The sequence below is a fragment of the Schistocerca americana genome, chromosome 6 (genome assembly GCF_021461395.2).
Source record: "Schistocerca americana isolate TAMUIC-IGC-003095 chromosome 6, iqSchAmer2.1, whole genome shotgun sequence".
In the NCBI taxonomy this organism is placed as follows: domain Eukaryota; kingdom Metazoa; phylum Arthropoda; class Insecta; order Orthoptera; family Acrididae; genus Schistocerca; species Schistocerca americana.
The window spans coordinates 286,661,352-286,805,530 of record NC_060124.1 but is presented as its reverse complement, the minus strand read 5'-3'; the positions used below and the strand labels follow the sequence as shown (position 1 = coordinate 286,805,530).

The following is a 144,179-nucleotide window of genomic DNA, read 5'->3' as shown; positions in this document are numbered from 1 at the left end:
TTTTACAAGAGTTTCTTCTGAGTTTCCTGTAATTAGAACACTCGTATCATCAGCAAATTGAAATATTTTACTGTTGTCATTGCTTATGTTTAGGTCACTTACATAGAGTAAGAACAGAACAGGACCCATTACTGATCCTTGTGGCACTCCATATTTAACAGTCAGTAGCTTGGAATTGTATTTCCTAATGACATTGTCCCTTTCTTGATCTGTTTCCACATATTGTTCCCTGTTTTTAAGATAAGAGCTGAGCCAGTTGTTAGCTGTTCCCCTAATGTCAAGATTTTCTAGCTTGTGTAGCAATTTGTCATGATTTATGGTGTCAAATGTCTTTGACAAATCTAAAAATATGCCCATGGTAAGTTTTTTGTTGTCTAATGCTATCAGTGCCTCTAATAAAAAGGAGTGAACTGCAGATTCGGTTGAGCAGTTTGCTCTAAATCCATGTTGAGATTCTGACAGAATGCCATTTACCTCTAAGAAGTCTGTTAGCCTCTTATTGAGAAGTCTTTCTAATATTTTTGAGAAAACAGAAAGAAGTGCCAGTGGTCTGTAGTTGGAAACATCATCTTTGTTTCCTTCCTTGTATAATGGCTTTACTTTTGCTATTTTCAAACATGAAGGAAAAGTTCCTGTAGCAAAAGATAGGTTGCATAGGTGGGTTAAGGGCTCAGTAGTCAAGTCCCCACACTTCTTTATAATGAAATCAGGTATATCATCTACACCTGCAGAGTGTTTCATTTTGAGACTATTTATTGTAACCTGTATTTCTTCTACATTTGTTGGGTACAGAAACATTGATCTCCTTGAGACTTTTTTCCCTGTTTCTGTATGCTGTTTTCTATTAGAAGCCTGTTGTTATAGTTTCTCTGTTACATTTATAAAATAGTTATTAAACATATTAGCTACTTCCTGTGCGTTATTAACGTTTTTCAAGCCAGCCTTTAATACTATATTATTAACTCTACTTTCGTAAGATTTGGTTTCTTTTTTTACAACTTGCCAGATTGCTTTGGTTCTATTTGAAGCATCTTCTATGAATTCGTCATTGTCTTGTTTCTTTGCCTCCTTTATTATTTTATTTAAGATAGATTTATATTTTTTAAAGTAACTATCAAACTCCTGAGTTGTGTACACAGTATGCACTTCAATGAATCCTCCTTTATTTACCATAATTTACTTCCCAAATCAAAGAGCACAACAGTGGCACGTTTTTACAGCTAGACAGTAGTACAAAGAAGATACTAAAGATAATCAAAGGAAAGAAACAAGACACAATACAGTGTACGATTTTTGACTACTGCGCATTTAGTAACTTCCTTCAGCAGCACTGCCATCGACAGTATTTCCATTGTTATCAGACAGAGCAGGCCTTGATTGTGTCTTGCCACTAGTGCAGTTTACATATGACCAGAATCTCTTTAGATTTTCTGACAGGTTTTCAGACAAAGTTTCAATGAAGAAACTATTATAAGCATCTCGCATTGAAGACTGCGCTAAATTTTGTAAATTTGATTTGCTTTTTTCTAGAACATTGTTCTGTTCTATTGTGTGTACCATGGGGTATTAGCTCCGACTTTTGTTAATTTATTTGGTATCAGTCTCTCAATGGCAGTCGATAATATTTCTCTGAATTCAAGGCACATCTGGTCCATACGTACATTATTAATTTGGAAGGAGTGGAGATTGTCTCTCAAGAAAATGTCAAACTATTTTTTATCTGCTTTTTTGCCTACATACATTTTTCGTTTATTTGAGAGTTTGGGTATTCAGTCTAGCTACGGTAAATCTGTGTTCACTAATCGCTGTATCCACTTTGATGTTCGTTATGAGCTCTCGATTATTTGTTGCTAAGAGGTCAAGTGTTTTCACAACCATTCACTATTCGAGTGGGATCATGAACTAACTACTCGAAATAATTTTCAGAGAATGCATTCAGCACAATTCCGAATGATGTTTTATGCGTACCTACGGATTTAAACATGCATTTTCGCCAACATATTGAGGGTAAACTGAAGTCACCACCAGCTATAATTGTATGAGTCGGGTATGTGTTAGAAATTAAACTCAAGTTTTCTTTGAACTTCTCAGCAATTGTATTATCTGAGCTGAGAGATCGGTAAAAGGATCCTGTTATTATTTTATTCAGGTTGCCAAGAATGACGTCTACCCACACAAACTCACAGGAAATTTCGCTACAAGATAAACAACTTCTAATGCACCTCTATCAACTGCATGTAGCCTATACTTTCTGAACACCATTGGGTCCTTCGCAAAAATTTTGTCTGAACTTATCTTCAGCTTTCAGCGCCTATAAAGATCTGAGCATCAGTACGCCCTACAAGTGCTTGGAGCTCTGCTACTTTCCCAACACAGCTATGCCAATTTACAGCAGTTTTACCAATGGTTTCTTCTTCCTGTGTTCGACCTTCATCCTTTGAGACTGAAGCCCTTTGTATGTTTCCCCAAGACCACCTAACCTGCAAAACCACCCAGTCCATGCTACACAGGCCCCCGATACCAGTAACCCTCCTACCCTATGGCACAAGTCGAGGAATCTGCAGCGTACACGATCACAGAACCATCTGAGCCTCGGATTCAGACCCTCAACTCAACTCTGAAAAAGAGGTCCACAATTTGTCCTGTCGACTATGCTGTAAATAGTGAGCTCTGCTTTCCACTCACATCCATGAGTGACAACCTTTACCGCTTCAGATAGCCGCTTGAAACCAGAGATAATCTCTTCCAGTCCAAAGTGACACATCATTGGTACCAACATGAACCACGACCTGGTACCCTGTGATGTTCATGGCATTCGGAAGGACCTGTTCCATATCTGGAATGACCAGCCAGTATGCACATGTAGTTCACACTGGCTTTCTTCCCTTCCTTGGCAGCCATGTTCCTAAGGGGCCGCATAGTGCAACTAACATTGGAGCTCCAAATTACCAATAATCCTAACCTCTGTCACTGCCCAGATCTTGCAGGTTGAGAGGTTTCCTCTGAAACAGGATAAGTGACTGCATCTGGATGAGGGTCACTGTCAGGCACAGATAGCACCTGGAACCTGTTTGTCAGACTAACCAGGGTAGCCCTGTGTTCAGTCCCCTGGGAAGTCTTTCGCAGCCTAGCATGATTCAAGGTGACCTCCCACTAGACCACGAGTGAGGGGTCAACCTCAGTGTGAGGAGTAACTGGACTGACCACCAGTGCAGACTGATTGGTGGACCGTGAGTTGTGCTGGACATCTGTTGAATTCCCACTGCCCATTCACAACAGTGATACCCAACCACTGCAGCCTCAAGCTGTGTAATCGAAGCAAACACAGCCGGGAGCTGACAGTGAAATGTCGTCAACTCGGCTCATATCTCCACACAGCAATCACAGTCCCTATTCATACTAAAGATAGTGATAACTGCACTGCACAGACAAATAAATGACTATTGCAACATGCTGCAGAACTCTATTGTAGACACTAGCGAAAAACAAGAACTGAGTCTAGTAAATTAGATTAACACACAGAGGTCAAAAACTAAACTACCAAAGCACACAGGTGAGAGCAAACAATTCACTCCTGGTTAGGAACTTGTAAAATGTCATGAAATCACTTACTTTCTGCCACAAATGAAAAAGCGAGAACTAAGTCTAGTAAATATCAAATTAACATGCAGAAATTCAAAACCTGAACTACCAATGCACACAGATGACTCTATACAATTCAGTTCTGGTTAGGAATTTGTAAAATGTCACAAAATCAGTTACTGCTGTTGTTCATCCAGCGGCTGCTCCCTGACTGTCGAGACTACTGCTTTATGAGCTTTCATGTCATCTACAACACTTCATTCACTTACAAGACACATCTGATCACAATAGTGGCTTTATGTCATCACTTTTATTATGCTTTCTATTTTTTTATGCCGACTGCTATAGCTAAAACTGAATGAAATGTGTTCTGAAAGCTACATTTTTCTGGATCGGTGACATAAAGTGTAGGAAAACATGAGAAATCTTCCAAAACGATCCTCAGATTGGCCAATAGAATTAACTTTTAACAGCCCAAGCCTGAACTAATGCCGTCCCTATTTCTCTAGGTTGTCACACTACAGTGCAGTCAAGCCAACAGAACTGCTGAATTCATAGCTCTATGACAGCATTTGGTGCTGTGTTACACCTCATAGAGTTGAGAAGATTCCGATGCCTGGTGGAGAACTTTTTGACCTCCAAATTTCACATATTTATTCCCTCTCTTCAGTACGTAAAACGGGATTTTCTGTTTCGGCAGAAGCATTTGCGCTCATAGATTAAGTACAGATGTTTATTTTCTTCAGAATCTACTGCAATAGCTGTGCTAAGTAAAACTAAATGTACAACTTGTCCACAGACAAGTGGGTAACTGCTGCAGAGATTCTGTTGTGCAGCAATGGGACGGGGTGTTTTTGAGCAAATTGGGCTGGTTGGCAGGCACTGTGCTACTGCCATGCTTCTGTAGCACTGGAATTCATGCTTTTTGTTTTGGACAGATCCGTTCCTGCAACTTGAAAAGTGCTGTGCAAGGAAGCACCGATCTCTAGAGGCTCTTGACTGCAGAACAGTGCCAAAGCTGCCCCACACTACGTAACCAGCATAATTTTCTGAGAATGGCGAGAAAACTGAAAAAATCCCACTGCTGAGGTCAAAGTACTTTATGTCGCATCAGACAATGTTAATCTTCAGTTTAGTAGCATCACAGACAATCACTGCTAGAAGTTCAAGAGAATTCTGTAATAAAAGAAAGCCTGTACCCTGATTTCAGGAGAGGGCAAGTGCCTCCTCTTGCTCCACCTTGTGGATGCCTATGGCTGTGATAGCCTGTTCAATTTTAAAAATAAACTTTTTGAGATTAGAAAATGCAGTTTCCATAGTGACTGCCTTGAAAAGACAGATAGTTTGAGAAATAAAGTCTCTGCATAGGGAAGCGGAAAGGGATGGGGGGGTGAGTGAAAACGAAATATTTTTCATTGTTTTCTTGCTCTATTTATTTTGAGACAAATGGTTTTCACGTAGTTTCTAGCTTTGACATTAAATATGTCAGACACAACCCCAAGATCGGTACATGCGCCAACAATATGGATGTTAAGCACCAAGGGTAATTCCATCATTGGCAAATTGAATTGAACAATGCAATCAGTGATTTGGAATTACTCTATGGATTTGTCAAATGATACTGGTAATGTTTTTAAAAAGATGTCCCCTGATGGTGTTCCTCAACATTTTCACTATCATCTAAGAAAATGAGATACCTAGTAACTGATGGGCCGGCACCATATTTCCGGGAACATATATGAGAAGAAACACTTTTATCAAATTACTCATTAAGTTTTGATAAATCTATGAGAACTGAAGATAAAAAATAATTATAAACAACCATTACAATATGATCATAGAGTAATGTTGCATAACAACTCATCACCTATGAGTTTTATCGGCAAAGCAAATGGTAAAATGTTACACGAGAAATTATGTGCAGTACTTTGTGAAGCCAACTTGTACCTAAAATAAATGCTTTATGCTGGGACCAGACAGATATAACATCAACAAAACACCAGGACTTGTAACATTCATACAATGCATAATGCGTATGTAACAGCCTTGGGTTGTTTAGGTGAAAAAGCATTAGAATTTCTGATAAATGTTTACCACTATTTTGATGTTTGGCCTCTTCACTGGAAAGAATTCGAAGGAATTCAGTCAATGTTTAACATTCCATATCACAGGTTTTCGAAACATACAACCGCAAGGTGGTTTACTTTAGGATCTTCAACCAACAGGGTGTCAGAGCTGTGGGACATTATTCAATGTCACTTTGTTAAGCATATACCTATATAAAATTAATTCTTCTACTGTTCAGTCCAAATCCTTTTAAAAATCTTCAGTTAAACCAGAACTTCATTTCATAATTTCATCTGCTGGGCTATTCATTAAGTTCACACAATTTTCAAAGCCAAACACCTCTCATTCACAAGCTGCATATAAAAATAGAAAATATACTTCAAACCTTTTTGGGTTGTGCTTTGAGGGTTTCTGCTTTAAGAACAACTGAGAGTATTTCTGAATTATGAATTTCTTCCTAATAATGAACTCTTTACATTGGATGAATCACTTGCTCTTGAACCGGTAGTTGTTAGTGGCCAAGTAACCAAAGACTTTAGAAAACTGGAAGAATGTGACAAACTGTGGTTTTTAAAGAAGGTCCAAAAACATTATCTTATAGCTTGCAAATGTTTTACGGAAAAGACTTCGTTGTCAACTGCACAACTGAAAAGTTTTAATTTTTTAGACTCCAAAGAAAGAATAGAGCAGAAGGTGCAGTGACATGAGTGCCATGTTAAAGGTTGCAAAAATGTTGCCATCTGATAAGTGGTAGTATTTCTTATTCTACAAGTGGAAGGTTCTACAGGCTGAAAAAGATGATCTAGCTTTAGATAGCAAAGGTATTAACAATTATTGCCAGCAGCGCATCTCAAAAAGGGACTCATAATCCATAGAATTAAAGCATCCAAATGTTTCAGAACATGTTAAGGCTTCTCTTCCATCCTTCCATGGAAATGCAGACATAGAGAGAAGATATTGCATTTTGAAGCACGCATTAGGAGTAGAAAAGACAGCAATGACCAAAAGATTTTTAAACTGTTTGACTGCGAGGGATGCTTTGGGACAATACCCCCATTTTTCTTTCTGGGCCCATTGACCCATAGCTCATTAGGTACAGGCGGCAGGTACACGCCCACTTATAAGGAAAATGTAAAAAGAAAAGAAAACTTTCATTAGGAAAAAAACAAAAAGAGTAACAAAACCAAAGGCATCATGAAGAGGGGATCAAAAAGTATAACATGAAAAAATCAATTTACTATGAGACAGCTGCTTTGAAAGAAAAGAAAAAAGAACACTAGCTATCTGAGGCATGAGAAGAACTTCTCTCTCAAGCTTCAGTTAACTGAAAAATGCACTCTAAAAAAAATATTTGAAGGTAGAAAAATTGACCTGGTATGCTAGAGGGTGCACAAATCATGGAAGCAGACGAAAGAGTGAAAGAATTGGAGGTAGAAACCATTCAGAAAATGTTGAGAAAAGAAAATCTAGTATGATTACTTAATTTTTGCTGAGGTTCTTAAGAAAACATAATCAAAAATTATTTTGTAGATCATTTTCCAGTATCAATGTGTAGAATATCATTAGCTGTAAAAATGTGATGTAGATTTTGTGAATTACAGGGTGTCCAGCAAAGGACTCCCTGATTTCAAAATTAAATATCTCGAAAACAAAGATCGATAGAGGAATGCAGTAAACGGTATGTTTATTGTGAAAGCTGTAAGAAGTTTATACAGCAGTTTGAAATAATAGTTACAAAAGCTGCTAACAGATGGCGCTGTACAGCTCATATCAGCATACATAAGTGAAATAATCGTATGAAAACAATCTTTGCAAACAATCACATCACAATGTTTTCAAAATGTTTGCCATTGGCACTACAGAGGTGGCGCAAACGAAGAATGAAATTCACCATCACATTTCGTAGTGTCTCAACCGAAATGGATTCACATGCCACAGAGATCGCCGATTCAAGCTCGTCCAGTGTGGCGGGATGCTTTGGGTAGACCATGTCTTTCACTGTGCCCCACAAAAAAAAGTCACAGGGAGTCAAATCCGACGAATATGGAGGCCAATCCATGCCTGCACCAGTAAATTTGGGATATTCCAAAGCAATGACTCGATTCCCGAAGTATTCCTCAAGAAAGCGAAACACTTGTTCGGTCCGATGTGGTCGGGCTCCATCTTGCATAAACCATTCAGTACCTGGTCGATCCTCTAACGCTTGCTGTGTGGCGACAAGTTGTTCCAAAATCGCAATGTAACGTGCACCAGTGACCGTTTCTCGAATGAAAAAAGGGCCAATAATGCCTCTGCTGCATACTGCAGCCCACACAGTATCTTTAGGAGAATACAGGGGTTTCGCTTCACACCAATATGGCTTTTCGGAACCCCAAAATCGCCAGTTCTGCTTATTCACGTATCCATTCAGGTGGAAGTGTGCTTCATCTGTAAACCAGAAGCAACCAACATCAAATCCTTCACTATCAATCATTGTGAGCATCTAATTAGCAAAGGCAACCCTTTGTTGCACAGCTAGTACGGGTATGGCCTGGCGCGTTTGAATTTTGAATGGAAACATGTGTAGGCTCTTTCTCAGTATTTTCTGCGTGCTGGAACACTTCAAACCAGTCTCAGATGCAATTCTACAGACAGATGACATTGGATTTCGCTGAATAATTCCAGAAACTGTGGTGATATTTTCAGGCGTAACTGCGGTTTTCTTGCAGCCAACATGCCCCACTAGATCATCAGTTACGCTGCCTGTTCGTTGAAATTTTGGGAAGAGTGTACGAATGGTTTTTGCATCGGGTCCTTTCGGAACATTAAATCGTGCTTGAAAACTTCGCCTTGTTGCCATAGGACTCTCTTCTAACCTGTGGTACTCTAGCACCAGCAAAACGCGTTGTTCAATGGAATACATGGTTTTAATCTCTTCCTTCGGTACGCTAACCTCCTTTTACGTTTCAATAGTGGAACTGATCGTTCTGGGCTTCGGATCACTATTTATACTAGACATTACGTATGGCGGTTACAGTGCCCTCTGTTAGCAGCTTTTGTAACTATTATTTCAAACTGCTGTATAAACTTCTTACAGCTTTCACAATAAACATACCGTTTACTGCATTCCTCTATCGATCTTTGTTTTCGAGATATTTAATTTTGAAATCAGGGAGTCCTTTTCTGGACACCCTGTATGATTACCAGTATCAAATCATCAGCACCAAATTATCAATATACCTCTATATATTAATAAATCTGTATTAAGAGAAAAATGGCCGTACCCCAACCAAGATCATAACAGATATATTTGTTATGGTCTTAATCGGCCGTTTGGTAGGGGATACAATTCGTTTATACTGTGTCTGTGTATTGAAATAATTTGTCACTTTTTAGTTACCTTCCTAAAATATTTTATCATCTTTTTCAGATATTTAATCACCTTTTTCAAGTGCCACCATGGCTCCTCACCCTCTATATGTGATCCAGGCTGGCTAGTGTTTACCCCCACTACAGCACTTCACCCACAAAATCATAACAGGTTGGAAGGCCTGGCCATAACCATTAGGCAATGGGGACTTCATTTGCTCTGGTTTTATTGTCCACTCAGCACTACCAGACACCATGCCAACTTTGGCTTCCACAGGTGGTGGCTGACACATTACGCAGTCAACATACCGAATGAGGTTTCTTGCATTCTGAATATGCCCTCTTACTCCATAATGCCTGTCCTTCAGGCTGACAAATGCCCTTTTCCTAAGACGCCTTTCTGCTGAATACATGCCGCGCAGTTCATTACATCAGGCTAGATTGTGGTGTAACATTCTTCTCTCCTTTGAAGAGTCCCAAATTGGGACTCGTCTACATATCTCGACACATTTCATGCTTCCACATAAAAATACAACATTCCCCACTTCTCCTTTCTCTAACTAAGTGGAAACCACATTGATCTCTGGCTGTCTGTTAATTTAAATGCCATATCCTAAAATTAACCAAGTCTGTTTGCAGCTCATGAGCTGGGAGCTCAACAAGTCAAGTGGTTGTTCGCTTAAAGTAGATACAGGTTATACACGGCAGAGTCAGAACCACAATGATACCAGAAACTGACACACTCATGCCATTATTTTATAGGGCTGTTTATGATAGTACTGCTATACATGCTGGAGTGTCTGCTCAGTAGTAATATGACCTTCCTGTATGGTTGTAAGTTCGTTTAGTGCACAGAGAAGATCAATATTATGAAAAAGAAAGTTGCTACTCATCATATAGTAGAGATGCTGAGTCGCAGATAGGCAGAACAAAAAGACTCTCCAATTATACCTTTCGAGACACGCGCACACGCAAACGCAACTCACTGAAAGCTGTATTTGTGATAGTCTTTTTTGTTGTGCCTATCTCCTATCTGCAACTCAGCATCTCTGCTGTATGGTGAGTAGCAACTTTCCTTCTCATAATATTGTTACATTCCATCCTGGATTTTCCGTTGTTTGAAGGGAGAGGGTCAGGTATTTAAGGTGTTTAGGTATGTAAGATCCTGGGTTGTGTACGGCCTCACCTTACTTTTCTCTTCTATCAATCCTTGTTGTTACAGTACATAAACACATTTAATTTAGTTAATATATTCCACGTTTGAAAGAAACCTTACAGTTAGGCTCAAGGATAGGTACCTGTCAGAACTGATTATGGTTTTCACTGATCGCAATAAATGTGTTAAGTCACAAATATGCTGATTTATTGACTTGTAGCACTCAATAACATATACTTTTCACATTCTAACATTTGATAAAATATACAATTAATATTGTGGCCTCTGTCATTCGAATTTTAATGCAACTGATACATGTAACAAGTGTTCAGGTGCACTTACATCTTACACCTACCGGCCACTACGTGAGGCTTAAACAATACAACTCACAGCTTCTACTGCATTGCATATTGTTAAATCAGACTACAGAAAACCTTATAGTTGAAGACACATGCAATGGTTTTTGTGGCTAGTACAATGAGGTCTGTGTTACATTCACTGTAAGTGGTCCCACTTACGGTAGACAGGAGATGTAGAGTAGTTTTCACTGTATAATAGATTGTACCATTAGCCAATAACCTGGTACCTTGCACTTCCAGCCTCCTCAATCCATTGGGTAGACACTTACTCAGATTTGTCAGTTGTGTGGTATATTACTCCAGCACTGCTCTGTTATTATTTGTCATTTATTGCTCCTTCCCAAACTAGGGCTGTTAATAAATTATTAATATATCGATATTTCCCCCAGAAAATATCTATTTATATTGGCAATACTTTCTTCCCTGATATAGCGATTTGTCGATGTCCAAATGACAATATCAAGTGCTGACATTTTTAATTTACATTTTTTTTTTCACAATTTTCGGTGAATATTTGAAATTGTTCTTCTGAAATTGTCGTAGAACATAATTTTACTTTCACTGTGTGAAGGAGTCTTATCACTTTTCAAGCTTTCATAATGTCCAGTCTTTCTCTATGACTGTGTGAAGCAAGTATAGGTGGCACAAAAGAAGAACCTTAATTGCACTGGGGGATGGCGGTTTGAATAATCAGATTTCCAAAGCGAAGAAAGAGCACACTGGTTATATTAAAAAACAATTTTTAACACACATAGTGTGCTATTTCTTCACATCAGCATTCTTCAAAAACAATTGCTGAAAATGGTGAGCAAAAATCTAAATGACGAGATTGGTCTTTGTGGCGGGTGGAGACGTGAGGGGAAATGCTGATGTAATCGGTGCTTGGCGCTACCAACAGAAACTGCAGCATTTAGCTTCACCATACAATGTTCCTACATGGAACAAAATATTGCATGACAGTGCACCATGCACTTAATTAACAACACAACAGTCGACCAAAAAAGTTTTGTGATAGAAGCTTTTCATCTGCGAGTCCCCTTATTAACTTACAGATTTTCGAATTAAGTGGTTTTCTTTCAGTTCTTTGTCTAAGAGGGCTAGGCAGGCTGCTAGCTTGTTGATGTGCAGGATATCTAATAATAAATCAATACTTAACTATACAACCCTAAAACCAGCAGTATATTTACAATGTGCAGCCGATATTTTTATGGGCTGATATATCGGTATTTTTTCCTTTGGTATATCAGATTCCCGATATTTTCAAAAATATCTTTTGCCCTAACCCAAACACAATTTTCAACTGAATAATGTTGGTATCTGCCATTCTAGATAATGTCTTTCATAATTTCTCACCTTTGTCCAGCCATCCCCTTTCTTGACACCACAATGAATGTGGCACTAGATCCATTATCTGGCGTGACTGCTCTCTTAGCCATTTGTACAGGAGATGTCACACTTGAAACTCACCTGTATTTCTGTTAATATTGCCTTCCTTCTAGTTTGAGATGCTACCAGACAAAGTTCCTTCAGCCTCTGTACTTCATTCCTTACTTGTAACACATTGGAGGTCCTCCTGTCTGGAGGACATACCCCTTCTTCAATTTGCTGACTCCATAGTGCATCCACCACTTCCTCACTGTAAAAGTGTGAAGGAATCCATATCACCCCCCCCCCCCCCCTCTCTCTCTCTCTCTCTCTCTCTCTCTCTCTCTCTCTCTCTCTGGAAAGACAGTATGTTTGTGATTCACCATCACATACCAACAATGACACAGTTCACCCCATGATGCTGAAATGTTTGTGTTGCATTTATGCACTATACTACCTACCTGCCTGCCTCACTACCAAAACATGTCAATGAATGAAAATACCAATCTGCCCATCTTAACACCATATAAAAACCCCTACTAAAATAAGACAATGATAAGAATGTAACACTATTTACAGATAAGCTTCACCACACATTCCACAGGTCTCATCACTTACTGGTGTGATCTAAGTGTGTGTAAGGCACCTCACATGTATCCTGTGTGCAAGGTTCTGCTTCTTTCCTTCCCTTTTTGCCCTTTGCCTTATTCACAGGTAGGGGCATTGGCTCCTATGGTAATGTCCAGAGCAGCCTTAAAAGGTTTAATGCACCCCACAAGAACAATGGTGGCTTGTGTCGGCAACTGTATCTTTACATTTAGACGTGATATCATCTATGTCTTGGTACGGCCCTTGCTGATGAGCAAGAAATTTATTTGTTTTGCCCTTTGGTGGATAGGGGCTTGCTAACATTAACCACTGGCCAGCCACACAATCCGACAACCTAACGGTGTGATGTTCCATTTTCTCGTCACTTGAGTCCCTTAGTATTAGCTCTCTTCACTAATTTCCACGTGTCCTGTATCATTTTTTGAGAATTTTATATCAATTCTCCATTTTTCCCAAAATTTTGGTTTAATAACTTCAGAAGGTGACACCATCTTCCTTCCATACCACCACTTTGTACGGTAAGATATTAACTTTTTCTTTTTAGAATTATGCACAGCCAGGACATAAAAGTCCCAGTCATTGCAGTGACTATGTACATAATGGTTTAACATTTTGCCAATGGTGCAGTGAATGTGCTCAGTTTTCTTGTTTGTTTGAGGATGCAGGGGACTAACTCTTAGTTTCCGGATTTGGAGGAGATTAGTGTTTAATGTCCTGTTGACAATGAGGTCATTAAAGATGGAGCACAAGCTCAGAGTAGAGAAGATGGAGAAGGAAATCAGCCATGCCCTTTTATTTATTTAGCATCCAATAGATCACACATGTGATATAGGATTTGTCATTTGATTACACGTAACACACACACACACACACACACACACACACACACACACATAATAAATGGACAAACATATACAAACAGCAAAACAAATTACATACACATAGTACATAAGTAGTGTACAAGAACTTATTACACAAAAACAAAAGTACGTGCTCATGATAAAGAATTATGGATCATGAACTACGCCTTATACACAAAATGTATTACGGATATTTAACAGATTTTTCATAAGTACCATAATTACGAAGTTGAAAACATAATTAAATTAGCTTGAATTTTTAAAAAAATAAGTACAGCTTTCAATTCACAGTCTGAGACAGGTATTCATTTACACTGTAGTAGCATTTTCCCATCAAGTATTTTTTTACTTCATGCTTGAAATTATTTTTGCCTTTCAATTCTTTAATTTGAGATGGAAGTGCATTTATAAGCTTTATTCCTAAGTGTCTAACATGTTTCTGACTTCTAGGTTTTGCTACATAGGGAATGTGGAAATCTTTACAGTGCCTTGTATTGTAATCATGGTAGCTTGAATTGGTTTGGAGATCGCAGTTATTTTTACTGATCATTTCCAGGCATTTAAAAATATATATCGATGGTACTGTCAGTATCTGTAGTTGTCTGAATAAGGGTCTACAGTGAGTTTGTGGTGGGCTGTGTGTCATGATACGAATAGCTCTTTTTTGCATAATAAAAATGTCATTTAGTCTTGACCTGGGTTTTCCCCAAAAACTTATGCCATAGCTTGCAACCGATTGGAAATAACTAAAATACACCGCTCTAATACATTCTTTGCTACATACCTTGGATATTATTCTTAAGGCAAAACATGCTGAGCTAAGTTTCTGAGTGAGATATACACTGTGTTCATTCCAGTTTAAATCTTGGTCAATTCGCATTCCCAGAAACTTTGTGGTGCACACTTTTTCTATTTGTTTGCTATCCAGCATAAGGCACATATTTTCCCCTTGACACTTGCTTCCATACTGTATAAAGTTTGTTTTCTTTGTATTTAATGTCAGCTTATTTGAATAAAACCATGACTGTATGTATGAGAGCACTTTTTCTGCTGTAGTACACAATGATTCTTTTATATCACTAATTATGATACTCGTGTCATCTGCTAATAGTAGAATTTTGGCTGAGCTGTCTGGAGCCTGTATATCATCGATATAAATTAGAAATAACAATGGGCCCAGAATGCTGCCCTGTGGAACACCTATTTCAATTTGTTTCGGTTCAGGTATGAGTTTAAAATTGTGAAGATTGTTGGATGACCTCAGCTCAACAACTTGTGACCTGTTTTGCAGATAAGATACAAACCATATTTTAACAGTACCCCTGATGCCTATTGCTTCAAGTTTCCCTAGTAATATTACATGGTTCACAGTATCGAAGGCTTTGGATAAATCTAGATTAATTCCAACAACCTGTTTATTTTACTCCAAATTTCTTACTATTTCTGTTGTGTAGTCCAATATGGCTGTTACTGTACTGTGCCCTGCTAAAAAACCATGTTGACTGTTATTTATTAGTTTATGTTTTTCTAGATATGTTTTTGAATAAACCATCCCTGCATTTGCCTTAAGTGATTTAGGAAAATCACGGAACATGTAAAGCAGGATGGCCAAATGTGGGTTTGAACCATCATCCTCCCAAATGTGAGTCCAGCATGGTAACTACTGCACTACCCCATTCGGCTTCCAGATTTGCGGCAGGTGACATAGTTGTTTCAATAGTTCAAATGTGAAGTTGGTGATGCGTAATTGTTGTGTCAAGGATACCAAAATTCAATTATTCACCATTGTTTGTGCTACTGTACTCACTTGCTGATTTGGAAGGGCAATCATCATGATGTAACATGAAAATGAACTATGATAGTATAGCTGTTCCCCTTCAATGTTTTGTTAAATTGACCCAAGGTGTCCATCGCTACAGTTTCAAATGGCATGGACGCCTCTGGTAGTATTCTAAGCCGCATTTGCTGAGGGCTCAAATCGGCACGTTGTGCACATGGCACGCAATTCACATAGTGGTCAATGTCCTGTCTTTGCGTTCTCGACCAATATTGTTCAGCTATTATATGATCCATTGCTCTCTATCTTCCATGTTCTTATAACATGTGATCATGAGCTTCTTATAATACTATTTCTTTTAGTGCTGCAGGTAATTCCAGACCCAAGCATCAACCCATGTAGTATTCCAGCATGCATAGTGAACTGTGGCTGTGCATTGAGTAGCCGGCAGTCCTCGTCAGTGGTCTGCACCTTCTACCATTCTACAAGGCTTCGGCCAACTGCTCTTATGACCCCAATCGTTCTGATTAGCCCATTTTTATTGCCATGCTTCTTGCCTGGTTTGTGAACTACCTCAAAATCAAATTCACTTAAATTCAATGCCCACTGGGTCGACCTACTAGAAGGCCCTATTCACCATAACAGCTACTTTAATGCAGCATGATCAGTTATGACTGAATTTTCTGCCACATAGCATTGAACGTAGTGACACCATATATTTAACTCAACATTTCCTACTCTGTGGTCAAGTAATTCCATGCTGCTTTCTTTAACTGTCTTTATGCATACACTATTGGGTACTCTTCCCCATTTACTTCCTCACTTAAAATGCATCCAATAGCCTGGTTACTCACATCACATGACAGGATAAATTCTTCTTCATAATTTGGAAACATTAATACAGGACTAGTTATTAGTGCATCCTTTAATTTGTCAGATGTGGTCTGAAAATCAGCTGCCCCCTGAAATTTTACACTATTTTTAAACAAATGAGTCAATCTCTGACAACATCAGCAAATCCCTCGACAAGTTTTCTACAATAATTGGATAGTTGTAAAAATGGCTGTAGCTGTTGCCCAGTATGTGGTGGCAGGAAATCACGCACTGCACCTCTCAATCTCGGTTGGTTTTTATGCCATGTTGGCTAATCACATGGCCCAGATAGTTTCCTTTTGTCAACAAAATTACTCAGTGCTAAGCGTGCCATATATAACCTACTGAACACTTCTAGTCTCTGCATCTGCTCCTTCAGATCACTGGAGAAAACAATGATGTCATCTACGTAGACCACACACTTACATGGTTTCAACCTTCTAAACTCTCCACCAAACAATCGATGAAATGATTCACTGTGTCCCAGGAGGAATGGTCAGTGTTCAGGGTTATGATGGGAATGATTACTCGAAGCAAAAAAAGTCTAGCAAACATGGGCCCTAAAATGCACATCTGAAGAATTATACTATTCATCTGAAGAATTATGCCATTCATCTTCAGTACTGAGAAACAAACTTTTTCTACTGCAGGCGGTAGTATGGACAAAAAAAAGGGTCCAATAGACATGGGCTCTAAAGTGCTTACCTTAAAAGCTATGAGCACTTGTTCATCATTGCGAATGTGAAGCACGTCTTCTGCTCAACAAGTGTTCAGAGCTCTCAAGGTATACATTTTACAGCCCATATGTACTGGACTATACTAGTCTGAATGATTGTTCCTATCATACCCCTGAATATTGAGCATTCCTCCTCGGATTCCCTTTATTTTAGCAGGCATGTCGTATCGTAAGACTTTGTTCCCTAATAATGCATTTCAGCAGAAAAGATACAAGTGTACCATGTCTAATAATTGCATTGCAGATGCAATATGCTGTATTTTATTGTTTCCCAAGAGAGCAATAAGACAGTTTTTTTTTTTTTTTTTAAGGCTCACTCTGTGCAAAGTGAACATACCCCAGTGTCCGTTTCTCCTGCCACATGAATTCTTCTGGATGTATGAGTTATGCTGGGACTTCTGTTTTAGGAATGCCTTTCAACACTCACCAGTCAAAAGAGAAATTGGCTGACCAGATCTCAGATTCCAGTACATATTGTACATGAAAAAAAGTTCAGGTCCTTGATAAAGCTAATCAAACAATGTGATATCAAAAATGAGCCTACAAGTGTGACCTATTGTTCTTTGTGTCACAACTATATTATCTACAGATGCTATACACATATTACAGCAACTTTTCTTGCACAAACATGACGGGAGGTACACCTGTATACAGGAATTAAACAATTTAAACTCAAGGTAGTACTGTCAGCAATGTACGAAGAGACAGATTGCTACTTGCTGTAAAGAAGACACACAAAGTTGCAGACTGTAGTGGCGTAGCAAGACAGCTACGCCACTCGGAAGTAGCCGAAAGGCACGCGTTTAAACTCACGCAGACTGGCGTGAGGTCTGAAACAGGATACGTAATGAATGCTATAAAGAAAAGTACGTAGCTGCTGGAATACTTAACTTTAATCCATCATTTGAATACATCGTTCTGGACGGTACGTTCAAGACTATAAACTGTTAATGGCGCCTTGCTAGGTCGTAGCCATTAACTTAGCTGAAGGCTATTCTAACTATCTTCTCTGCAAATAAGCGAGGCTTCGTCAGTGTTGCATCGCTAGCAAGTCGTCCGTACAACTGGGGCAAGTGCTAGTAAGTCTCTCGAGACCTGCCGTGTGGTGGTGCTCGGTCTGCGATCGCTGACAGTGGCGACACGCGGGTCCGACATGTAGTAATGGACCGCGGCCGATTTAAAGCTACCACCTAGCAAGTGTGGTGTCTGGCGGTGACACCACACAGACAGTCACAATTAAAAGACACTTACACATAGCTTTTGGCTAAGGCCTTAATCAGTAAAAAAGAGACACGCACCATTCACACACACATGCAAGCACACCTCTCGCACACACGACCGCCAACTCCAGCATCTCGGGCTGGAATGCAACACCACGTGGGATGCAAGCAGCAATCTGAAGGGGCTGGGGAAGGCAAGGGATGGTGTATGTTCAAAACATGCCCATCCATTGCAGATATCCAGAGTCTGAAAATCAGCAGAACATACAATGCCTGGCGTGGTGCATTATTTCCACATGACAGCAGGGTGAATAACAATTTTTGTGGTCTGTCAAAGAATCAGACACTTGGGCAATAACTGGCCGACTCCAGTGAGGTGGTGGCTGTTACTTAGGTGGCGGCAACATGTGAGCAGATTGCCACACCTCACTTGTAGTCCAAGATGTAGCACTGAGGGATGATTAATGGAAAGGAATACCTTCTAAAGCACAAGGTGACAGTTCATCTAACTATTCAAATGAGAATGGTTATCTGTAGGTGCACTCATATCCAAAATCCCATAAGTTCATTGTATTACACATATTCACAATGCTGTAACACAGAGTACTGTTATGGCCTTTGAACTGGTATCCTTGTGTAACCTTTGTTGCAACTGTTAATTTTCTAGTCGTTTAATTGCGTAAATATATTACAAACTTACATCCACACTTCCATTTGTGATAGAACACACAATATTACTTGCTTTAGTGTATATGAACAAGCTGCAGTGGACCACAGTTGGATTCTGCATGCATTAAGAAATAAATGTAAATGAAAGCCAAGTGAGTGGTGAGGACCAAGGAAATGTCATAATGCCAGTTCCCATCTGTGGAGTTCTGAGAAGTTAGAGTATGGGGGAAGAATCCAGATGGGGTGAAATAGGCACTGAGGTCACGACTGTCATGTTGTAGAGCATATTCTGCAACGGCTTTTTGTGTCTTACTGGTGCTAACCGTTGCCTGTGTCCATTCATCCTCAATGATAACCTAGTGGTAGACATAAACATACACAAGGCCGAACAGTGTATGTTAAAACTTACTTGCTCTGGTTCTCACCACCCATCTGGCCTTAATTTACATTAATTTATTCTGTCTTGGCCTTTCTTCTCAGTAACTGCCCCTTTCCTATCCTTTTTTAGTTTTCTGTGTCCTTCATTTTCTAACATGTCTATATGGCAGGCCGCCCCCCCCCCCCCCCCCCAACCCAACCCAATCTACCACACACACTACGTTTAGCTTTCCACTCTTGTTAACCCTAGCTTACTTTGTCAGTAATCTCTGCCTTGCTTATTATCCTATCTTCCACCTCTGAGCTCTCAGGTCTCCAAATCTGATCCGGTGCAGTCCCCAACAGTGTCTTTCTTTCTCACCATTCCAGAAAGTCTCCCCTGACCTGGTGTTCTGGATGATTTTTAAGAACTCACCTCACTACATGAACCTCACATATCCCTCTTCCTTCCCTTTCCATTCTTCTGCCAGAAGGAGTCTCTGGCTCCAAAAGCTTGCAAATTTCCTTAACCTTTGTATGTGTATGTTCTTTTGCCACCACTTGTTGAGTAGATATTTTTTATCTATACAGTTACATTGTATTTTCAAAAATTTATTATTTGCATTGATGTATTAATAATAAATTAAAATTGTAAGGGTTAATGTTCCATGTAACTGTGTTAATGCTACTTGTGACTGTCAGGTAAATGTAACTTAGTATATTAGAGACAAAGCCACTACTTTGAAAAATATACAACTCTGTAATAAGGGCAGCCACAGCTATCGATATTCATGATGAATTGAACTTGAGCTAAACCACAAACAGCTGCTAAATGGTAATTCATTCACAACTAGTTATTTTTAAATTATCAGTTTACAGCTATTTTATTCAAGTTCAGTTTATCAGACTGCTGCTTTCTCAGTAATGGTACTTAACCAAAATGTAAGCCAACCTTGAATGCAATGTGTACCCCAGAAATGAGACTTGGGGGGGGGGAGATTACCCTCAGTTCAAGCCGCACTTAATCAAAACAAGTATGGCTCATGCAATGATGAATAAAGTATTAAGTGGCCCCACCTTAAGGATTTGCAGGGAGTAGTACTTATTTGTAGTAATTCGTATGGAATTAAATTTAGCCTGTTGGACACTTGAAATTACTGTCACATTTCAAACACAGACAACAGTGGCAATTCACAATATCTGTTGAAATATTTTGAGTGAAACTACAGCAGCCATTACGACTTTTATGGACTACGCTGCAATTCATGTTCGAGTCATGCGTCAGTCTTTCCATATCATGCAAGAATGTCATTCAAAGTACTTTTTCTTTCAATAAAATATATGGTTCTCATCTAAGAATGTTACATTGTGGCTTGACAGAATATTGCACTTGATTTAAAAGACATAAATTTGGTGAAGAACAACCTACACATTCAAGACACTGATTTGTATTGTCTCTGGAAGAGGTTAGACACTGTACTTTATTAAATTACTTTTATAAATTTCTAAACGATACAATTTTTCTTCATAGAATCATTTCCAGCACAAGTTATGTGTACAAAGGGCCTACCCATAAGTATTGTCATCTCGGTGGAAATTCTTTCTCCTGTAGTGTCTCCTACGCCCTTCAATATAGTTCTACAAACAAGTTAGGGCACAGCCACCTAGAATACAGGCAGCTGTAATTAGGAACCACATGCACGTCGGCTGTGAGTACTGAAGTCATAGGTGAATCTTGGTGCATCACATACCTGAACACACTCACGATTTTTCATGTTTTTTGGATAGTCAGTGAAATGCCACCTAAGAATGTCAACCTGCTTCCCCCTCACCCCTTGGGGAAGAAAGAGTCTCATACTGGCTTACGGTAGATCAAGCAGACCTGTGCTATGGAGAAACTCTCAATAATGCAATAATATGGCAAAAACAAGAATACAAATTTACGATACATAACAGAACAAGAAGACATAAATAACTATCACATAAACACCCACATAAGAAACATGTCTTCTCATTCGTAGGAGCGTAGCCCCACAGACTGGCTGGAAACCGTCGCATAACTACAAAGAAAATTACTTAGAAATGAAGAGTACAAAACAGAAATTTTATTGAATTATACCATTTTTAAACATTACTCATTTGATTCTGAGTCATCGTCACTCAATTCCTTGTTGTTACCCTCTTTGTAGAGAGCACTGTCCTCTGTGCTATCAAATGCAGTAGAAACCCATCATTTTTTGAATGCTGTGACAAACAGTTTTATTCGGGATACATCTCTGAGGTTAGTCAATCCAATCAGACACTTGAGATAAGCTTGCACACTTAACACATTCTGCAGGCATTAATTGTCCATCTTCTTTCATTAGGCATTGCCTGTACATATTTTTAAATTTGTACTTAAATGTTTTGTTTAAACAGATATCTAAAGGCTATAAAATTGACATCACCCCTTCTGGAATTACAGCCAAGCCCGTTATACCCTCCACAAAATTTCTGGTTGGTTGGTTGGTTTGTGGGATTAAAAGGACCAGACTGCTAAGGTCACCGGTCCCTTTTTCCAAAAAACTAAAACCACCCACAGAGAATAAAAAACGAACAACAGAAAAGACGGCAGACGACACACGACAAGAAATACTCAGACAGAGATCAGACAAAACAAATTAAAATCACACAGAGTGTGACGGTGGTTGGCCGACCATAGAATAAAAAAAGGAAAAGCCAACCACCGAGAACACATTAAAAACTCAGTTTAAAATCGTAGGGGCACAAAAAACACTCAGATTAAATGATAAAAAAACCCTGCCCGAGTAAAACGCAAAACTAAGCCTGCCATGACAGAGTCATCTGTTAAAAGGGCAGGGAGCGTATCAGGCAGCGTAAATGTCTGCCTGACCACAGCTAAAAGGGGACAGGCCAACAAAATGTGGGCCACTGTCAAAGCCGCCCCGCAACGACATAGAGGAGGGTCCTCCCGACACAGTAAATAACTGTGCGTCAGCCGGGTGTGGCCAATGCGGAGCCGACAAAGGACAACTGACACTCTGCGATTGACTCGCATGGATGACCGCCACACACCCGTCGTCGCCTTGATAGGATGGAGTTAGTTTGGCGTGGGCAGATTGCGCCATTCAGCGTCCCAAAGCAAGAGAACTGCGCGGCGTAAGACTGCTCGCAAATCAGTCTCCGGGAGGCCTACCTCCAGAGTTGGTTCACTGGTGCCCTGTTTGGCCAGGCGGTCCACATGTTCATTGCCGGGTATCCCAACGTGGCCTGGGGTCCACACAAGGACCACAGAGCAGCCGCAACGGGCAAGAGTATGCAGGGACTCCTGGATAACCAGCACCAGACGAGAGTGAGGGAAACACTGGTCGATAGCTCATAAACTGCTCAGGGAGTCGCTACAGATAACGAAGGACTCACCTGAGCAGCAGCGGATATACTCTAGGGCACGAAAGACGGCGACCAGCTCAGCAGTGAAAACGCTGCAGCCAGCCGGCAAGGATCGTTGTTCGTAATGGTCCCCTAGAGTTAGAGCATAACCGACCACGGCGGTGTTCGCAAAGGGGCCCGGAAAGGAGGTGGGACAGGGAAAACCCCAAGCCCGGAGAGAAGCTCTTTGACGCGGACCGCGATCGTACAACCTGACCGGGGCCGACGTTCTGGCAGATGGACGACCGATTGCAGGAACAGAAGACGATAATTTGGATGCCCGGGTAAGCTAAAAACATGGGCAGCATATGCGGCCAGTAAACGTTGGCGCCATAACTGCAGTGGAGGGACACCTGCCTCCACAAGTAAGCTGTTCACAGGGCTGGTACGGAAAGCACCAGCGACAAGGCATATCCCGCTGTGAAGGATTGGGTCCAGCACCCGCAATGCCGAAGGGGATGCTGAACCATAAGCCAGGCTCCCATAATCTAGACGAGACTGGATTAATGCCTGGTAGAGCCATAAGAGGGTAGATCGGTCAGCGCCCCAGCTGGTGTGGCTCAAGCATCGCAGAGCATTTAGATGCCGCCAACACATCTGTTTAAGCTCCCGAATATGAGGCAGCCAAGTCAACCGGGCATCAAAAACCACTCCCAAAAACTTATGTGTCTCCACCACAGCAAAAAGTTCGCCATCAAGATAAAGCCGCGGCTCCAGGTGAACAGTGCGTCGCAGGCAGAAATGCATAACGCATGTCTTGGCAGCCGAAAACTTGAAGCGATGCGCTACGGCCCAAGAGTGCGCATTGCGGATAGCGCCCTGCAGCTGACATTCAGCAGCTGCAATGCCAATGGAGCCCGGGTAAGCTAAAAACATGGGCAGCATATACGGCCAGTAAAGGCAGGAGTCGTCAGCATACGAGGATGCTGAGACAGACGTTCCCACCGCCGCAGCGAGCCTGTTAATTGCTATTAAAAACAGGCAGACACGTAAAACAGATCCCTGTTGCACCCTGTTCTCCTGAACTCGGGAGGAACTATGGGAGGCTGTGACTTGCAAGCGGAAGGTTCGATGCGACAGAAAATTTCGGATGAAAATCGGCAGTGGACTCCGAAGACCCCATCCATGAAGCATAGAAAGGATGTGATGACGCCATGTCGTATCGTATGCCTTCCGCATGTCGAAAAAGACAGTGACCAGGTGCTGACGGCGGGCAAAGGCCGTATGGATGGCTGACTCCAGGCTCACCAGATTGTTGGTGGCAGAGCGGCCTTTACAGAACCCACCCTGAGACGGAGCCAGAAGGCCCCGAGACTCCAGTAGCCAATTCAACCGCCGGCTCACCATCCGTTCAAGCAACTTGCAAAGAACGTTGGTGAGGCTAATGGGACGGTAGCTGTCCACCTCCAAAGGGTCCTTGCCAGGTTTCAAAACGGGGATAACAATACTTTCCCGCCATTGCGACGGAAACTCACCCTCGACCCAAATACAGTTGTAAAGGTCGAGGAGGCGTCGCTGGCAATCCACTGAAAGGTGTTTCAGCAACTGACAGTGGATGTGATCTGGCCCAGGAGCGGTATCAGGACAAGTGGCGAGGACACTGTGAAATTCCCACTCACTGAATGGAACATTGTAGGATTCAGGATGGTGGGTGCGAAAAGAAAGGCTCTGACGTTCCATCCGCTCTTTAATGGAGCGGAAGGCCAGTGGGTAATTCGCAGAAGCAGAACTCAGAGCAAAATGCTCTGCCAAGCAGTTTGCAATTATGTCGGAGTCCGTACAAACTGCTCCATTGAGTGAGAGCGCAGGGACGCTGACAGGGGTCCGATAGTCATAGAGGCAGCGAATCTTGGCCCAGACCTGCGATGGAGTGACACGGAGGCCAATGGTGGACACATACCGCTCCTAGCACTCCTTCTTGCCTTGGCGGATGAGGAGACGGGCCCGCGCACGCAGCCGTTTGAAGGCGATGAGGTGTTCTAAGGGGGGATGTCACTTGTGACGCTGGAGCGCCCGCCAGTGATCTGTAATCGCTTCAGCGATGTCAGGCGACCACAAAGGCACAGTCCTCCGCCGAGGGGACCCAGAAGAACGGGAAATGGCAGATTCTGCAGCATAAACGATGCTGATGGCGACTGAGTGAACCACTGTATCAATGGCTTCATGAGAAACAGGGTCAATAGCGGCAGTGGAGGAGAACAAGTCCCAGTCAGCCTTATTCATTGCCCACCTGCAAGGGCGCCCAGTAATGCTGTGGCAGTGACAGAAAGTGGTCACTACCACACAGGTAGTCATGCACACTCCAGTGGACAGTAGGTAAGAGGCTAGGGCTGCAGATCGAAAGATCGATGGCGGAGTACATGCCGTGCGCCACACTGAAGTATGTGAAGGCACCATCATTTAAAAGCGAAAGATCGAGCTGTGCCAATAAATGTTCAATGGTGGCGCCTCGACTTGTTGCCACTGACCCACCCCATAGAAGGTTATGGGCATTGAAGTCGCCCAGTAACAAGAAAGGCGGCGGCAATTGGGCTATCAGCGCAGCCAGGACATGCTGCGCGACATTACCATCCCGTGGAAGGTAAAGACTGCACACGGTAACAGCCTGTGGCGTCCACACCCGAACAGCGACAGCCTCTAAAGGTGTTTGGAGAGGGACGGACTCGCTGTGAAGAGAGTGAAGGACATAGATGCAGACACCACCAGATACCCTTCCATAAGCTGCCCAGTTCTTATAATAACCCTGATAGCCACGGAGGGCAGGGGCTCGCAATGCTGGAAACCAAGTTTCCTGAAGAGCAATGCAGAAGAAAGGGTGAAGGCTGATAAGTTGTCGGAGCTCAGCTAGATGGTGGAAGAAACCGCTGCAGTTCCACTGGAGGATGGTATTGTCCATGGCTGAAAAAGGCATGAAGTGACTGGGGAGGACGTTTAGCCGTGTGTTCACTCACTGTCACCGATTCAGTACCCGCCCGAGTGACATCCATGGCGTCTGAGGGACCGGTGAGATCAAAGTCCTCAGCGGACGCCAGGATCTCGACCTCATCCTCAGACGCAGAGCTCGAAGGGTGCGGTGGGGTTGGTGCCACTGCAAGTTCTTTAGCCTTAGAGGTCTTCTGCTTGGACTTCTCTCGCTGAACCTTGCGTTTCACCGGCTGGGAAGGCTTCACCGATTCAGTCTCCGGGACGGAGGAGGATCGCGAAGCCCTACGACCAGCCGCTGGTGGGGACTTATGTCATTGACTGGCGTCATCCTTCCCGCTGGTGGAAGCCTGGGAAGGGAGGGACCCAAGGGAACCCTTACGAGAGAGAGTAGCAAAAGAAGTTGGATGCTTCTCCGGCTGAGAAGCGGGGACGGACATCCCCGATGGGTGGGAGGATGTTGCTCCTGAGGTAGGTGGTGCAGGAGCAATCGGGTGGGTAGAGCCCCCCCACGGGCAAGGGGCAGGAGGAATTGCACTCCTCATCGAGCCGGCTGGAAGTCTCGAAACTGATGGGGCTAGCACAGTTGTTGTAGCAGTGGCGTAAGAAGATCTCATTCTCACAGGATGTAGTCTGTCATATTTCCTTTTGGCCTCAGTATAGGTCAGTCAGTCCAGGGTCTTATATTCCATGATTTTGCGCTCTTTCTGAAAGACTTTGCAGTCTGGCGAGCAAGGTGAATGATGCTCTCCGCAGTTGACACAGATGGGAGGCGGGGCGCATGGAGTATCGGGATGTGATGGGCGTCCGCAATCTCGACATGTGAGGCTGGAAGTGCAGCGGGAAGACATATGGCCGAACTTCCAGCACTTAAAGCACCGCATCGGGGGAGGGATATAGGTCTTGACGTCACATTGGTAGAACATCACCTTGATCTTCTCCGGTAATGTATCACCCTCGAAGGCCAAGATGAAGGCACCGGTAGCAATCTGATTATCCTTCGGACCCCGATGAACGCGCTGGGCGAAATGGACATCTCGGCGCTCTAAATTGGCGTGCAGCTCGTCATCAGACTGCAAAAGAAGGTCCCTATGGTAAATAACTCCCTGGACCATATTTAAACTCTTATGGGGTGTGATCGTTACGGCAACATCCCCCAACTTGTCACAAGCAAGTAACCGTCATGACTGGACAGAGGATTCCGTTTGTATCAGTACTGACCCAGAGCGCATTTTGGACAAGCCCTTCACCTCCCCAAACTTGTCCTCTAAATGTTCGACGAAGAACTGAGGCTTTGTGGATAGAAAATACTCCCCATCAGCTCTCGTACAAACTAAGAATCGGGCCGAATAACTGCTACTGCCATCCTGAGACTTACGCTCCACCCACGGCGTGGCCAGGGAGGGGAACGTTTTCGGACCGTACTTCTGAGCATTAAATTGAGCCCGAGAACACTTAGAGACTGCTGGCGGCTGGCCGCCAGCAAGAGATAATGTACCACGCTTCATTGCGGGTCATTCACCCTGATGCCACCTACTCCGACCAAGGGCCCTCCCCACGGGTGCCACCCAGCCACAGCATGGGCCACCTGGCAGGATGGCCATTGCCGGGAGTCCTGATGCCCCAGGGAGATGGGCATCTACTCCATGGCATACATGGGGAGTTAACGGCGCAGGCATCAGTAGAGCGATCCCTGTGTTGTCAGGGGGCTACAACCAACAGGGTACATGGCGGCCCCACCACAACAGATTGGCTACCGTGCTGGATGTTAGGTGACATGTGGTCCATGGTGCAGAAAGTGGCACTGCACAGCGCAAGGTGGAAAGTGCACGCAGGAACGTATCCATGCCCAAGAGATGGAGAGCGGGCAGGACTGCAATGCAACGACAAATAAGCTGGTGAAAGGTCTGATCGCAAGATGGACACAATGCATCAAGTAAGGCGCCCTTCCCCATTCGGCTCGCTCTTCGGAAGAATTTTGAGGTATGGAGGTCAAACCCGACAGGGGACCATCACATAAGGCCGAAACTTTTGAGACTCCTTTTAGTCGCCTCTTATGACAGGCAGGAATACCGCGGGCCTATTCTTACCCCCGAACCCGCAGGGGGGTCTACTAATTTTCTCTTTACTGCTGGAGTAGCATAATCTGGGTAGAAATCTAGTAAAAACATGTTTGGCAAACCTAACAAGGCACCAAGACATTATTGCCATGCATGTTTAACCTGAAAACAGCTTTTGGATCCTGCAACTACCCTCCTGACCTGGTACAGAAGCAAATAACCAGAGCCACTTCCTCATCTCCTCATACCCAGTACCTCCCACAGAAGAACCACAAAAGTGCCCCACTTGTGAAAGGATACTTTCCGGGACTGGATCAGACTCTGAATGTGGCTCTCCAGCAGAGATATGACTTCCTCAAATCCTGCCCTGAAATGAGATCCATCCTTCATGAAATCCTCCCCACTCCACCAAGAGTGTCTTTCCGCCGTCCACCTAACCTTCTTAACCTCGTAGTTCATCCCTATGAAATCCCCAAACCGCCTTCCCTACCCTCGTAACCGCCCCCGGTGTAAAACCTGTCCCATGCACCCTCCCACCACCACCTACTCCAGTCCTGTAACCCGGAAGGTGTACACGATCAAAGGCAGAGCCACGTGTGAAAGCACCCACGTGATTGACCAACTGACCTGCCTACACTGTGAAGCTTTCTATGTGGGAATGACCAGCAACAAACTGTCCATTCGCATGAATGGACACAGGCAGACAGTGTTTGTTGGTAATGAGGATCACCCTGTGGCTAAACATGCCTTGGTGCACGGCCAGCACATCTTGGCACAGTGTTACACCGTCCCGGTTATCTGGATACTTCCCACTAACACCAACCTATGAGAACTCCGGAGATGGAAACTTGCCCTTCAGTATATCCTCTCTTCTCGTTATCTGCCAGGCCTCAATCTCCGCTAATTTCAATTTGCCGCCGCTCATACCTCACCTGTCTTTCAACAACATCTTTGCCTCTGTACTTCCGCCTCGACTGACATCTCTACCCAAACTCTTTGCCTTTACAAATGTCTGCTTGTGTCTGTGTATGTGCGGATGAATGTGTGTGTGTGTGTGTGTGTGTGTGTGTGTGTGTGTGTGTGTGTGTGTGTGTGTGTGTGTGTGTGTGTGTGTGCGCGCGTGCGCAAGTGTATACCTGTCCTTTTTTCCCCCTCAGGTAAGTCTTTCTGCTCCCGGGATTGGAATGACTCCTTACCCTCTCCCTTAAAACCCACATCCTTTCGTCTTTCCCTCTCCTTCCCTCTTCCCTGATGAGGCAACAGTTTGTTACGAAAGCTTGAATTTCGTGTGTTTGTTTGTGTGTCTATCGACCTGCCAGCACTTTCGTTCGGTAAGTCACATCATCTGTGTTTTTAGATATATTTTTCCCACGTGGAATGTTTCCCTCTATTATATTCATACAATTTATCATGGTATACTTAAACCTGGCACTTCACAAAAGTACTAAAGTAGACAAACAAAGGGTGAAATCTGAATAGCCATTGTCTCCCATAAGTCCAACCCCTCGTCCAAGTCGTGGGAGATGGGCAATGGCACAAAGTAGGGGACTGCCTATAGGGGCGATGTACAGCGGGGACTTCGTGTGCCCCAGGACCGCTACGGTAGCTGGGAAGGCCCTTTGGGAACCCTGAAACGTGACGGCTAACGGGGCTCTGGTGAAGCTGCGATAGGCCTAGCAAGCCAGTAGTGGATAAATCAACTGCTTTCAAAAAGGGAACATGCCTCGGATCACGGAACGGATTTACAGGAAACCGACCAAGCAATGGAAAAGGATTACGAGATGGTTTACGACTGGGCACCTTAAACGTAAGGACTCTAACTGGGAAGTTAGAAGAAATTGTAGAAATGATGGAAAGGAGGAAATTGGACATCTTGGGACTTGCTGAGACTAGGTGGAGAGGAGTTGGTGAAAAACCACTAAGTAAAGGATGTAAACTGTACTGGATAGGGAATGAGAGGGGAAGAAATGGAGTGGCAATAGTGGTCAGAGAGGGTCTGCAGGAGGAGGTGGAAGGTATCAATGATCGAATGATAAAAGCCAGAGTACGAGAGAAAGGAAAAAGCATTGAAATCATCCAAGCATATGCCCCACAAGTGGGGTGTACAAAACAGGAGAAGGAGGAATTTGAAGATGACATGCAAAAGCAGCTAAATGGAGGTAATCAGATTATAACAGGGGACCTCAATGCACATGTTGGCACAGACAGGAAAGGATTCGAGGAGATAATGGGACCAGAGGGCTGGGGGAACAGAAACAGAGAAGGAAAATTGTTGCTGGAATTCTGCAAGAGGAATGGGCTGGCGATCGCAAATTCCTGGTACAAGAAGAGAAGTAGCCACAAAATAACTTGGTACAGTGGAGACTGGTCCCAAACTTCAGTAGTAGACTATGTACTAGTGGATAGGCAGATGATGAGCAGCCTCACAGATGTTAAGGTCATTCCATCTGAGGCCTTAGACAGTGACCATCGGCTGTTGGTAGCCACCCTGAGAGAGAAAAAAGATAGGAGGGCAACAGACATACAGGAGAAAAGGTTGAAGACATGGATGCTGAAAGAGGATGAACGGAGGACCCAGTACCAGACACTGATCAGGAAGAAGCTGCCAAAGGAAGATCAGAGAACAGTGGAAGAAGAATGGGGAGATTTTAAGAGGGCTCTAGTTGAGGCAGCTGAAACTGTGTGCGGAAGAACTAGCGCAAAGAGGAGAAGTAAGGAAACCCCATGGTGGAACAACATATGTAAAGAGGCAGTACTTCGAAAGAACAAAGCCTTCAGGGAATGGTTCCAGACCCGAACAGAGGAAGTTAGGGTAAAATATATGGGAAGCAAGAAAGCGGCACAGACCATAGTAAGGGCGGAGAAGAAGAAGTGGATGGAAAAATGGACAAGAATGTTAGAAGAGGACAGTGAAGGGAACAAAAAAGTACTTTACACCATGGTAAGAAATAAGAGGAACGACAGAAGCGAGTGCCTGAGGATCATGGATAATAATGGAAGAGTTGTGGAGGAAATGCATGAGCTCAAAAAGATTTGGAAGGAGTACTTTGAAGATCTGTTGAATGCCGTCAAGCGGGTAATTAACAGCGATGGAGAACCTAAGGCAGCAGACGATTATAATAGTGGGGAAATTGATGACCTAACTTGGAATGAAGTGGAAGAAGCCATAAAGAGGATGAAAGGGGGCAAGGCACCAGGTTGGGACGAAGTAACAGTGGATATGATACGAGCAGCAGGAGAAGTAGGAACCCAGTGGCTATACAGAGTGCTGAGGGTGGTGTGGAAGGAGAACAGAATTCCTGAGGATTGGAAGAAAGGAATTATCGTCCCGATCTTCAAGAAAGGGGATAAAAGGAGATGTGAGAACTACAGAGGAATCACCCTGCTATGCCACTGTGGAAAAATCTATGAAAAGATCCTGGAGAAGAGAATAAGAAGCAGTATTGAAAGTAGACTGCAAGAGGAGCAGTATGGTTTCAGACCGGGAAGATCAACAACGGACCTCATATTTGCGGTAAGGCAACTGCAGGAAAGGCACTATGAGTACGGGAAGGACTTAATCATGGCCTTTTTAGATATTGAGAAGGCGTATGACAGTATCTATAGGGACAAGCTCTGGGATGTGCTGAACGCAAAAGGGATAGATGAAGAGGTAACACGAAAAGTCAGAAAAATGTATGAGGGAAGTGAGAGTTGTGTGAAAGTGGGGAGGGAACGTACTGCATGGTTCAAGCTGGAAAATGGGCTGCGACAGGGAAGTGCACTTTCGCCATTATTGTTATGGATGAAATCCTACAGCAAGTATCAGATGCAATTGGAGATCATAAAATGAAAGCAGTGCTTTTTGCCAATGACCTGATGTTATGGGGAAATTGCGAGAAGGAGTTGCAAGAGCAGTTAGATGTATGGGAGGCAACGGCAGCACAATATGGAATGCATTTCTCTGCAAAGAAAAGTGAAATAATTGTCACAACAAGGAAGAAGAATAGGCCAAATGTGGATATAACTTGTGGAGGGGAAAAACTACAAGTGGTAGAGAACTTCAAGTACCTGGGAAGCATGATTGAAAGTAAGGGGGGAAACGCAATGGAAATAAATGAAAGGTGCAGAAAAGCAGGGCAGTTCTTCAAATGCATTAGGGGGCTTATTTGGAGCAAGGAGGTGCCACAGAAATCCAAGGGAATTATATACCGAACCTACTTTGTCCCCATATTGGCATACGGAAGTGAGTCATGGGTAATGCACAAAAGCGACAAAAGTAGAATACAAGCTAGTGAAATGAAGTTCCAGAGGAGCAGGTTGAGTGTAACAAGACGAGACAGATAGCGAAATGTGTATGTGAGGGAAAGACTAAAGGAGGAACCAGTACAGGACAGGATAGAAAAATCAAGACTGCAGTGGTATGGACACATGAAGAGAATGGATGAGGGAAGAATTCCAAAGACGATGTTTGATCTGCAACTGGAGGGGAAAAGGCCCAGGGGAAGACCAAGAGATAGATGGGTGAAGGGAGTGAAGGAATGTGTGACGAGAAGAGGAGAGAACTGGACGAAGGTGGAAGAGGGGGAATGGTGGAAAGACAGAACACGATGGAGAGGCTTGTGTTCCCGACAGACCCAGCCAGTGGCTGGAAACTGTCCAAGATGATGATGATGATGTTGCAGCCATTGCATGCAGTGCGGACAGCATAATTACGATTCGCATCAGTCATCTGCTATGGTAGAAATCTCTCGTAGAAGTAACAAGGTTTTGTAAAACCTAATTTATAAGGCCGCTCCAGTTCAAATTGGAACTTATTTGTACTCATGAATATGAAATTAAATTAAAATGGTGAAACATTTATTACTGTTACGCTGCAAATAATGGCAGCATTGATAAATGGCTCGATGTATATTGACGTGTGCTGACAGCTTCCGAACGGAGCTGGAGCGGTCAGAATGTAAAGCTGTACATGGCATGCTTGCCAACTTCTGCAAGTTCCTCAAAAATGTCCATTCTGGTGGTGTGTATGTAGAGAAATTTATTTTTATTGCTATGAATATTTGAAAAACTTTTAAATTCAAAGATAAGCAATATTAAATTTGAATTTCCCTGTGATAAAAATACAATTAACATTCATTACTTAAAACACTAACACAATGGCTTCTGTGGCAAGATAGCTACTTCAGCGGCTTCTAGTGGCCTTTTTTGGAACTTCCCTAGATTTACTCCTGAATCTAAGGCACAGGTGCCTCTTTGGGCCATGGGTCTGCATGAATTTGGGTAGACATGATATCTTCTGCTGGTAGCCTGATATTCCCTTGATTTATAAATTGAGACAGAATTGCGGGGTGTATTTACTTTCAGGAGGTAAAATGTGTAATACTGCTGGTAGAAACGTGTAAAAGTAACAGGGAGAAACTTCCTAGCATTTGAAACTAATAATTCCTTCCTCAGCGAGGAGAGAGGGATAGGTTAGGGAAAGTTACAAGGAAGGATAGGTCACTCTCACCCAGGATGCGATGGATTCACCTATAGTGAGGACGAGAGTAAACAAAAACGATGAAGAAGGCATTAGAGAGAGTAGATAAGAAAAAAATGAAAAGCATTGATTTTCCACGGCTGCTACATACATAGTATAACTATTTGGCATATTCTCTTGCAAATGTAGAGCCCATTGTGCTACACTGCAGGAAAACACACACATACTGAGAGAGAGTGTTCCGTTTGTTTGCATGTTTGACAAATTCTCAGTGTCTCAACTACAAGATAGTTTAAGCTTTCCAGTATTTGTATTCGACCTATGACTTCCCAGTATCATATTAGTTTCAAGATTTTCTCATGTACTTTCCTTATACAGGCACTGAAAGCACATTATTTATTAAGAGATGGGACAAAATATTGACAATTATTTAATCAGGACACCTTCTAAACTTGTAGTGGGATTCCTGATCCGCAACAGAATAAATTACACAACTTTACTATTTGTCACTTGCAGGTTAATTTAGTGCATCATCTCTGGTATAATACCTAACTATATACTTATGGTTCATCTAAAGGCAAGAAAAAAAAGAATGAGGTTACAGCTTAAGATCCTCTCACCAGCAGTTAAAAATAGAGGATTACTTTACATGAACAATGGAAGGTTTAGAGCCAACCATGGCCATGGGACTATTTGAAGTGACTTAGAGACACCATGAAGCAAGATGATGAATGAGGATTTGAATTCCTTTGCACTATTCTTTCATATTATGTGTTCACTGTTTCTGGAGTTCTAATAGATGAGACCAGAGTAACAGTCCAGCTAGTAGATACTTCTACACCTCTAAGAAGATAGAAAATGCCTGGGGTAAGGCTAAAATATGAGGCAATTGGAGGCTTTGTAGGATCTGACTCATTCAAAGAGATATGTGGAATATGTAGTGATGAATTAGAAGTGGCACAGGACTCAACCCTTACATTCTACGTGTTACAAGGATGAAGAATTTTTGGTAGGCTATTCATGTTTTCAAGAGTGTGAAAAGACTATTATGCAGAGTTTTTGTTTTACTGTGTGTTATGACACAGCTGTATGGAATACAAAAAAGTGTGTTCACAACTGTGATACGATTAGACTTCAGTTGCACAATTACTGGGGACGTGTGAAAAGTTGTGCTGGACCGGGACTCAAACACGGGTATCCCACTTTATGCGAGCGGTCGCCTTAACCTCTTTGGCTATCTGAGCACACATGGTGAGAGACTGAGATTTAGGTCGGTCCAGGAGGCATTCTCCGATAGCTCAAGCAGTGAAGATGACCGCTCACATAAACTGGGAAATCTGGGTTTGAGTTCCAATCCGGAACAAATTTTCATGTCACGAATAAATTGTGCAGCTGAAGTCTAGGGTATTCGCAACTGTGAATAAATTTCTTCTGTAGCAGGGAAAGAGTTCGTCAAAGTCCTGTTGAAGGATTAGGATCATACCTGGAGTACTGAACACTGGATGGTTGGCAATGACAATTTGTTTGTTAGGTGTATGAGGAGAAATGGCATGAGAGATCAATTTTTGTACTAGGTGTGCAGGATGACAGTCATCATAATGGAAGAACTGATAGTGATTAGTGTGCCACTAATTAGCTCTATTCTTACATATTTTTTTATTACTTAAGTATACAAAATACAAATTATCACAGACAAAGTATTTAAAAGAAAATTATATGCTTTCTCCACTATTTTTGTAATATGTAGTTATTCAGAATGAAGGCTTCTACATTGGCTTTTCCTGTTTGTGCTAGATGAATCAACTGTATACAATCACACCCCTTCATAATAGCGCACAAATTTAAATACACAAACTACTGGGCACATCACATGACAGCGACAAGATAAAGTGGCCTACCAATTGACACTACCGAATTCTGGTTCAATCAAAATGAAATACTGTGTGTCACAAACATGGACTTTTCTTTCTTGTGGTCACAATGAATTTCATTTAGCATGTTTAGCACTGTAACACTTAACACCACCAACAGTTGAAGCCCTCGCATGCTTGGTAAGCACAGCGTTTACATTCATTTTTTCTGTTGCAACACGCCTAAAACAAAGATAACAAAATACAATTAGGGCAATTTGTTAAGAAACTTTTAATTTTTTAATGAAGTGTTTTGAAAAACTTATTTTGTGAAATAATAGTGCACTTAATTCAAAATAATACATATGTAAAAACACACATGCTTTGGTTAAAATGAGAAATATTTAGAAATATTACAGTTTTGCTTCAGCTCCCCTGAGATGCATACATTGTTTTTACACACAGTCCCTTTTATCCCTTTTATGTATTCACACAGAAAGCAGTGTCAATTTGTAACACATGGAGGTTGTTATATGCTTTGAGAATCGCCATCACCATAAAATGTCTTCATCTTTTTTCACTAGTTGAGTGTACAGATTTATTGTAACCAATAGTAATGAAGTTTTTCTCTCAATGAGGGTGTTAAGTTTTATGCGTTATCTTGGTTTAAAAATCAAGGCTTGAGTATAGCAAGCAAGTGAGTGAAAGGTGCAGTAGTTACGCAGATATGAAGAGGCTTGCATAGAGAAAGATTAGTGTAGAAACATGAACCAAAGCAGTCTTTGGAGTGGTAAGGATGATGTCTTCTTGTTCTTTACCATCCATCCAAAGAACTAGGTTTCCAGTGCTCATCACCTTTGTCACTCTCCATGGGCTGCAGAGAATAACGAGATACTCAGGCTTTTAGCATTCTATGCTCACTGACTGTGAATGTCCTCTTATATGAATCCAAGTTCGCTATTTTGTGTTGGAAAAAGATATTTTTTTGTTTTCCGTTACTTACAGCTAATGTCTTTGCTGAATGTCTTTACCAAATTAATGATGAAGCTCTTGCTTTTGGGACAATGTTCCACATGAAAAAATTTCATGTATAAAATCACAATAGTTGAATAATGTTTCCACGATAGCAATAAATAATATTCCCTTGACCACTACCAACTGACTTTTCACATTAATTTCTGCTCAACTGGAATTCAGTCCACTACCATTTTGTTCTTGCATTAACTGACTATCCTGTTGGTTCTTACTACAATATGAATAAAAAAAACACACAATGCTGGTGTAATATTCTACACTGAAGCACCAAAGAAACTGGTATAGGCATGTGTATTCAAATAGAGATTTGTAAACAGGCAGAATACAGTATACGGTGCTGCAGTCGGAAATGCCTATACAATACAAATGTCTGGTGCAGTTGTTAGATCAGTTACTGCTGCTGCAATTGCAGGTTATCAAGATTTAAGTGAGTTTGCACATGGCATTATAGTCGGCGCATGAGCGATGGGACAGAGCATCATGAGTGTACCATGAATATCAAGAATCTGGTAAAACATCAAATCTCAGACACTGCTGCGGTCGGAAAAAGATTCAGAACGGGACCAACCATGACTAAAGAGAATCGTTCAGAAGTGCAACCCTTCCATAAACTGCTGCATATTTCAATGCTGGTCCATCAAGTGTCAGCTCGTGAATCTTTCAATGAAGCATCATCGATATGGGCTTTTGGAGCTGACGGACCATTCGCGTACCCTTGATGACTTCATGACACAAAGCTTTATGTCTCACCTGTGCCTGTCAACACCAACATTGGACTTTTGATTACTGGAAACATGTTGCCTGGTCAGATGAGTCTCGTTTCAAATTTTATCAAGCAGATAGACATGTTCGGTATGGAGGCAACCTCATGAACCCACGGACCCTGCACGTCAGCAGCGGACTGTTCAAGTTGGTGGAGGCTCTGTAATGGTGTGGGGTGTGTGCAGATCGAGTGATATGGGAACCCCGATACGTCTCGATATGACTCTGACAGGTGACATGTACGTAATCATCTTGTCTGATCACCTGCGTCCCATTCATGTCCATTCCGACTGACTTGCACAATTCCAGCAGGACAAAGTGACACTCCACACGTCCAGAATCGCTACAGAGTGGCTTCAGGAAAACTCTTCTGAGTTTAAATACTTCCGCTGGTCACCAGACTCCACAGACATGAACATTACTGAGCATACCTGGGATGTCTCACGATGTGCTGTTCAGAAGAGATATCTACACCCTCATACTCTTTCGCATTTATGGACAGCTCTGCAGGATTCATGGCGTCTATTCCCTCCAGCACTATTTCAGACATTAGTTGAGTCCATGCCATGTCATGTTGCGGCACTTTTGTGTGCTCGCAGAGGCCCTACACCATATTAGACAGATGTACCAGTTTCTTTGGCTCTCCAGTGTATAATGTTTATTATTTTACAAACTGGTTTCCTGCTCTTATGCCATCAGGTACAAGGAGAAATATGTGAGACTGTGAATTTTTTGTGGGATCAAAGATTGGGAAATAGTGGAATTACCGAGCATCTCACTTGGTTTCCAAAAGTGACAATTCTGAATGTATGAATTAAAACACAGCAATTATTTCAGTAAATCTGCAATGTAAAAATACGTATGTTGATAAAATGTCTGACATATTAAATAATGAATAACATGACAAATCCTCCTTTCCACAACAATTTTTTCTTGCCAATAATGCAACACAAGTTTCAAGCTTGCCTCCAGCAGAACAATGTCTGTAAATACGAGGGTTGTCCACAAAGTAAGCTCCGTTTCTATTTCTATCTGCGGCAGTGCTACGATCGCAGTTCCGAGCAGGCGCGGCAGTTACCCTGAGTCAAGGAGAAGGCACGTACGTGATTTTCAGGGCGCTGCTGCCGATGTGTGCTTTGTAGTGCTTCTTTATAATGTCAGAAACAATTGAAAATGCCGCCACGTTTGAAATCAGATCTGCGATTTGTTTTCTAAACGCAAAGAAAGTCAAACCAAAGGAAATTCATCGGCAAATCTGCGAGGTTTACGGACAAAATGCTATGAGTGATTCAATGGTTAGAAGACAAGTCCAGACTGCTCAATGAAGGACATGATCAAGTGCACGATGAAGAACGAAGTGGATGCCCGTCTGTGGTTACTGATGAACTGGTTCACACAATTGAAGAGATTAAGCACAACTGTAAGTTTAGACTTAGTGCCCTTGCTATGAAAGTTCCAAAAATCTCACGATCACAAATTCATGAAATTGTTACTGAAAAACTGAAATCTGGAAACTTTGCTCACATTGGATACCGTCAAACAGGGTGACTTTGGACGGTTTTGTCGTCATTTTGATTGTAACTTCCGTATATATTGTTAGATTCAATTCATTGTTATGGAAGTGGCAGGGTATGTGTGCGTAACGAATAAAATATCCCAGAACCAGAAAGTGTATGTGTAGGAATATTTATCTGAGGCAGTTAAACAAAGTGTCTGAAGTCACCCCCATGTATTGGGGCGATTTCAGACACACGTGTTTTTTAAACCTCTGACCGAAGTTACAGTATATAGAGGGTGAATTCGGACAGTTACTGCCTTTTTTTTTTAATTCTACATGCTTTTTATTTGATTTTGGTGACATTTTACACATTTTAAGGTAGTCCTTTGTTACAAATAAGTGATACGGAATGATGGTTTCATCATATTTGATCATGTTGCTAGGCGGGAGGATTTTCCAGCTTTGCCTTGATATTGGAGAAACACATCTTAACAGTCTCTTTGTTCACTTCTGCACGAGCTTGTTTAATATTTTCGCCTAAGCGAACGAAAAGATCTTCTGACTGTAGTTTGAAGAATAAATGCAACCATTCTTCTCCTGGCAAATTATTACGAAATTTCTTCTCTTTTCGGCCAGATTTATCAAGGGAGCCTTTAGCTAAATGTTTAATACCCAATTTAGTCAAGGGAAATCCCCAATGTGCAGCCCTCAAGATACCTTGCTTCAACATTTCTTCTTATTCTTTATTTAGCACTGGCTGCCCTCCCATTTTTTTCAGATGTGCTTCCTGCACTTTATTTTGTAGGGTTGATTTAGGTATACCATACAAACCACACACTTTTCTGTGAGATAATTTACCACTCTGAATATCACAAACAGCTTTATCTAAAAGTTCCGGGTCATAATTACACTGTACTGTAGCTCTTCTCCTGCTCTTATACATTCTTGGCATTGTCCGAAATCATCCCACACAGTATACAGTTTTCCAAAACCGTCGTTATTTTATAACCATGCACGAGAAACTCTACAAACTTGTACAGAAATTGTCTCAATGCTGTTAGCTACTGAGCGCGTCGACAATTACGTTTGCAATAACTTCCTGCTCAGATTAGATTAGATTAATACTAGTTCCATGGATCATGAATACGATATTTCGTAATGATGTGGAACGAGTCAAATTTTCCAATACATGACATAATTAAGTTAATTTAACAACACACTTTAGTTAATATAACAACTTTTTTTATTTTTTTGTGTTATTTTATTATTATTTTTTATAATTTTTGTTTGTTTTTTTCTTAATTTATATCTAAAAATTCCTCTATGGAGTAGAAGGAGTTGTCATTCAGAAATTCTTTTAATTTCTTCTTAAATACTTGTTGGTTATCTGTCAGACTTTTGATACTATTTGGTAAGTGACCAAAGACTTTAGTGGCAGTATAATTCATCCCTTTCTGTGCCAAAGTTAGATTTAATCTTGAATAGTGAAGATCATCCTTTCTCCTAGTATTGTAGTTATGCACACTGCTATTACTTTTGAATTGGGTTTGGTTGTTAATAACAAATTTCATAAGAGAGTATATATACTGAGAAGCTACTGTGAATATCCCTAGATCCTTAAATAAATGTCTGCAGGATGATCTTGGGTGGACTCCAGCTATTATTCTGATTACACGCTTTTGTGCAATAAATACTTTATTCCTCAGTGATGAATTACCCCAAAATATGATGCCATATGAAAGCAATGAGTGAAAATAGGCGTAGTAAGCTAATTTACTAAGATGTTTATCACCAAAATTTGCAATTACCCTTATTGCATAAGTAGCTGAACTCAAACGTTTCAGCAGATCATCAATGTGTTTCTTCCAATTTAATCTCTCATCAATGGACACACCTAAAAATTTGGAATATTCTACCTTAGCTATATGCTTCTGATTAAGGTCTATATTTATTAATGGCGTCATACCATTTACTGTACGGAACTGTATGTACTGTGTCTTATCAAAATTCAGTGAGAGTCCGTTTACAAGGAACCACTTAGTAATGTTCTGAAAGACATTATTGACAATTTCATCAGTTAATTCTTGTTTGTCAGGTGTGATTACTATACTTGTATCATCAGCAAAGAGAACTAACTTTGCCTCTTCATGAATATAGAATGGCAAATCATTAATATATATTAAGAACAACAAAGGACCCAAGACTGACCCTTGTGGAACCCCATTCTTGATAGTTCCCCAGTTTGAGGAATGTGTTGATCTTTGCATATTATGAGAACTGCTTATTTCAACTTTCTGCACTCTTCCAGTTAGGTACGAATTAAACCATTTGTGCACTGTCCCACTCATGCCACAATACTTGAGCTTGTCTAGCAGAATTTCATGATTCACACAATCAAAAGCCTTTGAGAGATCACAAAAAATCCCAATGGGTGGTGTTCGGTTATTCAGATCATTCAAAATTTGATTGGTGAAAGCATATATGGCATTTTCTGTTGAAAAACCTTTCTCGAAACCAAACTGACATTTTGTTAGTACTTCATTTTTACAGATGTGTGAAGCTACTCTTGAATACATTACTTTCTCAAAAATTTTGGATAAAGCTGTTAGAAGGGAGATTGGACGGTAATTGTTGACATCAGATCTATCCCCATTTTTATGTAAAGGTATAACAATAGCATATTTCAGTCTATCAGGGAAAATGCCCTGTTCCAGCAGGACAAGCATTCTGCTGGATGATTTCTTACCAGGAGGCCAAACAATCAATGCCCATGGTTACCGCAAGACCATTAAGAAATTGCACCATGCAATACAGAACAAGCACCAAGGATTACTGTCAAAAGGTGTAATTTTTTTCCACGATAACGCCCAACCTCACACAGCGAATGTGACCAAACAACTCTTACGGGAATTTCACTAGGACGCAGTTGATCATCGGCGTACAGCCCAGACCTCGCTCCTAGCGACTTTCATCTTCTCTTACACCTAAAATCTGTCCTTGGCGGGCAACACTTCAGCGATGATGATGAGCTGAAATAATGTTACCACATGGTTAAATACACAGACAGCAACCTTCTATGAAGAAGGCATACAAACACTTGTGCCACGCTATGACAAGTGCCTACAAAATTTCGAAAGCTATGTAGAAAAGTAGTTTAACAGTTGAAGATTTTTGTGAAATAAAGAGTTTTTTCTGTATCTGCACATGTTTGTTTTTATAACCAAACGGAACTTACTTTGTGGACATACCTCACATGCTGTATGCTTTGAAGGGTGAAGGCAGAGATGGTGGGTTCCTAGGATCAAAAGAAGACAAACTGAATTCATGGGCACACATGTCCTACTTCTTGTTAGTACTGAGGTACTGGTACTGTATGAAAATGTACTGTGTATTCCAAACACAACACATTGTGGTGATATATTTGTTGTAGGAACAGCTGAACCATCCATGCAATACTGAAAAAAGCTGTGGTGTCTCTTGACATGTAACACACTGTGATTATTTATGATAATATTATATGGCACATAGAAGGGATGAAGATTTCAAAAGGAAAGTTAGTAGTGAACATTGCGAACTATGAAGCAGCTGGTCATGCACAAAATAATGATACAATATTCCCACCAAGAAGAAGGTAAACAGCTACTGATACAGGGTGTTTAAAAAAAGTGTCTCATATTTCTATAGGAGGTGAGAGTGGTCAAAATTAGAATAGTTCCTTTAATTATATTTCAGAAACCCTTATCTGTCCAGTATTGGGCTGCTTTACTTGTGCCAAGTAATGTGCAGTATTCAGTGGTGTAGGCCATCACAAGAGATGCAAATCCTAAATCAATCATGGAGGTATTAATGTATGGGCAGGAATTGTCAGTGACAGACTCATAGGGCCTTACACTTTACCAAACAGATTAACAGGTGCTGTGCATCACATATTTCTGTAATGAAGTACCACTGCTACTGGAGAATGTTACCCTTGCAGAAAGACAACGATTGTGGTTTATGCACTACTGGACACCATCCAATTTTCTACAGATCTTGTGACAGTTCCTCACTGCAAAGTTTCAAGGGTGATGGATTGGTATAGGTGGTCTGGTTGCATGGCCTCTCCATACACTGGTCCTGAATCCACTGGATTTCTGGCTATGAGGACATATAAAAGCTATGCCAAACCCATCAACGCTGCACAGACGTTTATACAGGAGCACATGACCAAAGCATGTGACAAGTCTAAATAGAACCAGATGTACACTCCTGGAAATGGAAAAAAGAACACATTGACACCGGTGTGTCAGACCCACCATACTTGCTCCGGACACTGCGAGAGGGCTGTACAAGCAATGATCACACGCACGGCACAGCGGACACACCAGGAACCGCGGTGTTGGCCGTCGAATGGCGCTAGCTGCGCAGCATTTGTGCACCGCCGCCGTCAGTGTCAGCCAGTTTGCCGTGGCATACGGAGCTCCATCGCAGTCTTTAACTCTGGTAGCATGCCGCGACAGCGTGGACGTGAACCGTATGTGCAGTTGACGGACTTTGAGCGAGGGCGTATAGTGGGCATGCGGGAGGCCGGGTGGGCGCACCGCCGAATTGCTCAACACGTGGGGCGTGAGGTCTCCACAGTACATCGATGTTGTCGCCAGTGGTCGGCGGAAGGTGCACGTGCCCGTCGACCTGGGACCGGACCGCAGCGACGCACGGATGCACGCCAAGACCGTAGGATCCTACGCAGTGCCGTAGGGGACCGCACCGCCACTTCCCAGCAAATTAGGGACACTGTTGCTCCTGGGGTATCGGCGAGGACCATTCGCAACCGTCTCCATGAAGCTGGGCTACGGTCCCGCACACCGTTAGGCCGTCTTCCGCTCACGCCCCAACATCGTGCAGCCCGCCTCCAGTGGTGTTGCGACAGGCGTGAATGGAGGGACGAATGGAGACGTGTCGTCTTCAGCGATGAGAGTCGCTTCTGCCTTGGTGCCAATGATGGTCGTATGCGTGTTTGGCGCCGTGCAGGTGAGCGCCACAATCAGGACTGCATACAACCGAGGCACACAGGGCCAACACCCGGCATCATGGTGTGGGGAGCGAGCTCCTACACTGGCCGTACACCACTGGTGATCGTCGAGGGGACACTGAATAGTGCACGGTACATCCAAACCGTCATCGAACCCATCGTTCTACCATTCCTAGACCGGCAAGGGAACTTGCTGTTCCAACAGGACAATGCACGTCCGCATGTATCCCGTGCCACCCAACGTGCTCTAGAAGGTGTAAGTCAACTACCCTGGCCAGCAAGATCTCCGGATCTGTCCCCCATTGAGCATGTTTGGGACTGGATGAAGCGTCGTCTCACGCGGTCTGCACGTCCAGCACGAACGCTGGTCCAACTGAGGCGCCAGGTGGAAATGGCATGGCAAGCCGTTCCACAGGACTACATCCAGCATCTCTACGATCGTCTCCATGGGAGAATAGCAGCCTGCATTGCTGCGAAAGGTGGATATACACTGTACTAGTGCCGACATTGTGCATGCTCTGTTGCCTGTGTCTATGTGCCTGTGGTTCTGTCAGTGTGATCATGTGATGTATCTGACCCCAGGAATGTGTCAATAAAGTTTCCCCTTCCTGGGACAATGAATTCACAGTGTTCTTATTTCAATTTCCAGGAGTGTATTTGAAAGAGTGCATGATTCACTGTAAAAAATGGCTGAAGAACACATCAGGATACTTGGTAACAACAAGCAGCACTGCCTACAATATCTACTTCTACATAATAGGCAGACGGGAATACGACAAATTCGCCCATGTCTCAACAGGTATTGGTTTCCAGATATATCATAATAGGGTCTTAATAATACTTTCATTACAGTTGCGAAAGATTGTAATTAGCCTATGTAATTCGTATACCTGCAACTGTGGAAAAAGAGGTTGATAAACAAAGAAGACAATGTGTTCTTACTGTCGTTCACAATAAATGCAGTATGATAACATGACATAGTCAATTTATCCCTTTCACTTATAAACATTATAATAGGATGTTTTGATTTACAAGAACATCTAAAGTAAGCTAAGGCTTGTTTTAATCTTTCTCAAGTTAGTGCCATGAGTAATTCAAGGAGAACAATGGATACTGAGGACTAATAGCAAAGAACACTGAACTACTTAGGTAACAGTAGGTGCTGAAACTACATATTGTTCGAAGATTAATTTGCAGAAATTACAATTAAAACTTAACTCATTAAATTACCTGAATACATCAAAAAATTGTTTCTTTTTAACAATTTCTTCTGCTACAAGCGTTAAGCCCAATTATTTTTTTAAATAATGAAATTAACATGTGTAGTTACACAAACAATACTTTTGACAAAACTGTTAATTACTTTGAAATTAATTAAGGGCTGACTTTGCTAACATGTTTTCAAATAGAGCCAAACAGATCCTTCAAGAATACTAGTAGTTGCTCCTCCAAATGTTTATAATTAGTACAGAATTTATATTTGTCTATAAGTCAATAATAGAATTTAAGTTACGAAACAATTACCGATTTCACCCTATGAAAAAAGTTACTAAACTAGGAATAGTCAAAATAAATTAGAAAATCAATTACATACATAAAACTAAGCAATTTTAAGGAGACAGGTGGCAAAAGAAGATGGGAAGTAAAAATATCCCAGCTGTCTTTGTCACAACAGGGCAAAGCAGGAAGCTCGAGTAACAAGGCTACCGGTAGCATCCCAACCCGGCGCACTTAGGGAGCAAGTAGGTGGATTACTGACAATGGCACAGCAGTCAGCGTGGCAAGTAGCAAGCATGTCTGCTACAATCAGAGGGTTAAGACGTCCTGTGAGTCAGTTATAGGCCTGTAGTGCTATTGCCTGAGATGTATTTGATATGACCGAGTTTTGGGTCTCTGACTAATGTCCTTGGGTCATTAATAAACATTAAATTTTTTAACATTTCTTTGAAGATTTGGAAGCTCATTTATAAAGTGAGGAACAGTGGAGGACACACAACTGAAGCTTGTGATATGTCTCATACTGCAGTGCAGGTTCTCACTATAACTCTCTACTCTTTTATATGAAGGCAAAAGACGTCCCATGTCAAAGAGGTGCAAGAATTGTTAAATGCTTCTGTTTATCTAGCAGAGTTCTATAGTCTACACAACTTCCGGCAATATCAAGTATATTAATAACATAAAAATATTCATATTAACATATTTTTCGAACTTACTCAATGTATGGATATATTTCATTCAGTATCCACCTCTCTCGAGTTTGAAACAGAATACGAAATCTTTCATTTATGTCCTCAGGCAGATCAACTTCAGGAAAATGCCAAATAACTTCTGGTTTGCAATCCTTCTGCATCAGAGCTATTCCATCAAGGTATTCCACTTTTGTCTCCATACCTTTGAAAAAGAAAATTACAGAAAATACAGTATCTAAAAATGAAAACTGTTTCCTTCCACACAGTTTTACACGTTTCTTCACTGAAATGTATCATGGATCCTGTACTATTTTCACAACAATGAGAAATATTAATAAGTATCATACACTGGTAAAATATTATACTAAATTCTTAGAAATGATGACACTGCATTGTACCTATCTGTTGCAAGACAAAGGCTGCACTCCTACCTGAGGAATGCACTCTCCAACAAAGACGCTGAAAAATAATTCTAGCATTAATTTACTGTTTAATAATATGGGTGCTAAAACGTCAATAAAAATATATTGTGCCAAAGGCCCCACCTTCAGCCCTACTCCCAGATTCAGCCAAACAGCGCTCGTCAAAGATTTACTGTCCTACACTCGTACTCTCTGCTGGAAATATCACTTTGTCACGAAGAAAAATAATCCTAATCCTACTCCTAATGATCCAAGACACTATCCAAATTGAACCCTGCCTGGAACAGTTCCGTCCTCCGTCACAGCGGGACCCACCTCCTCTTCCTCAAAATCACCCTCTCCAAACCTTCCAGGAATTCCTCACTTCCAGCCTTGCCTCTCAATCCTTCTTGAAAAACCTTAATCCCACTCCCAACATCACCACTGCTGAAGCCCAGGCTATCCGTGATCTGAAGGCTGACCAATCCATCGTCATTCTTCCGGCGGACAAGGGTTCCACGACCGTGGTACTTGATCGTCGGGAGTATGTGGCTGAAGGACTGCGTCAGCTTTCAGACAACGCTACATACAAAGTTTGCCAAGGTAATCCCTTTCCTGATGTCCAGGTGGAGCTTCAAGGAATCCTCAGAACCTTAGAGGCCCCTACAAAACCTTTCACATGACTCCATCAACCTCCTGACCCCACCGACACCCCGCACCCCTACCTTCTACCTACTTCCTAAAATTCACAAACCCAATCATCGCGGCCGCCCCATTGTAGCTGGTTACCAAGCCCCCACAGAATGTATCTCTGCCTACGTAGATCAACACCTTCAACCCATTACATGCAGTCTCCCATCCTCCATCAAAGACACCAACCACTTTCTCGAACGCCTGGAATCCTTACCCAATCTGTTACCCCCCGGAAACCATCCTTATAACAATTGATGCCACTTCCTTATACACAAATATTCCGCACGTCCAGGGCCTCGCTGCGATGGAGCACTTCCTTTCACGCCGATCACCTGCCACCCTACCTAAAACCTCTTTCCTCATTACCTTAGCCAGCTTCATCCTGACTCACAACTTCTTCACTTTCGAAGGCCAGACATACCAACAATTAAAGGGAACAACCATGGGTACCAGGATGGCCCCCTCGTACGCCAACCTATTTATGGGTCGCATAGAGGAAGCCTTCTCGGTTACCCAGGCCTGCCAACCCCAAGTTTGGTACAGATTTATTGATGACATCTTCATGATCTGGACTCACAGTGAAGAAGAACTCCAGAATTTCCTCTCCAACCTCAACTCCTTTGGCTCCATCAGATTCACCTGGTCCTGCTCCAAATCCCATGCTACTTTCCTTGACGTTGACCTCAATCTGTCCAATGGCCAGCTTCACACATCCGTCCACATCAAACCCACCAACAAGCAACAGTACCTCCATTATGACAGCTGCCACCCATTCCATATCAAACGGTCCCTTCCCTACAGCCTAGGTCTTCGTGGCAAACGAATCTGCTCAAACGAATCTGCTCCAGTCCTGAATCATTACACCAACAACCTGAAAACAGCTCTCGCATCCCGCAACTACCCTCCCGACCGGGTAGAGAAGCAAATAACCAGAGCCACTTCCTCATTCCCTCAAACCCAGAACCTCCCACAGAAGAACCACAAAAGTGCCCCACTTGTGACAGGATACTTTCCGGGACTGTACCAGACTCTGAATGTGGCTCTCCAGCAGAGATATGACTTCCTCAAATCCTGCCCTGAAATGAGTGCCATGAAATCCTTCATGAAATCCTCCCCACTCCACCAAGAGTGTCTTTCCGCCTTCCACCTAACCTTCGTAACCTCTTGGTTCATCCCTATAAAATCCCCAAACCACCTTCCCTACCGTCTGGCTCCTACCCTTGTAACCGCCCCCGGTGTAAAACCTGTCCCATGCACCCTCCCACCACCACCTACTCCAGTCCTGCAACCCAGAAGGTGTACACGATCAAAGGCAGAGCCACATGTGAAAGCACCCACATGATTGACCAACTGACCCGCCTACACTGTGAAGCTTTGTATGTGGAAATGACCAGCAACAAAGTGTCCATTTGCATGAATGGACACAGGCAGACAGTGTTTGTTGGTAATGAGGATCACCCTGTGGCTAAACATGCCTTGGTGCACGGCCAGCACATCTTGGCACAGTGTTACACCGTCCGGGTTATCTGGATACTTCCCACCAACACCAACCTATGAGAACTCCGGAGATGGGAACTTGCCCTTCAATATATCCTCTCTTCCTGTTACCCACCAGGCCTCAATCTCCGCTAATTTCAAGTTGCCGCCGCTCATACCTCACTTGTCATTCAACAACATCTTTGCCTCTGTACTTCTGCCTCGACTGACATCTCTGCCCAAACTCTTTGCCTTTACAAATGTCTGCTTGTGTCTGTGTATGTGCGGATGGATATTTGTGTGTGTGTGTGTGTGTGTGTGTGTATATATATATATATATATAATGGAAGGAAACATTCCACGTGGGAAAAATTATATATAAAAAAAACAAAAACAAAGATGAGGTGACTTACCGAACAAAAGCGCTGGCAGGTCGATAGACACACAAACAAACACAAAAACACACACACAAAATTCAAGCTTTCGCAACAAACTGTTTCCTTTCGTCTTCCCCTCTCCTTCCCTCTTTCCTGATGAGGCAACAGTTTGTTGCGAAAGCTTGAATTTTGTGTGTGTGTTTTTGTGTTTGTTTGTGTGTCTATCGACCTGCCAGCGCTTTTGTTCGGTAAGTCACCTCATCTTTGTTTTTGTTTTTTATATATATATATATATATATATATATATATATATATATATATATATATATATATATATATATATATATATATATATATCTGTCCTTTTTTCCCCCTAAGGTAAGTCTTTCCGCTCCCGGGATTGGAATGACTTCTTACCCTCTCCCGTAAAACCCACATCCTTTCGTCTTTCCCTACCCTTCCCTCTTTCCTGATGAAGCAACCATTGGTTGTGAAAGCTTGAATTCTGTGTGTGTGTTTGTGTGTCTATCAACATACCAACGCTTTCGTTTGGTAAGTTACATCATATGTGTTTTTAGATTTGAGAGAGAGAGAGAGAGAGAGAGAGAGAGAGAGAGAGAGAGAGAGAGGGGGGGGGGGGGGCGGGGGGGGGGGGGCACTCTTATCTAGACAAAGGACTTATTCTAAGAACTACTTCCATCTGAAAGCTAGCAAGTTTTCTTTCTCTTCTATGTGTGAACGTCGATGACTCAAGTCTTCCGCTATTTGGTGAGTGTTCTCCTTCACTGTTAAATTAACAAAACAATTCAGTTAGTGAGAAAGCATGACAATTCAGTAGTTAAGGTGGAAACTCATTGCATAGTAAAACTGTTAGGACAAATCTTTTTAAATGCAAGCCAACCACATTAAGAAAAAAAAATAGTAATAAGAATATCTAAACCTGTGACAAAAAACCCCACACTGTTAATGAGCACAACCAAATAAATAGCAACAATTGCAATAGACTGGGTATGACGAGATACATACACAATTACAACTCTCTCTCTCTCTCTCTCTCTCTCTCTCTCTCTCCGGATAGTTTATGTATGTCTTCATGAGTCTGCCAGTTCAGTTTGTGAGTTAACGAGCATTGTGCTCACATTTAAGTATATCGCCGAAAGAGTCAGCCTACTGGAATTGTGAAACGAACTGTGTCGTCAAGGACCGCATGCCACAAAGAGTGCAGATTCACCACAAGATGGAGAAACTCACAGGTATCTATTGTCTATTGAGGCCTAAGTGCTGTAGTGTGCGAGTGAGACAGACTAGAACCTCCGTCATAGGGAAACCCAGAAGAAGGCTTTTGTGGCTAAGGAGGAAACAGTTATGAAAACTACTGAATTCTGTAGTAATTCAGGGAATTAAGCCACAGTTATTTCAATCTATCATCCTTTATGGATTTTCATGGTGATCCCAATAAAACTTGAATATTGATCATATCTTTAATAGTTTAGGATTTACTGTTAAAGTGAAATTAACAAGTTTTGTAACAAAGACCTGAATGCTAAAATCTGAACGCTTTGGTTGATCTTAACGATCGACATTGCATACAGAAGTGCATCATAAAAACGACAAACGCTGTAAATATCAACTCTGTATATTTATTTGTTTACAAGATATAGTAAATTTTAATTACCAGTATTTTCAGTTAAGCATCAGATCATCATTTCCTCCACACAAAACACACTGAACAATGACAGCATGACACCTTATTGAATCATTGCAACAAAAGTTTTATACTGGTGTTTTTCTCTCGTTTATGTTTAATTGCTACAATATTATTCTGTTGCAGCGATTCTTTGTTAGAGTATCAGTTCTTATCAGTCAAAACTACAAAAATTTAAGTCAAAACTAAAACACTGAAAAATTCCTGGAATTCTAGAAAGTTCCAGGGTTTTTCCCAGTTTTCTCCCGGCTGAAAAAATTCCCACAATTTTCCCGGAATTCTCGGTTGTCCTGGGGTGTATACACCCTGTAGCAACATAAACTGCTCAATAATAGTTTGGACCAACCTCATGGCTTGCGTAATCCAAATCCCTCAACCCCCACCCTCCATCTCCCAATACATCTTTCTCAATACTTTTTGACTACAGTAAATAAATATATACAACCTTGTGTGGATTTGTGTACAGGGGTAAAAGTAAATCTGCATTCTCCATTGCTTTCCTCAGGTATGAAGTGCCACAGGTTCAGCAGGGAGCCGAGTCAGTCTTGTTTTGGGCTGGTCTCATGTACAGATGTCAGATGCCTCTCATCACAGTCAAGGGTAATTCGAGGATTATGCAGTATTGGGATAGGAACAATCAACCAAAAGCCGAGACCTTTCGAAATTTACAGTACATCACTGGACGAACCCTCGTCATATGTTTGACAACCTCAGGAAAGCTGTCATTTAAGATTGAAACAGGCTTGAGCAGTAACATGGACAGCATGACAAGGAGATACAAGCTTATTACTGTGCACAGGGGAGGAGTAACGTGGTACTGAATGTTACCCAGCTGCAGATTTTGTTCACTTTTGAAGAGAATGCCTTTATATTAGTTATTGTTCTGTTTTATTTAAACAAATTAATTATTCTTTCACACATGCTTCCCTTGAACCTAAGTCCACAAACATTTTCAAATATGCAAGCCCTGTAAAACATTTTTTGAGCAGTTTTTTTTTATACTTTATTTAGAGTTAATGAATAATAAGATAAATGGTCAACAAGCACACTCTTTACAATGTTGGCAGTTTCTAAATTTATAAAGGCAAACTGTGTTTATCTCTTTGGAAAATCCAGGATGGAATAATGACAATGTTATGAAAAGGATAGATTGCTAAGCTTTTGGCCACTAGGCCTTCTTCTGAAATAGGCAACATACACACTGCGGAGTCCATTCTCTGTGTCTGGTCATGTGTGTGTGATCTGCATTTGCATGAATGTGTGTGTATGTTGTCTATTCTGAAAAAGGCCGTCTGACCAAAAGCTTACATGTTCAGTAGTCTTTTTGTTGTGCCTGCCTGCGACTCAACATCTCGGCTATACGGTGAGTAGATCTATCTTTCTCATGATATTGTGCTTGTCTCCCTCATTCTCTTCTCTCCCCCATTTTTTTTGACAAAGAAGTTACAAGAATTTTTGGCAGCAACTGACTCAGAGCGTTATTAAATGAGAATATTACCTTCTGGAACACACTGTCCCCATGCCAGCATGAAGTCCTGCAGGTTGAACTGCCCAGCTGGGCGCAGCAAAACTTCTGCTAAAAACCTGCACACTTCTCTTTCACGTAACCTGTACAGTGGATTCCCTGCAAAATGAAAAAGGTAAAAATTTTACACATAAACACAAGAGAATGCTTACTAAACTATGGCAACATTTTAAAATTCAACCCTTTCTCTGTGAACTTCATAATGCTTCTGTCCACAAGTTAGGACCAATCTTCATGATTTAAAGAAAATCTGGTGGACTTGCCAGATCTGCCTGCTCAAAGCCTGACTCTAATCTCACTAAACCTAGAAGAGTAAATGGCGGTTCACACACTATGGTCTGTATGAACGCATATCTGCACATAGCAAACAGTGTATGTGAACTGCAAACACAGCAAATCTGGCACATGAAATTATCTAACTCTTGTGTTTGTTCAGTCTATTGCTTCTAATGTTTGCGTGCACTGAATTCTAAAATAGCTGATACTCGTCTTTGTTGCTGGGAGTTAATTGGGGAATTTATTATAATAATATAAGAGTCACATGTGTTTGTGGGAAGTAAACGAGAAGAATACAGTGACTGGGATCAGGAGGTAGCTATTTGTAGATCTTTAACACAAAAAATGAGAGCAGTTGACCCAGCTGAAAACAAAGGAATGACAATGAAGGAAATTCAAGTGGGTTGTATACTGCATAGAGTCAAGTAAAATAGAGAAATCTATCCAAATCAAGGTACTTTACTCACTTTCAAGAAAATTTTCTTCACAAGTATGTATATAGATTCACAAGCACACTACATCTTTGCAGTTAAAAATTCCAAATCTCTGCGACTTCTTCTAGGAAGCATAACATCAGTCAGTCCCTCGTGAGGTGAAATTGCTTTCCTCATACACGTAGTCTGCTGTATTATGGGAGCAGTTATGTGCTTCAATAAATAATTTTGTGTTTTTACATACACATTCTCCTATAATTTTACCAATCTTTGGGTTTGCCATGTAGTTTGTGAATTAAATGAATGTGGGAAACCTGCCATCACTTAAGAAGTCAGTGTCTTGATCATTCAGATTGTTGTTTCTGCCACGGGCACTTTGTTTGCAATTTTTTCCCGTGGGAAGTTGCAAATACTGGCCGCAGAGGAACTTCCATTACAATTCTAGTCCTACATTGGGTCTATGAGGTGTGATTAAAGTAATGGGATTTTTTGTTTTCTTAAAGAATCTTTATTTAATCAACTTTGTCCCCTTCAAAGTAATCCCCCTCACATATAATACATTTATGCCAGCACTTTTTCCAATCTTTGAAGCTCTTCCGGAACTCACTTTTCACTGTGGTGTTCAACTCCTTCAGCAATTCTGTCTTTATTTCATAAATGGTGGCAAAATGACATCCTTTCATGGTTTCCTTCAGCCTCAGGAATAGAAAGAAGTTGCAGGGGCCCATGTCCAGTGAGTACAGTGGTTGAGGCAACATAATGGTTTTGTTTTTGCCAATAAATCATGAACAAGCATTAGATATGAGTGGCAGCATAGTCGTGATGCAATTTCCAGAAGTGATTTTATCACAATTCTGGTTCTTTTCTTCAAATTGCTTTATGCAAATAGTGCACAACTTCCATGTAGTATTCCATACTGACCGTACAATCACAAGTCATGAATGCACAATGCACTATCCCATTGCAATCGAAGACAACAGTGAGCAGAACCTTCATAAATGATCGAACTCATAAATTTTTCTTGGTTTTGGCTCTTCAGGCAGTTTCCACTGAAACAATTGGGCTTTGGTTTTGACATCATACCCGTAATTCCTCAGTAATGTCTACGTGATGTCGTTTCCGGTCAAAAGTCAACATTTCGGAACAAATTTTGCTGCTACATGTTCCCTGCAAAAAGAAGAAGAAGAAGGAGGAGGAGGAGGAAGAGGAGGAGGAGGAGGAATTCCTTGGCATGATCCAAAGGATATGTCAACATCATCAGCAACCTCTCTGATGGTAACTCGGTGATTTTACAGACCCAATTTCTTTACTTCTTTCACATTTCCATCAATAATTGATGTGCTAGGGCTTCCAGGAAAGTCATTATTATCATGAACGTCTTCTCAACCCTCTTTGAAACATTTATTTATACCACATGCCAATGCTGTCTCACTCATAGTTGATTTGCCAAAAACCACTGCCAGCATTTCAAATGCAGTGCTGCACTTTGTTCCATTTTGAAGCAATATTTAACACACATTCTTTGAGCCATCTTTTTTTAAAGTAAATATTCACCAAGCATTCTAAAACACATATAACCTTCTTGACTGTCAACAAGAAATTTAATATTCGAACCAGCTGACAATGCAAACATACACCAGGAGCATGTGTACCAAGACAAAAAGTTTCGAAAATTAGATGTACAAAGCCCATTAAATTAAAAAATTCCTGTTACTTTTTGATCACACCCCGTAAAATATCCACTGCGAGAGTACAGCCATTTTATGCTATGAGTTCTTTCATACACCAACAGATGGTAGGCCAGCAATACATTGAAAGTGTACCTTGTGCATGTAGGAGATGTCCAACAATTTATTTTATGCATAGATAAATCTTAATGTGTATCGGACTTACTATGGTGATGGTCGCTTGGCAGATCAGTCCACAAACACAGTTGCCAAAAAGTATTCCCAAGTTTCAGGAGAAATCTAAAATAAAGACTGTAACAATTTTGTTGAAAGCTTACCTCCTAAATCCAATACTGTAATAGTAGCAAATGGAAGCCAAATACACTAATATTTAAATCATCATAATTTTCAGAATGAACAGCACTGGAGATTTAGAGTATTTGGCTACAAAATGTAAGATAAAATTTTTGAGGAACAAAACTCTCAGAGAGCAAGTGTGTGCTAATACCTATATTCTTGGCAAATTAAAACCACATCACATCAGAACTCTTTGCCACACCCTTGCCAATGCTTTAGCAATGAGTTCTTGTTATAAATAGTTATCATAGAAAACTTGCATGTCATCACTAATAACACAGTAAGAGCAATTTTGTGATTTCAAATGTCCAGTACTCACCAGCACTGTCCATTTTTCCAGTGGGCTCTGCATACCATTCGAAACACTGGCTTAATATTTCAGGTGGAACTAATTCACTCAAACTCTCCAATGTCTCATATTTGCTTACACTATCCAGGGGCCAAGAGTTGTGCTCAACAAGATTTAATATCTGGGTCACAATTCGAAAATGATAGTCATGTTCCAAAATACGCCAGAAACCTAGAAAAAAAAAGAGAAAATAAAATAAATTGTCAGACACTGCCACTTTTTTCTCTGCCAATCGTGATGAATGCAATCCATAATTTGTGGTTAGACAGCTAAGAATCAAAATGTATTGGAATTTGGACATTTTTCCAAAAAGCATATTCCAGGGAACCATTTTATAACCCTCTTAAGAAAATTTTACACAGACACTATCATAGTCTCACCATACTGCTCACAGGGCACTTGAAAATTATCTGCAAACTGTTACATTTAAAGAAGAAATATTTTCGTAAAAGAATCTCCTTCTAAGACTTTACTCATCTCATTGTAAAAGACTGTCTTACCACTTTCTGCACAACAATCAATAACAACAATCAAATCTTCATTAATTAATGCCTAATGTCATTAACAAAAAATTCACACTGTAACAAGTTACAAAATTAACAACCACGATGAACAGATGTGTGTTAAAACATCACTTATTGTTGGCCAAACTGCCTCTGCTGCAATTTTTTGGCAAAATGCGTTCCCAAAATTTTACAATCCCTTTAATTCCTAAAAATTTCATTAACATAATGAACAGCAAGTTTTCGACAAAGCAGATTTCAACCTGTGTGAAACAGTCACCAATGTAGTGAATCTGAGACTCAGGTATGTAGTAACAACCAATGTTCGGTCAGTGTTAGAAATCTGGTGACTAGCCACCAAACATCACTCAGATATCTGCCTCGCACTGCTGGATATAGTCCTGCTTCATAAATTTCCACTTGTTACAGTCTTAAAGCATGAACATACATGTGCTCCTGCATGTTTTCTAATGGCATTTACCCACTTTCCACCAGGAAGTTGTCATGGTCTTTTCTTATCTCTAAGAATCCAGCAAAGAATTTCCTTGGTCCACCTATCCCTCATTTTTTTAAATTAATTACAACAGTCTAGAAAAATCTAGGATGGTATGTAACAATATTATGAAAAGGAAAGTTGCTACCCACCACAAAGCAGAGATGCTGAGTCGTAGATAGGCACGACACAAAGACTGTCACAAATAAAGCTTTCAGCCTGTAAGCCCGCCCGCCCCCCCCCCCCCCCCCCCACTCTATCTGCGACTCAGCATCTCCATTATACGGTGAGTAGCAACTTGCCTTTTCATAAAATTATTATAACAGTCTAGATCGCACTCAGCTGCGAATACAAAAAAATAAGCAGTCGCGGACAGCCGGTGGGGAGCAAGCGATGGCGTGATGAACCATCCCTGTTTCTTCTTCTCTTACTATCAAATATATTCATCAAGAATCAGCAACATTAATGGGCATGGGTCCCTTTGAAGTAAAATATTCCAGACGTAAACTAGGATCCCATTCGGATCTCCGGGCGGAACCTACTTCGAAGAGATTCAGGCCGAAAGGAACTTTCAGGTTGGGAACATGGAACGTTAAAAGTTTGAACAGGCCAGGAACGTTCCAGACATTATTAGACAAATTAGATAGATACGATTTAGACATTACAGCTATTCAAGAAACTCGGTGGCAGGAGGAGGGTAGCATAAAGAGGGGTAACTATACATTTTTCTATGGAGGTGCGGAAGCTTACAGTTTCGGAACAGGTTTCGCAGTACTGAGAAAGTGCTTCACGCAATCAGAGATATAAGGTTCATTAGTGACCGACTATCAGTTATAGTGTTGTCCGGCAGGTGGAATAGACTAGTAGTAATTAATGTACACGCACCAACTGAGGACACTGAAGAGGTTGTTAAAGATGGCTTTTATGAAGAACTAGCTCAACGTTGGGATGAGTTCTCCTCCTATGATACAAAATTAATCATAGGTGATTTTAATGCGAAGATAGGGAAGGAGGAAGCATTCCGGCCTACAATTGGGAAAGAAAGTTTGCATAACATTTCAAATGATAATGAAACTAGGGTGGTTAATTTTGCTGTTTCAAAAGACATGATTGTTGAGAGCACATATTTCAAAAGGAAGGACATTCATAAAGCAACTTGGGTCTCTCCGGATGGACACAACCGAAACCAAATTGATCATGTTCTTGTAGATCGGAGATGGCACACTAGTATAGAAAATGTTAGGACTTTCAAGGGAGCAGACTGCGATTCTGATCATTTTCTTGTAGTTGCCAAAGTTCACCAATGGCTATCTACAGCAACATCAAGGTGTCACAATGCAGAGCTTGTTAGGTTCGACACTGACAAGCTAAATGATGAAAAGAAGGTACATGATAGAAATTTCAAATAGGTTTGATGCTCTCAGGACACATGAAGATCAAGACGAGGATGTAAATAAACAGTAGATCACTGTAAGGAATAATATCAAAGAGGCAGCGAAGGTCACAATAGGTACAATTAAGAAGAACAGGAGGAAACTGTGGTTTGATGAGGAATGCAAGAAATTGGTACAGGAAAGGAGAAAAGCGCGATTACATTGGGATAGAATGGGAGACAGAAAACAAGAGGAGTTCTTGAACTTGAGAAGGGAAGTTGGTTGTAGGTTACGGGCAAAGAAGAGGGATTGTTCAAATAATCAAATTACAAAAATGGAAACAAACAGTAAAACAAAAAACATTAGGGAACTTTACCTAGACATAAATGGGTATAGGAAGGGCTTCAGGGCTAGGACAAATGCACTTCGAGGGGATGCTGGGGGAATGCTGACAGACCCCAGTGCTACATTAAGTAAATGGAGGGTGCCTTTTGAGCATCTATTAAATGTACACCAGGAAGCAGGAAATGAGCAGGCGTACGAAATACATACAGCAGAACCCCAGATACCTGAGCCAACGTTTAAAGGAAGTAAGAGATGCAATCAACAAATTGAAAAACCATAAAGCACCAGGATCAGATTGCATAACTGCAGAATTAGTTAAAATGGGGGACAGAAATTGGTGGAGGTAGTTCACAAAGTGATAACTAAAGTATGGAACTCAGAGATGATACCTGAAGAGTGGCAGGAGTCGATTCTGATCCCAATTTTTAAGAAGGGCGACAAAATGAATTGTACTAATTATAGAGGAATATCGCTATTACCAGTATGTTCCAAAATTTTCTCAAATATTCTGCTAAGCAGGTTTACACCATATGCAGATGAAATTGTGGGGGATTACCAAGCCGGATTTCGGAGGAACAGATCAACTATAGACCAAATATTCACCCTGCGTCAAATTTTGGAAAAGAAATTGGAATACAATAAACCAGTTCATAATCTTTTCATAGATTTTACAAAAACATATGACTCAGTATTGCCATCAAAATTGTACAGAATTCTTTTGGAACTGGGAATACCAAAGAAGTATGTTAGATTTATAGAAGCGAGTTTGAAAAACACAAAAGGTAGAGTATGTGTGGGAAAATTGGAGTCAGAAGAATTTGTAATAAAGAATGGACTTAAGCAGGGAGATGCCCTGTCTCTGCTACTTTTTAATATAGTCCTAGAATATATTATATGAATGGCAGCAGATAATTCAGAGGGTGTGGAGTTACATGGAAATATTAAGATATTAGGGTATGCAGATGATCTAAACATCATTAGTGATAGGAAAGTATCTGTAACAGCAAATGCGAATGCGTTAATCAAGGCTAGTGAAGATGTAGGTCTAAGGATAAGTGAAGACAAAACTAAATACCTGGTTACTACTGGAATGCCAACAGCAGTAGATCAGGAAATCTTAAGAGTTGGAGACATGCAGTTTGAAAAAGTGAACACATTTAAGTATCTAGGCGTGGAAATCACTTCGAGAAATGAGATTGAATCCGAACTGAAGAAGAGATTACGGGCGGGAAATGCGTGCTACTTCTCACTGAATAGATTACTTTCATCACGGATATTGTCTAGGAATTTAAAGATTACAATATACAAAACTATTATTCTACCAGTTATGCTGTATGGGTGAGAGACTTGGTCTCTCACTGTGCAAAATGAAAAGCCATTTCGAGTTTTTGAAAACAAAATTTTGAGGAAAATTTTTGGAGCAAAAAGGGATGACATTAGCGGAGAGTGGCAAAAACTGAATAACGAAGAGCTTCACGAACTCTATTCAAGCCCTGACATAATCAGTATTATTAAATCACACAGGCTGCGATGGGCGGGTCACATAGCTCGAATGGATGAGGGCAGGGCAGCGCGCAGAGTACTTGTAGGGCACCTAGAGGAAAAACGTCCTGTGGGGAGACCGAGGCGTAGATGGGAGGACAATGTGAAGGCTGATTTAAGGAACCTAGGTATTGAAGGTGAATGGAAGGAAATAGCCCAAGACAGGGACAGGTGGCGAAAATACGTTGCTGCGGTAATGGACTCTCGAGTCCGGTATGACCAGTGAGTAAGTAAGAAAGATCGCACTCACTGTGTTACGAGTCTCTACCATCTCCATCTCATTTTCATCACAACCACACTTACTTCTTGTACTCCAATCAGTTCCTTGGTCCATTTGTTGGCTTTTCTGTCTCTCCTAATAATTTCCGCCATGCTGTGGGTGGAGACATTTAAAGAAATGGTGAAACATTACACTGTTTTTGTTATTTTGTGATGCCAACTTTATCCTCACTATTTGTTCCCTTGAGTTCTCATTAGTCAGTTCTCACTTGCACCACACAACAAGATAACCTAAAATATTATTAATATTACCTGTAATTTTCAGTCTGTAGTTGACATTTCACCTCCACCTACTGAAGAATATGATCCTAAATACTTTTCTGTTTTCATTAATAATATGAAGTGATACGTTTTTGGGTAAAAATTACTCTCCTTTCAGTAGATAATTTACAGATCATTCTACTAAACTGATTTGTACTGATAAATAATATTTCCACATTGAAAGCACCTGGCATGTTTTGGTTTTGGAGCCTACTTTAGCTCCAGATTTCACCATTAATAACCTTATTAACTACCAGTTAGTTCAGTGTTTTTTTTTTCTACTCACTCTAAAGAGAAAAGTTCTAGTAACATTCCACTCGTCACATGGTGTTCCACACAGGTGGTACAAAAAATGATAAAGGTAACTACAAAAATCAGAAAAGCACTTATATAAAGTGACTTTAAGTATCATGTAGTTATTACACAAAAGGTCAATTACAAAAACCTTGAAAAACCGATAATACTGTGCCTTTCATGACAATTTAAAACTGTAGGTAAATGAGACATACGACCTCACTATCATGAATTCACACAGCAGAAACTAGCTGTATCAGAGTGTACGTATTCCATTTCACACTTCTTCACCTGCGTGTGGGTCATCCACAATTCCTTCACAACTGCTGCACTGGGCAAGAACCAAAGAATGCTCTTGGGTGCCAATGGTGTACAGAACAGCTGTCCTTTATCACAGAAATAATCATTCTATTAGAGATTAAGAAAAGTCTCTAGCATAATCCAAAATTTATCATGGCTTTCCCAATTTGGGCACTAAAAACTAATCCATTTTTTCCTCTATAGTGGAGGGTGGTTGTTCAGTGAAGCTGGTACAAATTCCACCCTCTAGTAGCAATCTTTCACCTCCAAACCGGTCTGTTCAAAACACCTTGTATCTCAGGATAATATGGTTACAAAGTTAAAATTTGGTTGAGCTTCGTTAATGTATTTACTATGGTGCCAAAACTTCCAGATTCTAGGTAAATTTAAATGGACTGCCAATTTACAATATTTTCTAGTTTTACTGCAAAAAAAATTACATTTTTCTTAACACTTTTGAAAATAAGGATACCTTAAGGTGACCTGATGGGCAATGTTTTTTTACACTTTATGACATTTATCATACACTTTCATGTTAGTAGCTGCTGTATCCAGCGCACTTCAAAATTATGAAAAAGTTTAATTACTCAGAAATTACTAACTGGTTTGAGCTGGAACTAAGGATTCTTTACTTTTAAATTAACCTGGACAGAATGAGACATTTTTATATATGTAATAAAACACTTGATTTTGTGATGGGCTATTGTGGTCACTACCCAATACTGCTGCTTGCTGAGCAATCCTCAGACTTTTAATTAATGAATCTCACATTATACACCCATGTCTCAGTGCCATATGTCAATACTGGTAAGACACACCGATTGCTAATGTTTCTTTTCATATATATCAGAAGCTTAGTTTTGAAAACTGTCTACTTTACCAATCACACTTTCTAACATATTTACTTTTTTATTTCTTTACATGTCCATGAAATCACTGTCTTTTCTAACTCCCCTAAACTAAAATCCATCAACTGGCTCTGTGACTTCACTGTTAAACTGTGCTATTATATGTTTGATACATTGGTTATGTAGTAAGTTTGCCTTACGATAATAAATTTTCAGATCTTTGAAGTTGCTCTATTGAGTTCTCCCATTTTGTCATTGACATTTATCTGCTTTAGAGGCCAACAAAACAAGCCATCCACAAAATTAAGGTAGGGTAGTTCAGATATGTTTCATTACTATGTATATCTGCTTCATTTTTCCAGTTTGAGGACTTGCAAGTTTCCTTAACATCTGATTATGACAGATTTCGTAATATGGAATCATCTTGCGTTACATCTCTTTCAAACATTATACGCTTGACAAATACCATTCAATATGCAATACAATCTACAAAAGCAATGGTTACATTCAATTTACACTCAGCTTCTTCACATAAAATTTTATGTGCATTCTGCTTGGCAGTCATACAATTAACAGCTACAACTTACACATGACCAGTTGACATTTTCCATTGCAACACAATGGATTTTCCCTAACTCTCTCTTTCATAACACTCTCTTCTGAGTAAATTTAAATGGGTGTGAACTGATGTTAAAGGACAGATTAATGTATTTATAAATAGTCTTCCCTGTGGTGGCAAGCATATGTACACTCTTAAAACCAAAATACTTCATCAAACTACACTCCTGGAAATGGAAAAAAAGAACACATTGACACCGGTGTGTCAGAACCACCATACTTGCTCCGGACACTGCGAGAGGGCTGTACAAGCAATGATCACACGCACGGCACAGCGGACACACCAGGAACCGCGGTGTTGGCCGTCGAATGGCGCTAGCTGCGCAGCATTTGTGCCCCGCCGCCGTCAGTGTCAGCCAGTTTGCCGTGGCATACGGAGCTCCATCGCAGTCTTTAACACTCGTAGCATGCCGCGACAGCGTGGACGTGAACCGTATGTGCAGTTGACGGACTTTGAGCGAGGGCGTATAGTGAGCATGCGGGAGGCCGGGTGGACGTACCGCCGAATTGCTCAACACGTGGGGCGTGAGGTCTCCACAGTACATCGATGTTGTCGCCAGTGGTCGGCGGAAGGTGCACGTGCCCGTCGACCTGGGACCGGACCGCAGCGACGCACGGATGCACGCCAAGACCGTAGGATCCTACGCAGTGCCGTAGGGGACCGCACCACCACTTCCCAGCAAATTAGGGACACTGTTGCTCCTGGGGTATCGGCGAGGACCATTCGCAACCGTCTCCATGAAGCTGGGCTACGGTCCCGCACACCGTTAGGCCGTCTTCCGCTCACGCCCCAACATCGTGCAGCCCGCCTCCAGTGGTGTCGCGACAGGCGTGAATGGAGGGACGAATGGAGACGTGTCGTCTTCAGCGATGAGAGTCGCTTCTGCCTTGGTGCCAATGATGGTCGTATGCGTGTTTGGCGCCGTGCAGGTGAGCGCCACAATCAGGACTGCATACGACCGAGGCACACAGGGCCAACACCCGGCATCATGGTGTGGGGAGCGATCTCCTACACCGGCCGTACACCACTGGTGATCGTCGAGGGGACACTGAATAGTGCACGGTACATCCAAACCGTCATCTAACCCATCGTTCTACCATCCCTAGACCGGCAAGGGAACTTGCTGTTCCAACAGGACAATGCACGTCCGCATATATCCCGTGCCACCCAAGTGCTCTAGAAGAAGTAAGTCAACTACCCTAGCCAGCAATATCTCCGGATCTGTCCCCCATTGAGCATGTTTGGGACTGGATGAAGCGTCGTCTCACGCGGTCTGCACGTCCAGCACAAACGCTGGTCCAACTGAGGCGCCAGGTGGAAATGGCATGGCAAGCCGTTCCACAGGACTACATCCAGCATCTCTACGATCGTCTCCATGGGAGAATAGCAGCCTGCATTGCTGCGAAAGGTAGATATACACTGTACTAGTGCCGACATTGTGCATGCTCTGTTGCCTGTGTCTATGTGCCTGTGGTTCTGTCAGTGTGATCATGTGATGTATCTGACCCCAGGAATGTGTCAATAAAGTTTCCCCTTCCTGGGACAATGAATTCACGGTGTTCTTATTTCAATTTCCAGGAGTGTATATGCCTTCTTTGGAAACTACTTATATCAGATAGGAACCCCACTCACAATGGTAATACGAGGGTGGTTTAAAAAATTCTCTGAGCAGAATAGAAAAAAAGTACTTACATCAATGAAACTTTTTTAATTTTTTAATGTAGCCTCTTTGTGGATTAATGCACTTGGTCCAACAATGTTTGAATGCCATGGTACCGTCTTGAAAATGAGTTTCCTCCAAGTCTGCAAAATAGTTGTTGACTCCGGCTATCAATTCTTCGTTTGAAGTGAATCTTCGTCGACCAAGCAAAATTTTCAGTTTTGGGAAGAGATGGAAGTCTGACTGAGCCATATCAGGTGAATAAGGTAGGTGTGGCAACTATTCATACCTTAGTTCATGTAATTTTGCCATGGCGATGGCACATGTGTGTGGGGGCGCACTGTCTTGATGGAACATGACTTTCTTCCTTGCTAAACCTGGCCTTTTTTCGCGTATCTTTTGTTGCAATTTGTCAAAGAGGTTAGCATAGTATTCTCCAGTAACTGCTTGCCTAGTGTGGAGATAATCTATAAACAGAATCCCCTTCACTTCCCAGAACACTGATGCCATGACCTTTCCTGCCGAAGGAATTGTCTTTGCTTTCTTTGGTGGTGGAGAATCAGCATGTTCCCCCCACTTGGCTGTTGTTTTGTTTCTGGGGTGTAGTAGTGCACCCAAGTTTCATCTGTAGTCACAAACTGGCGCAAAAAATTTTGTTCGTTTCTCCTAAAACGAGCCAAACATTGTCCCAATATGTCCATTCTCATGGGCTTTTGATTGAGCATCAAGAGTCGTGGCACCCGTCTGCAGATAATTTTTTCATTTCTCATTCTTGAGTTAAAATGTGATACACCCTTTCAGATGACACCTGGCAAGCGTGAGCAGTTTCATGCACTTTCAATTGGGGATCCTGCATGACCATTTCATGCACTTTTGCAATGATTTCTGGAGCAGTGACACGTCTTGGCCAACCACTGCACAGATCATCATCTAAGCTCTCCCGACAAAATTTAAATTCATTTGTCCACTTGGCAAAAGTTGAATATGAAGGAGCAGAGTCCCCCAGTGTATTCTGGAAATCAGCATGAATGTCCTTTGCTTTCATACTTTTCTTTACGAAGTACTTAATCACTGCTCAAATCTCTGTTTTTTTCCATCTTCGCAAATCATTCTGTGGGAACAGCAACAGAGCCACGTCACCACCACAGCTCTCTTCCAAGAGCACTGATGTGGCACATGTTTACAGGCAACAGTCCAATGAATATCATGTGAACAACTCGTTGCGCTAGTGCTTACCTCTCATGGTGATTCTGAGAACTTTTCAAACCACCCTCGTATATTGGATTTAACGGCAACAAATAGATGTGTCCTCTTTGAGGATACATTAAAACTGGTACCAGTGATGGTAACATGGTTGTGGCAATAATGATTATCAAAGTACAAACGACAACTGAAACAAGCAGAAAGATATATGTGTTCAGTACATTAGATCAAAAATCAGTAATGTCATGTCTCAATGAGGAACTTGAAACTTTCAGCACAGGTCAGGAGCATGTAGAGGAACTCTGGCTCAAGTTTAAAAGAATTGTTGAACACGCACTGGATAGATATGTACCCAATAGAACAGTTCATAATGGGAGGGAACCTCCATGGTATAAGTCACTGTAAAGAAACTTCTAAAGAAACAGAGATTACTGCGTAATAGATGTAAAACAAAGTTTACAGCTATAGACAGGGAGATGCTAAATGAAACACGTTTGACTGTCAAGAGAGCAATGCGTGATGCCTTCAATGACTACCCGAGCAGAAAATTGTCAGATGACATTCTCACAAAATCCAAAGAAATTCTGGTCATATGTCAGTGGACACCAAAGTTAGGCTATCAGTGGCACCAAAGTTAGTCTCCAGTTCCTAGTGAATGAGACAGGAACTGAAATTGAGAGTACCGAAACAAAAGCTGAAATGCCTAACACTGTTTTCAAATGTTCCTTTACAAAGGACAACACAGGAGAATTGCCCCAACTTAATCCTCTTAACATCGAAAAGATGAGTGAAATAAGTATTAGTGTCAGTGGTGCTGAGAAACAGCTGAGATTTTTAAAACTGAACAAAGCTCAAAGCCCCAATGGAGTCTGTCAGATTCTATACTGAATTTGAGGACGAGTTAGCCCCTCTACTCATTATAATCTATCTTAGATTCTTCAAACAAAAAACCATGCCCAGTTCTTGGAAAAAGGCACAGGTCACATTTGTCTACACCAAGGGTTGTAGAAGTGATCCACAAAACAACTGTCCAATATCCTTGACACTGATTTGTTGTAGAATCTTAGCATATACCATGAGCTCAAACATAATGAGATATCTTGAACAGAAGGACCTGACCAACATGGTTTTCGAAAAGATCGATCATGTGAAACCCAACTCGCACTTTTCTCACATGGCATACTGAAAGCTTTGGATCAAGGCAATTAGGTAGATGCAGTGTTTCTTAATTCCGAAAATAATTTGACTCAGTACCACACCTATGTTCATTGTCAAAAGTACGATCATATAGAGTATCCAATGAAACTTGTGACTGGATTGAGGAGTTTTTGGTAAGGAGGACACGGTAAGTTTTCTTGGATGGAGGGTCAACGTCAGATGTAGAAGTAACTTTGGTGTGCCCCAGGGAAGTGTGTTGGTTCAAAAATTGTTCAAATGGCTCTGAGCACTATGGGACTTACCATCTATGGTCATCAGTCCCCTAGAACTTAGAACTACTTAAACCTAACTAACCTAAGGACATCACACAACACCCAGTCATCACGAGGCAGAGAAAATCCCTGACCCTGCCAGGAATCGAACCCGGGGAAGTGTGTTGGGGGCCTTGCTGTTCATGTTGTATATTAATGACCTTGCAGACAATATCGATAATAAAATCAGGCTTTTTGAAGATGATGCAGTTATCTATAATGAAGTACTATCTGAGAGAAGCTGCATAAATATTCAATCAGATCTTGATAAGATTTCAACTTGGTGCAGGGATTGGTAACTTGCTCTAAATGTTCAGAAATGTAAAACTGTGAACTTCACAAAATGAAAAAATGTAGTATGCTATGACTATAGTATCAGTGAGTCATTGTTTGAATCAACCAACTCATACAAATACCTGGGTGTAACACTCTGTAGGAATATGAAATGAAATGATCACGTAAGTTCAGTCGTGGGTAAAGCAGGTGGTAGACTTTGGGTTATTGGTAGAATACTGGGGAAGTGCAGTCAGTCTACAAAAGAGATTGCTTACGAAACACTCTTGAGACCCATCCTAGAATATTGCTCAAGTACGTGGGACCCATACCAGATACGACTAACAGGGGATATTGAACATACACAGAGAAGGGTAGCACGAATGGTCACAGGTTTTTTTAATCCATTGGAGAGTGTCACAGAGATACTGAAGGAACTGAAATGGCAGACTCTTCAAGAGAGATGTAAACTATCCCGAGAAAGCCTATTAACAAAGTTTCGAGAACCAGCTTTAAATGATATACTACAACCCCCTACATATTGCTCACACAGTGATCATGAGTATAAGATTAGAATAATTATTACTGCACACACAGAGGAATTCAAACAATCATTCTTCCTACACTCCATACATGAATGGATCAAGAAGAAGCCCTTAACAACTGATACGATGGGACACACCCTCTGCCATGCATCTCACGGTGGTTTGCAGAGTGCAAATGTAGATGAAGATATTTTTTGATGTACAGCATCCATTTTTTGGACACTTCAGAGACATCTTATGGGATTCAAAAGCATTGGAGAAGATAGTGAAGTTAATTACACAAGGAATATATTCAAACAGCTCTGGTCCTTTGAGTCATGCTGTAGAACATGTTCAGAAACTGTCTATTATGTGTTCTCAAGGTGAACAGATGTAAGCTCATTATGCAGTCAGTCAGTTTAGTGGTGGTCATGTTGTTGTTGTGGTCTTCAGTCCTGAGACTGGTTTGATGCAGCTCTCCATGCTACTCTATCCCGTGCAAGCTTCTTCATCTTCCAGTGCCTACTGCAACCTACATCCTTCTGAATCTGCTTAGTGTATTCATCTCTTGGTCTCCCTCTACGATTTTTACCTGCCACGCTGCCCTCCAGTACTAAATTTGTGATCCCTTGATGCCTCAGAACATGTCCAACCAACTGATCCCTTCTTCTTTTCAAGTTGTGACACAAATTTCTCTTCTCCCCAATTCTATTCAATACCTCCTCATTAGTTATGTGATCTACCCATCTAATCTTCAGCATTCTTCTGAAGCACCACATTTCGAAAGCTTCTATTCTCTTCTTGTCTAAACTATTTATCGTCCATGTTTCACTTCCATACATGACAACACTCCATACAAATACTTTCAGAAACGACTTCCTGACACTTAAATCAATACTCGATGTTAACAAACTTCTCTTCTTCAGAAACGCTTTCCTTTCCATTGCCAGTCTACATTTTATATCCTCTCTACTTCGACCATCATCAGTTATTTTGCTCCCAAAATAGCAAAACTCCTTTACTACCTTAAGTGTCTCATTTCCTAATCTAATTCCCTCAGCATCACCCGACTTAATTCAACTACATTCCATTATCCTAGTTTTGCTTTTGTTGATGTTCATCTTATATCCTCCTTTCAAGACACTGTCCATTCCGTTCAACTGCTCTTCCAAGTCCTTCGCTGTCTCTGACAGAATTACAATGTCATCAGTGAACCTCAATGTTTTTATTTCTTCTCCATGGATTTTAATACCTACTCCGAATTTTTTTTTTTGTTTCCTTTACTGCTTGCTCAATATACAGATTGAACAACACCGGGGAGAGGCTACAACCCTGTTTCGCTCCCTTCCCAACCACTGCTTCCCTTTCATGCCCCTCTACTCTTGTAACTGCCTTCTGGCTTCTGTACAAATTGTAAATACCCCTGCCACCTTCAGAAATTGAAAAAGAGTATTCCAGTCAACACTGTCAAAAGCTTTCTCTAAGTCTACAAATGCTAGAAACGTAGGTTTGCCTTTCCTTAATCTATCTTCTAAGATAAGTCGTAGGGTCAGTATTGCCTCACGTGTTCCTATATTTGTACGGAATCCAAACTGGTCTTCCCCAAGGCCAGCTTCTACCAGTTTTTGCATTCGTCTGTAAAGAATTCGCATGAGTATTTTGCAGCTCTGACTTATTAAACTGATAGTTCGGTAATTTTCACATCTGTCAACACCTGCTTTCTTTGGGATTGGAATTATTATATTATTCTTGAAGTCTGAGGGAATTTCGCCTGTCTCATACATCTTGCTCACCAGATGGTAGAGTTTTGTTAGGACTGGCTCTCCCAAGGCCGTCAGTAGTTCTATTGGAATGTTGTCTACTCCCCAGGCCTTGTTTTGACTCAGGTCTTCCAGTACTCTGTCTTCACGCATTATCATATCTCCCCTTTCACCGAGCGAGGTGGCGCAGTGGTTAGACACTGGACTCGCATTCGGAAGGACGACGGTTCAATCCCGCGTCCGGCCATCCTGATTTAGGTTTTCCGTGATTTCCCTAAATCACTCCAGGCAAATGCCGGGATGGTTCCTCTGAAAGGGCACGGCCGACTTCCTTCCCCATCCTTCCCTAATCCGATGAGACCGATGACCACGCTGTCTGGTCTCCTTCCCCAAACCAACCAACCAACCATATCTCCCCTTTCATCAATTAAATTCAATATTTCTTCTTTTACCCAAGGATTTCTACTAGCCCTCGTCTTTTTACCTACTTGATCCTCTGCTGCCTTCACTACTTCATCCCTCAAAGCTACCCATTATCTTCTACTGTATTTCTTTCCCCCATCCTGTCAATTGTTCCATTATGTTCTCCCTGAAACTCTGTACAACCTCTGCTTTAGTCAGTTTATCCAGGTCCCATCTCCTTAAATTCCCACCTTTTTGCAGTTTCTTCAATTTTAATCTACAGTCCATAACCAATAGATCGTGGTCAGAGTCCACATCTGCCCCTGGAAATGTCTTACAATCTAAAACATGGTTCCTAAATCTCTGTCTTACCATTATATAAACTAGCTGATACCTTTCAGTATCTCCGGGATTCTTCCATGTATACAACCTTCTTTTATGATTCTTGAACCAAGTGTTAGCTATGATTAAGTTATGCTCTGCACAAAATTCTACCAGGCGGCTTCCTCTTTCATTTCTTAGTCCCAATCCATATTCACCTACTATGTTTCCTTCTCTCCCTTTTCCTACTCTCGAATTCCAGTCACCCATGACTATTAAATTTTTGTCTCCCTTCACTATCTGAATAATTACTTTGATCTCATTATACATTTGATCAATCTCTTCGTCATCTGCAGAGCTAGTTGGCATATAAACTTGTACTACTGTAGTAGGCGTGGGCTTCGTGTCTATCTTGGCCACAATAATGCGTTCACTATGCTGTTGGTAGTAGCTTACCCGCACTCGTATTTTTTTGTTCATTATAAAACCTACTCCTGTATTACCCCTATTTGATTTTGTATTCATAACCCTGTATTCACCTGACCAAAAGTCTTGTTCCTCCTGCCACCGAACTTCACTAATTCCCTCTATATCTAACTTTAACCTATCCATTCCCTTTTTAAATTTTCTAACCTAGCTGCCCGATTAAGGGATCTGACATTCCACGCTCATTTTCCTCCCAATAATGACGTCCTCTTGAGTAGTCCCTGTCCGGAGATCCGAATGGGGGACTATTTTACCTCCGGAATATTTTACCCAAGAGGACTCCATCATCATTTAACCACACAGGAAAGCTGCATGCCCTCGGGAAAAATTACGGCTGTTCGCAGTACCAGCACAGCAAGGCCATTTTGGTTAGTGTTACAAGGCCAGATCAGTTAATCATCAGACTGTTGCCCCTGCAACTACTGGTGGTCATATCTATACAAAATGCTGTGGGGACCAAGTTAGTTGATCAACACAGTACATTGTTTTGCGAGTTGCTCTGCCTTTGATATTGTAGGAGTTACCAGTGGTGGAGCTGGAATGGGTGGTTGTGAATGGGTACATGGGGAAGGTTTTACAGGGAGGACTGCACAGGTAGGAAGTCTGGGATAGGGATAATGGTTTAGGAATCTCATAAGGTTTGATAGGATATTATGAAAGTTAGAAGGGTGATGAGAGGCTACAATACATGGTGTGGGGGAGGAAATCAGGGAGACATGATCTCATTTCAGAGCCTGACCTGAGAAAATCATAGCCTTGGCTCAGGAAAGTACTGCAGCATTCACAGCCTGGGTGGTACTAGGTGACAAGGGTTGTGCTTCTGAGCTTTTCGGAAGTGGGAGCTATATTAATAAGACAATGAGAGGAGGGTACTGCTGGGGAGGTATGTCTTTTAACAATAACTGATCACTGGTTTCAGCTGAGCAACCAGCCAGCTTTGGATCAATTAATAACATGACTGCAGTGTCTAATCACTAGATTGGGTGAAGACACACTGCCATCAATGTAACACCTGCTTGTGCACCATGAAAGTAAACACAAGTAAAGTTTTGCATGTTGCAAGTTGATGAAACAATCGTGTAAGCAATACCTTTCTTCTTCGGTCATGTAAGAATGTCACACACACTTTACAGTAACGTAGCACCATTAAATACAACACTCCAACGCTCTTCTTTACCATCCTCTCCCTCCTCCCCCCAACCCCTCCCTCACAGCATCCTGATGCGGCACCTTGCAACCTTGTCTGGCTACCATATACTCTCTGAATGCTCCACCAGGCAGCACTGAATCCTCTTCCCCCACCACCGCCCTGCCATCCCTTGTTTCCCTACCTCATTTCGGACTGATGCTTGCAATCGATGTGACACCACTGGATTCTGGCCCGAATGGCCCAAGCCAGTGGCCATGTGTGCTTGAGCTGTGATGCTTGTGTGTGCATTTTCTTTTCTGAAGAAGCCTTTCGCCAAAAGCAGAATGTTGACAGTCTTCTTGCTGTGCCTGTCTGCAACTCAATGTCACATCATTATGGTGAGTAGCAATCCATTCTTTTCATAATACTGTTGGTATTCCATACGCAGTCATAAGTCATCCACATGACACAGACGCATACTATGATAAGACAACAAGAAGTATTTTAAGTATATTCTAGGAGCACAACTGAATACTGCACACAAATGGCTTCAAGCTCTTTCTTTAACAATATTCACGTATACTCATATGGATATACTCTTAATTCTGGAATTTATGGAAATGAAGTTCTGTTAGGGATTTACGAACAATATATTCCCTGTGTGTGTGTGTGTGTGTGTGTGTCTGTGACTTGCCTCATTCCTGCAATTTAATGTTTGGAATTACTTATTTCACTGCACTTGTCCTAACAGGTTATGGGTCCAGACATCATTAAGTATTCTGGTAAACAGAAGAAAAGGCTCACGGAAATAGTCTTGAATTCAAGAGTGTAGTGAAAGCTATCGGGATGAGCTGTGCGAATTTGCTGTGGAAGCATATTTACGCTTTGACTATTTGCGAGACATAGTGAATGGTACACTGAAGCCCACTGAGTAACATTATTCATATAAGGACTAAAAATAAATGTTGTGTGACTAGGGCCTCCGGTCGGGTAGACTGTTTGCCGGGTGCAAGTCTTTCGATGTAACAACACTTCGACGACTTGCGCGTCGATGGGGATGAAACGATGATGATTAGGACAACACAACACCCAGTCCCTTAGCAGAGAAAATCTCCGACCCAGCCAGCAATCGAACCCGGGCCCTTAGGATTGACATTCTGTCGTGCTGACCACTCACCTACCGGGGGCAGACATGTAAGGTCTGGAAGGCAAGAATAAAGTAGATATAACTGATTCATCCAGTGGACTATGAACACACAGAGAAAGCTGCAATGGCAAGACACAAGGAAACCTAGATTATTCTGGGAGCTTATAACCACTCCACCAGATAAGTGCAAAAATGTGGATGAGTACACCAACCAGATAATATCTACATCAAATGAACTCAGGGACATTGGGAATGAGATTGCCAGTGAATGGATAGGCACACTATTGCTAGTAGGACTACTTAAAAAATGTACAACCATGGCTGTGGGGTTAAAATGCTCAGGCATACTGATTATGAAAGAAAGTCTAAAAGCGAAGATGTTGCAGGACATGAAAAATACGTCTGAGTGCCATACTCCAGAGGAGAGAACAGCTTCAACACTTTATTCTAAGAAGCAAAAGAAGAAACCAATGAAGTTCTACAACTGTCAGAAGATGGGTCAACTGCATCCCAATGCCACAAAAGGTCAAAAATAAACAAAAAAGGTACGATGCAAATAGCCCAGAGAGGAGAACTGCTAATCTATGTAAAGCACACTCCTTTTATTACTTTTACGTAATTTCAGGTAGAGGGGAGATAAAGGCAAGAAAAGGGAAACTGCACCATATACACACAGTGTTTATCGCAACTGCACCGACTATTTCAGCATGCTTCCCAACTGACCCACACTTCCATTGTGCGCCACCTAACCGCATTCCCCATCCACATCCTCCATGCTTGCTGCTCTGAGATTCCCACAGGAGGTTGAATACAATTGTGCACCTCCACTAAAGATGGTAGATTCATGTCCCATTGAGGCATTGAGGTGAATCAATTATATGAATGCGTGGTTCCTGTTCTTACAGTTTTAAGTGCAAGGGATAAGCGTGAAACTACGAACTAACTACTACGACAATCTCATGCTCTGCTAAAAAATTGGCAACTTTGTGAAACACTGGCCAAAATTACATTAATTTCTATCAACTTAAAAATTTTTGTTGTATTTGAACAGGTTTGCAATGAAAGTTCTCATACATTTATGGATATCGTATACATACTGTCACAATCTGAGGCCAGAAGAACCCCCAAAAACCTAAACATCAATGGGAAATACTTCAATGGAATGTCCTCTTTTAACTACTTGGGAGCCCTAATAACAAATGATAACAGTATTGGAAAGGCTATAAGGGAAAGAATACAAGCAGGAAACAGAGCTTACTTTGCAAATATGCTGCTTTTCAAAAATAGCCTTGTTACGAGAAAAACTAAACTGCTAATATATAATTCCTTAGTCCGCCCAGTTATCACATACAGCTCAGAGGTATGGACGTTGACAGAAAACGATAAAAATGCACTAAGAAGCATTGAGCGGAAAATACTACGCAAAATCTATGGGCCAATAAGGAAGGAAGAAGGCTGGAGAATATGCTACAATGCTGAATTACAAAAGTTAATACAAGGCAGGGACATAGTAAACTTTGTGAAATCACAGCAAATACGATGGCTAGGACACTTGGAGAGAATGGCAGAGGATAGAATTCCAAAGAAAATTATGAAAGGTATGATCCATTCAATTAGGCGAAAAGGGAGACATAGAAGAAAATGGATCAACGAGGTAACAATGGATTCCACCAATATGGGAGTCCGGAGGTGGGAAAGAGCAGCAAATAACCGAGAAGTGTGGAGGAAGATTGTTGAAGAAGCCAAGGGTCACCAAGGGCTGTAGCGTTACTGAAGAAGAAGAAGAAGAAGAAGAAGAAGTATACATACTGAACATCTATGCTGAATACTGAACATCTATGCTGATTTTTAAGTGAAGGCAACATTCAAAGGCAAACATCTTGTTCTTCAAAAACCATTACTTGATTCTGAACACAAGTCAGTATTATATTTGATTATGAGAAGCTGTAATGATTTACCTAGTGGGTTGCAAATGAGGAATTCGGTCATTGTTAACATACTAGAATACTGCTGAAAAATGTTACCAGCTTCTAATCAGCTTTAGAACAAGATAGTGACATTCAGATTAAAGAAGAAAGAAAATTAATCTGGAATTCAATGTTTAAAAAACAAACTGAATCACATTAAACTAACTGCAATTGTTATCACAAGAATAAATTACACCGGAAAACCCACTGTGGAAATAGTCCAACAGATGTCACTACATCGTGGGACAAGCAACAGCGCAAGAATTGAAATGAATTGTGATTGAGATCTTTTGATTGGTTGGTTGGTTTAAAGAGAGAGAATGGACCAAACTATGAGGTTATCGGTACCTTGTTCCAAATAAGACAGTGCCACAAGTTTGAGAATAAAACGGACGAAACATATAACACAAAACGGAAAGAAAGGAAAACCCACAAGAACGAAGGAAAGGCAACGAACATTAAAAGGAACACAAGAGGACAAGAAAACAACAAAGAGACGCTAGAAACAGAAGAGAGTAAAACATGAAAGCAGATTACAGTGGCACGCCAACCACGAGAATAAAAAGGGAAAGCCAGCCACTCTGCAACACATTAAAACCTCCACCCTAAAAGCACTAGGGTGGAAGACACAGGGGACAAAGGACATGCGCTAAAACCTATATAGAAATATAAAACTCACTCTCACAGATAAAACATAAAACTAAAGCTGCTGTGGAGGCATTGTTGCCCAACACTGAAGGCAGGGTGCTGGGAAAGTTAAAAGTCTGCCACAGAGCGGCTAAAAGTGCACAGTCCAGCAAGAGGTGGACGACTGTCATTTGGGAGCCACAGCGACACTGAGGTGGGTCCTCGCGACGAAGTAGGTATCCACGCGTTAGCCACGTATGGCCAATGCGGAGCCGGCAGAGGACAACTGATTCCCTGCGAGAGGCCCGCTTGGAAGACTTCCATACATTCATAGTCTCCTTTATGACACACAGTTTGTTATGCGTGCTGTTATGCCATTCCATCTCCCAAAGCCGGAAGACCCTGCGCTGCAAGACAGAGCGCAGGTCAGCTTCGGAGATGCCTACCTCCAGAAGTGGTTTCCGCGTCGCCTGTTTGGCCAGCCTATCAGCAAGTTCATTGCTGGGGATTCTGACGTGTCCTGGGGTCCACACAAACACCATGGAGCAGCGGGACTGTTCCAGGGCATACATAGACTCCTGAATGAACGCTACCAGAGGGTGGCGAGGGTAGCACTGGTCGATAGCTTGTAGGCTGCTGAATGAGTCAGTACACAGGAGAAATGACTCACCAGGGCATGAGTGGATGTACTCAAGAGCACGAGATATGGCCGCCAGCTCTGCAGTGAAAACACTGCTGCCAACTGGCAAGGAGTGCTGCTCAATATGTCCTCCATGAACATATGCGAAGCCTAAGTGACCATCAGCCATTGAGCCGTCGGTGTAAACCACTTCAGAGCCCCGGAACACGTCAAGAATCGAGAGGAAGTGATAGCGGAGAGCGGTGGGGTTAATGGAGTCCTTATGGCCATGCAAAAGGTCCACTGGGGTTAATGGAGTCCTTAGGGCCATGCAAAAGGTCCAGACAGAGCTGTGGCCGAGGCATACACCATGTAGGCATATGTGAACAGACCGCAAGCAGAGGTGGTAAAGGGAAGAACTCCAGTTCGGAGAGAAGGGACCGGATGCGAACCGCAATCGTTAGCCCCGATCTGGAACGCCGATGCGAGAGATGGACTGCCAAGGGCGGGAAAAGGAGACAGTTATTTGGATGCACAGGGGAACTATGAATGTGTGCTGCGTAACTGGCGAGCAGTTGCACACGTCTGATCTGTAGTGGAGGGACACCAGCCTCCACCAGTATGCTGGTCACCGGACTCATCCTAAAAGCTCCTGTCGCTAATCGAACCCCACAGTGGTGCACAGGGTCGAGTAAATGCTATGCAGGAGGCGCTGCAGAACCATAAACCCCGCTCCCATAATCGATTCGGGATTGGACAAGGGCTCTGTAGAGCTGCAGCAGTGTGCAGCGATCTGCACCCCAATTGGTGTTGCTCAGGCAACGGAGGGCATTGAGGTGCTGCCAGCACTTCTGCTTAGCCTGACGAAGATGAGGGAGCCAAGTCGATTGAGTGTCGCAAACCAGTCCTAGGAATTTATATGTCTCCACTACAGTGAGTGGATCGTCATTAAGATAAAGTGTGGGTTCTGGATAAACAGTATGACGCTGACAGAAGTGCATGACACACGACTTTGCGGCTGAAAACTGGAAGCTGTGGGCTAGAGCCCATGACTGTGCCTTGTGGATGGCTCCCTGGAGGTGCCGCTGAGCAACAACAGTACTGGAGCAGCAGCACGAAATGTAGAAGTCGTCTGCATAGAGAGAAGGTGAGACGGAGGGCCCGACTGCTGCTGCTAGACCGTTAATGGCCACTAAAAATAGAGAGACACTCAATACAGAGCCCTGTGGGACTCCATTCTCCTTGATATGGATAGAACTATGGGAGTCACCAACTCGGACACGGAAAGTATGGAGGAACAGGAAGTTTTGGATAAAAATCGGGAGTGGTCCCCGGAGACTCCACTCATACAATGTGGCAAGGATATGACGTCGCCAGGTCGTGTCATATGCTTTATGTAAGTAAAAAAAAAAAGACGGCAATCAGGTTTTGCCGTCTGGAAAAGGCGGTTTGGATGGCAGACTTGATGGTCAAAAGATTATCAGTGGTAGAGCGACCCTGGCGGAAGCCGCCCTGACATTGATCCAGCAAGCCACATGACTCCAGGACCCAGCCCAACCGCCAACATACCGTATGTTCCAGCAGCTTACAAACAACGTTGGTGAGGCTGATGGGCTGATAGCTATCCACATCAAGTGGGTTTTTACTGGGTTTGAGCACTGGAATGATGGTGCTCTCCTGCCATTGCGATGGAAAGACACCATCTCACCAGATCCGGATGAAGATGACGAGAAGATGAGGCTTGTAGTCAGACGAGAGGTGTTTTATCATCTGGCTGTGGATCCAAACAGGCCCAGAGGCTGTGTCGGGGCAATGAGCAAGGGCACTGAGGAGCTCCCAATCTGTAAATGGGGCGTTATAGGATTCACTGCAGTGTGTAGTGAATGAGAGGACATTCCGTTCCACCCGCCATTTGAATGTGCGAAAGGCTGGGGGTAATTCTCCGATGCAGAGGCTCAAGCAAAGTGCTCAACAATCGCATTTGCGTTGGTACATAACTCGTCATTTATGATAACACCGGGGACAGCTGTTGAGGTCTGGTACCCGAAAAGACGTTTGATCTTTGCCCAGACTTGGGAAGGTGCTGTGTGGCACCCAATGGTGGAGACGTATCACTCCCAACACTCCTTCTTCCATTGTTTGATACTGTAGCGAGCACGGGCACGGAGCCTTTTAAAGGCAATGAGATGCTCCAGGGAAGGGTGCCACTTATGCCGCTGTAGAGCTCACTGACACGCCTTAATTGCTTCAGTGACTTCCGGCGACCACCAAGGGACAGCCTTACACTTTGAGCACCCTAAAAAGAGAGGGATAACATTTTCTGCAGCAGAAACAATTTTGCTAGTCACCTGCTCAACCATCACATCGATGTTACCGTGGGGAGGAAGATATACATTGCAGACAATTATTTCCTGCATCTTCCTTATTCTGACAGCCACTGCTTCAAGAGGGCTTTGAAGGGGCACATGTTCACTACAGACCAAGTTTAGGACCTAAACACAAACTCCACCTGACACTCGATTATAGACGCTCTGGTTCCTGTAATATCCCTCATATTCCCTTATAGCCACAGAGGGCAGGGGTCCGCATTGCTGGGAACCAGGTTTCCTGGAGGGCAATGCAGATAGCAGGTGTAAAGCTTAACAATTGGCGTAGCTCAGCCAGGCGGTGGAAAAACCCATCGCAATTCCACTGGAGGATCACATCATGAGACTGGGAAGGCAGCATGGAACATTCAATGAGGTAGTTTATGCCTCAGAGTCCCCTGCTGCCACTGATTTATTGCCTGAGCAGTCTACATCCATTGTGTCTGAGGGTCTGGCGAGATCTCGATCATCAGCGGACACCAAAATCTCCACCCCATCCTCAGCCGCAGAGCTTGTAGGTAGCGGTGGTGTGGGTGCTACCCCAATTTCCTTGGTCTAAAGGGTTTTCTTTTTGGATTTCTCTCGTTGCTCCTTGGGTTTCCCTGGCTAGGAGGACTTCACTGGCTCAGTCTCCGGGACAGGCTGAGCATGAAGCCGTACGACCAGCTGCTTTTGGGCTCTTCAGCCACTGGCGGGTGGTGTCTTTCCCACTAGAAGAAACCTGGGAAGAGAGTGACCCAAGGGACCCCTTCCTAGTGAAAGAAGCCAAAGAAGACTTAAGCTTCTCCAGCTTAGAAGTGGGGACAGATGTCCCTGATGTTTGGGGGGGAGGGGGTGTTACTCCCGAAGTAGGTGGTGCAGGAGCAACGGGGAGGGAAATGCCCCCCACGATCGAGGGGGCAGGTGTAGTCTTCCGGCTCTGAGAGGTGACCTGGGTTGGCGGAGCTGATGGTGCCAGAACTGTTGTAGCAGCAGCGTAAGATGATGTCATATGTACAGGATGCAGGTGTTCAAATTTTCTCTTAGCCTCAGCGTAGGTCCACAATTTTCCTTTCTTTCTGGAGAATCCTGCAGTCAGGCGAGCAAGGCGAATGGTGCTCTCCACAGTTGACACAGATGGGAGGCAGGGCACATGGAATATTGGGATGTGATGGGCGTCCAGAATCTTGGCACGTGACGCTGGAAGTACAGCGGGGAAGACATATGGCTGAACTTCCAGCACTTAAAGCACCGCATCGGGGAAGGGATATAGGGCTTTACATCACACCTGTAGACCATCACCTTGACCTTCTCGGGCAATGTATCACCCTCAAAGGCCAAGACGAAGGCACCGGTAGCAACCTGGTTATCCTTCCGACCTCAGCGGACACGCTGGACGAAATGTACACCTCGCCGCTCTAAATTGGCGCGCATCTCATTGTCGGACTGCAAAAGAAGGACTCTATGAAATATGATACCCTGGACCATATTTAAGCTCTTACGGGGCGTGATGGTTACAGGAACATCCCCCAGCTTGTCACAAGCGAGTAACTCCCGTGACTGGGCAGAGGATGCTTTTTTGATCAAGACTGACCCAGATCTCATTTTGGACAAGCCCTCCGTCTCCCCGAACTTCTCCTCTAAATACTCAATAAAAAACTGAGGGTTCATCGTCATGAAAGATTCCCCATCAGCTCTCGAACACACAAGGAACCGGGGCGAATAAGATTCGCTGCCATCCTTAGCCTGACGTTCTTCCCATGGTGTTGCCAGGGAGGGGAACGATTTGGGGTTGTACTTCTGTGCCCTGAATTGAGTTCGTAATCACTTAGAAACAGCTGGTGTTTTACCACCAGCAAGAGATGATGGACTACGCTTCATCGCGGGTCATCCGCCCTGATGCCACCCACTCCGACCACGGGCCCTCCCCATGGGCGCCACCCAGTCGCAGCAAAGGCCACCTGGCAGGATGGCCTTTGCCGGGAGTCCCGATGCCCAAGGAGGATGGGCATCTACCCCTTGGCATAGGTGGGGAGTTAATGGCGAAGGCATCAGCAGAGCGATCCCTGTGTGTGTGTGGTCAGGGGGCTACAACCAATAGGGTACATGGCGGCCCCACCACAACGGACTGGCTACCATGCTGGATATCAGGTGCAAAGAAGTCCATGATCATTGTCAACACAGAAATCGACATTGCATACTGCATGGTGGAAAATGCACCCAGGAAGGTGTCATCGCCATGAGATGGAGAATGGGCAGGACTGCAATGGGATGACAAGAAAGTGGGCTACATATCTCAATGCACGATGGAAACGATGTATCTTGTAAGGTACCCTTCGCCAACTGGCTCACTCTTCGGGAAAATTTTGAAGAATGGAGTCAAAACCTACAGGGGACTGTCACAAAGGCTGAAACGTGTGAAACTCCTTTTAGTCACCTCGTACGACAGGCAGGAATACCTAGGGCCTATTCTAACCCCCTGACCCGCAGGGGGACGATATCTTTTATTTATGTATTTGTCTTCGTTGTTGTTGTTGTTACATATGACCTGCACCCTAGAAGATATTGCCACTGCTGCTCAAGCACAGGATTTAGTTGGAGGGAGCATAGTGACACCAGCTTGGTTGTGAACTAGTATCAGTGCAGGGAGGGGAGTAGCGAGTGGACAGAAGTTACGCTTTGGTGCCAACCTGAGAATGTAAACAGTGTACTTTGGCTTTTTATGAACATCTACCATGTTTAAACTGCAGTTTACCTGAATTTATTTGCACTCAGAATCGAAATGACTTTAAAACTGGCTAAATACTCAAGAATAGCACACATTTCCACAGGAGATGCTAAAAGTCTATCTAGATTTGGACCGGTGGCATACTTATGTATTTAGTGCTGCAATACTGTCAATGCGCACTGTGAGGTATGATGGGAACGGTAGCAGCTGAGTCAGCTGCTGGTTCTACACAGCCAATGAGAGAAGGGCAGGAAGACGACGTGTTTGCAAGCAAGAGACACTGTAACATTCTCACATCAGTACACAAGCGAAATACATCACAAACCAGCTGTGTTCTCAGGTTCCACTATGACAACAGCTTTAGAAATCTTAACATATTTAAAAGAAACAATCAAATATTTGTGACAGAGGAGGTATAAGTTTCACAACTTGTCTGTGATGATGATGATTACAAATAGTGATACCATAGACAACAGGCACGGTAAACAAAAATGGGAGTGAAGATAACAATTAATGTAAACAATTTCTATTTTTTTTTATTTATTTCCCTTGTATTATCAAAACGTGGACATCAATAAATTGCACATGTTTAGAAAGGTGTAATGTTGATGTAACCATTTAGACAGATACCTTACATCGATAAAAGTTTGTAGTTTTGATTAGTCAGAATATGTCAGAGCAACAACTGAAGACTAGCAGATAAAGACAAACCGCAGTTTTTGCAAAATGATATACCACAGAGCAAAAAGGGATAATAACGAGAAGCATAAAACTGAAAGAGAAAATATAACTAACTGTTGCTTTAAGCGATCCAGAAGAAGAGAAGTCACTGATGGCTCTCTCAACTTAAAAATGAATGAATAAAAAGTTAATTTTCCTCTCTTCTGTTAAGCTTCGCTGTATAAACATAATTCATGACAGTAGTAAAAGTGACAAACCACTGTATAGTTAACAAACCCCTCCCCCTCCCCTATCCCTCTCCATGTTGCCCAAGCTAACTACACTGTATTGACGCTGCAGCTTACCTAGGATGAGGGGTGGTGTTGGCAGAGTGAACGAGAGGAAAACAGCAGCAGGGAACAGTAGGCAACATTGAAGGGAAGAGTTGTTTATGGTTGAAAGAGAAATGTAGGAAGCACACAGGATAGGAATGTGGCATTGGTGATAGAACAGAGAAGAAAGTGGACTTCAGAGAGAAGGAAATGAGTGTAGAAAGAGTGAAGTGGGATTAAGGGAACCGGACTGGAGGGAGTTGTGGTACAGGGACTGTGGGGGACTGAAGCAAAGAGGATTGCACGATATAATGCACATGCCCCTAAGTCTATCCAACATGTCCCTAATCCCCACGAACCAGGTGCAAAGCAGCACCTCTTCATAACCTCTGACTGAAACAATTTAAGTACGCATCAACTATTTGATGAACCGTTACCTTTACGCCTTCCATTGTTTATATTCCACTAAGTACTTTTTATTGCCATATTTCTATCTATTTATACCAAAGATCCACTTTTAACGGAGCGAGTGTAACTACATATTATGTGCATATTCTTATACACAGCCAGTGCTATACATACAAAGGACATTAGCAACCGAAATAGTGATGTTTCTACCTGTCAAATACACAATAAATTATTTCACGGAACAAATGATATAGTTTACCTTTTATGCATACAGCTTGTGTCTCCTGGAGAGCTGCTTTCAGTTCCATTCCACTTGCCTGCACGTGTTCTAAAAGATCATCAAACGTATACAACTGTCCCTCTAATTCATCTTCCAGTTCTGGACCGCGATAAGGTGCTTCCTTCAAAAGCTGATATAGTTTCTTCAATTTTGGTTTTGATGGATGCAGTTCAAAATATTTGTAGAAAACACCCAAAACCTGAACACACAAAACTGAAATTTATTATAAAACAATGGAAAATCCAGGATGGACCTTAACAATATTATAAAAAGGACTGGTGCTACTCCCCATACAGATACTGAGTCGCAGATAGGCACAACAAAACGACTGACACAAAATGAGCTTTCAGCACACGCGCACACACACACACACACACGCACACACACACACACACACACACACACACACACACACACATGACAACAGTCTCTGGCAGTTGAACCCAGACTACAAGCAGCAGCACATCATGAGAAAGGCAATTGGATGGGGATAAGGAGGAGGCTGAGGTGGGGAGAGAGAGGGATAGCAGGGTAGGGGTGGGGGACAGTAAAGTGCTACTACACTTCGAGACAGCGTCGATGGCCTCCCGGTCGACGATGCGCAGTAGACAGCTGCGCAGCTGGCCAATGAGCCCTCATTTGGTTTCCGCGCCTCGTACTGTCTGAAGCTCCGTCATATTTCAGAGTTTTACTATGTTTTACGTGTGGAAAAGTGCGGTTGGCCAATTTCTGTTGTATACTGGGTCTTCTCTGAGTTTTGCCATAATGGCTGAAACACCTAAACATCGTCAAGTGTTTCACAAAGAGGCAAGAGACCTTATTTTTAGAGTGTACTCTTTCTTCAAGCGTGAGGCAGTTTCAGGCGAGCCGATCTGCGAGGTTGCCAAAGTGCAGGAACGTACTGCAGTGGCCTGTGGCGATACTGGTGTACGAACTGTCACGTACCTTATACAGGAGACAAAGATGTCAGAGCAGGCAGTTGGCAATGTGGTGTTTCGGTCTCCAGGGAAAAAACATAGCGTTCCAAAGAGGGTAAAAGGAATCGACGACTTCGATTAAAATGTGTTATGTCACAAGGTTTTCGAATTTTATGAAAGAGGCGAGTTCCCCATAGCAGCTAAATTGTGCACTGTTATGCATGAAGCTACTGGGTTTGATGGAAGTGCAAGATCAATGCAAAGAATGTTGAAGAATATTGGATCTAAATACGTAAAGTCCAATGACGGGCGCAAATTTTTAATGGAGTGTAATGATATTGCTGCTGCTAGAATTATGTTTCTAAGAAAAATGCACGACATCAGATATAAAGGAACATCAGCTGTCTATTACTTGGATGAGACATGGGTAAATCAAAGCCAAACTAGAAATTTTATTTGACAAACAACATATGGACAAAGCAGTTTGAAAGTTCCAGTGGGAAAAGGAGGGTGTCTTATAATATGTCACGCTTGTTCTGCTGCTACCGGGTTTGTGCCTGAAAGCAAACTTATTTTCAAATCAAAATCAAAAACCACATCTGACTACCATACCGAAATGAACGGAGAAACATTTCGAGAATGGTTTCAGAATCAGCTGTTGCCTTATTTGCATCCAGACTCTGTCATTGTTATGGACAATGCAAGCTATCTCACTGTTGTCGTCAACAGGCCTCCCACTATAAGCACAAGGAAAAGTGATATTGTTTCTTGGTTGCGAAATAATAATGTATCGCACAGTGAAACACAAACAAGAGCAGAGCTTTTGGAACTGGTGAAGATGTCAAAGACCAGCATTAAAAACTACGAAATTGACTCGATAGCTAAGCAACATGGACACAGAGTGATATGAGTATCTCCTTATCACTGCCATTATAACCCCATTGAACTGGTGTGGGCACAGGTGAAGAAATACATGGCAGACAAAAATACTACATTTAAAATAGCCGACACTGAAAGACTCGCCCATGAAGCAATAGAGAAAATCACCGTTGCTGATTGGGAAGCTTGCATGCGTCACAATGACAAACTGCAAGAAGTAGATCACCAGAAAGAAGTTGTCAGAGATGAAATAATGGATTCGTTAATCGTCAGTCTAGCTCTCATATCCAGTGACTCCACTTCCGAAGACAGTGACAATGAAAGCTCCGAGTAAAAAGGTATGTGAATGGAATGTAAACTTACTCTGTAATTATCATGAACATTTACTTTCTTCTCAAGCTGTCTGTGCCGTAGAAAGCAGTTCAGTGGAATATCTATTCTGTAATGACAATTTTATTTTACTTCTTTTTTTTCTCTCTCTCTCTTTAAATTAAATGCCTTTTTATGCTGCAATCTGTTTTATTAATCCAGACACATTTAGAATTTTATTTTAAGGCATCATTGGTGGTTATCATCTGATGTAGTACACTGTAGCTATTATATGCTGTCATGTAGATTTTAAAACAGTTTACGCCCTTCTTTTTGCATAAATAAATTTTACTTATGATTATATGCAGAAATAAGGACGTGAACCGTTCTTAAATCTACAATGACCGCTTATAGCCACAGTGTACTATTTCAGATGATATCCACCGATAATGCCTTAAAATAAAATGCGAAATGCATCTGGATTAATAAAACAAATTGCAGTTAGAAAAGACGTTTACTTCAAAAAACGATTATTTATATACTTGCTGCGGATAATGGCCATTCCAACAAATTTGTTTATTTTACTTCTCTCTCTATTCTGTCTACGATATAACGTAGATTAAAATACTGTTCATCCTGGGGGCTGGGGTGGGTATTTTAGATTTGATTCTTTCGTCTTTTTACTTATAAAGCAAGAGGAATGGAAGGCGTAATCTTTCTGTAAGGTGCAATTTATTATAGAATCCATTCTGCAGTGAGAGAGTATGTATCACTATTTCGTAATGTAGTTACTACTGGGAAAAATTGAATAGACATTCCATTCTGTTATGTGTATGTTGCAGTTATTAGGTACATTTAATAAATTTATCATGGAACGGGGAGTAGAGCACCATGAACCTGACTGTAACAAGACAGGTCAAACACCGGCTAAAGTAGCTGTCCGTAGTGTAGCTGCCGTCAATTTGCCCATCACCAAGCTGACAATGCAGCACTCCTAGGAAGCTGCACGGCACGGCGCGGCGACAGGCCATTAACACTGTCGCGGACTATAGTGCGAACATGCAGGGATCAGGTGGAGAGTGGGGAGTGGGAGAGCAGTTAGGTGCAGTAGGTTGAGAGGTTAGACAGAGGGCAGGGGGGAGAGGGGGGGGGGGGGAGATAGCAGAAAAGGAGAGAAGTAAAAAGACTGGGTGTGTTGGTGGAATTAGGACACTGACTAATGAGGGTTGAGGCCAGGAGTGTTATGAGAATGTAGGATATACTGCAGGCAGAGTTCCCACTTGTGCAACTCAGAAAAGCTGGTATTAGTGGAAGGATCCACATGACACAGGCTGTGAAGCAGTCAGTGACATTGACAACAGTGAGTTGGGTGGCATGCTCAGCAACAGGTTGGTAGAGGTGTTTCTTGGCCACTGTTTGTCAGTGGCCATTCATGCGGGTAGACAGCTTGTTGGTCATCACGCCCATGTATAATGCAACAAAGTGGTTCCAGCTTACCTTCTGGATAACATGACCAGTTTCATCGTTAGTCATTGTCCTTACCCATCTAGCCCCTTCCCTGTTTCCATTCCAGCACTACACAGCCCTCTATTCCACCAACACACCCAGTCCTTTTTCTTCTCTCCTTTTCCGCTACCCATCCCCCCTCCCCCCTCTCCACCACCCTCCATCTAGCCTCCTGATTGCACCTAGCTGCCCTACCCTCTCTCCACCTAGCCCCCGGATGCTCCCACCAGCAGCAGCTTACTGTTCCCCACTCCTACCCAACTCTCCCCCCCCCCCCCCCCCCCCCCTCTCGTCCCTGCCTCCTCCTTACCACCATCCTGTTGCCTCTCCCATCATGCACTACTGCTTGTAGTCTGGCTTCAGCTACCAGGGACTGTGGTTTGGTCCTGCGTGTGTGTGTGTGTGTGTGTGTGTGTGTGTGTGTGTGTGTGTGTGTGTGTTTTTGAAAAAGGCCTTGTTGGCCGAAAGCTCATTTTGTGACATTCTTTTTCTTGTGCCCATCTGCGACTCAGCATCTTCGCTATATGGTGAGTAGCAGCCATCCTTTTCATGATACAGTTGAAATGTCTTATAGATTACCTTCATTATCCTAAAGTTTAGGCTTTACCATAAAAGGCTCAGTACCATCCTGAAAGCATGAAGTCTGATGTGGCTGTTGGATGGTTTCCACAGGCAATAATTTTCCTTCTGTACCAACCTATCTGCTACAATAAAAACTTCCAGTATCACAATGTAAAATTTCCTTTAACATGCTGTTAATGACAATGAAATCCTTCATTAAGATAAGTTTTTCAGTGCTTGAGATGAATCTCCCACTTAGCAATATCATAAAACATAACAAGAAACCTAAAATACATATCTGTTGTAGTTGTTGTGGTGGTGGTGGTCTTCAGTCTGAAGACTGGTTTTATGCAGCTCTCCATGCTACTGTATCCTGTGCAAGCCCCATTATCTCCAAGTAAGTACTGAAACCTACATCCTTCTGAATCTGCTAAGCTTATTCATCTCTTGGTCTCCCGCTATGGCTTTCACCCTCCACACTTCCCTCCAATACTAAATTGGTGATCCCTTGATGCCTCAGAATGTGTCCTACCAACGGAATCCTCCTCCTAGTCATTTTGTGCCACAAATTCCTCTTCTCGAACGTTTTATACAGTACCTCCTCATTAGTTACATGATCTGCGCATCTAATCTTCAGCATTCTTCTGTAGTACCACATTTTAAAAGCTTCTATTCTCTTCTTGCCTAAATGTTTATCAGCCATGTTTCATATACATACATCGCTACAACCCATACAAATGCTTTCAGAAAAGACTTCCTGACACTTAAATCTATACTCAACATTAACAAATTTCTCTTCTTCACAAATGCTTTCCTTGCCACTGGCAGTCTACATTTTATATCCTCTCTACTTCAACCATCCTCAGTTATTTTGCTACCCAAATAGCAAAATTCATTTACTCCTTTAAGTGTCTCATTTCCTAATCTAATTCCCTCAGCATCACCCGACTTAATTCGACTACATTCCATTATCCTCGTTTTACTTTTGTTGATGTTCGTCTTATATTCACCTTTCAAGACACCGTCTGTTCCGTTCAGCTGCTCTTTAAAGTCCTTTGCTGTCTCTGATAGAATTACAATGCCATCGGCAAACCTCAAGGTTTTTATTTCTTCTCCCTGGATTTTAATTCCTACTCCAAATTTTTGTTTTGTTTCTTTTACTGCTTGTTCAATGTACAGATTAAATGGCATAAGGGATAGACTACAGCCCTGTCTCACGCCCTCTCAACCACTGCTTCCTTTTCATGCCCCTCGACTCTTTTAACTGCAGTATGGTTTCTGTACAAATTGTAAATAGCCTTTTGCAGCCTGTATTTTACCCTTGCCATCTTCAGAATTTGAAAGAGAGTATTCCAGTCAACATTGTCAAAAGCTTTCTCTCAGCCTACAAATGCATAACCGTGGGTTTGCCTTTCCTTAACCTAGCTTCTAAGATAAGTTGTAGGGTCAGTATTACCTCATGTGTTTCTACATTTCTATAGAATCCAAACTGATCTTACCCAAGGTAGGCTTCAACCAGTTTTTCCATTTGTCTGTTAAGAATTTGTGATAGTATTATGCAAACATGACTTATTCAACTGATAATTCGGTAATTTTTACATCTGTCAGCACCTACTTTCATCATCATATCAAAGTTAAAAAAAGGTATAATTCTTAGCAAAAACTTTAATAATTAATCTCAAAAAAGCTATAAAAATGGATTTACTGGGATATTTCTGCAGATTGCAAAATAATATTAGGTAATTTTCAACAATGCTACAATTAATGCTACAATTCATTCATTCAGCCCATAATTTAAGCAATGGGAGTTTCAGGTTGGAATATCAACAGTAATAGAAAAAGAATAGATTGCTATTCGCTGTAAAGATGACCCACTGAATTGCTGACAGGCACAACAAAAAGACTGTAACACATTATATTTTCGGCCAAAGCATTCTTTGGGAAAGAAAACACTCACACATTCACACAAGCAAGCGCACCTCATGCACACATGACTGGTAGCTCTGAGTGGAGCCACTAATTTACTCATTCATACAGGATATCCCACAAATTCAGAAAACAATTCCAACAGTAACCAACATGCAAAATTATAACGAAACAGCAAAAGTGATTATTAAACTATTTACACAATTAATCAACATTACTCTACTAAAATCTACTTGTGCTTCAAAGAGGGATAACATAATCATATAGAAAAATGCAACCCGTAAAAAGTGTGCTGCTTCCTTGGTTATTCTAAGGCATTGCTGTTTATCTATTTCTGCTAACTTAATATGTACACAAGTACAATAATAACTGTCCACATACAATATTTATCTGTGTACTAAACAGTGAATGTCCAGTACAATGGACATTGATATTTATAAACAGTTTCAAATCCCCAAAACCCAGCTAGCAGATATACTGAAGGTTAAGTGGCAAAGGAGGTATATTTTAATTTAAGTTTCAACTCTTTAAGTATTTCCAATTTCTTACCTTATGTCTGTACAGCTTGTCCAAAAATTTGAAGCATATGTAGAATACTACTCTGAACCCTACAGAATCTACAATGAAATTATGAGTGTATTGTATTGTAGTTGTGTAAATTACAATTTGTCTGAAAATGTTATTTATGAGTATATTCTCATAACAAGACTTCATCAGATTATCAAGTGAAAAGTTGCACCATGGAGTAGGAGCAATGAAACAGTAATGGCCTTTTCAAATGTTTTGTTGCCTATCAGGACAGTCTGTTAACTGTAAATTGGACCATAATCAACTTTATGCTCTCATAACTCACTCCTTTCGCTGTCAGAGCGAGATTACATGGTGATTTATGGGACAAAGGACATACTGAAAAATGTATTGGTTATTGTTAGTTTTGCTGTCAAAGTAATCAGTTGTTAAAGAAAAATAAACAAGATACATAATGAGGAATTAGATGATTGTGAGATTGCTAATTATACCTAATTTCCTAAAAGTGTCTAAAAAAGAAATTCAGGATGTACACAACACATTACTATGTAAATTTTGAAATCATTTTGTCAACTTTAGCTGTTTATAAGTGTTCAAACAAATGTTCCAATAAAAGTAATCAATTTTTGAAAATATAATGTAATAGAATAGATAAAAAATCTACTCACCAAGCAGTGGCAGGTATTTCCTTCTCATACTGTATGGTAAGTCTCCCCTGACCCGGGGTTTTGGGTGACGTTTCCGATCTCTACCCTTTTCCTATCCTTCTCCAGTTCCTTTCCCTCCATCCCTCTTACTTCCCCTTCAGCCCTCCTGCTGGAAGAAGGAGCCACTGGCTCCGAAAGTTTGCAGAAGTAAAACTTTTTTTTTATACGTGTGTTCTCCTGCTGCCACTTGGTGAGTAGATTTTTTATCTATCCAATTATATTATATTGTCAAACAGATGTTTCTTAATTTTATCATCTACTTGAGCACAGTCAGCTGATTTTAGTGCATAGCTCTTTCACAAGTGCTTCAAAAATTAAAGCTCCATCTGCACTTCACAGGCACTGGAATAATGTGGGAATGTGGACAAAACTCTCCCATAGGGAATGCAGATGGAGTTATGATTTTTTACACACAGATAATTTTGGAGGTACAGCAACCCAAAGACTGTATTCTACTGGCAGAACACTTAGAAGAGGCAACAGATCCACTAAAGAGACTGTATACACTACACTTGTTTGCCCTCTGCTAGAGTATTGCTGTGTGGTATGGGATTATTACCACCTAGGGTTGACGGAGCATGTCAAAGTTCAAAGGAGGACAGCTCATTTTGTATTATCATGAAACAGGTGACAGAGTGTCAGATATGGCACGTAAGTTGAAATAACAATCATTAAATAAAAGGGATTTCTTTGGTGGGGTGAGATCTTTTCACGAAATTTGAATCTCCAACTTTCTCCACTGAATGCAAAAATATATTGTTGATGCTCACCTCCTTAAGGAAATATCATCATAAAAAGTAAGAGAAATCTGAGCTCATATGGAAAGATTTAAATGTCTGTTTTTAGCATGCACTGTTTCGGAGTGGAATGGTACAGAAATAGGGACGTTGTCTATGGACTCTCTGCCAGGCCACTCTTAAGTGTGAATTTCAGAGTAGTCATGTACTTGTAGAAGTAAATGAATTGATTGTGGCCACAAAATCAGCTGACAGTGAAAACTGTGCATTCAGTGCAGCTAGTCTTCACTCAGTGAGTGCTGCTGTCTTCAGACATAATTCAAAAGGCACGAGATCAATAACAACTGCAGATAAATGTTACAATTATAAATTGGGCATCGATGTTGTTGTCATCATCAGTTTGAAGACTGGTTTGATACAGCTTGTGAGGTCACAATTGCCGCATCTCTACTGATTCGCAAACAAACACAATCTCTGTGAGGTGAAACAATATGCAGCTTAGCATCTCTGGGCTCAACAATGAGTTTTACATTGGCCTGGTTTTGAGTGCGTGCCAGCATGACAGTAGTTAATTTGGAGTCTTTGATTGTGAACACTTATTCAGAGGAAGTATTCGATTGAAAGACAATTAGGGTACTGAATTTTATGACTATGTCTCGGCAGAAATTCAGAAGTAGGGGATGTCATCCAAGATTGAAGCATTCATGAAATTTACACTTTTATTAGAAAGCCATGGCATGCTTTTGTTCCTGTATTTCAGTAACAACTTTTGATGAAGCATATAATAAACTGATAGTGGCATCTCAATCATTATGTTTAATTAACTCCACCCAAGCAATTATCAAACAATACTAATAATGAAACAAAGGAGAGGACAATCAATGAAGTGAGTAACTAGAAGGGACATCACAACAGGTGACCAAGACATGACGGTGACTTCCTCGCTATCTTCGGAGACAGCACAACTACAGCAAATGGATAAAATGCAGCAGTCCAGCACAGTGGTGCGTCATTTTGCTAACAACAACATTTGAAAGGGGTAATATTTTGTTAACTATAAACTGTGAATAAATGTGACTTTTTGAAACAACAGGCTACCCTTAACAAGCACCAACAGTGAAGATACTACCACGAATATAGGAGACATCAGTATGCAGGACAATTCATCCACAAAGCTTGGGACCTTGGAAACTACAACACATAACTAAAATGGAAAATGACCCTGCCTCGAAACGTATGACAAACCACGTCCACAGCTCATGTGCAGTGTGTGGAGAGCAGCACCATCGTGTTGAAAATAAACATTGTTCTTATGTATATGTCACCATCGCAGCTGTGAATGCAAGAAAGTGTTAAGCATGTGAATGTAACATTCAGTGTGGACTGTCCCGATTGTACCATTTTCATTATATATATATATATATAAAAAAAAAGGGGGGGAGGGGGCAATGATGATAAAATTGCTAATTGCACATCATACCATCACATGCTTTGCACGAAGTGGTGTTTGTGAATGATGTGCTGATTCCCAGAATCCCTGTAATAGAAATTTTGCATTTTAACCTTCCCACTAAAATTAAATGAACCTCATCACTCATGATGCTTATTGCGTTTTCACTGTCTTGAAGCAGCACTTGCCTCTAGACAGCAAAGTCTTCTTGTTATTCATATACATGTTATATGCCGCAGATGAAATGTTAAATCTTTCTTCAAAATACCGTGCACTTGTTCGCTACTTAACATTAACTGACAAGTATGTCTTCTTGCAGACCACTCTGGCCTCCGCACCAATGCCTGTCTCACCATCTCGATGTTTTCTGGCCTCCTTGTATTATTCTTATGGCCAAGCAGCTGCTTCTTTACGATAATTCCTGTTGTCCTCAGACTGGGAACATACCTGAGAATTGCATTGTGGCTGGGAAAAGTACTTTGATGTCTATGGCTGAAATGAACATGAAAAAGCTGCTTCACTGCTGTGACCAGCTCAGCATTTCGAACATATGCTTCGCACAAAAAAATGCGTTACTCATAGAGTCAGATAGCCAGAGCCTTGCTGAATGCTCCCCCACTCCTAATCTCTTCGAAAACATCCAGTTCTCGTTGGTCACCCAGTATGGTGACCGCAGGAAAAATTACAATAGACAGTTGAGGTAGCCTTACAAATTCCAGGGGAATGACAATCATGAAGCTGCAAAATACTAACGCGAATTATTTACAGACGAATGGAAAAACTGGTAGAAGCCCACCTCGGGGAAGATCAGTTTGGATTCCGTAGAAATGTTGGAACACGTGAGGCAATACTGACCTTACGACTTATCTTAGAAGATAGATTAAGGAAAGGCAAACCTATGTTTCTAGCATTTGTAGACTTAGAGAAAGCTTTTGACAATGTTGACTGGAATACTCTCTTTCAAATTCTGAAGGTGGCAGGGGTAAAATACAGGGAGCGAAAGGCTATTTACAATTTGTACAGAAACCAGATGGCAGTTATAAGAGTCGAGGGACATGAAAGGGAAGCAGTGGTTGGGCAGGGAGGGAGACAGGGTCGTAGCCTCTCCCCGATGTTATTCAATCTGTATATTGAGCAAGCAGTAAAGGAAACGAAAGAAAAGTTCGGAATAGGTATTAAAATCCATGGAGAAGAAATAAAAACTTTAAGGTTCGCCGATGACATTGTAATTCTATCAGAGACAGCAAAGGACTTGGAAGAGCAGTTGAATGGAATGGACAGTGTCTTAAAAGGAGGATATAATATGAACGTCAAGAAAAGTAAAACGAGGATAATGGAATGTAGTTGAATTAAGTCGGGTGATGCTGAGGGAATTAGATTAGGAAATGAGACACTAAAAGTAGTAAAGGAGTTTTGCTATTTGGGGAGCAAAATAACTGATGATGGTCGAAGTAGAGAGGATATTAAATGTAAACTGGCAATGGCAAGGAAAGCGTTTCTGAAGAAGAGAAGTTTGTTAACATCGAGTATTGATTTAAGTGTCAGGAAGTCGTTTCTGAAAGTATTTGTATGGAGTGTTGTCATGTATGGAAGTGAAACATGGACGATAAATAGTTTAGACAAGAAGGGAATAGAAGCTTTCAAAATGTGGTGCTACAGAAGAATGCTGAATATTAGATGGGTAGATCACATAACTAATGAGGAGGTATTGAATAGAATTGGGGAGAAGAGGAGTTTGTGGCACAACTTGACCAGAAGAAGGGATCGGTTGGTAGGACATGTCCTGAGGCATCAAGGGATCACAAATTTAGTATTGGAAGGCAGCGTGGAGGGTAAAAATTGTAGAGGGAGACCAAGAAATGAATACACTAAGCAGATTCAGAAGGACGTAGGTTGCAGTAGGTACTGGGAGATGAAGAAACTTGCACAGGATAGAGTAGCATGGAGAGCTGCATCAAACCAGTCTCAGGACTGAAGACCACAACAACAACAACAACAACAACAACATGGTTGATTGCCACAATGTAGAATAAATGCTGATGCGTTTCTGTTTCGGGATTCACAGGAAAACTGATTTTAGTTTTGGCTGTGAGCCACTGAAACTGAATGTACAGACGCAGATATTCAAGCAAAATTAAACATGTACACAGAACTTGCTGAGATGATAAAGGAGGAGTTGAGAGATGTTGTTGTTGTTGTATCACCAAGATGTATTTTCACCCTGGACTAATGAAACAATCTGTTTGCAAATTAAAACATTACGAAGCATTTGTATAAAATGTTACTCTGTGCTGTTAGCCATGAAGCCTGCCATTTACCAAGAGATCCAGAGAACGCTAGATGCAGGAATCGCTAAGCATCAGAGAGTGACTAAAGCAGTCCCACCCCTGCAGTAATGAAGCAAAATGGGACTGTCATATTGCATTAGACATCAGAGCAATCAACAGGATGAGTCTTCCCTAAAGGGATCAAATCAGGAATTTAAAGGAATTGTTACAGTGATTTAATGGTGTCAAGTATTTGAGCAGTTTAGACCTCACAGACAGTCACCTGCAAACTTTGCTGTGCCCAGAGTGCCAAAAATAGTGTTTCTACCAATGCCGAGAGCTATCAAATTAAGAAAACCCCATTTGATTTGAATGTATTTTGTACTGCCTTTATGAGAGCATCTGATCAGTTTTTAGAGCAAGAACTACTTAAGTCAATTAGTGCCTATGTGGACGACATTGTAATTCGTTCACCGTCACGAGATGAACACCAACATCTTACACTATGTCATAAGTGCATAAACTTCGCAAAGTTGTGGTTTGGAAAGAAGCAAATTGTATTTCTTGGAAATGTGATTACCCAAAAAGGGATTGAACCTGATCCACAAAAGATAAGGCAACTGAGAACTCCTCAGCATACAAATATTTAGGATTCACTGGGTTTTACTGTTGTTTCCTCCCCAGACACAGCTCATCACCATCATCTGACCTACTGAAATTACTAAAGAAAAGTGCTGACCTGGGGAGAGAAGCAGCAGAAAGCTTTATTTTGTGTGTTCAAGAACTTCCTACATGGATGTAGTATATTTTATCCTCACTTACATGTGAACAGACCTGTTCTGGCAGCTCCAATGAGTTTAATTATATAATTGTTGTACCATATATACTGTTATTACATGTGGAGTGAGTGCCAAGATTTTGTATTACACTCTGTTCATTCCCCAAGGTAGCATTCATCTGCAATCCCCTTAACTGGCTTCACCAAAAGAGTGTTTAGTTAGCCTGCTCTGTAGATTGTCAACAAGTTTATCAATCCTTCAAGTAGTGTTTGTGCTCTGTTCCCAGTTGGGCTTCTTTTACACTGGGTAAACCTTTAACCTCACTGAAAGATGGTTGTCACTGAAGAGCCCATCACCTATGCATTGGAGGCACTTTCTGCCACACTGTGTAATTTTCACAAGTGGAAAAGGAGGTGCCAGTTATTTTCAGAGTTATAAAGTCTCATGTTTTCATGTATGGGGCAAGGTTCCCCTTAATCACCAACCACAAGCCACTAGCTTCCTTATCTGGCCTTCATTCCAAGCTGCATAATATCACTGCCTACCAATTCCAGAGGAGGACCACCTGTCTCAGTAGCTAGTGTTATGACATTTGTTACAGTTCCATCATCCAATGTGCCAATGTTGATGCACTATCATGGCTACTAATGGTGACCGATACGGAGTTTGATTGAAAGAGGCTCACAAGTTTGCACTAGATAATGTGTTGCAACAAACCCTGTTGAATTTTCCATTGGCAGAATGAAAGGTCACAATCGTCATTGCTGCTGACCCCCTTTTCCAGAAAATCTGTTTCGGCACGCCACATGGGTTGGCCGGAGTGCATCTCTTTGGATGCAGATGCAGTGCGGCATACGTTTTTTCTCCCACATGATGGACTCAGTGTTGTCCATGGGGTCCAATGCTGTTGACTGGTCATCCCCCGGTGTCGCACCTTCGAATACTCTAGTTGCTGCATGTGTCGCATAGCAGCATGACTTGTATAAAGGAATTATTGCAGTGTCATGTCTATTGGCCTGCAGTTTATCATGACATCGTATGTTTGGTGTGAGTTTGCAAGGATGTGCACAGAACCAGGCTGCACCACCGCACACATTGCAAGTCCTGGAGCACCCTTGGGACATGGAGCACGTCAATTTTTCTGGTTCACGTTTGGGCAGCATTTGGTTGTTGGTGGTTCACACACTGTCCAACATCCAGCACATTGTTACGCTGTCTTCCACATGTTGCCAGTTATTTTTGATAATGACACATCGCCCAGGACCCTTGTGTCCAATGGTGGTAAGTAATTGGTGTTGCAGGTGTTTGAGGACTTTTGCATTCGTAAAAGTGTGCAGCACCCGACCACCACTCCGTTTCACCCGACTTCTAACTTGGAGGTGGAGAGCTTCATGCACACATTCAAGATCCAAACGAAGAATACAGTGTCTGTCTCTTTCCTTGAAAATGTGTTGTTGGGTCTTCTGGCTATGTTCTTGGCAATGCCAGTCAGCAGCTGCAGTGCAGTGGAACATTTGTGTGATCACCAGCTGTGGGGTCTCCTGGATTTGTCGAACCCTGAGTCGCTTGCCACAGACACTAAGACCTGTTGCATTTTCCTCCCAGGGCTACTGTTTGCGCTAGAAAGATGGGTGGCCTGCAACATGGGTGGCTGCTGGGTGTTGTGTTTAGACCACTGTGACCCAATTTGTTTTCCTCCCAGGCCTACCATTTGGGCCTGGTCCTTTGGTCAGTGGCTGCCAGATGTCATGGTGGGCCGTAATGGTTGGCAGCTGTATGTGTTGGATGTTGGTGAGGAGCAGCCTACCCATCAAGCAAATCAGTTGTGCCCATGCTATGTTGGGACATCAATGACTACAGTCTTCTGTTCCACACACTGGCAGGATAAGTCACAATGTCGTTCTGGGTGGGGGCTCCCACTTGCTTCCCCTTTGCTGCCCTATCCACTGTCCTTCCTTTTCCTGCACCATTGGGCCCCAGTGAGGTTTGCACCTGCGCCTGCCGACGTGAAGCCCATAGATTTTGATCCCATCCTCTTCCTCCTTTGCCTAATCCCTGCTCCCAGCCAATGGACGTGGCTTTGCCTCCATTGCTTCTGGTCAATTTCTCTGGCAGCCACTCCAGATATGCGCTGATCTATGTTGCCTTTTCAGAAGGGGGACGGATTTAGTATCGCCACCAGTGGACATCACAATCGAGGCAGATGAGCTGGCCTGGGTAGCGCCTGGAAAAGTGTGGAAATCCAATGGAGGGTGCATGTGGGGCGGGAGACATGCTAATAGATATTTTTACCTGAGGGCTGCAGTGCTTGTGCTGAGTTCAACTACAATGGGCCTCACTTTACATACCATACTGAGTGTTGTTGCTGAATGCTCAGTCGACACAATAGGCACATATAAAAGAGCAGTATCCTGGCTTTTGGAAATAAAAGCTCTTTCCTCAGGAAGGTAAAAAAGGAAGAGCATGTCACTCAGCTCTCGGAATGAGAGGAATTCCATCTATTGTGGAGTCAAGGAGAGACAGCTCAATAGCCACTCATCCTAAGATCATTCTCATGCTGGAGTGTGAGTGAGCCGGCCTTCACTTTTAACCTTCCCCAACGTACCTCTCCCAAAGGTAGGAACTAGTAGTTCCAAACCTAGGGTAGCACCATGTATTTTTACATGTGCCTATGGCTAGTACTAATATTTCTGCTCCTGAATGTAATAAGTACTAGCTAGCAATTCTATCTCATAATTTTATATCAACAAATGATAGAGTGCTACTTGCCATGAAGACAACATGTCATCTTTATGGTGAGAAGCAGTCTATCTTTTCCTCATATTGTTCATAATTTTATAATTTTCTTGAGTGAATTTTTCTTTTCACACAAGAATTCTGAAATGTTCTTATAGGCTAATTACCTGTAGTACTAATTTTCTTGTGGAAATTTTATGTTTCATTTTAGAGCTGCCACATGTGCTGTAGCTGAGAAGAGGAAGTGGCCTGAAAAAGCTGAGCCAGCCAAAAACTTACACAACATGATAACCATTATCCACAAGTAAAAATACTAAGCAATACCATGTTAGCATTCACAGCATCTATGATAAAAATCATGAATAATTATTCTTTGATGTAAAAGGAATTGCAATTCATGTATTGTAGATAACGAGCTTACACTTGGAACTCTAATGAGCTATCGATTTTCTGTTGATTCTCCATCTGTGACATTTCAGTCTATGCAGTGTTTTCTGTAATTGTGAAATAGAAACAAAACAATCAACATATTTAATCAATAATTACACTAAGTAAATCTATATACTGTGCACAATAAATAATTTTGGAGGATTGTTATGCATGTTGGTGAAAGAAAAAGAATTACAACAAGTGGCAGAGATTAGAAGCATTCGATTCCCAGAGTAAAAATACGTATATGGTAAAAGTGTCTTCGAGTTTCATTTAATGTAGTTAAAAGTTTTGGAACATCATTAATTGAATATTAATGTAATGATATAGAGCTACAAAGAGGAAAAGGTAGAGAAGAGGTCACAAATAAAAAGAAATCTTTATAGTGAAAAGTAGAAAAAGTGTTTTGAAAACTTAATATTAGTGATACAATTTCTAGACCCACCATGTGTCAAAAAAGTAGAAAGAAGTGTTAATTCAGTATGAAACCAAATGCAAAACCAGCTAAATGAAAGAGAATCACCAAGTATATATGGCAAAATTATCACTGAAAGACAATTAGGAAACGCAACTCAAGAAGATTTAATTTTGACTACAGTAATTACCGATAAAAAGAATGATTTTGATCAAGCATATCAACTAGTCAAGATATGTTTAGGTGCAAAGACACAACAGACAGTGGCATCATCTCAATGTTAAATATTTCAAAATCCAGTTTTTCAACTTCCATGAAAGAGGTAGTTTACAAAACTTTGTTAGACCAATTCCACACCACTCTGAAACCATTACCAGGTAGGGTTAACAGATGAGAAAGAAGCAGCAAATTACGTCATGGGTTGATTTAGTAAGTACAAGAGCATCACGGAAGGGTGTAATGCTATACTACTGAAAGCATATGTTACAAGAATATTCAAGCAACATATTTTCTCCTACATACACACCATGACATTAATGGAGAAACCACCATACATACATAGGCTTACTGACTTGTCTTCCCTCACTCAATTGTCAAATCAAGCAAGAAATGGCGAAATGACAGTTACAGCCACAGAACTCTCGTCACACCCTGTACGGTTGCTTGTGGAGTATGACACAGCATATCATGTGCCCATGCAATCAACATACCTTATTCCATGTTTGGCTCTTCCCTGTCTGCCTCAAAAGGCATGTACCAACCAAACACAACAAACTGAGCATGTGGAGTATGAGAAAGAACTCTGGTTGGGTGTTGCCTGACCCCCTACTACTTGACTCACTGATAGGTCAAAGTTATTTTAAGTGAAGTACAGCAAATACGAAGCAGAAATCCTTAGCTACAAATGAGATGAAATCTACAGAAAACTGTATTACCGGTTAAGGTTCAACATACAATTGCTGAGAAGGTCATTAGAGACAGCACACAAGATCAAATGGACAAAGGTGGGAAAAGAAAATAACAGTCTCCTTTTCAAAGGAACAATACCTGCATTTACCTGAAACAGTTTAAAGAAACGAACAAAAACACAAAGGTAACCCCATCAGCCAGTTTCCTTTAGTGGGAGAGTTTTTCCACTTTGGTACTTTATTTGAAACTAGCTGTTACCCCACAGCCATGTTCGCATATGAGTAATTTTGTTATGATGAGTGATGGAAAGTAAAGCAAGCTATTGAACATTCAATAAAATCAGCTGCTGTCACTATGACGTGGCACGCATACAGTGTTCCTGCCGAATGGAGCCAGTACATGGATGGGCATAGACAGGTGCGGGCATCTATGCATTCTGCTGCTGAAGTAGCTTTACATTATACAGTGGGTGCATTATGCAAGAAATTTAATAATTTTTTAAATGTTGTTTATGTTCACTGTTTTCGATCCCCAACTTGACACTTCATATTCCTCCCCAGGATACACGCTACCTCCATACCAAATTTCACTGAAATTGGTTCAACAGTTTAGTAATCAAAACTTAACAGAGTTACTTTTGCATATATTGTATTATAGTATAGAGGTACGGATTAAACATGTTGAGAATTGTATAAGCATTGTATTCATTATGTTGAACCATTGTCGGAGAAGAAGCCGAATAGTGAATTGTGGATAGTTAACTGTAGCCGAGAACCACAGATCCTTCCAAGACGCATGTGCACAGCAAATGCTGAGCCATTGACAGCAGAACAGCTGAGCATCATAGAAACCTCACATGCCGAGTCTGTGGGCGAAATTAGCACTACAACTATGAGACAGGATCTTCTAGCTCGACTATCACCAGATCTCACTAAGGAACAACAGAAGAAGCTACTTGGCATTCTTCAGTTCTCTGAATGCTTCAATCCATAGGTGAAGAGCAAATTAGACAAATCGACAGTGAAGCACCGGATTAGCAGTGAAGACCACCAACCAATAAGCCACAGAGCATACCGAGTGTCAGCAAAGGAACGTCGAATAATGCACGACGAAGTAGAGAAAATAATGAAGAATGACATCATTCAGGCTTCGCAGAGCCCATGGTCGTCACCAGTGTTCTCATCAGGAAGAAGGATGGCAGTTGATGCTTTTGTGTTGATTACATGAAGCTTAATAAGATAACTAAAAAGGACGTTTACCCTCTTCCACGAATTAACGATACACTAGATTGTCTGAAGCGGGCTAAGTTTTTCTCAACCATGGACATGTACTCGGGATACTGGCAAATCGAAGTAGATGAGGCTGATCATGAGAAAACTGCATTCACCACCGCTGAGAGCCATTCTTAAAAGTCTCCAACAAGCTGGACTGAAACTTAATCCAAGAAAGTGTCTCTTTGGAGCAAAAGAAATCTGAATACTCTGGCACCTTGTGTCAAACGAAGGTGTGCATCCAATGCAGAAAAGGTGAGAGCTATAACAGAATTTCCTATTTCTGAAAGTATTAGAGATGTGAGAAGTTTCCTCGGATTGTGTTCTTATTACTGTCGTTTTATCAAAGACTTTTGTATCAAAGCCAGGCCATTCCAAGAGTTGTTAAAAGTTGATGCTAAATGTATCTATGGTTGTGCTCAACAAGATTCTTTTGATGTGCTGCAAAAAGCTCTGACGACTAACCCTGTGTTTGGCCTATTTTATGAGAGAGCACCTACAGAACTACACACAGATGCCAGTGGGTATGGGTTTGGTGCTGTTCTGGTGCAGATTTCGGATGGAAAAGAGAAGGTTATAGCCTATGCTTCCAGGACACTTACAAAAGCCGAGGGAAACTACTCAACTACAGAAAGAGAATGTCTTGCTGTGATCTGAGCCATGTGCAAATTTCGACAGTATCTCTATGGAAGGCCATTTACAGTTGTTACAAACCATCATTCACTTTGTTGGTTGACAGGTCGTAAGGATCCAACAGGACGACTTGCCAGATGGGCACTATATCTTCAAGAGTACGACATTACCATAGTGTACAAAAGTGGAAGAAAACACCAAGATGCCAACTGTCTCTCAAGAAACCCTGTGCAAGACCATCAAGACTTTGATGAAGATAGTGACTGTCTCGCTGCACTCCAGGATCTCTCTGCCGAGCAGAAGAAGGACGCCACGATATATCAAATTATGCTTGCCTTAAATCGGTCAGAGGATGTGAAAGGACAATTTAAGGTAGTTAATGGATTACTTTGCAGGAAAAACTTCGATCCATTTGGAAAGAGGTGGCTACCAGTGATTCCTACACACATGCCCTTAGATGTTCTACAGAAATTCCATGACACACCTGAGGCTGGACATTTAGGATTTATTAAGTCATACGATAGAATCTGCAACAGATTTTTCTGGTCAAGTTTATTTAGGAGTGTCCGTCGCTGTGTGTCACACTGTCGAGAGTGCCAGAGGAGAAAGGGGGTTCCTCAGAAACCACCTGGCCGACTCATACCAATTCCAACGCCTTTCCAGCGTGTTGGGATTGACCTCCTCGGACGATTTCCAACGTCTGCTAGTGGCAATAGATGGATTATTGTTTGCACTGATTATCTGACACGCTATGCCATTACAAAAGACGTGAAAATGGCCGAAGCATTCGAGGTACCTAAATTCATCGTAGAAGACACTGTATTAAAACATGGTGCCCCAAGGTCATTAATTACGGATTGAGGGAAAGTTTTTCTATAGAATCTTGTGACAGAGATAAACCGTCAGTGCAACATAAATCACATGACGACTGCCTAGCATCCACAAACTAACGGGCTTACTGAAAGCCTTAACAAGACCTGGGTCGATATGCTATCAACGTTCGTCAATGTTGAGCAGAGCAATTGGGATGAGGTGCAACCTTTCATGACATTTGCCTCTAACACCACCAAACAAGACACCACAGGATTTACGCCATTTTTCCTTGTGCATGGGTGTGAGGCGGCGACTACGATGGACACTGTGTTTCCATTACATCTTGATGACGTGGACGATGAGTACATCGGCCAGGTGTTAACCAGAGCTGAGGATGCTCGGCAGTTAGCTCGACTCCACATGCTGCAGGCTCAAGAAAATGATTGCCGAAGGTATAATGCGAGCCACTGCCCTGTTGTCTGCCAGCCTGGTGACTTCGTCTGGACCGTCACTCCTGTTCGGAAGGTTGGTCTCTCTGAGAAGCTCCTCAGGCACTACTATGAACCTTATAAGGTCGTAAGACAGTGACATGATGTTACTTATGAAGTTGAAGATTTGGACCCCAACACAAGACGAGGAAAGATCAGAGATACAGTCCATGTCCTTCAAATGAAGCCCTATAAGGATCCTGCAACCCAGGGTAAATTCGAAGCTCCAGCGACAGGCAACAAGCGGAAAGGTAACGAAGAACATAGCGGCAAGGGAAGTTCTAAGAAGATCACCGCCAGCGCGAGCATCAGTCATCGGGAGTCGGAGTATGCAGGACCGATGACTCGTTACCGGACTAGAAGGACATAACGCCGAGGCACTGTTCTCTTAAGGAGGGAGCAATGTCGTAGAAGAAGCCGAGTACCACGGTCGCCGTAGTGTAGTGTTTATGATACTAGATTGTTGCATGGAGGACCGTGAGTTCAAAACTCACCTGAACTGAAAAATTTTAATTTCTATATTTGGTTCGAGTACATACTAGAAGTATCCACAAATGGCAAGAATCACTGTACTGGAATGTTCTGTAGCTGTATCAAGGTGTATACACAGACAAGGAAAAAAAATTCCCAGATTTCCCGGTTAAAAATACACTTTCTCCAGGGTGGAAACAGCTTTTCCCTGTTAATTGGCAGTATATTTTCTCTCAGAACTGTATAACTTATCAATCCTTTGAATGGTTATGGTTTTATACACGGGCGTAGAATTTCCTGGCGCTTTAGAAAACGAAACACCTTTTGGAAAGTTGTTTGATGTGCAGTAACATGTACGCTGCATATTTTCGTATTACGAAAGTATTAATTCGAATTCCACCCAAACACTGCATGTTACTTTCCGAAGCATTGAAATCGAGGTTGCGATGTGTATTTTTAAGCCAGTCATAGCTCATGTCACTTGATCTCACCAGCCGATGACAGCGGATATTCAGAGCTTCGGACACGTGCTGTAGTCAGCCAATAGCAACATCACTGTTAAGTAGAGCGAACACACGAACAGGAAAAGTTAAGGTTTACATTAATATATATAATGTTGCTACAAGAAAAACAAAGCTTTCACATACAAAATTGGTCTCTAAGGCCAATACACTGCAAGAGAACCTAAGGTTTCACATATAATGTTGGTCTTTTATGCATGTATTACATTTTAAGATATATCACACAAATGTGCCAGTAAATTTTTTTTAATAACGACACAAAAGCGTGATCTTCTGGGCTATAAATTCTTCTAAGTGGCTTGTCATCAAAGAGCTGATTTTTAAATGAGTCCCAGATTCCCAGTGAAGTAGGCATCGACCTGATATTAAGCTTTTCAATGTTGTTTCGGGATGTAAATTTCCTTGGGTACCAGTACTTTGTTATTTCATGTCTGGTTCTTTGTTATGGCATTATGGCATAATGCCATAACAATTAATGCTCGACTGTCAGAAAGGTGGAAATAAAATAAAATCTGAAACTAATAACGTATTTTAGCCTTCCGTAATTATGTGAATGTATTTTAATTCACGTGATAGCTCCCGGCCAAAGAAATCAATTTTGTTTTCATTTCACTTGAGTGCAGTAGACAAAGAGGAATCAGCAAAATCACTGAATGTTAACACGGGTCACATGAGGACTACCCACTTCCCTATTATAACTCGGACTGCTCTGGGCATCAGACCCATATCTACGGTATTTCCAAACCGGGGCATAGTAGATAGTGGCATCCCTCAAGCGTTTGAGATAGGACGTCAAAAATCTAAAAAAAAAATCGAATTTTCAAAAATATGTTCATTTTGTAGCGCACATCATTCTGAAGACTCTGATACATAAAACATACGTGTCTGAGGAATTGTAAGACATGTTATCTCATCTTAAGTGTGCCAAAGTGCAGCGTCACACCTCTTCACACAGCATTCTTCTATCGCACGTCACTGTATTTCGCACGTCACTGTATTTCGGTCTGTGGAATTTAAACGCGTACATTTTGTACTGGATGCCATAAAAAACTATATTCAGGACAGTGGAAATTAAAATGTCCTATGGTGCCTTCTCCTGCTTCCAGTAGGCCGGTTTGACACCCTGCCCCCCCCCCCCCCCCCCCTTTTTTTTTTTTTTTTTTTTTTTTTTTTTTTTTTTAAAACTCTTCAGAAAATTTGCACTCTTTATTCCCTATTAGGTAACAACCTGCTGCTTTGTGTGACATAAAATTAAGTGTAGGATACATAAAACCAGTAAAGAGAAGAGACAAGCAAGACAGTACAAAGTTCTTCAATCCTTAGCTCCTAGAATTTTTTCTCTCTAATCTTGCTACAGATTTACATGGCGTGCTTTCCTTTCTGCGAAAGGATCTGTTACCTCATCAAAGTTCGTCAAACGTTTTGCTACACGAAAAATCAAAATGTCGTAGTCTAATACTGAAAAAGCTGCAATTACAAATAGGCCGAAGACTGGTATGGTTTCTCGACCTGATTACCTATATTTTGTAACTGTCTGCGAGATAAAACAAAATAAGCCTTTATAATACTGCAGCAATTGTAACACATGCCAAATAAAAAAGACTGTTTTGGCAGAAATCGTGATTTTTATAACACGCAGAATGCAATTCACAAAGTACCAATATCAAATGCCTATTAGGCCTACTACAAGCAAAAAGCTTTACGTTGGGAAATAGTTTTACACTTCATTCATACGCTCCAGTTTCTCAAGCATGAGATCGAATAGTAGTAGTGCAAAATTATTATATAAATTTAGAATCGTCATATTCTTCCATAATTTGTGTGATGTCCCCGTTTCTTCTCCTTCCTCGTTCTAACAAACAATCTCGTCATCACTAATTCTGTATCTATTCCTGCCAATGTCAAAGTTTATTTGCCGGTTAACTTCACTAACTCTGCCAGAATCACCAGTTTAGTTACCCGCAATTATTCTCCGGTTAGGCATTGTTACGTGTTCGTACAACACGTTGTCCACGCTGCTTCCAGAACAGACCTTAAAGTGGCTGCTAGCCAGAGACTGTACAACTGACCCTTGCAAGTATAGCGATCTGGCCAAAAATTTTCTGTCAAAATTTCATTTTCTTGGATACACCAAGAAGATAATACGTAATCTTTCTCACCTGTTATTCCTGTTAGTCATTTATTCGCACTCTGGTAGCCTGAATCTATGGATTCGCTGGTAATCGTAACAACGCTAATCATTCGCAAACACAATCAACCGCATAATCAGACAGTGGTTGGCTTCCTTTCGTTCGGCTATACTCCGCTCAGCTCGTATAGCCCCTTTTGTCTGCAGGAAAGTTTATTTCTAGATGTGTCTAGGATTCCACTGACAGAGACATCATGTACACTATGCACGCATTCACAAATCAACTTATGATTCAATCAGAAATCAACTTAGAATGTGTTCAATAATGTTCAAAAACCGACAGGGACACGTTTCAAAGTCATACGAATAATCGATAGACCAATGTGCGCTGGATACTAGACACTTTGTGAAACAAGGTTTATATGAATTTGCCGCCGCCCCCTCCCCCTCCCTCATGATCCAGGGCTGCTGCGCAATCTGGCAGCTTGGGCGCGCCAGTAAAATTTTTCCCGGTAGCACCTAGCTGCCCCCCCCCCTTTTTTTTGCTGTGACTACTTACACATCCAAGAGCCATGTTTCTGTAGCCAGAAGCGGAAGAAGATACTACTCAATTGCGCACGCGCATGATCCCACTCGTAACTGCTAAAACAAATCTAATGTTAACAGTTGTGACGTCACGCTCATCAGAGGCAATTTGTTGTTACGAAGCATTGCATAGTCTTCCTGAAGCCTTTGACACATTTTGCTGTTGGCAGACGCTTGTATGAGCACTGCGTTTTGTTGCTGTATATGGCGCATTTCCTTTGCAATTTAAGTTTTTCTCTCGTTCATGTTTTATTGCTGCAGTATTATTCTGCAGTAGCAGGATACAATAATATCCTTTGTTAGACTATTCAGTCTTACCAGTCAAAATTACAAAAATTTAACTGAGAACAAAAACAATGAAAAATTCTCGAAATTCAAAAAAATTCCCAGATTTTTCCAGGTTTTCTCCCGGTTGTCCCAGGTCGTAGACACCTGTGTATATATACCGTATGTGTTCTGGCCAATGACAGTTCGCTCCATGCTCTTGTATGGGCAAGTGCTGAATAAACCTTCGTTACGTGAAGTTAGTGTTTGTCATTCATCTATTTACACCTTTCTCTATGTGACAATATTATGTAGGACATATCAATTAATAAAAGCATTTTCACAAATATGATAAAGTTCAAAAGTCAAAGAATAAGTAGCTTTCTCGGAGAAAATGTTTTTCCCTAATTCATGTAACATTCCTCAAATCAAAAAATATCTTGTACTACATATTTTGCTACCTATATCCTCCCTCAGCATTCGCGCTACCTACATGCTAAACTTCATCAAAATCAATTCAGTGTTTTAGTCACGAAAAGATAACAGAAACACACAATTTTATATTTATAATACTTTAAATTATGTCTTTTTTCGTGATCTGATTTAGATGAAATAAAGCCTGTATGTTGTCCCAAGCTATGCTTTCGTTACTTGAGGAAACCCCATAAAAATTTGTCATTTTTGGAGATTAGTGTGTTCAAACAGACAGTCATGACAGTTTTACAGATATATTAATAGTATAGCTGTGTTTCTTCAGTTTCAGAACTTCTCTAATGTCTAGCAATTAACATTCACCTTATACCACAACCATTCGAACATTCTGTTCAAGAACTCTACCCATGGTTCTTCAACATGCATAGCTTCTGGATGCCATTGCATATGAAAAGTATTTTGAAATTCTCCAGCACTAGGAGCACTAACAGTCAATCCTCACTAGGAGCACTAACAGTCAATCCTCAACAAATTGAGGTATGGTGAAGACAACAGCTAGTAACTTTACAAACACTTCATTGTTCCCGACATCTTTTGCAGTGGCATCCTTATACAGAAGATTCTCACTGTCCTACACCAATTCTCTACTCCAACTATGAATTAAAACTCAATCTTCCAAGAATTAATGTAAATCTTCCAAGAATTACTGTCATTGCCTATATCGGATATACTGTAGTTTCATGCCTAACAAGGACAAAAGTAATCAGGATGTTTTATTTCAAAATGGAAATGGCTGGAACACAAAAACTTGCCACTATTTCTTTTCTATGTCTGAGCAATGTGACATCACGTGGGACAGAAATGTTTCTGTTCAGTTCATACCAGTTCTTTATCTGTCTTTTTGCAACACCAGTGGCTGCATTAGATTGAGAGCATGCTAAGTCAGAGTTACAATTTTCATAGCATTCTCATTTGGTTACCTCCAGTAAGCATTGATCACTTTTGACCAGTTCTGAAATAACTAGCACAGTACGAAAAAGTACTTTTCCCGCCTTCTTGGTGATCAGACGCACAGTTCAGATCTATGGAAAATAATATGTTCTGACTAAGGTATCACATAAACAGAAATGCCCCCACGAACCATGGACGTTGCTGTTGGTGGGGAGGCTTGCGTGCCTCAGTGACACAGACAGCCATACCGTAAGTGCAACAAAAACGGAGGGGTATCTGTTGACGAGGCGAAACTAACAAGTGGTTCCTGAAGAGGGGCAGCAGCCTTTTCAGTAGTTGCAGGGACAACAATCTGGATGATTGACTGATCTGACCATGTAACACTAACCAAAACGGCCTTGCTGTGCTGGTACTGCGAACAGTTGAAAGCAAGGGGAAACCACAGCCGTAATTTTTCCCAAGGGCATGCAGCTTTACTGCATGGTTAAATGATGATGACCTCCTCTTGAGTAAAATATTCCGGAGGTAAAATAGTCCCCCATTCGGATCTCCGGGTGGGAACTACTCAAGAGGACGTCATTATCAGGGGAAATAAAACTGGCATTCTACAGATCGGAGTATGAAATGTCAGATCTCTTAATCAGGCAGGCAGGTTAGAAAATTTAAAAAGGGAAATAGATAGGTTAAAGTTAGATATGGTGGGAATTAGTGAAGTTCGGAGGCAGTAGGAACAAGATTTCTAATCAGGTGAATACAGGGTTATAAACAAAAAATCAAATAGGGGTAATGCAGTAGTAGGTTTAATAATGAATAAAAAAAATAGGAATGCGGGTAAGCTATGACAAACAGCATAGTGACCGCATTATTGTGGCCAAGATAGACACGAAGTCCATGCCTACCACAGTAGTACAAATTTATATGCCAACTAGCTCCGTAGATGACGAAGAGATTGATGAAATGTAAGATGAGATAAAAGAAATTATTCAGATAGTGAAGGGAGACGAAAATTTAATAGCCATGGGTGATTGGAATTTGACAGCAGGAAAAGGAAGAGAAGTAAACGTAGTAGGTGAATATGGATAGGGGGTAAGAAATGAAAGAGGAAGCCGCCTGGTAGAATTTTGCACAGAGCATAACTTAATCATAGCTAACACTTGGTTCAAGCATGAAAGAAGGTTGCATACATCGAAGAACCCTGGAGATACTGGAAGGTTTCAAATAGATTATATAATGGTAAGACAGAGATTTAGGAACCAGGTTTTAAATTGTACAGCATTTCCAGGGGCAGATGTGGACTCTGACCACAATCTATTGGTTATGAACTGTAGATTAAAACTGAAGAAACTACAAAAAGGTGGGAATTTAAAGATATGGGACTTGGACAAACTGACAGAACCAGAGGTTGTAGAGAGTGGGACTTGGACAAACTGACAGAACCAGAGGTTGTAGAGAGTATCAGGGAGAGCATTAGGGAACGATTGACAGGAATGGGGGAAAGAAACACAGTAGAAGAAGAATGGGTAGCTTTGAGGGATGAAATAGTTAAGGCAGCAGAGGATCAAGTAGGTAAAAAGATGAGGGCTAGTAGAAATCCTTGGGTAACAGAAGATATATTGAATTTAATTGATGAAAGGAGAATATATAAAAATGCAGTAAATGAAGCAGGCAAAAAGGAATACAAACGCCTAAAAAATGAGATCGACAGGCAGTGCAAAATGGCTAAGCAGGGATGGCTAGACGACAAAGGTAACAATGTAGAGGCATGTCTCACTAGGGGTAAGATAGATACTGCCTACAGGAAAATTAAAGAGACCTTTCAAGAAAAGAGTTCTAAGCAAAGAAGGGATAGCAGAAAAAAGTGGAAGGAGTATATGGAGGGTCTATACAAGGGCGATGTCCTTAGGACAATATTATGGAAATGGAAGAGGATGTAGATGACGAGGAAATGGGAGATATGATGTTGCGTGAAGAGTTTGACAGAGCACTGAAAGAGCTGAGTCAAAACAAGGTCCTGGGAGTAGACAACATTCCATTAGAACTACTGACAGCCTTGGGAGAGCCAGCACTCACAAAACTCTACCATCTGGTGAGCAAGACGTATGAGACAGACGAAATACCCTCAGACTTCAAGAAGAATATACTAATTCCAATCCCGAAGAAAGCAGGTGTTGTCAGATGTGAAAATTACCGAACTATCAGTTTAATAAGTCACTGCTGCAAAACACTAACGCGAATTCTTTACAGACGAATGGAAAAACTGGTAGAAGCCGACCTCGGGGAAGTCTTCCGAAGTAAGAGTGATTTCAGGTGTGCCGCGGGGGAGTGTCGTAGGACCATTGCTATTCACAATATACATAAATGACCTTGTGGATAACATCGGAAATACACTGAGGCTTTTTGTGAACGATGCTGTAGTATATAGACACGTTGTATCATGGAAAATTGTACTGAAATGCAGGAGGATCTGCAACGAGTTGATGCATGGTGCAGGGAATGGCAATTGAATCTCAACATAGACAAGTGTAATGTGCAGCAAATACACAGAAAGAAAGATCCTTTATCATTTAGCTACAATATAGTGGGTCAGCAACTGGAAGTAGTTAATTCCATAAATTATCTGGGAGTACGCATTAGGAGTGGTTTAAAATGGAATGACCATAAAAAATTACTCGTCAGCAAAGCAGATGCCAGACTGAGATTCATTGGAAGAATCCTAAGGAAATGCAATCCGAAAACAGAGGAAGTAGGTTACAGTACACTTGTTCACCCACTGCTTGAATACTGTTCACCAGTGTGGATCCGTACCAGACAGTGTTGATGGAAGAGATAGAAAAGATCCAATGGAGAGCTGTGCGCTTCGTTACAGGATCAGTTAGTAATCGCGAAAGCGTTGCGGAGATGATAGATAAACTCCAGTGGAAGACTCTGCAAGAGAGACACTCAGTAGCCCGGTACGGGCTTTTGTTGAAGTTTCGAGAACATACCTTCACCGAGGAGTCAAGCAGTATATTGCTCCCTCCTACGTATATCTCACGAAGAGACCATGAGGATAAAATCCGAGACATTAGAGCCCACACAGAGGCATACTGACAATCTTTCTTTCCACGAACAATACGAGACTGGAATAAAAGGGAGAACCGATAGAGGTACTCAAAGTACCCTCCGTCAAGCATCATCGTCAGGTGGCTTGCGGAGTATGGATGTAGAAGTAGATGTAGAAGATCAGTTTGGATTCCGTAGAAATGTTGGAACATGTGAGCCAATACTGACCCTATGACCTATCTTAGAAGATAGATTAAGGAAACACAAACCTATGTTTCTAGCATTTGTTTAGAGACAATGTTAACTAGAATACTCTCTTTTGAATTCTGAAGGTGGCAGGAGTAAAATACAGGGAGCAAAAGGCTACTTACAATTTGTACAGAAACCAGATGGCAGTTATAAGAGTCGAGGGGCATGAAAGGGAAGCAGTGGTTGGGAAGAGAGTGAGACAGGGTTGTAGCCTATCCCCGATTTTATTCAATTTGTACATTGAGCAAACAATAAAGGAAACAAAAGAAAAATTTGGAGTAGTTATTAAAAATCCCTGGAGAAGAAATAAAAACATTGAGGTTCGCGATGACATTGTAATTCTGTCAGAGACAGCAAAGGACCTGGAAGAGCAGTTGAACAGAACGGACAGTGTCTTGAAAGGAGGATACAAGATGAACATCAACAAAAGTAAAACGAGGATAATGGAATGTAGTCACATTAACTCCGGTGATGCTGAGGTAATTAGATTAGGTAATGAGACACTTAAAGTAGTAAACGAGTTTTACTATTTGGGGAGCAAAATAACTGATGATGGTCGAAGTAGAGAGGATATAAAATGTAGACTGGGAATGGCAAGGAAAGCGTTTCTGAAGAAGAGAAATTTGTTAACATCGAGTATAGATTGAAGTGTCAGGAAGTCTGTTTCGAAAGTATTTGTATCGTTTAGGCACACAATCCTCCCCGCCAACGGCAAGGTCCATGGTTCATGGACAAATATAATGAAAAGCCTGTTACTTGGTTTTTATGACAGACACAAATCAGGAATGTCAACTCTGCCCACTGACTGCAGTGGGAAGTACTTGATAGTCACTTTACAATATTTTAAACAGTTCTCAGCAAGAAAGCCAACATGTTATTAATTGCTACCAGAATCTCAAATTGTTTTGCAAGTTTCACCTGTGAATGATTTACTGTACCTTCAGTCTTCAGGTTCCACAGTAGAGTCACAGCATATGATATTACCACTGTATGAGATTTTCTTGCATCTTCCTCCTTACACATTATCTAAATTAAGACTGAGTGTATAACAGAACACCATGGTAAGAGCTGATGTTTCACTCACTTGACACTCATCCAAGATGCGATCCTCTGTATCAATGTCAGCATCATGTGACCAAGAGATCCCTGGAAGCAGCAACATAGAGTTTGAAGTCTCTGCTTCCTTTATTTCAAATGTTTTGTTTTGTGTGCACAAAACAGCACTTTCTTCTTTCCCTCCGCGAAGAACTAAACTGAAAAGCAAAACCACAAACTGAAGATTACTAGGTAATAAATATGTTGGACAGGTGTGAAGAAAATAAGAGAATAACAAGCAAGTTACATTTTATAGAAAGTACAGAATCATACATTTCAAAGATGTAACTCAAGAATCACAAATAAAAGAACGATGATCATCAATGATCATCGTTCAGGTTTGTCATACAGCTGTCAACTTTAGATATGATGGTTAAGACAAAAATCTAGAGAAATCATTAATACTTACAAATGGCATATTTCACTTTCTTCCCCAAATGACATATACAGCATCCTGACATTCCAACTGTATAAATCTTACAATCACTAATGCTACAGCAAAAAGTATTAAATATAGTACTGTGAGTGAAAATGATCGGAAGCATTTGCCAGGCACTTAACCCTTGACCAGGTGCACTTTTGTAAAAAGTACAACAGCAGTGGTTTTTATGCCCTATCAATGCCTTAACCTTGAGCTATTGCACCACTGCTTCCATGTATTCCACCATGTTGACACTTTTTTGACAATTTAAAGTGACTTCAGTTTCTTTGGTTAGCTTTCTCAGTTTGTTTTCTAAATTGTAAGCAACAAGGTGTCAAAAATTGCAAAAAGTACAATGACAGTTGCAAGCTTTGTACCAGCAGTCAACATGGAGAGGTAAATATAATAAAAAGTTAACTATACTTATCATAGTTGTTTATTTTGTTTTATTGCACATTAAATGTTAATTCGGTTATACTGGCATCTGAGTTTACTTATTCATTTCATCTTGTTTGGTGTTTTATTTCAGTTTGAAGGATGTATCAGACGAGGAAATTCGCAAACTATTCCAAGAAAGTGCTAATGAATTCTATCCAGACTTTTCAGACCTGGAGGAAAGTGAAGTGGATTTGAGTAATGCTAACACTGAATATGATGACCATGACAGTGAATTTCAACTTGAAGGTGAGCATGGTGAGGATCTAAAGAGAGAGAGCAGATGTGCGGGAGTTCTTTATTCGAAAAGACAAAGTTATGCATTGGTGTAAAAGTGAGTGTGCTAAAACATCAAAACTCTAGAGAAAAAAACACTGTGCAAATTCTACCAGGTCCAATGAGAAATGTGATGGATATAACTGATGAAGTTAGTGCTTTTCTGAAAATTGTATATAAATGCACAGCAAGATACGCATCAATTTTGCACGAAAGAGATACTAAAGTGACATCAAGACACAAAATGATGGCTGTGTTTGGGATTCTTTTTATGACTGGAACAAGAAAAGGTCATTATGCTAATGTACTGAACACTGGGCAGCTGATGTAACAGGAATGCAACTGTTTAGGGCTGCAGTGGGTTACAAAAGGTTTTCATTTCCTCTACGCTATATGCATTTTAATGGTGTGGAAATGAGGATCATCAGGAGAAAGCTGATAAGTTGCCTTCAATTAATACAGTATTGGACACTTTTGTTACTAATTGTCAAAGTTCTTACAGTCTGAGTGAATTAACCACAACAGACAAAATGTGTCACCCTTTCAGAGGCTGCTGGGGATGGATTCAGTACATACCCAGCAAACCAGCTAAATATGAGATAAAAATGTTTGCACTATGTGATGCAAAAACATCTTATTGCAGTAATCTGGGGGTTTACTGCAGCATGCAACCAGAAGAGCAATATCAATCAGGTGTCTAATGCTCCTGAGGACATTGTGAAAAGACTTGTGTAGCCTATATAAAACTATGACTGGAGTGTTGCAATTGATGATTGGAACACAAGTTACTTCCTTTCTGCATATCTGCTGCAGACAAAAATCACCCGCATTGGTAAAATCAGGAAGAACAGGCATGAAATTCCTCCAGGATTTCTCACAAGCAAAACAAGAGAAACTGGAAGTGTAATGTTTGGATTTCAGGAGGATAAGATCTTAGTTTCAAATGCTAATACCTAGTTTCAAAGGTTCCTCACTTAAACCATGTTATCAAACATTTATTTACTATGCATAACATGGTGGCTGATGATGAAGAAACAAACAAACCTGAAATCATAGCTGACTACGTGACAAAAGGTGGAGTTGATGCTGTAGACAAAATGTGTGCCTGTTAGTCAGTTTCAAGAATTACAAGGAGATGGCCAGTAGCTTCTTTTTTTTTAACAGTGCTGGAATTAATTCACAAATATTGTTTTTGTTCACAAAGCCCGAGTTAACTTCACAATGAAGTATTTATCTCAAGATGCTACCAGAAGTACCTAGAACTCAGCTCAAATCCTTGTCAGCCAATTCTCACCATATTTCATAAAATTCTAGTGGTCAACTGGTGAAGCATTTGCAACAAAGTGCCATCTACATCTACATACATACTCCACAAGCCATCGTAAGGTGCATGGTGGAGGGTACACTGTATCACAACAAGTAATTTCCTTTCCTGTTCCCCTTGCTGATAAAGCAAGGGAAATCCGATTATCTGTAAGCCCCCATATGTGCCCTTTCTTGTATCTGATATGTGTGGTCCTTACAAAAAATGTACGTATGCAGCAATAGGATTGTTCTGCAGTCAACTTCAAATGCCAATTCTCTAAAATTTCTCAATCATGTTCTTCCACAAAAAGAATGTCACCTTTCGTCTAGGGATTCCCATTTGAGTTGCCAAAGCATCTCTATAGCACTTGCATGTCATTTGAACCCACCAGTAACACATCTAGCAGCCCACCTCTTCAATACCTTTCTCTAATCCGACCTGGTGCAGCTCCCAAACACTATCAGTACTCAAGAACAGGTTGTACCAGCATGCTATATGCAGTCTCCTTTACAGATGAACCACAATTTCCTAATATTTTCTCAATAAAGTCAATCATTCACGTTCAATACCATAATCCTCACATGCTCATTTCATTTCATAAAGCTTTGCAATGTTACACCTAGATATTTAAACACTGTAACTATGTCAAGCAGAACACTACTAATACTGCATCCAGATATTACAGTTTCTTTTTTCCTACTCATCGGCAATAACCTACATTTTTCCTACATTTAGAGCTAAGTGACATTCATGACACCAACTAGAAATTTTGTCTAAGCCATCTTGTATCATCCTACAGTCACTCATCTTTGACCTCTCCCCATACATCACAGCATCATCAGGAAAGACCTGAAGATTGCTGCCCACCATGTCTGCCAGATAATTTACTATATAGAAAATGATAGTGGTCATATCACATTTCCCTGGGGCACTCCAGACGATACCCTTGTCTCTCATGAACACTCACTGTCAAGGACAACATACTGGGTTCTGTTATTTAAGAAGTCTTCGAGCACTGACATACCTGGGAACCTATTTAAAATGCTCGTACCTTCCTTAAAGGTCTGTAGCAGGGTACTATGTCAAATGCTTTTCGGAAATCTAGAAATATGGAATCTGCCCATTGCCCTTCATCCATAATTCACAGTGTATCATTTGAGAACAGAGTAAACTCTGTTCACATTGGGACAGCATCTGTTACTGCTGAGTAGTTGCTCTTCCAAACAGCATCCTGTATTAGCATACCAGTCATCCTGTATTAGCATACCAGTTGTGTCTTTACCTGCAGTTACTTGTACTTTAGGTACTAGGACTATGCATGGCTCTGTTTAAAAAGCATAGCTTGATATAGTCATAGGGGCAAGCCACGCATGTCTGCTAACATGCCCCGCAGCTAATTTGCTGCAAATAATAACCTGCAGCTGTGATCCTGCAGTCAAACAGCCTATGCATGGACAATAATTGCAAGTTAATAAAATACACAGAAATACAAAATAAAAGTTAAAACAAGGGATCTATTCTAATGTCTATAATTGATGTATATGACAGAAAATTATGTTGAACAATGTTTAGTCAAGAAAAGACATTACAAATAAATAAATGGTTTTACAATACTCAACTAAAAAAAGACAGATAGAAAATGCCCTTATCAAATGCAGTTAAGTTATGTTAAGAGCATTACAAGGATATTAGCAAATTTCCCAGACTAAACAGTTATCAACGATACAAGAAAACTAAGTCCATTTTGTAAGTGTTCCGCTACTCTCTGCTTTTTCACTGGTTGAAGGCCATCCCCACCGCAAATACATCTTTCTTACACATTACACATGATTTGATTCAGTATGACCACTTTCCAGATGAAATTAATATATTACAACAATATTTAGATAAATAAATGTTATAAATATTCAGTCTCACTCAGATACTTCACAATAATTACAAATTAAGGTTTGTGCACAGTGCTTTTGCGCAAGTGCGCTCACATTAAATGACAATCAATTCTCTCTCACTATTGTTTAAACAATTATTTATGCTTTCTTGATAGAAGCGTCTTTTCATTTTCTTTTCAGTTGTAGTGTCAGCTAACACATGCAATTGACCTCTTTTAAATTAGCACACTTTTTGCAATCATTATTTAAATGAAGATACTGGCAGAACCGTAAACTGTTCATTAAATAAATACACAAATATGACAAAACGTGAAGTATACATGCTGTGTTCATTTGCTGTGTAAATGTGGAGAATACTATGTTCTGACAAACATTTTCATAGTGAAAAAGATGTAAAAGACATCATAAATCAATAAATAAAACAAATACAGATATGCAGATTTCAGCAATTATAGCTATAGTGCAATGCTATCATCTGAGATATTGTTTGTTGAAATCAAAAAAAGCAATTAAAAGTTGTTAATTCAGAGGTTCACTGTGTATAGCTTGTTCACTGTGAAATATTAACTTCTACATTTTTAAACTTACTGAGATATTGCTGTGTCACTGGATGAGCCTCAATTTCTGAGATCGCATCTGAATTCAGATTAGCTTTAATATGTAACTGTGCTTTACTGTCGAAGTTCAAAGAACTTTAAGTCAGCAATCTTTAAGACTGTCTGACACTCCCCCATTTCTTGGAGGATTGTCTGTTCTAAGTGACCTTCCATTGCCAAAATTCCCTGTACTGGCATTAACCTACATCCAGTCCTTTGCTTATGCACCTGACTCAACTGGAGAGCGGCCGTGGTGGCCCCACACAGCTTCACAAACAAATTCACTTTACCAATTCTAGGCAGCCACTTAGCTCAGCTAGTTACACATAATGTTACAACATGAGCCATGTTTTCTAAAACTGAGCTGATTCGTGGACATAAGCTTTTCGATCTCTAGGAAATTTATTACATTCAAACTCAAATAGCTCTAGGATTTTGCATCAAATTGATGTTCAGGATATTGGTCTGTAATTTTGCAGATCCATTCTTTTACCCTTCTTATACACAAGGGTCATCTGGACTTCTTTCCAGTTGCTTGGGACTTCATGCTGGGTGAGAGATTCATGACAAATGCAAGCTAACTAAGGCGCCAATGCAGTACAGTACTCTTTGTAGAGCCAAACTGGGATTCCATCCAGACCTGGCAAAGTATTTGTTTCCAACTCCTTCAGTTGTTTCTCTACACCAGGGATGCTTATTGCTATATCATCTACACAGGACTCTGTGAGATGATCAAATGATGGTATGTTTGTATGATTCTCCTGGGTGAACGATTTCTTAAATATGGAATTTAAAACTTTGGCTTTTGTTTTACTATCTTCAACTGCCAAACCAGACAGGTCAACAGGTGACTGGATGGAAGTCTTAGATCCGCTTAGCAATTTTACAGAGGACCAGAACTTTCCCAAGTTCTTGGCCTGATCTTTTCCTAAGGTATAAAAGTGGTAGTTGCTGTGTGCTTTCCACATGTATCTTTTCACAGGCACGCAAATCTTCACTAACTTTGTCTGTTGTCATTTGCATATTCTCTTTAGAACCAAGAGTGCGACTGCCTTTACTTCCTCAGCATTTTCCAAATTTTGTTGCTAAACCACAATGGGTCTTTCCTGTCCTTAATCCACTTACTAGGCATACACTTGTCCAGAGCACGATTTATAAGCTGTTTAAATTTTGCCCATAGATCCTGTACGTCCATCATAGTGGAACTAAATGACTGCAATTCATTGTCTAAGTGAGATGTTAGCATCTGCTTATCTGCTCTTTCTAGCAGTGCTTATCTGCTCTTTCTAGCAGAAACACTCTCCTAACCTTCTTGACTCTCTCTCTCTCTCTCTCTCTCTCTCTCTCTCTCTCTCTCTCTCACCATAGTTGCTATAATGACGTCATGATCACTAATCCCTGTTTCTATACGGACATTGTCGATAAGCTCTGGCCCATTTGTAGCTACGAGATCAAAGACATTCCCACTGCATGTGGGCCGCCAAACCAGCTGCTCAAGACAGTTTTCAGGAAAATGTGTTCAAAAGTACTTCAAAAGATTGTCTATCTGCACTCCCTGCAATGAATACATTACTCTCTTGATTGATTGATTGGTTGATTAATGAGGGGGGGGGGGGGAGGGTTTATGGAACTAAACAGTGATGTCATCAGTCCCATGATTCCAAAGTTACTTGTGGAAGAGAGAGGGACCACTAAACGTGAACGGATCCAGTCAGAGGAGTCAAATTATACCCAATGAATTTAAAACGCAGAGTAGAAGGCATAAAAGGGTGGACTAAATCTAAAAACTGGAAAAAACGGAGGTGTAAAAGGACAGTCTCTCCTTGGGGGAGTGGTCAGGGGTCCCAGACAAAAAAAAAAAGAGGACCTAACCACAACCACCCTACACCTGCTCCAGAAGTAAAGTTAATCCTTATATCTGAAAATAAAACCCACTTCCATGGAGGTGAACTGAGGACCAGTTCAACCATCCGTGAACTGTCCAAGAGGAGCAGAAGTAGTAGTGCCAAACCACAGTAGTCTCCTTGAAAGGGGGGAGTTTATTACTGAGAGCGGGGAGTTTATTACTGAGAGCAGTAGCACACCAGATGTCATTCCACTATTGGACAAAGAGAGATTTGGCGTAGACCTGCTCCGCAGCTGGAATCATGAAAGGGAACTGGGGAGGGGGGAGAGAAAGATAACTGAGCAGACGGCACAGCCAAGGGTAAAGAGAAGGTGATGGACAGCAGACACCATCCCAACAATAAATGGTGTTCTAAGCTAGTAGGAGACATGAAAGCATAACCTGCCTTGTCTATCGTCTTAGAACCATCACTGAAGAAGACAGTAGCACCCTGGAACTCTCCAAGGATGGAATGTACACGACCCCGGAAGACCATAGGGGCAACAGAAACCTTAGGACCCTGGAATAGGCAGGTCCTAATCTGTGTTTTAGGCACCATGCAAGTGGGGAAGGGGGTGTGGGGGGGGGGGGGGGGGGGGGGGAATACATGGGGCACATTCCAGTGAGTGGAGATGGAGATCCTGCCTAAGTGAAGTGAGACATTCCAACTGGCAATGCCAACCGTGTGTGGTTATCATGATCATGAGGGAGACATCCATCATTTCCAAAGAGGACAGGGTACATGGGATGCTCACAGAATCAGCGAATGGAGATTGCGTAAGAAACCAGAAGTTGGTTCCATAATATTTGTATAGGGGGAATCCCCACTTCCGGCGAGGAGACTGTCAAGGGACTAGTGCGGAAGGCACCAAATGCCAGACAAACCCCACAATGGGTCAAGTATTTTCAGAGTGAAAGGAGCCACTGAGCCACAAACCTGACTACTGTATTCTAGTGTGGAAAAGACCAGAGCACAGTAAAGATGGAGAAGAGTAAATAGTCTGCACCCCAAGATGTGTGAGGGAGGAGGCAGAGAGCATTAAGCTTCCGCACGCATGTAGTGTTCAGGTGGTGAATATGGGGCAGCCACATCAGCTTTTATCAAAAATAAGGCCCAAGAAACAGGACTGTGCTACAACATAAAGAAGCTGTTCATCTAAATAAAGTTCTGGATCGTGGTGTACTGTGGATTGATGACAAAAATGCACAACTCGTGTTTTGGAGGGAGAGAACTGGAAGCCATGGGAGACAGCCCATGCAGAGGCCATTGGATGGCACCTTGGAGCCAGTGCTCAGCAGATGCTACCCAGTGGGAGCTGCACCAGATGCAAAAATCTGTCAACATACAACACCGAAGTAAGGCCCAACAGAGGTGACAAGCCAACTGATCGGAATGAGGAAGAGTGTGACACTTAACACGGAGTACTGTGGGATACTATTCTCCTGAATCCGAGGAGTGCTGAGTTAAGTGCCAACTTGAACCCAGAAGAGCCACTGGGATAAAAACACGTGGATAAAAATTGGAAGGGGGCCGTGAAAGCCCCAGTCATGGATAGTAACTAAAATGTGATGGTGCCAGGCCATGTTGTATGGCTTATGTAGGTCAATGAAGACCATAACAAGGTGCTGGCAGTTAGTAAAAGGTTGTCAGGTTGATGTTTCCAATTTGAGTAAATGGTCAGTTGGAGATCATCCTTCCCGGAAGTCGCACTGATACTGGGGCAGAAGGCCCTGAGATTCGAGTACCCAACATAATTGGAAAATAACCATCCCCTCGAGCTGTTCACAAAGTACATTCATCAGGCTAATTGGGAAGTAGCTGTTGAGAGACGTTGGGTTCTTCCCCTATACTGTCTCGCCACTGTGAGGGGAAAACACCCAGGAGCCAAATGAACTTTAAGATCCTGACTAGGTGTTGCCTCTCTGTAACGTCCAAGTATTGGACCATCTGGTTTAGGATGGAATCTGGGCATGGGGCTGAGTCATTTGAAGACTTAAGCGCCTACAAGAATTCCCATTCAGTGACGGGTTCATTGTATGGTTCAACTTGGTGAAGGATGAAACAGAGGGTGTCTGTTTAACGCGGTGTTTCTGCCAGAGAAAGGTAGCAGGATAGGAGGAGAACACTGATGCTGTCACAAAGCATGTTGCGAGGTGTTCTGCAAGGACCAATAGATCAGTACACAGAGCACCTCGGAGAATAAGACCCTGGTCAGTTGACTGGCGCTGATGGCCCAAAAGGCTACGAAGCTTGGGCCAAACCTGCAATGAAGGGGCATATGACCCTAGGGAAGAAACATAGTGCTCCCAGCATTCCTTTTCACTCTGCTTAATAAGGTGGTGAGCCTTAGCATGGAGACACTTGGTCTGTGAAGAGTGTTGTTTAAATCACTGCAGCGCCAGTCGGCAGTCCTTGACAGAGATTGCTACGACCTTGGTCCACCACAGTACTAGTCGATGACGAGGGGGACCTGTGGATGGGAGACAGCAGTGCCAGCAGCATGAAGAATAATGGCAGAGACATTCTGCATGACCGCATCAATGCAGTTCGAGAGAGAGGTGTCAAAGTGCACAGCAGATGTATATAAAGGCTAATTGGCCCTGCCCCTGCCCTGCAGGTGCCGAAGAAGGGGAGCACTTCTTCAGCCGGGGTGGGGTAGTGGCTCCTGGAGGGGAGGGCGTGTGGCAACTGCTCGGGAGGGGGATGGTGCTGGGGTAAGGAAGAGGTAGGAGGGGAAAGCATGTTACAGAGGCACAAGCTAAAGAAAGTGACACTGGATGGAGTCTGTCACATTTCTGGCAAGCCTCAGCATAAGATAGGTGATCTAGGGACTTGCACTTTTGGATCTTCTTGTCTCTCTTGTAAGCTGGGCAATCTGGTGAGTGAGGAGAGAGGCGATCATGACAATCGACACACATAGGTGGCGGAACACAGGGGCTTCACTCATGTAGTCTGTGTCCATAGCCACCACACAGAGGGTCTGTCGTACAGCAGGAAGATATATTCGCGAAATGTAAGCACCAATAGCATCTCATGGGTGGTGGGACGAAGGGCTTCACTTCACATCTGTAGCACGAAACCCTGACCTCCTCTAGGAGACTGTCTCCCTCAAAAGCCAGAGTGAAGGTGCTGGTATCGGTGCAGTTGTTTACAACCGTTCTGTACACATCAAACAAAATTAATGCTGTGTCGTTCCAGATTAGTCCAGAGTTCCTCATCAGTCTGCAGGATGAGATCACCCCTGAAAAATCACTCTCTGGACAATATTCAGAGACTGGTGAGGGGTAACAGACACTGAGACATTGCCAAGACACTCACAAGCACGAAGAACTGCAGATTGGGCAGTAGAAGAGGCCTTGATCAACAGGGAGTCTGGCCGCATCTTACTGAGAGACTCCACTTCACCAAACTTGTCCTCAATATTCTCCACAAAAAATAATAGCTTTGTGACTATGAATGTGTCCCCATCCATCCTAGTACAGACAAGGTAGCGGAGAAAGTGTTTCACCCCCTGCTGGACCATTTGAAGCAGTATTCAATGATCCTTTACCATTTGAAGAGACGAGTGTTTGAGAACAGTCAGATTTTTGCAGATTGATACGCATCATGCACCAAGCATCCACCTTGATACCATCCACTCGTTAGTGCAAGTTCCGATGCTCAGGAAGACAAGCAACCAGTCCTTGGCATACATGGAGAGAACAGCTCAGGTATCAGCAGTGTGATCCTTGTGTTGTCAGGAGGTTCAGCCACATGGGTACATAACAGCTCCACCACACGGACTAGCTACATGTGCTGGTGACGTAGCAGAATGGAGGGTGGCTACCGTGGGAAAGGAAGGGGCAGAGAGGAATCTACGCCTTAGATGCTAGGGAGGGAGTTCTTCCCCAAATGGCTCACACTAAAATCAGAAAATTTATAAGCGGAGATCAAATCCCAAGTGGGAACCTAAATGCCAAACAGGATAAAAGAGAAGAGGCAGAAGGAACAAAACTGCATGCAATACAGGGAAATAGGTGGATAGCCAGGTTGACATAAATCCGAACACCGAGAGAGGGGAAGGAGGGGACAGCTGGAAGGAGTCATAATAGGGAGGGAGCAGTACAGTGAAGGAAATGCAGTCAGGGAAGGAAGAACGGGCTTTGATAGTTTTGGGCCCATTGTGCCCCATCACGAACCCGTGAAAGAACCATGAGTCTCCTGGGGGATTGCTGTGTTAGTCTACGCTCACACCTAAAGCTCTAGATGTCAGACACTCAGATCAGTACCAAACACTGTGTGTCAATAGAGCACCAAGCAAAACACCGATTTAGTTCATGCTGTGTGCTGTCATCCAGTAGAAGATGTGTAAATGGTAATTAAAAGTAACACCAGAACTACGGAGTACAGGTAAAACCGTACCTGTGAGATCTCCTCTGGTAGGTGAATTGGTAGAGCACCAGATCGTTGTACTGAAAGTCACAAGTTTGAAACCCACTGATGGCGATATTTTTAACAGATTACGCATTAAATTGGTATATGAGAGAACATTTTCCTGCCATGTAAAAGGACGTTTCAGAATTTGTAGCAGTGTTCTTTTGGCAGTCTGTTTTTGCTTCATTAGTTGAAAGCAGATAAACTGTAGTGTACATTTGTATACACGAGACCACACCTATCTATACAAATGTACTTTATAGGTTTGCTACTTTCAACTAACAAAGTGAAAGCAGACTCCCAAAAGAAAATTGCTACAAAGTCCTAAATGTCCTTTTAAATGGCAGAAAAATGTCCTCCCATATAACAATTTCATACATACCCTGTTAAAAACAAAAAATTACCATCAGTGGGTTTCAAACTCGGGACCTTTAGCATAACAATCTGATGCTCTATCAACTCACCTACCAGACATCTTCACATTCAGAGCTCACAGATGTCGTTTGCCTATACACCGTAGTTCTGGTGTTACTTTTAATTAACGTTTACGCATCTTCTACTGGCCGACAGCACATAGCACAAACTAAATCGGTGTTTTGGTTCATACTCTATTGACACACAATGTTTGGTACCTGTCTGAGTGTCTGACAACTGGAGGTTTGGGTGTCAATAGGTTAAGGTCACCTCCAACTAGTATTGCATGATCTGGGTATATACATGCTACTGACAACAGGTTTTCTTTGAATGACCCTAGAACTGTCACAGAAGAATCGGGTGGCCAATAAAAACATCTAACAATTAACTCAGTTTCAATAGACCTGTTATATGCAACCCAATAACTTCACCGTCATATCAATTTCAACTTCAACAGAGAGAATATTTTTGTCAACTGCACTGAAGACTCTCCCTCTTCTGGAGTCTGATCTGTCCTTCTGATAAATATACCAAGACTCACTAAACATCTCAAAGCTTTCTACTTCAGGTTTTAGCTAGCTCTAGATCCTAAAAATAATCTGAGCATGAGAACTTTCCTAGAGGGCAGTAAATTTGGAAACTTTGTCACAAATACTTCACCAATTTGCTGGTAAAATTTTGACAGTCTAAGTGTCTTTACTCTGAATGCGGTCTGATGCCCCTGTCTGCATATCGACTGGCAAGTATTCATTACAGTACCTCAAACTACTTCCCAGCCTCTATTTTTATTTTATTTTTTTCAAACAAAGAAAAGATAAGAAAAACATGCACGTAACATAGCTGATGTAGGCTCGGTTGCAGGTAGAGCAGATGGCGGGGTTCAGTTCATTGGTAGAATACTGAAAAATTACAAGTCTATAAAAAAGAATGTTTACAGTACACACATAAGGCCCATCCTAGAATATTTCTCAGTTTTATGTAACAGAGACTGCTGAATGCGTACAAAGAAGGACAACGTAAATGGTCACAGTTTTGTCTGACCCACTGAAGGGTGCCACAGAAGTGTTGAAAATGTCAACTGCCACACACCTGACAAAATACGCCAACCATCGTGTGAGTACTTACAAAATTTCAAGAACCAGTATTAAGTGAAGAATCTAGGAATAAACTACAACCCTCTGTGTGCTGCTGCTACTGTAGGGACTGCAAAGACAAGATTAGACTAATTAGAGAATCCACAAAGGCATTTAAGAAATTGCTTTCCTGCACTGCATACAAGAATGTAACAGAGAGACAACCTAATATGTGAAATATCTTCTGTCATACACTTGTCAGTGGTTTCAAGATTATGGATGCAGAGGAAGAGCAAATTTTCTAATTTGCCTCATAGAATATGATAATTTGTACATATTAGTAATGCTTCCCTTTTCCATCTCTTTTCACAGATAGTGTGCTGCTCACCATGTTGTTTAGCACTCTAAGATACCAATAATCACCACCACCACCACCACCACCACCACCACCATCACAATTACTAGAAAGCTCATCCCCACATGAAACCCCATATTCCCCTTTAAGGGTTTGAGAGTTATGATGTATATGTATGTTTTCACTGTAGCCGACATTCTGATACAATTATCATGTTAATTTGGCATTGACACGACTGAGTTCATTGCCTCATAGCTTAAACGGGACAGGTTGTATCACACAGATAAATTTACCCCACATTACTTTCATAACACTATACTATCCCATTTGCACAGCTTATATGCACCCTCTTGTTCTTATCCACTCTGTTTCGTCATTGATAATAACATTATCATAAGGAAACTCACCTGAGAGACAACTATAATACACACCAAGCACTGTATGACCCAATCTCTTTCTTACCTACTGCACAATCCTCACTTCCAAGCTCTCAGTTTCAGACACGGTCTGCTGAAATACACCAATAAGTCAAAACATTATGACCACTGCGACACGGGATGACGCCTGGTGGCACTGCAGGACATGGTGCGGCAACACAAGCATGTAAGCACAGCAGACACGGGTGGGGGATCACCCTAGCGAAAATATGGGCTGCAAATGGGGAAAATTCATTGATATAAGCGAGTCTGACAAAGAGCAGATTATTATTAAGCAGAGCCTGTAAATGAGTATCTCAAAAACGGCGAAGCTGCTTAAATGTTCACATGTTACTGTCGTGAGCATCTACGGAAAGATGTGTGAGGACAGTAAAACTACCATTAGGCTCTAAATGGCTGGACATCCATGACTCTTCACAGTATGTGGTGTTTGGAGGTTTTTCTGCTCTGTAAAATAGGCTAGATGGTGATGTGTGATAGCTCTGCTGAAAGAGCATTATGCCGGCACATGCAAAAGTGTTTTGAAGCTCACTGTTCATCATATGCTGTTGAACGTGGTGGTCCGCAGCAGACCACCCCTGTGTGTTCACATGTTGACCAAACGAGATATCAATTAGACTTGCAATGGCACAGAACCATTGGGATTCAACTGTAGATCAGTGGAAAGGTATCAGCTCTTCTCGTGAATCACATTTTTGCTACAGTATGTCGATGGTCGTCTCCACAACCGCCATCATCAAGGTGAACAGCAGCTCGAAACGTTCAGCGCAACATGGTAGGCTGCTGAGAGCACTATTATGCAATGGGAGACATTCTCTTGTGCTTCCATGGGATCTGTGGCAGTAATTGAACAGACACTGACAGCTGCAAACCACCTGCCTCCCTTCATGCTTGATGTCTTCCCTGACGGCAATGTCATCTTTAACACTAGGAGGACCAGCGCTAGCAAAACTACCTGGAAGGATCGGTACCGGTCAGTTTCACCAATGATGTTTATCTTTCTTTCTTTTTAGTTTAACTTGTTTAATTAATTCAGTATGGTGTCTTTAAATGTTGCTAGTGTATTTTGATCACACTACTAATGTGTTATGCTGAAATTTTTGTATAGAACGCGTAATTAATTAAAGAAAAAAAAGAATGAGAGTAAAGAATACAGCTTAAATACAATATTCACTGAAACTAAACTATATTACTAAACTTACAAATCCAAATAAACGTATCATTATAAAATAGCATTTTTTTCTCTCTATGACTTGTTTTCAATTAAAACCCCCAAACAGGTCATAAACATACATTTATTAGGAAATCAGAGAAAGACTGTCATAAACTGTGGAAAAACACTTCCAAGGCATGGATCACATGTGAATTTCTTGCAGTGCACACACAGATGTTTAGTTTTGTTTGAACTTCTGCATCCTCCTAGCTGGCAGGTCTTCCACTCTGGTTGTTGTTGTGGTCTTCAGTCCTGAGACTGGTTTGATGCAGCTCTCCATGCTACTCTATCCTGTGCAAGCCTCTTCATCTCCAAATAACTACTGCAACCTACACCTTCTGAATCTGCTTAGTTAATTCATACCTTGGTCTCCCTCTACGATTTTTACCCTCCATGCTTCCCTCCAGTACTAAATTGGTGATCCCTCTATGCCTCAGTATGTGTACTAACAACTGATCCCTTCTTCTAGTCATTTTGTGCCACAAATTCCTCTTCCCCCCAAGTCTATTCAGTACCTGCTCACAAGTTACGTGATCTAGCCATCTAATCTTCAGCATTCTTCTGTATGTCCACATTTTGAAAGCTTCTATTCTGTTCATGTCTACACTGTTTATCGTCCACGTTTCACCTCCATACATGGCTACACTCCCTACAAATACTTTCAGAAAAGACTTCCCAACACTTATTTCCATACTCAATGTTAACAAATTTCTCTTCTTCAGAAACGCTTTTCTTGCCATAACCAGTTTACATTGTATATCCTCTCTACTTTGAGCATAATCAGTTATTTTGGTCCCCAAATAGCAAAACTCATTTACTATTTTTAGTGTCTCATTTCCTAATCTAATTATCTCAGCATCAGGCGATTTTAATTTGACTACATACCATTGCCTAATTTTGATTTATTTAATGTTCATCTTATATCCTCCTTTCATCACACTGTCCATTCCGTTTCGCTGCTCTTCAAGGTCCTTTGCTGTCTCTGACAGAATAACAATGTCGACGGTAAATTTCAAAGTTTTTATTTCTTCTCCATGGATTTCAATTCCTACTTTAAATTTTACTTTTGTTTCCTTTACTACCTGCTCAATAAAAAGATTGAATAACATCAGGGATAGATACAATCCTGTTTCACTCCCTTCCAAAGCACTGCTTCCCTTTCATGACCCCCCACCCCCCAACTCTTTATAACTGCCATCTAGTTTCTGTACATATTGTAAATAGCCACCTTCAGAATTGGAAAGAGAGTATTCCAGTCAACATTGTCAAAAGCTTTCTCAAGTCTACAAATGCTAGAAATGTAAGTTTGCCTTTCCTTAACCTGTCATCTAAGGTAAGTTGTAGGGTCTGTATTGCCTCGTGTGTTACAACATTTCTAAGGAATCCAAACTGATCTTCCCCAAGTCAGCTTCTACCAGTTTTTCCATTTGTTTGCAACCATGACTTATTAAATTGATAGTTCGATAATTTTCACACTTGTCAATGCCTGGTGTCTTTGGAATTGCAATTTTTATATTCTTCTTGAAGTCAGAAAGTATTCCGCCTGTCTCATACATCTTGCTCACCAGATGGAAGAGTTTTGTCATGGCTGGCTCTCCGCACTGGTACCTTACTTATTTCAGTAGTCACAGTGAATGTATGAACAGGCTCTTTCCTTGGTTATACAAAGAAAGACAAGAGTGCTGCCAATCTAGACAGAAGCATTCGCGAAGTAATTTTTTCTCCTGTTGCCTTTCCATAAAGGATCTGTGCGCTGATTCCAACGAGGACGAGCACGTAGAAAAACTGTGCATAGGCCATGTATGGCAGCTATGCTGGACAGTGTACAGATGAGACATCTGGTCCAGAATATTAGTTCCATATTTTATGGAATTGCAGAAGCTAATCTGACTGAAAACACTGACGCACCATAATAACGAAGGGCGCTAAACTTCCACACAGCACAACACATTGCCACAGCACAGCAACTAAAGTATGTCCACTGTTCCACTAAATAAAATAAAACAATAAAAACAGGGAACAATATCACAACAATGAAGTAAAGTACACTAAGCAGATGTAAAAATCCATTATTAAACCTTTTACAGACATGAACCCTAAAAAACATCACAATGGTCAAAATGACCAACTGCCATATTTTAAGGGAACATTTTCGTAATCCGTACAACTTTTGTAATGGATATTTGTCTTTTAACGAAATTATAAACCACCAAAGTACATTAAAAGCCAAGAAATACAAGCCCCGTAAATTAAAACTCTTGGTATTTATTAATTATTAAACAACACTAACCGTCAGATTGACCTGTAATGTCCTCCTAGTGTTGAGCAATATAATGTCCATGTCTCGGAGCCAGAACCAAGCTACAGTGGTTTGTGGAGCATCATAGTAGGCCCTAAACTCACGTTGATGTCTTGGTGACAAAATTTGCCTGATGTAAATCCTATGGAACCCACCTGGTTTGCTACCGGTTGCCATCATGCAAGTCAGCGGCCCATTATTTACACAAATTACATGATATGTGCATAGACATCTAAGGCTACATCCATCCACAATCCTACCAACTGCCTGTTGGATTCCTCATACGCAGAATCAATGACATATTTTGTTCCAATGACAAGACAAGCAAGCTACTAAGCAGATGACCATGATGTTTTGGCTTATCAATGACTATCCATTGTTACATTCCCTTTTTTCATTTCCTCTTATTGTGAATCCTGGGAGATTTTTCTGCCTAGACCAGTAACAATGATTTGATCCAACCCTTTCTCATTTTCCAGGTTGAAGGAGATCCTGGTTATAAAATCTAGAGTTTGTAAAATATTTTGCTTGTTGTGTGTGTTGTTAACAATCAATTGACCACATCTTAAAGGATACCACGCTGTTGTTCTGCCATGAGAGGTACCATCAGGAAACATCATGAGCACCTCTGCTGCTTGCCAGTGGCCACAACTCAGAGCCCTAATAAATAATGCTGGCCGCCAGATACCAGCAGTTCATCTCACTCCATGGATTCTAGCACAATTACACTTATGGACGGATTATCAAAGACAACTTGGCTATTCTCTAGACTCCCAATGAGGTGGATACTTGGATTTATTGTGCATTTCCACAGTGGACTCTGACAGTGGACCAGACATTAATCATTGGCTGATATTACAAGTCCAGTCAGTATGAGGTAAGTGATTATCAGAGACAATTGTGAATGTGTGAATTTCTCCAGTCAAGATGTAATTGGGTCATTTTATGTCAATTCAACCAATTTGAGAAAATGTTCCATCTGATAGTCTCAGATTTGGCTGAAATTTAGCACACCAATGCTGCCAAGTGTGGAACACTCATGTACAAAATTTTAAGTTCCCCTGCCAATTAGTTCCAGAATTATGACTTGTGAAAGAAGGTGGCGTGACCTGGAAATTGCAACCTGCATCTGGCAATCTATCTTCAGACCCAACTTCAGGTCTTAATAACTTTGGAACTATTCCAAACAGTCCGGTGAAATTTTTACAACCCAGTAACATCCACTTAGAGAACACACTCTATGAATCAAAACACCAACAACATATATCTGAAGGAAAATAAAAAATTCCAAAATGCGATTAAAAATATGTAATACGTTAAGAGGTACATATTTTAGGTGCCCTCTATGCCAAATATAATTCACTCAAAAAGGGTATAAATTTTTTTTGGTAAGCTTAATGTGGCCTAAACACACACAGAACTCATCTTGCCCATATCAGTCACAAAAACTGAGTTACATGCACACGAAAATACAAAAATTTAAAAAATTACCCGAAAAACATGGATTTTCGAAGTGTGGTAGCACAAAAGGGGCAAGTGATATCCAAGCCAAATTTCTAACATTGCATAAGTAGACCATAATATAATATTTCAAATAACTTCCGGGAATTCAGCCAGGTAACACTTTCAGCGACCGCCGATATTTCGGCGGGAGAACACCCCGCCATTTTCAAGGCAAACTGGGCAGTTTGCCTTGAAAATGGCGGGGTGTTCTCCCGCCGAAATATCGGCGGTCGCTGAAAGTGTTACCTGGCTGAATTCCCGGAAGTTATTTGAAAGTTGTATACGCCAGGAGAAACTCAGGTCTCACATAATATAATATGTGGTAAAATTTCAACTTGTTATCGCAAGGCATTTGTGAACTATAAAAGTTGACAGAGATGTATTTGGTTACGTTTCTTTTAACACGATTTAGCAAGTAATAGTGATGATGCAGACAGCTTGTTTCAAATAAAGCTGCAGCAATTGTTGGGAACCATTAAGCAACAGAAAGTTACACAATGGTAGTTTTCAGGGAGAGGATGAGTCATTGTGGGGCAGGAACAACAAAGGAAACAAGGAACAATTACGGATCACTCATGTTTTTAAGATTCTAGTTCAGACTGGGCAGTACTGTTGTGGAAAGTCAGTATGGAGGCAGAAGAGTGTACTAGTGGTGCTTTTGTTCAAACAAGTTGCAGTATTGGTAGAGTACAAGCATTTGAATGTCGTAAAACAACATATGGAACAAAATGTGGCATTCGCTTTGTACTGTATGATCTGGATGAACCGGACCAAGATTTGTTGCTGTGGAGATCTGGGATACACCCTGTGGGCACAAGAAATACAGTTACAGGAAACTTTGTGTTTGTTATCATCATATGAAAGTGTTTCTGGATAAGTATTCTTTCCTACAAAAAAGTTGATTTGATCCATTTCGGATTCATAAGAAGACAGTGAAGTGTAGCCGCAGAGAAATTGATATAAAATCAGTATTGAAAGTGAATCAGTGCATGGGACTTAACATGAAACCAGGACAAAAGTTATGTTCCAGGTGTGTTAAACTGCTAAAAAATGAATATTCTGATAATTTACATGACAGTGATGAGGAGTATCAGCCACCTACAACCACAGCACATGAGCAGTTAAATACTTCAGTGACTGCTCTTGGTTTGTCTCCCATGAAGAGACACAAAGTTGGGAAAAGAGACAGGCCCAGCTATGGTAGAAGAAAACTACAAGAAGCTCAAATGGAATTAAAACACAAAATAGCTGACACACTAAAGGTGGAAGAGGAAGAACTATCTGCTCCAAAGGAACAGAAATCATGCCAGAAATGCTCTCATTTGGACAAAATCGTGCATGATTTGAAAGAAAAATGTGTCATATCCACGTACCAGAAAAAAGTAGCTATTCTTACCCTTGCACCTTCCAGCTGGTCTATTGACTACACTGCAAAGGAATTCAATGTTTCTACATATATGGTAAAGCAAGCTAGGAAAATAAAAGCAACCCAAGGAGTGCTTCCTCAGGGTAAGTAATTGAGTTCAGTATTAAAGGTGCTAGTGTCAGAGTTTCATGAAAATAATGACTACAGCCGAATAATGCCTGGGAAAAAAAGACTATGTAACGGTGAAAATGGAAAATGTACGTGTACAGATGCAAAAAAGACTGTTGCTCTGCAACATATCAGAACTATATGTAGAATTCAAGGAAAAGTATCCCAATACCAAAGTAGGTTTATCATGTTTTTTCAATCTTCGGCCAAAATGGATTGTGCCTGTAAGTGCAAGGGGCACACACAATGTTTGTGTATGAGAGACCCATCAAAATGCTAAGCTAATGTTCGCTGCTAAAAAGGATTCTGGTCTGGATTACAAAGGTGCAATGAAGCTGCTAGTGTGTGACATCGGTTCCTACCAGTGAATGATACACAGGTGTGAAAAGTGTCCTGGTAAGACAAATCTTGCAGAACACATGAATAACAAATTGTATGGTGAACTCCTTATGGATGACGATGAACTTGTTTCTTATAAACAATGGACACACACGGATCGCACAAGTCTTGAAACAAAGCAAAGTACAGTGGAAGATTTGTTGAAATGTGTTGTCGAAAAATGGACAAACTGACCACACACGGCTTCACAGCAACAGCACAATCGGCTCATCTCCAGTTTTGTAAGGATAATTTGAAACAAGATGAAATTATAGTAATACTAGACTTTTCTGAAAATTATCCATTTATAGTTCAACATGCCATCCAACTATATCATTGGGACAACAGTTGAGCAACTCTCCAGCCATTTGCGATTTACTATAGAGGTGAATCAGGTGATGTGTGTGTCATGAACCTGTGCATTTTTAGTGACTGTTTAATTCATGATGCCATTGCAGTTCATGCCTCCATTCGCACTGTCATAGAATATGTTAAAAAACAAGCTGCCTCACATACATTTTGCGAAATACTTCAGTGATGGGGCAGCTAGTCAGTACAAAAACTGTAAAAAATCTCAAAAATTTATGCACGCATTACCATTGCTAAAAGCAGACTAGAACACGTTAAAACTGTTGCAGGCACAAGGAACCATCATCACTTGTCTCCAGCGGACTCTGACAATGTGCAGATGAGCAGACTGTCCGGTTTTAACTATAGCTTCATGCACAACATGTGTCTTCACAGTGTGTCTGACTCAGGATTCAGAAGCAAAAACAGCAACATACAACCAGGTTGCTATGTTATTGCTGTTTATGATGACAAATGGTACTTAGGATGTGATGCAGAGTGCTGTGAAGAAGGTGACGTATTTGTGAACTTCACGGCACCAGCAGGACCAGCAAGATCATTTCATTGGCCACATTTGGCAGACAGGTGTTGGATTCCTTTTTAACATATTCTTATGACAGTTCCAGTTCTTACCACAGTGTCAGGAAGACAGTACAATTTGCCACTCAATGTACAGAGTACAGTAGCTAAAGTGTGGGAGAACTTCTGTTCGAAGCACAATCGACTAGTTTTTAGCAGTTAAAGTGTAGTAAACATTAATGATAGGTTGTGTTAATCTGTCTATATGTTGTTGCTTAGCGGGAGAGGATAAGAAGAGGCAGAACAGTTTACGATATGTTTTTACAAAATTGTGTTGTGGAACAATGGCCACATCACCAAATACATCTGTCAACTTCCATTGTACACAAATGTCTTGCAATAACATGCTGAAATTTTGAGATATATATCATTATGGTCTACTTATGCAGTGCGTGAAATTTGGCTTGGATACCACTTCTCCCTTTTGTGCTACCACATTTCGAAAATCCATGCTTTTCACATAATTTTTAAAATTTTTGTATTTTCGTGTGCATGTAACTCAGTTTTTGTGACTGATATGGGCAAGATGAGTTCTGTGTGTGTTTAGGCCACTTAAGCTTACCACAAAAAATGTATACCCTTTTTCAGTGAATTGTATTTGGCAAAGAGGGCACCTACAATATGTACCTTTTAACGTATTACATTTTTTAATCACATTTTGGAATTTATCATTTTCCCTCAGAAATATTTTGTTTGTGTTTTGATTCATGGAGTGTGTTCTCTAAATGGATGTAACTGGGTTGTAAAAATTTCACTGGACTGTTTGGAATAGTTCCAAGGTTATTAAGACCTGAAGTTGGGTCTGAAGATAGATTGCCAGATGCGGGTTGCAATTTCGAGGTCACGCCACCTTCTTTCAGAAGTCATAATTCTGGAACTAACTGGCAGGGGAAACTAATACTTTGTACACGAGTGTTCCACACATGGTAGAATTAGTGTACTGAATTTCAGACAAATCTGAGACTATGAGCTAGAGCCCCTGGTTGAACTGACATGGAATGACCCAATTGCATAACTAGAAAACTGGCTGCATGGTCATTCAAAAGCCACAATATAAGTTTCTTGCTTTCAGAACACATTACCATTGATCCACACTATATCTCAAGAAGTACGAGGAACGTTACCAGCAACAAATCACACTCTTGCAAAAACAGCATCAGGAGCAGTTTAATATTTTACTAGCATTCCTGCAACAGCAACAGCTAATAGAAGTGGTCCCCGCAAGTTTGTCCATCCCCTCAACAGTACCATTACCATCAATCACATTCTTTCTGGCATATAAATGGAATGGGAAAGTTATGAAAAACACCTATGTCAGCACTCACAAGCTCAAAACTTTCTTTTGCTTGATTGGTCTGCCTTAGAAATCCATTAGCTCTTATGGCAGCTGTCTTTGTTCACTGATCTGGTAGCTCTAACTTATGACATTTGTTATCTCTTGCATGCTAAAACGCATGTTTTGGCTTCCTACTTGCAAGTCCATTATTGCCACAAGAAAGCAAATTAATCCTATTATGTGTGATTGTCAGAAGTCCTATGCAGAGTCTTTCATTCAAGATGCTGTTGTCACATTCGCTCTTGAACCACAAACTGTCTTACTCCTTCTTAGCAGAAGTCCTCCACATTATTTCTGCTTCGATACAGCACACACTGCCAGCTTGCAGTTACAAGAGGGTCTTCATGTTCGTAAAGTTGCTGGCATTCAAATGCCATCGCAAGACACGAGTCCCCAGCGACAACTGTTTTCTTCCTTTACAGCCAACAAGCTCGACCCACTGTCTGGGGACATCCTCTACAGGAACTAAGTAACCATCATCATAGTTACAGACACTGAGATGTATATACAATTTATCAGATTGTTTCCAGGCCCATCACAAATCACAATGCACGTACCACATCTAAAGGTGTCTGTGCTGTGGAAAACACTGTCAGATTGCAGAAGTTTGGAAAAGTGAACCACAAGGTCATAATTTCTGTACACCAATGGACATCCACACAATTACAGCAGCAGTGCATCTAGATCAGACATCTCCACGCATCTTTCTGCAGCTTGAAATAAAGAAGCAACACATGCATTTCGGGACTGATACATATGCTGCTGTGTCCCTCATTAATCTCTAGACATATAAGAGGCTCAGTTGCCTAATATTACAGAAGTCACCTCATAAGTTCATTGCCTATAAGAAACAAACCATAATCACTGCAAAAAGAGTCATAGCAAAACTTCCAACACTCTCTGGACCCAATAGTTGTCAAGAATTCAGTAGCTGCAAATATCTTTCAGCTAGACACTCAGTCTGGCACCTGCCTCACTCGCAGTTAATTTTGTGTTGTCATTCCACTTGAAACTGCTTTTGTGTGTCTACTCACAGATATTTTATGGAAGCAACTACTTCTAACGATTGTTCTAAAAACATGTAACTGTACAATAATGGGTCTTTCAGTGTTTGTAGATGTGATACATTACATTTGTTTATGTTAGGAGTCAATCGCCAATCCCTCACCAGGCACCGATCCTCTGCAGGTCTTCCTGCATTTTGCTACAACCTTCTAGAACTGAAATTTCTCTGTATACAACAGCATCACCTACAAAAAAGCCTCTTAGAACTTCTGACGTTATTTACTACACCATTTATATATACAGTGAAATGTAATAGTCCTACTACATTCTGCTTGGGGCACACCTGAAGGTACTTTTATGCCTGAAGATTTTTCTCCATTGAGAATGCTATGTTGTGTTCTGTTTGCTAGAAGCTCTTCAGTCCAATCACACAGTTGGTCTGATATTCGGTACACTAGTATTTTTTTTCCATTAGGCAGCAGTGCTTAACTGTATCAAATGCCTTCCAGAAGTCAAGGAACACAACATCTACCTGGGCACTAGTATCTAATGCTTTCTGGGTTTCATGGAAGAATAGAGTAAGCTCGGTTTCACACGACTTGTTTTTGGACCCTATGTTGACTCTTACAGAGGAGATTTCAAAGTCATAAATAATAAAGTATTTGTATGGAGTGTAGCCATGTTTGGAAGTGAAATGTGGACAATAAATAGTTTAGAAAAAAAGAAGAGAATAGAAGCTTTCGAAATGTGGTGCTACAGAAGAATGCTGAAGATTAGATGGGTAGATCACATAAATAATGAGGTATTGAATAGAATTGAAGAGAAATTTGTGGCACAACTTGACTAGAAGAAGGGATCGGTTGGTAGGGCATATTCTGAGGCATCAAAGGATCACCAATTTAATACTGGAGGGCAGCGTGGAGGGTAAAAATCATAGAAGGAGACCAAGAGATGAATACACTAAACAGATTCAAAAGGATGTAGGTTGCAGTAGGTACTGGGAGATGAAGAAGCTCGTACAGGATAGAGTAGCATGCAGAACTGCATCAAAGCAGTCTCTGGACTCAAGACAACAACAACAACAAAACAAAGTCGGAGATATAGGCCCTTAGTTTTGTGCATCTGTTCGGTGTTTTGTGAATCTGTTCAGCGACCCTTCTTGAAAACAGAAATGACCTGCATCTTTCCCCAATTGTTAGGACTGCTTTGCTCCTCCAGAGAACTAGGGTACAGCACTGTTAGAAGAGAAGCAACTTCTTTTGCATTCTCTATAGAGAATCACATTGCTATCCCATCAGGTCTGGTGGTCTTTCCTCCGTTCAGAAATTTTAGTTGCTTTTGTGACCCATGGTAATTTATCTTACTATGTGTCACTTTGTCATTTCTGTAATGATTTAAAGGAGAAACTACAGTGCAACTTCCTGTGTGAAACAGTTTGACCGTTTCTGTGTCATCCTCCATTTCAATGTAATTATAGTTACAGAGTACCTGGACAGATAACTTTGATTGGTTTACTGATTTAACATCAAACCAAAACTTCCTAGAATTTTATGTCGGTCAGTAGCAATAATTTTACTTTGAAATTCGTTGAATGCTGGGTCCATGGCTCTCCTTACCGTAATTTAGGCTTTGTTTAGTTTATCTTTGTCTGCGAAGCTTTCTTTGTGTTTAAATTTGCAATGAGGCTCTCTTTAGTGAACGTCTCGTATAAAAATTACGTTGAGCAGAAAGTTAGCGAACTAATGTCTTACACCTCCCAGCAACAAACAGACCTGAACTTTTCCAGTGAGTTAACACAGAGGAAGGCATCAGTGATCATAAGTCTGTGACAGCATTAATGACTACAGGTGTTGTGTAAGTGCTGTTGAGAAAGGTGGAAAATAATTTTGATTAGCAAGAGTGACAGAATACGCATTTACAAAGTATCTCAGTAACCAACATCAAAAACTCTGTGCTGATGGGATGAATTCGTGGAGCACTTTCGGATAAAATTCAAAATCATCATTTAATATACCTTAAACAATTACGTTTCAAGCAAGTGCTTGTAGGATGGGAAAAACTCACTGCCATTTAATAGCCTTATTGGAAAGTTACTATGGAAACAAAGAGAGCACCTGATTTAAGAGAAGTCGAAACCTTGCTGACAAACAAAATCTAAAAGAAGCGACAATGAGTGCAACAAGAGAATCATTCAATGACATTAAAAGTAAAATTTTGGCAATCTATCTGATTACATCTTAATAAATTTTGGTTTTATGTAAAATCAGTAAGCAGATTGATATCATTTATTCACTCACCTGGCGACCATACCTGAAGTTGGTCTTCTGGGTACGTTTCACAACAGAAGATCGTAGTGTGGTCCCTCCTCTCAACCATCACACAAATGCCAAAATGGCAGATATCAAGATAAGTGATCATGGAACAATGCAACTACAGTCACTTAGTACTTGAAAGGCATCTGGATCAGATGAGGTACCCAAAAGATTCTATAACAGATTATGTGAAAGAAATTACTCCCTTAATAGCAGCAGTCTGTTGTAGGTTGGGGAGCAACAGAAGGTATCTAGCAACTGAAGAAAGTGCACGTCATTCCAGTTTTCAAGAAGGATCACAGGGCAGATGCACATAATTACAGACCTGTATCACTGACACCAATCTGTTCTAAATTATGGAACATGTTTTAAGTTCATGTATTATGATGTTTTTGAACTGTAAAAATCTCAATTGTAAAAATCAACAGGGATTCCAGAGACAGAGGTCTTATGAAATACATCACTCTGTTCACCTTTGGGAATCAAGGTATTGTATGTATTGGCACTCAGGGTGATGCAATGTTCCATGACTTCAGGAAGGCACATTTGAGACAATTCTACAATGTCATTTAGTAAGAAAAATATGTGCTTCTGAGTACCAAACTAGATTTGTGACTGGATTGCAGACTTCCTTTCAGAAAGGACTCAACAGAATGGAATTCATGGGTGTTCAGTTGATTTCCGAAATACCTTAAAGTGGAATGACCACATAAAACAAACAGTCGCAAAAACAGACGTCAAACTGAGATTCATAAGAAGAATCTTAGAGAAATGTAAGTAATTCTTGAAAGACGTGGCTTACCAAACACTTGTCTCCCGATTCTTGATTATTTCTCATCAGTCTGGGACCCTTACCAGATTGGATTATTAGCCGAGACAGACAAGACCCAACAAATAGCAGCATGTTTTGCCACGGTATTGCTCAGTGTGAGATTGATATGAAAATACTCAACAAACTCCAGTGGCAGAAGCTACAAGAGAGGCGTTGTTCATCACAGAGAGGTTTGCTATTGAGATTCTGAGAGAGCATCTTCAGTAAAGAGTCAGATAACATACTGCTTCCTCCCACTTACAACTCAAAACATGACCAGAACAAGAGAATTCAAGAAATTAAAGCTAAAACAGGATTTACTGACTATTGTTCTTCCCATATGCCATTCACAAGTGGAACGGGAAAGGTATGATTGGATAGTGGTACCAGAAATATCCTCCGCCACGTAGCATCATGTGCTTTGCAAAGTATAGTTACATGTTAGGTATATTAACAATTTCAAAAAGATACTTTACCTCGCATGTAATAGACAACAAAATTGACATGCTTCACATCTACTTCACATAAACTGTTACTGCTCGCTTTGTTGCTGAATAAATATTTATTTTAGCTACATGTCTCAACAATAGTGTTACAAAACGGTGCTTCTTAAGTCCTGAGTATTTATTTATTGCTTACAACTAACCTAACACTTCTAAATTTTCTTGCAGATTTTCAAATACATTCGTTCAGTGGTTTGTAAAGCATGTTTGAAAATGTATACGTATTCGACAAGCCGACCACCGTCACAGGATTACGCTGTTTCATTTTAGGTACCAATTGTTTTAACTGACAGATTTACATACAGTTCAACATAAAACCATTTTGACGTGGTTAAGGAAAAATGTATCAACACAAATATGTACTTATAATCAGGTTTGGGCCGCTACTTACGTAATATAGTGTATGCCGCATTTTACGCACACCGTATTTGGTTGAAAGTATCTCTCACTGTGTGAACGACGGCAACATTGCGTGTTTAAGTATCCTGCATATTCTCACTTCTTGTTACCTTACGGCATAGTGTACATTCAATTTAAAAAAAAAAAAAAAAAAAAAAAAAAATAAGTATTTAGCGGACGCGAATAGTTTGAATATCTTGTAAATTAGATACACACACAGCTCCCAGGAAGCTCGTTACTGGTCTCTGGATCCTTGCAAGCATTATCTAGTGATACTTAATGCTTCAATGTGCTGATAATAAAACTCAGTATTAACTGTACTGAAATTTATACAACTACAATCACAAACACAATAATTGATTTCGTGATGACACTGCCTCCTCGCATAACGTTTTTGATTGAATCTACATACTACGATTAGTGACGAATAAAAATCAAGGGTCTACAAAATGGCTATTCACTAACTTTAAAAGTCTTTATCGCGACGAACATCACCCCAAGCCATGACATATATCATGTCAGTCACATCTAAATAACGTTCAACACGAATCGTTAACACAGTCATGACAGCAAAGTTATTTGGCATCACCTGTCACCTTCTTCTAGAGTATTTAGTAATTTCGTGTCCAACTGAAACAATCTATAGTTTTCCACTGCCTCGCTGCGGGAAGCGAAGTTCAGAATCTGTGTTACAGGAAGCAACTCACTTTCTTCCAACTTCGCATGATGTATCACCGTCCTAATTTCATCTATTGTCCTCTCGTACCTGGAAGAATATAGTGTAAGGACTATTTGTCATACACATTAAACAATGTAACAAAAAACTGATGACCTATAAATAAATACTCTAATACCTGGCAGTTTCAGCCATAACACAAACACACGTAAACACTGCACTTTACACTTCGCGCCAAATATTGTCAAAGCAACACAGTCGCTCAGATATAAAACCTCAAGCGTTAGAAGCTCCAAGCATTGGAAACTTGCAAATGCATCACCTCTCCAAGCATCGTGACAAACAACTCACCTGAGAAACACAATACAGGCACACTGGAATGCCAGCTGGCTTAACAGTATTGTATTTATTGGCCATAAGCGTACACCATATAGTGTGCACGTACACAGAAGATGACATCGATCGCACTTTTTAATGCTAAATGGTGGATAATAAATAAATAAAAAGAACCTTACAAAAAATATACAGGTACTGACAGAGAATTGCTGTTATAATAACAGTTACCTAGTTACATGTTCCATGTATCATTTTGCATGATAGATCGTAATAATATGGAACGAGTCATTATACATTCAAATTACAAATTAATTTGTGCATATAGTTACATTCTGAACATTTCAAAGTTTTTTTCGTTACGAAAACAAAAAAGATGTGCAGATGTGAGTTAGTAATTCCTACCCACCACCTTCTACGCATTACAGCAATATAAATTCATCTATGGTTGGTTGGTTGGTTTGGGGAAGGAGACCAGACAGCGTGGTCATCGGTCTCATCGGAATAGGGAAGGATGGGGAAGGAAGTCGGCCGTGCCCTTTCAGAGGAACCATCCCGGCATTTGCCTGGGGTGATTTAGGGAAATCACGGAAAACCTAAATCAGGATGGCCGGACGCGGGATTGAACCGTCGTCCTTCCGAATGCGAGTCCAGTGTCTAACCACTGCGCCACCTCGCTCGGTAATTCATCTATGGAATAGAAGGAGTTGTTAAGGAGAAACTGTCTCAATTCGTTTTCAAAGTTTGCGTTACTGTCTGTCAGACATTTTATATCACTGAGAGAGTTATCAAAAAAAAAAAAAATTGCAGCAATTTGCACTCCTTCTGTGATGAAGACAACCTTAATGTTGAGTAATTAATGCCGTTTTTCCATCTGATATTGTAATTGTGTATGACATTCTTATTTTGGGACTGCAGTAGATTATTTACAACTTCATGAGGGAAAAAATGTATTGTGAAGTTCTATTCAGAATGCACGTCGCCTTAAACAGATATTTACAAAATGATCATAGGTGAGCACCATACATTATTCTTACAGCACGTTTCTTCACAAAAGACTTTCTTTCTTAAATATGAGTTACCCCAGAATATTATCCCATATGACGTTACTGAATAAAATATGTAAAATATCTCAACTTTCTGATTTGTCTTTCCTGATGATTTGCAATCTCCTCACAAATGATCAGGGTAGTAAGTATTATATTCAAATTTTTTGTTTTATACTTTCTGACATGTTCCACACCCACGAGAATCATCTCATTTTTTGGGTCTAAGGTACGAAAACTGAATCTAAACTAATCTAACTTCAAATGATTTTTAACTACGTTGTTTTAGGAGTTCCAAAATGTGCTTTTCCCAGCTTAAATTCTATCATTGTGAACACCTAAGAAGTTTGAAGTTTCCACTCTATTTATTATGTGCTACATTTATCATTTGAATAGTACCTGTTGATGTACAGAACTGAATATGTTGTGGCTTTTTGAAATTGGGGTATTACCATTCACAGAAAACTAGTCAATGATACTTTTTAGAAGTTTATTTGCCATTTCTTCTGTTTCTGTATATATGATTATAATGCTAATGTCATCTGCAAAAAGAACTAATTATGCTTGTTGCATCTAAGATGGAAGATCATTTACATATGTAACGAACAATAGCAGACCTAAGATTAAGCCTTAGGAAACCCTATATGTGATTTCTCCCCAGTCAGAATTATGTCCTTGGACTACATTGGTGAATTACTATGCACAACTTTCTTCATTCTCTTGTTTAGATACGACATTATCCACTAGTAGGCTACACCATCAATCATTAATATCAAACTTCAATTTATTTAGGGAAATATTGTGATTCACACTGTGTCAAATGTCTTAGATAGGTCATAGAAAATACCAACTGGTGCTATTTTATTGTTTAATGCTTGCAAAATCTAGTGAGCGAACATGTAAATGCACATTCTTAGTAGGGTAACCCTTCTCAAAACCGAACTGTGATTTGCTGAGGATATTACTGTTGATAAGGTAAGATACTATACTAGAATAATCACTTTCTGAAAAATTTTGTAAAACGATGTCAGCACTGAAATAGGTCGGAGTTACTGACATCTCTCTTGTCATCTTTCTTAAAGAAGGGTTTAACAAAACATATTTCAGTCCCCCTGGAAAAATGCCTTGAGTTACTGATGCATTCCATATTTCAGATAAGATTGAGCTTATGATACGAAAACAAATCTTTAGTACACTATTGGAAACACCATCAAAACCAGATGAACTCTTTCTTTGAGACAATGTATAATTTTCTTAATTTTAGAAGGAGAAGTTGATAATAAATTCATATGATTAAATTTTGTGAAAGTTACATTTTCAACATTCTGCTGTGATTTTTTCCTTGAACTGTTTGTCCCTATCCTTTCTACTTATTTAAGAAATGATTATTAAATGCATTTGCTACCCATGACTCATTATTATAGCTCTTCAATTCAGTTCAGCTGTTACGTTATCTTATTCTGTGGCTGGTCATTCTGTCTTCCTTTTCACTGCATTTTATATAGCCTTAAGTTTGTTGTCAAAATTACTGATTTCTGATGTTATGTGCATGTTCCTTGATTATTTAATAATCTATTTTAGTAATTTTGCATACTTTTTGTAGTGTGGAGCTACTGCAGGATCCATATTTATTCATGTCAAAAGATACACTGCCCTTTTCTTTCACAACATTTTTTTTTAATATGGATGTTTAGTGTCCTTTATGATTAGCTTATATGGAAAGCTATTTTCAATTTATGATATGAATTTATCAGGGAACAGATTAAATTTATGCTAGCATTTGATTCATGATAAATTTATCACAGCAAAAAATCAGCGAAATCAGATCTAAGACAGCTATGAAATAAATATAAGTATATACACCAATGTAAAGAGAAAATTAAGATGAGTATTTGCGTCTAAATGCACCCGAGGTCAGCTTATTAGTTTTTATGGTATTTATGAAGTTTAGAAAGATTCATAAAATTCAAAAATTAACAAAACCTTAATGCTTCTAGCGAAAACCATGTCTCAATGAATATCACTCGAGAAACTCTAGGAAATAATGCTCTCAGAATGTTTGTAACCTTAATAGAATTTGAATGATAAGCCAATATTTGCCTTCCTTGTCAGAAAAACCTGTGTCTGACATAAAATAATCTATACATAAATAAAAGAGTAACAGTATGTTAAACAAGACTACAAATATATTTATTTATTTCACTGTATTTTTAATTATGTAGTATCTTATTTGTAATTGATTCCATAGTGATACAGTTGTTAATAGATTTAGAACTAGTTTAGTCAGTGTACTTACAATGGTAGAATTTTAAACATGAGAACATTCTACACTAGACTCATGAATTATTTGTATGATTATCGTATAAAAAATGTCCTTTTTAATTTGCAACAACAAAGCGGAAGTTATAAAAGGCAGTAGCTATCTTGGCTCAGAATCAGTTGGTTCTGAGCATTGGTAGAGCTAGAACCTATGCTGAATATGTACCGAGTTGTTCGCTTCATAAAAGTGTCGACATTTTTCAGACTTCAGTGTCGACACTTTGAGTAATTTCACGTGACACTACTGTAAACTTAGAATTTATTCAAGGACACATTCAGGGACCTGCTATATATCACCGTACAGTAAGCTGGACTTCCAATTTTTCTGGGAAAAGTCGGGGATCTGTGATGTTTTCTGAGAACCCAAGTGGAACTTTGAAGTGTGTCTGGGGCAGACTGTGATCTTTGTGGGTACCAGTACTGAACTTAGAACA

General features: G+C 41.1%; 1 protein-coding gene across 2 annotated transcripts; it reads right to left on the bottom strand.

The window, feature by feature from the left end:
- Positions 1-34,487: 34,487 nt before the first annotated feature.
- Positions 34,488-140,355, bottom strand: LOC124619535 (sister chromatid cohesion protein DCC1). Of its 2 annotated transcripts, XM_047145995.1 has the most exons (8): positions 140,226-140,355; positions 139,961-140,137; positions 111,640-111,808; positions 81,632-81,851; positions 54,426-54,626; positions 51,346-51,471; positions 45,220-45,397; positions 34,488-34,943 (listed from the first exon to the last, which is right to left on the bottom strand). In XM_047145995.1, exons 1-8 carry the CDS (start codon positions 140,240-140,242, stop codon positions 34,838-34,840), a joined length of 1,194 nt encoding a protein of 397 aa, XP_047001951.1. In that variant the 5' UTR covers positions 140,243-140,355; the 3' UTR covers positions 34,488-34,837. The 2 variants fall into 2 exon arrangements, with proteins under 2 accessions (XP_047001951.1, XP_047001952.1); XM_047145996.1 differs by lacking the exons at positions 111,640-111,808; positions 139,961-140,137; positions 140,226-140,355 and adding exons at positions 97,122-97,212; positions 97,376-97,434.
- Between the last annotated feature and the right edge of the window lie 3,824 nt (positions 140,356-144,179).

Excerpts from the sequence above, each read along its gene's own strand:
- LOC124619535 (XM_047145995.1), bottom strand. Across the intron at positions 81,852-111,639 it reads GCATCTTGGATGAGTGTCAA|GTTTTGGGTGTTTTCTACAA; the intron begins GTGAGTGAAACA and ends TTGTGTGTTCAG. Across the intron at positions 34,944-45,219 it reads GAAATATATCCATACATTGA|GCGTGTTGCAACAGAAAAAA; the intron begins GTAAGTTCGAAA and ends TCTTTGTTTTAG.